This window comes from Diadema antillarum, unplaced genomic scaffold, assembly GCF_040938485.1.
Source record: "Diadema antillarum isolate AM-2024a unplaced genomic scaffold, OU_Dant_1.0 seq00000699_RagTag, whole genome shotgun sequence".
Classification (NCBI taxonomy): domain Eukaryota; kingdom Metazoa; phylum Echinodermata; class Echinoidea; order Diadematoida; family Diadematidae; genus Diadema; species Diadema antillarum.
The window spans coordinates 246598-390776 of record NW_027271604.1 but is presented as its reverse complement, the minus strand read 5'-3'; the positions used below and the strand labels follow the sequence as shown (position 1 = coordinate 390776).

General features: G+C 39.6%; 3 protein-coding genes across 3 annotated transcripts in view; 2 read left to right on the top strand and 1 right to left on the bottom strand.

The window, feature by feature from the left end:
* The window catches only part of LOC139737695 (ras-like protein family member 12), a 66770-nt gene extending 6674 nt beyond the window's left edge, over positions 1 to 60096 (top strand). Inside the window, exons 2-5 of the mRNA XM_071648375.1 lie at positions 14887 to 14943; positions 57066 to 57139; positions 59101 to 59291; positions 59760 to 60096. Coding sequence (XP_071504476.1) covers positions 14887 to 14943; positions 57066 to 57139; positions 59101 to 59291; positions 59760 to 60096 — 659 coding nt within the window. The remainder of the gene's footprint in view (positions 1 to 14886; positions 14944 to 57065; positions 57140 to 59100; positions 59292 to 59759) is intronic.
* Positions 60097 to 66328: 6232 nt separating this feature from the next.
* Positions 66329 to 82566, bottom strand: LOC139737691 (uncharacterized). The gene is made up of 13 exons (XM_071648370.1): positions 82431 to 82566; positions 81715 to 81783; positions 79363 to 80252; positions 78628 to 78684; positions 77522 to 77763; positions 76868 to 76949; positions 75594 to 75791; positions 74789 to 74886; positions 73971 to 74151; positions 72629 to 72700; positions 71591 to 71695; positions 70355 to 70691; positions 66329 to 67599 (listed from the first exon to the last, which is right to left on the bottom strand). Exons 1-13 carry the CDS (start codon positions 82492 to 82494, stop codon positions 66329 to 66331), a joined length of 3666 nt encoding a protein of 1221 aa, XP_071504471.1. The 5' UTR covers positions 82495 to 82566.
* A 549-nt stretch (positions 82567 to 83115) lies between these two features.
* LOC139737685 (endophilin-A2-like) lies at positions 83116 to 143397 on the top strand. The gene is made up of 10 exons (XM_071648364.1): positions 83116 to 83407; positions 100067 to 100135; positions 111049 to 111121; positions 111585 to 111728; positions 116076 to 116209; positions 119416 to 119482; positions 127084 to 127184; positions 129721 to 129824; positions 136242 to 136381; positions 143178 to 143397. The coding sequence occupies exons 1-10, from the start codon at positions 83363 to 83365 to the stop codon at positions 143372 to 143374; spliced, it is 1074 nt and encodes a 357-aa protein (XP_071504465.1). The 5' UTR covers positions 83116 to 83362; the 3' UTR covers positions 143375 to 143397.
* Positions 143398 to 144179: the final 782 nt, after the last annotated feature.

The window sequence follows — 144179 nt, the reverse complement described above, 5'->3', positions numbered from 1 at the left end:
ATATCACTATTTTTCTCATTAAACCATAACTGTATATACGGTTTAGTCTTGAAATATTTTCATTATAACTATTGTTCACATTTTGTATATTTGACAATACTTAACATCGATTATACTGGTTCAAAGTTTTACATTGGTTGTTTCTATCCCTAACTCACATTTTAGAACTATTTTGAAGCATAATGCTGGGTTTTTGTTTCATCTGCAAATGGTAAATTACGCCTTTAACCTACCATTCGGCAATCATTTTATCTCTGTTGGCGCTCTTGCGACATTAGCTGCTTTTGACGGTGACCTTTGAACTCTTTCTGTGTTCGATTTCGCTTGAGCGCGGTCAGGGTGGTTCATTGTGTACGTGAAAATTTGTCCCGTTCGTTTACAAACTGTATTCTGAAATGCGTGATCTGAAAAGACTTTGCCATAAAACTGTTGACGGAATGGCTTCCTTTTCAGTGATTAATGGGACGACTTAGCAAGAAATGACAGCCGTCAGCCCCGACTTCCAAGTTCATCATCGTCAAAATACCAACAAACGTGTCATAAATGATATATGCGTTTATCTCATTGTAGGCAGATAATCTCATTATGGCTTTGTTTAGTCTTAACTGTGTGTGTGTATGTGTGTGTGTGTGTGTGTGTGTGTGTGTGTGTGTGTGTGTGTGTGTGTGTGTGTGTGTGCTCTACACGCGGGCCAGTGCATACCTCTCAAACGAAAGATGTATTAAAAGATCTTGGTGATGGAAATGGATTTCATAAACAGCTGTTTGAGACTTGTCGTATACGATTGATTATGGAGTGAATGAAAGCGGACTAAGAGAAAGATAGTCGAGAGTTGATATGTGGAAAAATTTGTTCACGTTCTCGTATCATCATGATATTTATTTATTCATCCATATTTTTATCATTTATTTTTCTATCTATTTATTCATTTATTGATTTATTGATTGATTGATTGACTGATTGATTGATTGATTGGTTGATTCATTCATTCATTCATTCATTCATTAACTTATTTTTGCAGTCTCAAATTCCAATACATATTATGATTACCTTGAGGACAAACATTATTAGTATGACTTATACTTTTCAGCAGAATTGAGTTGTAGTCATTTTCAGCGTGTGTGTGTGTGTGTGTGTGTGTGTGCACAAGCAATGGACAATTGTGAGTTGATGACATCATCTGCTAACACTCATTTGCATATTCACTGATTGAAAATTGTTTTGCCACAATCAAAGAATCTTCATTTTCAAAATTTCATAAATTCCTCACTTTTTATTCGATTTTCACATTTTGATCCAATTTTCGCTGAAATTTATGCTTGCAAGATTCTACTCTCCCTCTTCCGATGAACTTTAAGCTGATCCAGGCTTCCTCTTTAAAGCCGTCAGTCCCATTGCGGTAGTATATTATGCTCATATATACATTGTCTAAGCGTAGGACTATAAGTGCTTCTTGGTAGCCACGTAAAATAGGAATTCAAACAGGCAAACAAACAATATTGACGAAGGAAATGTTTTGAGTTCTGACTGCCTTCCTTGGTGACCGATCGAGGCTGGGGCGGTTCCGTTCCAGATTCTCGGTATCTGGATCGGTGATTGACACGTGTATGTTCCTTGTTTACGTGAAAGTGAGGTACGGGTGGTAGACGTGATGAGCTCTGTGTGGTTTATTTCCTCATGCTGTCGATCGCGTCAAAAGTATGTTTGATGGCAGTTGAAGTAAGCTTACTCAAATTCAAAAAGATCTTAGTTCCTGCCCTGCAAGCTCGTCAGAATCGAAGTCCTTCACCTCTAATAGTACGTAAGGCTAATCGTACTTGAAGTTGACTATTTGATTGTTCTTTATTCTTGGACACACTGTTCTGAAGGTCAAAATGAGCACAGGATTGTCATTTGTTTTCCTGCGGTCATAATATTCTTCACATCCTTCGGGGAATCATTTTCTTGAGACGATAAAATCTTGCATCGTGGTTTATTGCCAACTCGTCACAACATGGCCAAAAGGAATTCAAGGTTGTTGATTGATCCATTTTATCACGCTATGCGGTTTCCGATCCATTTTTCTCTTCTTCATCATCAATTTCTGCACTTGTGCTGATTTGTTTTGCTTAGTTCACCCGCTCGAAGCTCCGTCAGCAATATTTAGGCCACTGCAACCACAGAGTTAAGTCATCTAAGCCTGAGGCAAGACTTACGTCCAAAATCAATGCCATTTTGAGATGCATAGATGTCCTTACGGGGATAATCATAAATATGCGACCCATATCAATACTTCTATAGGTTAACCCTATCACGCCCAAAGGTAAGACTACTGTGTCTAATACCAGTGAGATGTGGGGGCACTGTGGTCCGTTAAGGGTTAAGAGGCTAGACCTTTATCCCTTACTACATCCCCTCCTTTGCCTTTGGCCCAGTTACGTGACCTTTTTACTGAACTTTAATGCTCACCTGGGGTGCTTTGCTATGACTGCCCGGCGCACTGTAGACAGAGGGGGCTTTCTGACACCTCTTTGGTATACAAACATGCTCGTTGGAAGAAAGATGTTGACGTTGCTGCAAGCAGCTCAAAGTCACGTCGCTGACAAAGCAATACCTAAAAAGAAAATAAATCGACATATTTCTTCTATCCACTCATCACTTCATTTATGCATACACGCAAACACACCCACATACCCACATATGTATACATTATGTATAGGCCTTCAATAGGATAAGATGTGTGTATAAATGAATGTGTGAACATACAAAAATGATATATTTACACATTGTGTACAGGCCTAATGACATAGGCCTATAAATATACGTAATAGTTCCTTATCTACTGTTCATGTATTTATTATCATGCACCTATCTTCATATCATCATATATTATACGTTGTTTATTCATTTATTTATCTGTCTATCCATATAATAAATATTTCAGGGCTATATTTCCATGTATTTTAAACGATAAAGTGCGAGCATGGTGTCTTCGTGTGTGTGTGTGTGTGTTGTGTGTGTGTGTGCGTGCGTTATAAATCCACTCGAGAGCGTGCAAATGCTTTTCAACGTCAAAATTCACTCAGACGTCTGTCTGTCGCGTGAGCTCCCGCGACGCAGCGAGAACGTGCGCGTATTCTTTAGTTCGACTCTTTTCTGAGAAACGTCCTATTGTAGTATATATGCAGCGCAGCGATACAAATATATATCTTTTTGACAAGAGGATGTAAAAATTAAAAAAAAAAAAGAAATCTAGAGCGAGGGAAAGATCCCAATGGGTTCAAATCTCCTCTGGATCTTTCTTCAATCGGCCGTAATAGCACCTGTCAGATATCTTTCATCAAGTGCGCTGCAGCTTCCGCTATGATGTTGTGTTGTGTGTGTGTGTCTCTCGTGATACGGAGGAACTTTCAGACCATGCAATACCAAATCATAACGTCCATCTGTTCGGGTTCTCGATTCTTAAGATGATCGGCCACCCCATCATGCCGTCCTACATGCCTTCTAAAAGTTAACTCTGATGAGGCGTATACTTGATGATTTGTTTCGTCTTGATAGGAAAAGAGAATAATGATGCACCGTATATGCATTTATACTCTTTTGCTACATATGCCTACACACACACACACACACACACACGCGCGCACACACACGCACACACACACACATATATATATATATATATATATATATATATTCACATACAGAGAGTGCGGAAATTGCAGAGAAGGGAGAGAGAGAGATTATGACGATAGGTATATAATCTCCGTAATGTTGGAATATGAACAGCTGGTAAGGAAGGTATGTTTGCTTCCCCTTTAAAGAAACCTGTACTGACATTTTCTACTTGTCTGATAATTCTAATCTACATTTTTTGATGCCTACAACTGGAAAGAGAGGATTCTAAAACCCAGGATAAGCCTGTAATGATTTTTTGAAAAAAATGAAAACGAGCAAGCCAAGGAACGATCCACACAATTTGGCATACGTCACAGGTGCCAACCTCCGACTTTAGCAAAACGAACTAGAAAGGTTCTACACATGTCAATTTACTGATGAAATCTCACACGAAGTACTGCAAAAACTGTTATTTAGTAAAATTGCAATATGGAGCTGAAATAAACATGTTAAACAATATTTATTAATTTTTAAAAGGAATCTCTTCAAAAGCTTTTTATTTAGATCAAATTTGTGGGGAATATTCCAGATATGCAAAATGAAATTGGCATCAATGTCCGAACGTGCTGCCCATAGAAAACTGTGTGTAAGTAACGTTCCACTAACTATGCATTGATGATGAGCGATAATGGTTCGACATCACAGTTCAAACTATCTAACGAAGATGAGGACTGAGTGATTCTTAAAATCTAAATCCAAAAAATAGTCAACGGCAATCATGGTTTACGCCTAGTTAGAAGAAAACGGCACTCAGTACATATAGACTCCAGACTAGAACAAGGACTAGGACTAGTGAGCAGTCAAGGACCGAGAAGATTCTACTCGCCGCTCCGTCGACAGCTGTACGTGCACAGCGCTAATAATAGGCACAGCGTAAACGTTTAGTATGCAATACATACCCCTGCTGCTAGAACTTGAAGAAAGTCCAGACGAAAGTCCAGACTCCAAGGTCTAGCGTTGCCGCTAGAGGCCCTTGTGCTGCAGGCCCTGTTGTTTCTGTGCTGAAATTTGCAGGTAAGGTATCTGCTTTATGGATTTTCAATGTTTTTGTGGTCGAGATAAATCTCATGGTGGTCGTATTAACACCAAGGACTAACTTAGATCTAGTTTTAGTAGGACCCATACCTCGGAAGAGTGGCCCGACCACGTAGATACAAACAGTGTCACCGCTTCGCGATCCAAGCGCTGGTGTAGGCATAGTGCTAGAGTACTTCCGTATCCATGTAGATATCTCAAAATTCGCCCAACCAAATTGCACCAAAATCACAAGAAATATTTTATGACTCATGTCCACTTGCTCACGCTAATTGGAACCAAATCGCAAGTTGAGAAGCGTAAGTGAAGTTGTCGACTTTCCTGTCGTCGCTAAAAACAATCTGCTCTGTACGACTAAACAAGAGTGATCGCGGCGTAGTAGCCCTACTTGCCTGCGCACGCACAGACTGAAGTTAGCCATCTAATATCATGAGACAAATCTTTCAAGTAATCGGGAGCAAAAAATCAATTTATAAATTATTTGAGCTAAGTTGAATGAAAAATAAAGTTCGTAAATCACACAAATCGCTAAAATCATGACATTTTTTAATTTAGTTCCCGCGTGAATTCCCCGTTCGCACAGCACTAGTCGGCTAACTTCAGTTCTAGATTGTGCATATCGCGTTTACCAAGATCTCTCGTGAAGAGTGATTTTTTTTTTAGTGACAACTTGAAATTCGGCGTCAATATTGATACTTCTCGATTACCAATTTCGTTCAAATATGATACGGTATTTTGAAATATGCTTAAAAGTATATCCTGTAATTTTGGTGCGATTTGGTTCAGCGAAATTTGAGACAGCTGCATGGATAGGACAGTACACAAGTGCCGCCTGCTAGCTAAATTGGGCCTAAGCGTCGTCTGCTACTCGGCATGATTAAACGCACGCGTATGCGAGGGCTTGTAATCAGTGAAACATTTGGCACCTGTGACATCACGACATCCGGGCTCGTCAGCTCATTAGCATAATTCTCGCCCCAAAATTTCCATTTTCAACATGAAATTACGGACTAAATCGTCATGAAATTTTGATTCTGTTTGCACCGCTGGGTCTTTTAGAATTAAAAGAACAACATATAAAAAAATAAAAAAACCGGTACAATGCCCTTTTAACTCAAGTCGTCTTATTTAATCTGATCCTATATAGACGTCCGTAACCTCTTCAAAAAAAGAAATGGCTGCTGAATTGAAACGTGTTAATACGCTAAACACTCCTCCCTTTGTGTATTTCATGAGAACTATATATACTGTGTGAAATAAACCCTGCGTGACGTCAAAGGTGACGCCACCTGACGAAGTGTATAGGCCTACTTCACTTTCACTCCATTTACCAGTTTCTTTTCAGGCTTCCTTTAAGTACAATTCTACTCCAGTTTCATGTTGCCTTAAAGGGATCATATAGTTTTGGTTGAGACCTATTTCAGGTTTCTAACATTTTTTTATTGAGATAATGAGAAACTTCTTATGAAATATGAAAGAGCATGTAATTCTATGAGGAATTCAACGTTTATTTGTTAAAAATTGGTTTTAAAATGGCTGAGATATCCACAAAAAAGAGCGATTCTAATAAAGTGTGGGACCCGCACTTTATTACGATCGCTTTATTTTACTTTGTTTTTGGATATTTCAGTCATTCCAAACCCGATTTTCATCAAATAAACTTTGAATTCCTCTTAAAATGGTATACTCTGTACTGTATCACAAGTGTTTTCTTGGTATCTCGCAAAAAGTTAAAAGCCCAATTCTCATCTCCACCAATACTGTACCATCCCTTTAAAGAGATGTAAGTAAAGTCGTGCTATCAGAATGGTAGAAGAAGCTTCTCTTGTTTTTTTTGTCGAATAAGGTATGAATGATATGAACAGAAAGATTAAACAAAAAACTTATGGAACATCAAGGTCTTTCATGTTTTCGAAACACTTATATTGATATCAACTACGTCATTATGCAAAATAGGGAAGTAATTTTGTTTGTACCACCTCACATGTCTTCCACTGGCCAGCTCAAATGTCTTCACCGTTATTTATCTTTACCGTTTTCATTCATTTGCTGACAAATGAAAAAAGAAACGCTTGTAACCTTCTCGTCAAGTTGTTGTTTTTTTCTAGTAACCTATATCAATCGGTGTTTCAGGGGAAGGGGTTTGCGTTATCTAACTATTGACAAAATTATAACTTTTTAAATACTTTGCTGGGCAAACAAATGGAAGAAATGATTTCTGTTTTACATAATATATGGTTCGGAGAAATATCAATGTTCTGTTAATTCTTCCCTGAATAAGTTTGATGAAACATCTGATATTCTTGTTTGTATTATTTTTAAACTCTCGGTATCAAAATACATCAGCTTGATGGTGGTGTGGAGTTGCACTTTAAATTCTCACCGTCGACCATTTCCTGTGTATGGATGAATGACGAGATTGACATTCATAGTTACCAGTCACTCAATTGTTCTTTCCTGTCATTCTGCTCTGAAATATAATTCACGGGGGTTGGTCCCAAACCTCACGCGTGTCCCCGAGGGTCAGGCGTAGATAGACCTGAAGCAAGGTGTTGACAAATAAATATCCGACACCTTTTACGTGGCTCAACTTTTACTGGCTCTCAACTGCCTATTTTTTTCCTCTCATATAGTATAAAATCGTTCTTCATGCTTCCTTCTTTTTTTTCGGTTCATTCACTCGCCCCCGGAGCATTTTCGTTTCATGCCTTTAGAAAATGTGTCATTGTGACATTCCATTAGCCCGAAGAACGCAAACAAGCTGAGAAGCTGTTCTTCTCTCACCATCTAAAGCTCTCACCTTAAGCCTACAAAAAAAAAAAAAAAAAAAAAAAATCCAGGCAAGAATATAGCGAGAACACTTTTGTTTGACAGACTCGCATGCCACTGTGTTCGTGCAGCACCGGCTTCTGTTTGAAAGGAGAATATAAGATGCTGCCAAAGATGCGACTGAATGAAGGCAATTTTCTGCTTAACGTTAAAAAGAGTTGCTCACCGGTGCTCACTGCAAGCAAACACTCATTCACGATTCATCTTCTCGACTTACTCTTTCACACTTGTCCTTTGTCGCACCCAGTTCCTTATACAATACATTGTGCTCAATTTCTCGTGAAATTTTCTGCTTATACTTAACTGAATAATACTCGCGCCGTGCTGGTATAGACACTAAAAAAAGCTCCAAGTCCTGTGATATACTTGTCGGTATGTTTGATCTCTTCTTGAAGCGATCAACTGAAATGAACCAGTTTATCGTCTGCAAGGATGCTTTAAGTCAACCTGTTTTGGGGGGTATATGTCATTTTGGTTTGGTTAGGTTTGTTAAGTTGGGTTTTGTTTTGCTTTGTCTCGTTTTGTTTTGTTTTTATGTTTGTTTCTAAATGCTGTCAGCCGTGCTGTGATGTGATTGGCAGTTTGGATTGACAATGGTCGCCGGACCGCAGCCATGAGTTCTTAAGCGTCTCAAGGGCATTTGATGAAAACGTTTATAGGCATTAAGAAGACTGCTGAAAATGTTGGACCCTCTGCAATGATCACGACCATCTTGAACCCATGTGTACCTGAAATAAGTGGAAGTAATATGGATACAAAATACCTGTCAATCACCAGTGTGATGGAGGTGAATGTTCGCTGATTTTAAGTGACATGTCATATACAAACAATCTCAAATGTGAAGAACACACTTTCTCTAAGTCCCTGCTTAGGAAAAAAAAAAGTGAAAATTTGGGTCGAATCTAAACGGTAAAGTGTGGTTTAGCGTATTATATCAACTATAATAAGGAGATTCAGTGATAAGATACTTAATGAGATCTGGTTGTCTCATGTTATGACATTTTTGTAAACAAAAGGGCTAAATTCTGAAGTGATAATTTGGGGTAAAAGTTTATGCATCATATTATCAAAGTAAATCAAAAGTACATAAAAAAAGAAAAATCTTGTCACAGTGAGCAGGCCACACAAGGGCTTGGGGAGATGTTCGGGAGGTGCAAAATTTGATTTGATTTGATTTGATTTGATTTGATTTTTGATTTGATTTTTGATTTGATTTGATTTATTCTCTGTATGACATCATTTACAGTGTGAATTCCTTTTTAGCAATTTAATCAAACATGATACTACACATTGTAGTTAACTTCGGAGGATTTACTGATTTTAAAACGATTCCGCGTTTCTTCATTGGTGATCTTTTTGATGACCTGCGGATTCTTACCCTGAAGTTCCGTTTTTTAATATGAGACAATTCTAAGTTATTGTTAATCGTCCTATCTTGCTTTTTCGTTGGTTAAAAAGTAACACGTGGTATACTCCATCGTATTACGACATCTCATCGTGTATTGGCGTGTGCGTTAAACATACCAATGAAATATGAAATGATTATACACTGCATGTTGTTGGCTAATATCACAGTGCAGCTGGCCTAACCCCTTCCATTACCGTACCACGGTTGCGGTGAACAGTTACACATAGTCTGGTTGCTATAGAAACGGCACTGCATCCCACCGGCTAAATTGATTAATTTCATGATCCGTTCATGCAGTGGCCTATAACGGTCTCGAAGATCAATGCATGCTAGCGTATTGTCACTATATAGTTCCGCCCCGTGATTCGGGTACATGTATTATCAACGAGCCCTTGATGCCTCGTCCTGTATCCTGTCACACCGTCTCAAAACTTGCACCATCAATTTGATAGGTTTATCGTCCAAACAGTCTGCTGAAGAGGGGCATGACACCAGGGAGGTGGTTGCGTCCACCATCCTCAATTTCCAGGGTAACGTGCACGCTTTCACGTCGTAAGAGTAAACTCTTGAATGTTAGAGCTACAATGTATATTGCCATGTCATCATGGTAAATAACATTGAATAATATGAGCATTGAGGGTTGATTCTCCCTATTCATGTGGTAAATAATGAACAAACATACAGTATACATGTATTATGCACGTCCACCCTCCCCCCACGGGGTTCACGGACATTTATACACACATACCATGAAGCTATGTAGCTCCATGCACATACAGCATATTGCACAATGTCACTCTTTGTGAAATTCAGCAGTTGAGTTTTCGTCAATCTGAGCAGTTACTTAAGAACTTGAATATTCTGTATACCTAAAACATTCTACATTTAATGACGTCAGATAGAAATCAATCACCAACAACTTTTATTCTTCGTGTTCTTTTTTTTTTTTTAATGTGGTGACAATGAGATTCGCGCCTGTTTCTCAAGCCCGAAATGCCTGATAGTACTTGCATGCATTGGCGAGTTATACTGCACGATTGAGGAGAAGCAATAAGCGACTCATCCCATTCGCTTCCTACCACTTTGCTGTCCTTGATTTGGCGCTAATCGACACGAAGCCACTCCAGAAGGCTGTAATTCATTAACGAGCTCGTCCATCAAGAATCTTAACCGCTGCTCACCGAGTTCCATTGCGTATACAATTGTGATAGTCAACATGTTATTATAGAGAGGCTATTCTGATGTATTCCCTGTCCTGAGCTGCCAAGCAGCTGAGATGGTGCCTGTTGCTAGCTCTTTAATTCGCACTTCAAACTAAGAGCGAGAACCAGCTTTTTGCTTTGTTTTCTGCTCTTTAGTTTCTGCTTGCTTTCTTGTGTTTTAAAAGCTGACCATAACGCAAAGCGGCAAAATTATTTAATTTTCTGTCCTTGGTTTTGCCCTAAGGTCATCGCACTATGGGCATAACATGACTGGTATATTGTGCGTGTGTTGCTGGAATGATGATATTGCTAGTTTACCCAAAATGACATTTTCATTGTGTGGCCTTTGTCGTCATGTATATGAAGACGACGTTTGTTCCCTGTGAAACCAAGAGGGTTCTCATAAATCGCCTAGTACCCCTTGGTGAAACCACCATTCTTCAAATTGTACTCCCAAAATCTGTCGGCTTTTTGCCTCTTGGGGTAAAACTTTTGTCGTTATAGTGTTTATCTTTCTGGGTATACTACGGACTCATATTTGGAGTAAAACATGGTGGTATCCACAAAGGAGATAAACGGTGTCGAGAAAGTGGCGGTGTAATGTAAGAAGATTTGATAAGTTTAAGAAATCACCTGCTTGTTTGCATTGCCAGGTTACCGACCGGGGAGAATAGGACACGTTTTGCACCCAGAACCTAGAGTGGTGTGCACTGAGAAAAGGTCATCTCGAGTTTAAGTTTGCGGTATGAAATCAGATACAGTGATAGCCTCAGTTTCAGACGGCAATAACAATGGTTGTGTTCCTTGTATCCAAGGGGGTAGTCGGGTTGTAAGCGGTTGTGTTGTTTTTTTTTTTCAAACCAGTCAATAGCCATTCGAATCGTCAATTTCTATCGTGCACAAAATAAACAATACCCTACGTACATGTCGTCTGTAGACGTACGTTCCACTTGAATTATTTTCATTATTGCACTGATTGGTTTGCATGGCGTCATTAGTGGCATAATTACCTCCTGAAAGAGTTTCACACGAGGAACTATTGTAGCTTTTGATTACTGGAAAGATGACTGAAATTGTCGATCATTTTCACTTCGCCCTCTATGTTTCAAGCTCGAAATTGAAGAACCTACAAACCTAATGGAAAATTAATATGTACGTATAGACATCCGCAATTAATTGCCAATGAAGAAGAGGGATTTGCAGTGTCAAGGTAGTCAAAATTTGGGACATTGTATGTGTGTTGAGACTGCAGACCAGTCTTTGGAGAGAATGCAAGGTAAACTTGTTATAGATTTTTATAATAGAGATTATTATTTTCTATGTGAAAAAAGGAGAAAGAGTAGGTTAAAGCTCGAGCGACATCTCAGTGAATTTGTCTGCTGTGTTTTGTGGGAAATCTTTCGCATAATATCCGTATGTATTTTGTGAGTTGAAATCACGGCTATAGAGTTGTGTCTCGCCTATAAGGAATATCGGTTTTCCCGATGATGGCCAACTTACTCCCGCTGCGGTTCTCCGAGTTAGTTCACTGACTAGTTTGTAAGTTTGAGACCGTTATTAAAATTCTGATGTAGTAATTTCCAAAGCGACCTGTTCATTCAATATCAATCATTATGATCCAGCATTGGCCAGGAATGAACTTTTAGTCCGCTATCGTAGTGTTGAAAAAATTCACTAGGTGGCACCTCCCTTAGGTAGTGTAGGGCAGAGAAGATTTTCCAGACATTAATGACTTAACTGGTCTTTCTGTTGAATCATGATACCTTCAGAATGTTTGCTAAATTAATTCATCGGCGAAATCGAGTATGCTGAAACTCACCATCACATTTGCTTGGGTGCAGCTTGCGTTTTAGAATGAAACCCATGGGAACTGCCAATATGGCTGATGGAGGTTTTGAGAAAAATAAAAACAGAAAAACATCAGCATGCATGCAGGGTACAGATATTGCTTTCTATCAATGTGGACGTTGTATCATTCAGTGCTTGTGTCTTGCTCGGTACATTTATTTCGCAAGACGCTTGGCAAAGATATCTGAATGTTGCGCGATTCATCCAGTTGGTGAGCAATAATATTAATGGACGTTTAGGCATACAGGTCCTAGTATACAGAACACTTTGAAAGCGCCGTGTATGAAAGATGTCGCTATCTCCTCACTGGTATGCGCTTAGGATACCACCTGGTGAATCTAATTGTGTTCATGTTTGGACGTGACCAAGCAAACATGTCGAGAGTTATATTACAGTTTAGGTCATCAAAATATGTTCACATTACTGGCTGTTTGTTGATACTTTTTTTCACATGTTTGAATAATATTCAATTGAATCGAATAAAATTCAAATTACTCGCATTATCGTTAACATCGCATAATCGTATCCCCCTAAATATCGCTCTTGTCGGGGTAACGGGGTATTATTGTAGCCAACGGAGCACCATTCAAGAGCACCGTTCAAAAGAGTTGAGATGTTCGAAAGCCTCCCAATACCCTGAAACACTGCCTCGGCAGTATTTGTACAAAATGAGAAAAAAAAATTGAGTTTGCAAGAGTCGGCTAAAAGGCTCGTGAAACCCGAGATCGCATCTCGAGAACAGTTTAAAAAGCAGAGGGACCATTCCTTGTCAATCACCCAACTCAATCTCCGGTAGTGAACGGATCAAATATTGAATCTAAATGTCGACTCGCATGTCGCGACATATCGAACATGTCCCCCAAAGTTAACCCTTCACATCTCAGTCTTTATCACAGTAATTTTCCCCAAACCTACTTTTACATTTTGCCTAGTAAATCACAAGAGATTTATACTCTTTCGCTATTTAGGGTAAGAAATGAGAAATGTCCAATTTGACGCGTCATAAACTCTTCATAGTATTGTGATGAATAATATGTTCTCTCATGGTGTATAGCTCTTAATCTTCAGGGGAAAAAAGAGAGAGAAAAGGGAAGAATTGGAAACATGGAAACTATGTTCTCTGACTAGAACAATGACCAACCTGGACAAACTATCATGATCCATATTTGTCAACTCCAAAATTTTTGGAGAGCTTTCATTAGTTTTTGTCCCCTATCACCAAAACAACATTATGTTAGAAGTTTCACATCTTCATTACACTCCCAGGGGTTATTTTTTTTTCAGTCAGAACTTCAATGACACTCTGAGACATATATATCTCATTTTTAACAACGGTCCTGGTTATCAGAAGACATTGATGGTAATAATCCTAATATGCGGTATATTTTCCGACACTCCTTCGGAAAAATATCGGATATTGTACTGGAAACCAGACTGTAGACGCTGGTAAAGGTGAACAGTGTGCAACAATGTGCCGACCCAGGCCTCGGTCATGCCTAGCCTTTATGGACGGTTTCCATGGATACCGATAAGCGAAGCCATTTCCATTCCTTGGATACGCCAACATGGCAGAAGGCGTAATTTTTGTTATCCACTTCATTGTATACAGTGGTATACACATAGCAGTGGAAGACAATATCTCTCTTCACACGCCGACTCGTGCGTGTTCTGTGAAACCAGAAGCCGTTTGCTTCTATCGTTTCGGGATGTGTATAGTGGATTAAAGCACGTGCAAGTATGGACTAATTACCATTGCATGAAAATCTCTGCTCCGTGTTAAGATTGACTTCAACTGCGTTATCAAAAGGAATAAACAGCAACGCCGAGTTTTCCATGAAATCGAAGGCAGAACAGAAAAAAACTGTAACATTATTCAGGCTTAATATTATTATTACAATTTTACACTGAAAATTGATATTAATCACAGTTAGCTGCTCATGCAAATTGGCAAACCCATACTAATTATGCATGAAATTAACGCATCTGTTCACCAAACGTAAATAGAAAAATACATCGTTTCCAGAGCACATTCCAACCGGTGTTGTAATAGCAATGATAACAGTATTAAAGGAAACTTACAGTTTGTGAATACCTTAACCAATATAATTTATTCATAATTTGTCTTCATAATGTCTGCGGGAATGTGAGAGTTTGTCTGTGTCTCGGATGGAGTAGAGTGGAGGATCGGGGTGGAGCATCTTCAGAAATGTGTATTTGTCATACAGCTGAAGTAAGCCTACTGCCATCCGACGAGCCCAAATGGACCAGATGACGAGGGCAATTGAGCGTCTATATCTCTTACGCGGGCCATGACCGTCTAGATATCATCGCGTCTAGCCCCTTTGCAATACCCGCCAATCTGAAGTTTAATTTTCTCGTGATGAGCTCAGGAGAGAGAGGGAGAGAGGAAGGGGGGGGGGATAGAAGGAAGATATAGAGATATACATACTGACGTACATATACACACAAAAAATGATATATATTACTTGTAGGCCTAATACGTGCATTCATACTTACTTACTAAATACGTGCACATTTACCAAATTAATACATACAAACATGCACACATACGCAATACGTGCATATAATAAATTATGATATACATTCACAAACACACACACACACACACACATACGTACACACATTCGCAAATAGAAATGTTTGTGTTTGTCACTTTCCTCCATAAATACAATTAAAACATCAGTAAGCCATTGGAAAATGCCCAGAATTGGTGATATGTAACCGCACGTACTTTCTGTCTTCAGTTGTAAGCCATTTCAAATAAACGATTTTCTCTTGCATATTCAAACGTTTTACAGTATGAATGTATGTGAACTACCCTCATTACGTTTATATTGTTTCTATGCTGTTAAAGTCCCATTTTTGTCACATTTTCCTTTTCACCAGCTCTGACGGTTAAATTCATAACGAGGCGATTCATCAACGAGTACGACCCTACACTGGGTAAGTGGAAAATTTTCTATACAAGGAACATAAAAATCATATTATTATGATTTCCATGCTCATTAAATCTATGTTTACATAATATTATGTATGCATGTATATATGTATTAGTAAGTAGCCCTATTAGTTGTTTCAATGTCTGTTTAGTTTCTACCTTTACGTTGGATGTCGTCAGTATAAGTTTGATGAAACAGAATACGGGCAAACCTCGTCTTTGAATGCAGTGACCTCATTCATTCTTGCGCTTACATATTATGCAAATGCGCAAACTCTTTCCTTCTTTGCAATGACTTGATAACTCTCGTATCAAGGAAATATACTCTGTAGGCCTATGTTTACTTTTTGGTCTTTCTTTCGTGGCATTAATGAAACAGTGTTTATTACCCACTTGCAGAAGAAGAAACATCTCTAACATTTTTCCCGCGCACACACGACGCACAACACACGCCAAGAAATCTTTGCCACGCAATGTTCACCATTCCGTTCTCCACGCTGACGGAATGTTCGTATTGCGCATGTGCTGAGGAAAATTGGAAAACAAATACATAAATCAAAATGTAAACTGATCTCGCCATTACAAACATCCGTCAATTACAATAAAGTGACTCCTCATTCATAGAGAGATACAAGGCGATGTGTTACAAAAGGGTCTTCGGCTCCAAGATTGTATGTGGAATAGGAAGTTGATGCACGTAAGAAATGCATGCTAATTGCCAAGCCCTGGTTGTCTAGATGCTTGAAAGACGCACTCCGTCAGCGGCAATGCTTTTTACCGCTCAAATTTGCATCAAATTGTCTTCTATCCACCCCCTTGTCATGCGGGCAGCATTTGACGTGAGGAGGATCACATCGCACTACATGACTTTTTTTTTCTCTCTCTCGTGGTCGACGAACGAACTTGCACGTGCGTGACGACTCAGAATTTACGACATTTCGCATTGAAGCAAGCTACCCAGTCTGTGGTGCTAAAACAAGCAGTATCGTGTGCTTAAAATACAAAATGTCATGTACTTGAACATTTGCCAACTGTCGATCACTGAAAATGTTTATTGAATATACAAGGGAAAACAAACATGACGCCGGAATATTCCGGTGTCGCAAAGGTGGTAGAGGGAGCACGCTATGATACTCAAACTGTAGATAGGTGACATAAATTACTTCCTCATACAGACAGCTGTCTTCTCGTGATCAAACTTTGGATTAAATCGTTCTAAAGGTTTCTTCGTCTCGGCAAAGGACAGAATTCGATATAAGAGCATACTTGATTCCATTAAAGCGTTGCATGCCGAGTCCTTTCCAATGATTAGCAAAGAACAGCTGAGAAAAGTGTTTAGGGACGAGCAGTATACAGAAGAACAAATTACGTCAATGATTCAAAAACATTTGCAATGTCTTGATCTTCTGATTGAACTTTCTTGCAACCGTAGAAGTTCAGTTGTATTTCCGTATGATATTTGTATTTTATATACATTGATATTAATCTTATCTTAATCGAATTGCCAAAAAAAGGAGAAAAAAAATGTGTCCTCCTCCCATGGATAAGAGATCAATCTTAGCATGAATCGTCGGAAGAGCTGGGTGTTTAGCCCGTATAGATGAGTTTTGCGGCCTTTGTATGACGTGACGGGCAAGAACCCTTTTCTCTACCTGTCAAGCGCAATCTATCCGTCTACTTAAAGATACCATACGGAAGAATCTCTGGAATTTGCGGAATGCCAATCTGTGTTGGAATAGTAAATGCTCACTGTTGAACCCAAGTTACAAGTCGGTGCCCGTTACATCTGACAGCGTTTCCTGCCATCGTTTATATGAATACGGTTGTATTTGTGAAATTGTCATTCAGACCCGGATACATTAGCGCGGAATGCTGGTTTGATGTGCTCATGCGACGTCTATAATTCTGACCGCCGTCTGTAAAGAAATCGGATTTCGAATGCCTAATGTAATCACTTATGACTAGCGACATAAACCCTCTCCGATTTCTCGCAACCTTTAAACGCGGAGTACGTGATGCATAAAGGCCGTTGTGGTGTATTCTGTGTGATATTACGTGATGACATCACGAATGTGGTTTGAAACAGATCGGTTCATAACGTTGCACGGTCTCTTTCAGTTGAGTTATAGCTGTTAATCCCGTGACAATTTATTACTAAACTCTTCGTATGCATGTCACCGGCAAACTAGCTTGTAGAATATCAGTGGTGGTTTTTGAGTGCACGTCACGAGCTCGACCCCCACGAGTCATACAGCCCACGAGTTATACAACCCATGAGCTATAGACACTAAGTGAACAAGGCCCACGCTCTCGACATCAATGAAAATAGACCCACGAGCTGCACGATTCACGAGTTAGACACTCGGCAATTAAGGCCCTTCAGCTCGAAACAAGGCGAAAACGGGTCAACCAGCTTGGTCACATCACATTACTTTACATTACATTACGGGTCTAAAGTATGTAATGTCGAGCTTAATGGCCTTTTTTTCTAGTGTCCAGCTTGTGGGCCTTATTTGCCTGTAGTGCCTAGCTCATGGGCCTGTTTCACTTGGTATGTAGCTCGTGGGCCGTGTGACTCGTTGACCTTTTTTCCAATGTCTGGCTCGTGGACCGTGGAACTCGTGAGTGTTGAGCTCGTGAGATGACCCCGATAGTTTTTAGGGATGGCGAATGAGTACGCAGCTGAAGAGTTCGCATCATATTTCATGGGAAGACGAAAAGATGAGGAAGTTCTCATAAATGACTTTTTAACAGCCTGTATCGTCAAGAGGACGAGGACCTTTAAAAATGAAGACGCACCAGAAAACATAGCTATAGCAAATTATCTTCTATATGTGTGTGTTTGTTTGTTTGTTTGTTTGTGTGCGTGTGTATATCTTAGTCATTATAGGGAAAGTGTGAGTGGGTTGGAAAGAGAATGGGAAATGGCGAGAGAGAGGGAGAGAGGGAGAGAGAGAGGGGGGAGGGCGAGGAAAGGCGGTATCAAATGTCGCGATTACGATGAAATTGAATCTAATGAGCGCAGAATATGTCGTTCTATCAAGTATAAGGTCTTTCGGAAGAAAAAAAATACATGGTGGCGGGGAAAATGTTAGATAATGATGATGGCATGTTATTAGGCTTAATTGTTAGTTTACGTGTATGTTATTGTTTCTGGTTGCATTTGTATCATTACGAATAAATTATATTTATTTGCGGCTTTTAGCAAAGGTCAAAATATTATTTTTTTTTCAAGAGTTTTCTGTATGTTGGATTTTCGTCACCTGTATTCCATATTCTTATATTTAGGTCTTGTAATGCCTTGGAAATAACTCAAAAAAGGAAGGAAAGGGCTTTCACCTTCTCTTCATGCTAGCTGAATATTGAAGTTCGATGAAAGTTTTCTATGACTTCGATGGCAGACATCAGAATTCATGGTTGCCATGATGTTAATGACGCGTCCTGTAGCCTTTCCCGGTCCGTAAGGCATTAATATCATCATCGTTATGAGTAGATGTCACCAATTAGTTTGATTGTGGTTTTTGTCCTTTTTTTTCTCTCTCTTTGGTTTTGAGCCTTTGAGGAAGAAGTGGCAACTGTTTGAATTCTTTGTCTCTTTTTCGATAATGTGCTGGAATCATTACTACAGTATCGTTAACTGTCGTGAATTAAAGCAAAGAGTTCTAAAGTTGCTAGCTATGATTCTGATTATCGTCTTTCTGAGTTGTCACTCGTTTCCCCAGTCGTCGATATCATCAGCTCGGCGAACATTCTCACAGTGCCTTCAGCAGCTTCCTCTACGATCAAAATTTAGTCAGGGCACACAGTCCTGACCAGGTAGCACACCAGCGCAGTCCTAAACTATCCTTTTCGTAACCTTAATGCGCCTTGACTGCAAGCCAGGGGGAAGATGACCTCTTCTAGTGACCTCTTTGTTGTCGCTGGGATCCATGTTAACTGTTATTGTTGCCAGTATGGCAGATGAAGTCATACCTCACTGCGCAGACATTCAATCAACGCGTGACACTATTATTACACCCAATTCCAGTCCTGGTTGTGACGTGAATCGCTCAAATGTCATGGTTGAAGAAATCAAGAGTATTAAGAGTCAGTAGATAGAGAGCCTATTGGGGGGAAAAACAACGAATCCCAGTGCGCCGTCGATGCCTGGTAACATCATAGCCCGGTACAGCGGCGATGTGATGGAATCTCCGCGGCTGATGAGGGAGCATGCGTCAACTTCGTAGAGACCCACTGTTAAACTCTTCAATCACCACTGGTGTTTAGAATGCACTTGATGATAACTGCGTATCATGGTAATAGTTAGTGTGGGTTAACAAGCTAAAAAGCAGTTTGCCTCGTGGGACTCCTCTTATTATTTATACATATTATATATATATATATATATATATATATATATATATATATATATATATATATATATATATATATAATATGTGTGTGTGTGTGTGTGTGTGTGTATTACATATTATTATGTAAAACTCTCGTTTGCCTTCACATTTCTTTCTTTCATTATCATTGTGTCTATTGATTCTCTCTCTCTCTCTTTTCATATTGATAGCTTAGGATAATCCAATGAATTTTACATAAAAAAGACTCATCCTGACATAAGATAGTTTCATCGTCCAATTTTGTGCAGCTCCATGTCACACTCACGACACATGACATTTGTATAATATCTCATGCTTCGAAAAAGATATAAGATGTATATATATATACCATTATATATATATATACATATATATATATATATATATATATATATATATATATATATATATATATATCCCAGTGAGAGAGAAAGGGAGGGAGAGATGAAGAGAGAACGATGCAGCGTAGTCACTTAATAAGTTAAAAAAAACCAGGAAGAATCAAAATCCATGACGTATGAGAAAGCCAATGACTTTTGATATCTCATAGGGTCGAACCGCATTCAATATCAACTTACTCTAAACTGTAAAAGACTTGAACTAGTTCTGTTATTGAGAAGCGGTGGAAAATATCATTTAGGACTGGAACAAGCATGCAATTTCATGAAATGAATTTGATTAACTCATTTTACGATAACGTCATGTTGTGCGGTAAACTAGTTTTCTCCCTCCACTTTCCCAACACATATCACACACAGAAACACATACAACACGACGCAACAAAACACACACAAAGTCACACACTCACACACACACGCACACACCATCATACACACGCACCTACACAAGGATACTTAGGAAGGCACAGTTCGAACGAAAAGGAGATATTGGTGTGCGACGCAAGCTTTGCTTTACCACCCACCGCTTCCATTTTAGGAGAATTATGGTCACCGCGTGACGATCTAGGTTATCCAATGTCAGTAGCAGCGGGAAAGTAAGAGGATTTGATGGGGGTTCTTGGCGTGAGAAAATCCGTTACAGGGGAGGGAAAGAGAACATGAAAACAAAGAAAAAGGTGACAGCACTGAAGAGGACTTGAGAACACAGAAACAATGGCATCGGAAGACAACAAAGAAAGAGATAATTACAGAGTGAGATAATGGCATAAGTATGAGGAATTTGGACAGACGAGAGAATGTAGATACAGAGGTGTGGGGGAAAACAGAAAAAGTAGACAATAGGCAGATGTATAAAGTGTAATATTGAATAAATGGAACGTCATAAAGTGCCTGTGTGCACGTGGTAAAAGGAGAAAGGGTGTTACAGAGAATCAGAAGGGACAACACACACTACGATGTGAAAAATGCGAGCAATAGACATTGGAGAGGGAGAAATAGGAGAGTAGTGAAGTGGATGACCACGTGATGAAGAGCGACAGGAAAGGTACAAAGGCCCTAATTATCAGAACGAGATTGATTTCCAATTTATTTGCCATTTCATCGCAGCAACCTCGCTCGACGTCCTTGAGCAGGCAGAGTTTGCTCTTCTGGGCCCTTTATATATCGTCCCATGAAACTTGTCAAAAATTTAGGTTAATGTAATAACATTTCGCTGTGTATAGACCCTGTGTGGAACTAGTGGCAACTATCTGGAGCATACATAGATCGCATGTAAATGTGTATCTGCCTGACAACAGCGAGATAAACACCGGCAAATGGCACACGATAAATTTTGACTGCGTCATTTAATATTGTGTGCCTCCTTTTCACCCTGCCCGTATATAAGATAGAAACGAACAACTCTACATCTACCTAAGACGTGAACCGAACATATTTATATAACTACTCCAAGCAAAATATTGTGGTCATATCACTTTAGAATTGAAGATAACACAGCATTGTATAGCACCACCATTGGGTAATATATTTTTTCGTGAGTCAAACATACGTGAATCGTTACCTTCGCGTATGAGTACATTAAAAGGAGTGATATTCCCAATTCTTGTGTTAATTCGCTCCCGCAAAGTTCAATTTCCTTTTTTTTTCCCCTCGCCGTATTTGTACAAAAGTAGCATAATTCAATAGCTTTCGTTTGATATCCACATCTTTGCATACATGGCTGGGGGGGGGGGGGGGTTCATGAAGCATTTTGGTCGGATATTTTTCTGACAAACTGTTACAAGCTTCTGAAATCCATGAATCTGATTGGCTGCGAGCAAATTTGTCCGGCAACTTTGTCAAACAAAATGCTTCATGAAATGCCCCCAGGTCTCAACGCTCTGAGAGTTGATGATCAAAGTTTCTCCATAGGGACGTATCATTCGGCCCCAAGGACATTGGCCCATACGTTATCCAAGATTCGCTCGCATTGACTTTCCGTGTAGAGTAATGGACCCTCTGCAAATGAACAAAATTGATGATTTTGAAAAGCACAAACTTTAGCTTGACATGCATGTTTGTCACACCATCGATTTGTCGTACTAAATTCTTTCTCTTTACCCCCTCCCAGACTGAAATCATTTCCCACGAAAATGCAATCTTTGTGAAGGTCACGTTGGTCCCCTAATACAAAGTGAATGAATAAATAAATGAATGAATGAATGAGTGAATGAATGAATGAATGAATGAATGAATGAATGAATGAATGAATGAATGAATGAATGAATGAACGAATGAATGAATGAGTAAATGAATGAATGAATGAATGAATGAATAAATGAATGAATGAATAAATGAATGAATGAATGAACGAATGAATGAATTATTAATACTGAATACGTTACTAATAATTGATGACACCTACTCTTATATGCGCGAATATGTTTTCACGATGTCCATCCATGTTGTCCTTTATCTCGAGCACTACGTGTGCACATTACTTTTTTTTTATTAGGAAAAAAAAAACAGTGACCAGCAGAACTTTCGTTTGCCAAATTTGATTTGAAGGAGATACATACCATTACCTTGTATAATTTGCATATACATGTAGTTGTGGTTTATTACACTGTTTTGCAAGAGCATGTTCTATTCGAAATTGCATAATTTTATTACTGTGTCCCTTTTAAAAAATGAAATTCTGCTTGCTCGCTTGACTTAATATTATTCTTTTCATGAAAGAAAATCAATTTGAGTGCGGAGTAGAGATTTGAATTTTATGGAACGTGACGAACTTGGCACTTGAGGGGGTACTCCGTCCTTGACGTCAAATGGTGCGATGTCTCGTCTCTACAATGGACAAACAATAACAGAAGAGATCAGTGCATAAGTCAGGGCAGACCTTATCATTTCTAGGAACTTGCGTGTTTATCTTCTTTGCTTTCAAGAAATCACGATGACCTCCTTTATATAAGAATCGCTGGAAGCCGGTCAGCATCGGAGCTCAAAAACGGTATTACAGGACAGATATACAAAATGTGTACACATTCATTTGATAAACCACTTCTTATAGGTTTTACCTCTTGACTTGATGGGTCATTCCCCCTCATATTTTCAAAACTGTATCTAGTCCTTGCTGGTTAATCACAATTTGGGTCGATTAGAAGGGTGTTGGTGTAGGGGCAACCGACCAAGGGGACGAAATCCTTTTGAAGTGAGTCCAGGGACCAGTATCGACTGTGTCCGATTGCCGAGCACTCAGCGTAATGTTTATCATACCTGACATAGTTTAGCGATACTGACACCATGGATTTGTTAGCGCCCGTTGATTAGTCCCGTGTACCTCTTGGGATGACATTTTAAGAGCTAGGTAGTCAGCGTTGATCCTCCCATTGGACTATGATAAGAGTTCTTCCGATCTTTCTATGATGTTAATGACGCGAAACCTAGATTACGAAACAGAAGATAAATAGAGAGAGAGAGGGGAGAGAGAGAGAGAGAGAGAGAGAGAGGGAGGTGGGGGGGGGGATAGAAGGGGATCGAGAGAGGGAGAAAAGGAATGGAGCGGAATACATTTCACCCGCTGAAGGTTTACATAACTTAAAAGCTACTGTAATCACGCCGTTTGCCGCACCAATCAATTTATCCTCTACCCGCCATGCCCAACTATTCAAGTCCATGTAATTCCCCGTAATCTTAGTACAAAACGTTTGCGGGTTCATTTTGTACTATAAGAAGATCATGACGCACGCACTTCACCGAGAGGTCCAGATTTTGACTCTTGAGAGCCACGGCAACATTGGAATGTGCTTAAGGTGATCAGAGGCGACGGATTTTAATCGATAAGCCGTAGAATGCAAAAACATCACCCGCAATTTATGGGGCGGAAGGGAGGGAGGTGTGATGAATATTCAGCGACGTATTTTTTTTTTTTCAATGTGCCTTGATGCACGATGTTTGCATTATGGGGAGATGTTATGACTTACCTAGCGTGTCCAACCACGAGGTTGAACATCTAGGCACGCGACTTCGGACATGGTCACGCAGGCGTCCACGTGGAGGCCAAATAGCTGGACATTGTTGGCCTGACGACCATCGCGTCTGTTTTATGTGAATATCTTATATGTCATTCTGTTAGGTGTCGTGAACCACATGCGTAAAATGTTCCACACGACAGTTGCTACTTACGATTGTGCTGACCTTAAGTTCTACTTAACTTCATTTTATTCCATTTGTCTATTTGTGCATTTCCCAGGTACGTTCAGCATAACTATGAGATCCGTGGTTTATATTTCTCTCGCAATGTAAGAAGGATTGATACAACAAATTTCAAATTTTCCTGTTCTAAAGATCACTCACGACATAATTGTCCACTCTTATATTCCCGGATCTCCAGCACAGATTAATATTCATACTCTACTTGTAATTATTCTCATTGCACTGTATAGCCAATAATACTATTAAAAGAAAAACGATGACTTTTTCTTTAGTCGTTGAATCGCGGGCATGCAGACTTCCCAGAATGCCAAGCTATTGCCAAGCGCATGGGATGATGCTATACGCAGTTAGATTGCGTCCTTCAGAGAAGAGGAGGGGGGGGGGGACCACTTCTGTGGATTGGCTGTCCTTCATAAAGTGAATTCCTACAATGCACGCGGCTTGTACTCATCTCTATAAAGCAAAGTGAGTCTCCTTGATGCCACTCATGTTGATGTGCAGTTTAATTAGTTTAGTCTCTTTTCTATACATTCATTTCAAATTAGAGCATTTTAGGACAATTTATACTGAATTTTGAGCGTCGACATCCAGAATTTGGCGAATCATGAGTAAACTGAAAAAAAAAAATGTCGACATTGATTCTCTCGCGCTTGATTGTCTTGTATAAGCTGTTTTGGACTGATAAGACGGGTCTATGATCTATTCCAAGTTTACCGTGGGTCTGCCCTGTAGCGGACGGCAGGCAAGAGACGGTACAGGTATATAATTCTACACCTATGCCTCACACACCGTGCACTCCATGCAATGTGTGCACCTGCGACGGACATATGCCATTACCACACTGGCGACTCTAGCTCCTACATGAGATATCAATTACACTTCAAATAGTGGTCATGGGACAGTTAACAGATTACAGAGAGCAGATGGTTCAAACGTAAAAGCGGGCAATATACCACTTGGTTCGCATCAGAAACTAGCATTTTTTTCCTTTTCTGTGAAGAGTACAATATTTTCGTGTCATAATGATAATGAATCCTGAAGAATGAAACATATAGGCGGTTGGTTATCTATTGTAAAAAGATGTAGTGATTTCATTTTAGAAAAAAAAAAACAATACAAAGCGAAAGAAAAAGATCATGACGAAGATCTGTTAAACTGTAATACCAACCGATCACCGGAATAGAGAAAGGGCTTCTTTTTTATTTATGAGAGTGTATCCTTTAATTACAAGCTTTTATAGCAATGCATCTCACTCAAATTACGCTTTTAAGAATTTTTCTTTCTTTCTTACAGCAGTGAGCACTCGGAGCTGAGTTCCACGGTCAGCTCTTTCAACGCATCCTTGCAGAAAAAGAAAAGAACGACTTGATATAATGTACAAGAAAAGGGGAACATATTCAGTTCACAAAACCCAGCATCAGCGCATCATCGCGTTGCCATGGCGACAGTGATATAGATGGATATTCGACATTCTTCAGATGAAGCAGGGCTCTCACTTTTGATTGAATTCGTGCGCGACTCTAATGGTTCGGATTGACTCGCAGACTCCTGAACAGTCACGTTGGAATTGAGGTTGGCGTGGACTGAAATATGAAATCGCAAAAAAAAAAAGAAAGAGAAAAGAAGGAAATTGAGCAGTGTTGTTTGGAGATTTAGGCGAGCTACAGCGCGTCGTTCGAATATGTAAAATGTTTAAGTTATCTAAGTAATTTGTTTCCCCCACGATGGTTTGCCATTGTCTCGTAGAGCTTTACATAAAGCAGCGATGTAATTGTAACTCATCAGGGCGAAATAACGCGAGATAGATTAAGGTTGACAAGACCAGATTGAGACGTATATTACTTTTCCTGCCTCTATGTCTATCCCTTTCTCTTTCCATTACTCGCACGGCAATTCGTGTTGCCAATAAGTGCACTGCAGGCTTCGAAGGATACCGTAACCAACAAGTTGGCAATGGCTTCAAATCATGGAGGGTTCTGAAAGTCACGTGGCTCGTCGGCAAGAGCCGATCGAACTTTCTTGTTATCTGTATCTTTTCTATTCCGCCATCTTGTTACTATTTAAGTCTTGTCAACTACTACTACTTGTTAGTAGTTTACCTGTCGCATTCACACTTTCAAAATTATCCGCAGACAACGGAATGCGTTTCATAAATAAGTTCTAAATTGGTTTTTCTTTTCGAATTTGCTGATCTCATTGTCAGACGACAAAGGCATAGCATTCTCTTTCGCCATTTCCCTCTTATTCCGATGAGAAAAATGAAGTCAGACAGTCTTGCTGCTGTTTGAAGTAGCGCTCGAGTCGATTTGAAGATGGAAAACTTTGTAGAATGATTAAAAAAAAAGACTATATTGGTCTTTCTTGCCCTACATATTCATAACTCTTGCACCAAACACTAAAACAATTTAGCAGCCCGACACGGTACTGCCGAAGAAAGTCGCCTTAAACGTGTCTCTCATCTATACCGCGATTACGTTTTATACATAGTCTTGAAGGCAAATTTGAACAGCGCACCGTGACGTGAGAATTATCGTGGTAGCCGTGTTGACTCAGCTAGATTGCAGACCCCCAAAATCGCCTCCATAGCACTTCCCCCATTCAATACACTGTAGACACATCAAACAAACCAATCTCATTTTTCTCCCCTAGCCCGATATTCTATCAGAGTGGACTTTAAAACACCTCGAAAGGTACGGTTTGAATTGTGAAGGGGGGGGGGGGGGGTAGGGAGGTTCTATTTGGAGGATTGAGATCCATGGAAATGAAGGTGCAGGAAACGCTACCCTCGATGATAGATTCTTGGCTGAGAGTTATATGATTGCAAATAATATAAACATATATATTTGCAATCGTATTCCATATCGTATCGTATTATATAGGCCCCTATATATATATATATATAATATATATATATGTAATTTGTGTATATATATATATACATATATATATATATATATATATATATATATATATATATACAGAAGAAAGAGTCTCAAGTACGCCATGGATCCAACGATTACAGAATTTTTTATTACAAAATTTTCGGTCTGCCTCAGACCTTCGTCAGTGCAAAGACAATACACTTGATTGTCTTTGCACTGACGAAGGTCTGAGGCAGACCGAAAATTTTGTAATAAAAAATTTTGTAATCGTTGGATCCATGGCGTACTTGAGACTCTCTCTTCTAATAATCACAACATTCGAAATCCAACACGTGGAAAATTCCAAGATATATATATATATATATTAACATTATCAAGATACCTTTATATAGAGTTAGTCTTACGGCCAATAGAATAAGATTACCTTAATTGGGTTCACCTACACACTTATTGCAATCATCTACCTTTATACTATATGAGTATACAATGGACAACACCATTGATTAGTGCCTTTATGTTGAAATCCCAAACTTGATTCTATTTTGCTAACAATTCTTGTTTTGCCTGAAAAAAAAGCAGAAGAAACCAAAATGCCCCTTCACGACCCCTCCGAATATAACCGCCCATCACGTCGAGTTTGTGACAACCCAAAGGCGGTGACAGAGACTAGTCAAGACAAGAAGGATGGGTCTACCCCAACCATGAGACGGAAATGGAAGGACGTTGATAACGAGACGTCGCGCCTCGATATTTATGTGCGCAGACTGCTCTGGGACGTACGTCCACTGCTATCTTCATCTGATATTGAACTACCGTGATGGCTGTTCAACCGAGAAACAAACGTTGCCAGGAATGATTATACCCAACCCTCTCTGATAGTAGCAAGCTACACTGATCTCAGAATATAATGTTTAAGACTCTCACCGTGCTATTCCCCTGTTTATCTTGTACATAATCCTGGGAGTGATAAGCTAATGGGGTAATTAAGGCGCCAGCTTGACTGAAATACACAAGTGCATTTTGCGTTAAGGTTACTCCTCAATCAAAACTGCCGTATGTTTGCCCCCCCCCCCCCAATTCGAATGAAATATTATTGTTGTTGGTTTTTTTTAATTCATACTATATTTCTCGTAATATTGAAAGTATATACGAACAAGTGTTCAGGTCACATCCTCTCTGAGAGAGAGAGAGAGAGAGAGAGAGAGGAATGACACGAGCTCCCGAACAGCAATTTCATTTTTCTTTTGTGATATACACATCGGATATACTGGGTACTTCTGTAGTCAGCGGAGTGGGTACCGAAACCTGTTATCTGAACGAACTTTATTCAAGCAATACTACTTCTTGGTCCTCGCTCAGCAAACTAGACTATAAAGTAATAAGAATAATTTGATGACGATGTTTATTCCACTATATCATAATATATCGACATGTTTTTATCGACAGGTTTTGATATCCATCCTAAAACTGGTGCATATATAGAATGCATGCTTTGTTGCCGTTCCTATATTTGCTCCATTACGGCGAAAAGTCTTATGCAGCCGAAGTTACAACTTGGCAACTTTTATTCATTGATTCTGCGTTGATATTGTTTCCACTCGTGTGGCGATAAACATAGAAGTAACGTTTTACCCGTTTTGACTCGTATCAGGAAGCAAATAAAATGTCATGTAATTGAAAGGAAAAGGAAAGCTATTATTTGTTAATCGCTTGATTGACTGTTTGATGTGGCGTGTCCTATTGCGGCCATGTACTTTTCTGCGGAAGCCTTGTCAACTGTCATAAATCCGTCGGATGGGGTTTGATAGAGTGAGATAAAGTAATATTGACATGGCGTATCAATCTCCGAATCATCTTGAGAGCACACAAGTTCGGTGAAGCCGCGCGAACATCCACCGGGAAAGAGTTGTGTCCAACAATAATCCGACGCTGGCTCGCCCCTTGAGATTTTGTCGTAATCGTACTGGACTATCGTCTGACGTCCCTAAGTGACTTATTCAAGGATTTGGATCTCCAGAGATTCCCAGGAAGTCCTCTTCTATCACACGTAGACCTTAGACGAAGTCTGTACAACCAAGGAGGTACTAGGCGAGCCCAGTACCTCCTTGGTACAACCAAAAAAGGAAAAATCGTGCGGAATCATAACAAGGGATATTTCAGAATTTGCCCCGCACCCGTAGAGTCCTTGCCCGACTCTCCTTCGCATAAAAGACAAGACAAAGTATCGAAATATTTTGATCTATCGGCAGGATTACAGGTTTATCCCGGGCAACGACAAACGAGATCTACGGAGGTAATGCAACGATGGCCTGACAAAGCTGTGAGATTAACTACACGGAGTTAGAGATGTACAAATCCCACACTGCCGAGCAAAGGTCGTATCGAATAGCAAGTCAAGAAAACAATAGACATAATGAAAGTTTGATACTATAAGAAAATTGTAATTTCATCTGTTTCGTGCAACGTCACTTTTAAGACTGCGAAAAACCATTTTGGTTATTTGATGGTTGACGGTGATAGGTGCGGGAATGGTAATACAATTTGTGGTCCAGGGGATACGATCGTTGCCGGAAGTAGATTGGGTACGCAGACTGTCAATGTTTCACAGCTTCAATTTTCCATAACATCCGGCATCGCTCTGAACTACAACATTCAGTGTAAAACTTTTGCGTGGTGTGGGGTTAACGTCCTGATTGACACAAAAATGGTCGTATCTGATCTTATGAGTGTGCGATGCAGTCATTTGAATTTGTATCTGTTGTCGGTGTGATTCTGAGGTATGTTTTCATCTTTTCCAACCTAAAGGAAATGATTTTCGTCTCATATCTTTTAAAGGGGCAGTTGTGGCAATAAACCTGCTTTCAAACACATCGCGAAGTTATTGGAAGCGACACACTGCTCCCAATCATGAGCTTTCAAGTTGAACTCTGGTGAGGAATTTCCTTTGCGTGTGAGAATGTGTGAAAGAAAGGGCGAGCAACCTCCAGTCCGATCATTCTTCTCAGAATTGACCTTACCCCAATACTTGTTTGAAGATGTTTGTACAGTCTTCGCAACGGCTTGGACACATTACGACCTAGAGTGAAGTCAGCGATAGACGCGCTCAACATGCCCAAGGGCGGATCAACGCATTTGACCCTGAAAGTAATAGACCGGCCAAAACTGACCTCTATTCGTACACGCCCTCGAGTGGCTAACGCGGTCAGTTGGCGGTTTCACCGCTCACTTGGGCATTACATGGGAGTTAGAATAATGTGGAAATACACAAGTTGGTCAACCCGCCATACGATTCCCATGGGAGTACCTGTTAAAGCAAAAGGACGTCGACCCGCCAATAACTTCCTTGACGGGTCGAATAGAGTATTAAGTCAAACGAGACGTAGAACATCTCAATGTTGCCATGAATCTTTGACATCAAGAAATATCGTCATAACTGAATAAAAGGTTTACCACTATATAAAGAAATGATCCTCCTTCATTTTGTTGCCCAGAAATTTATCATTCATGTATTATTTCTGAAGGGCGATCTTTCGTTATCAGACGAGCGTCACAATCTGTTTCTACTAAGTTGCGTTTGTGCAAAAGGTAAAACTGCTACAACTTCTAAAACAGCCATAACTGCTTGATTATGATTCAATGCATTGATTTTTTTTTCTGGAGAATGCAATATCGCGAAAACAGCATGAACGTACAGCCAATCACATCTCACATCTATACAGAAATAAAGATAAATGTTTGAAATCGTTAGTGCCAAGTATAATGACAGTAATATTAGTTCTACCGATATCAAACAAACAAGTGCTCATTCAGTCAAGCGAGTGTTTGTTACCTGTACCTAAAGGTGTAAACTCCCTAAAACTAAGACAAATCTGGAACTTTTTTTTTTTGCGGGGGGGGGGGGGGGGGGTACCAGAGAGATGATGAATTCCATATTTACTGATAATGACAATATGTCTGTGGCAGATCCCTTACCAAAATCTTTTCTTCGCTGCGATTGATTTTTTTCCCCCGAAAACCTTGCAATAGTTGATGGTTGGATCAAAGTTTATCTTGAGGAAAATCTTTTGCATATTTGAATTTCTGGTCGATTATGCACGACACTAGAAGTTTTATCCTGCATGACGTTCTGTCAACAGCTTTTCCAAAACCGTACGTAGAAACGGAAAGAGAGACATGGGACATCTGGAAGTCATTTTGAGTTCTGCTTCGCTGTTGTATGTCAATGCAATTCTAAAGCCTTTTATTTCTGTCTTTCCGGATCTTCTTCACCTTGAAAGATACTCAAGCACCTTATTTTTGTTTCCTTTGTAAGCGCTGGGACTAATGGACTCTATACCCATAAGGGATTTTACTCAAGGCTATTGCCATATTATCAAACCGTTAAGTCCGAAAGTTTTCGTAAGTATAAAATATATATAGACACCCTTTTGATTAGTTTCCTTTTGAACATCGTGGTGACGTATCGATATTCTCCCACAGTTGTTTAAAGCTGTGTTATCGAATGTGATATCGAAGTTATAATATCTTCTGATTGCGCATGGACAGAACATTTCTCATAGGTGTCTGTAAGTTGTCCAAAATATGAGTTCGTCATGAGAGTACGTCGAACCTTGGGTTTCAAAAGTGGTCTATAGCTACGAAGCAATTGTGCATCGGCAGTCTGCCCTGAACGACAGAGAGCGTCGATTGGCATTGATGGACAGGTCAATACGGGATGGAATTCCCCTCAGATGTTTCAGCAATCCACGATAATAATGTCACCTTCCGAGATCCCCGCGCTACCTTCCGCACAGCTGCGGATATGTTCAGAATGTCACACATCTTCGATTGATCCTCAGCGATTCGCGAAAGAATCCAGCGGCAATAGAATGTTATTCTCAGGATTTCCAGGAATGCTTTCTCCTTCTCTTTCCTGCTCTCTTGGGAGGGAGCGCGCTGTCACAATCATCCAGAAAGTGGGGAAGAAAGAGTTGAAGCGGAGGCTGCGCGCGGCACGAACAATATGTCAAACACCCTGTTGACGAGCTGACCCCGGACTGCGCGCGGGTCGCCGCGTCAACGAAAGGTAACAACGTACATTCCTCCGACGAGCTTGCGCGGATGCGTCCCAAATCCGAGACGGATTTTCCCTGGGTAAACCCAGACCGTCGAGAGTGCGTTCATCTCAAAAAAAGGAGCAGCGATTTCTTGGCCAACTGTGCCCGGGTTCTGACAGATGAACTCACGAATGCACCTCCGCTGTCGAGAGGAGACGAATACCCTAGAGGATCGCAGACACACGGAAAAGGGGGGATGTGAGCGGGACGGGGGATGAGGATGTCAGAAGATGGTAAAGAACCACGGAGAAAAATAGGAAGCCGCGGGGCAAGCTAAGTCGGACGCATTACAGAACGTGCCTTCTCTCAAGCCGGCGACGTCAGCGCTGGAATTTACAGATTAGGACAGAAAAAAAAAAGAAGGCGAATGGACAGTATGAATCAAGAGACGCAGAAGAAAAAGACAGAAATAGCGGAGCACATTCATCGAAATGAAGAATTTGCGAATGTGCGTGCGTGTGAATGTTTAAGAGGAAAATAGAGCGTGGGGGGGGGGGGGGAGGCGAGAGAGAAAGAGCGAAAGTTGGTGCATGAGGTCAAGACAAAAGCACTTGTCAGGCGTTTGAACTCTCAGAAAGCTGATGACATCTCTCCACAGCCAATCTGCAGAGCCTGAAGTACGGTAGATGAATAATAGTGGTGAAATTGAAAAAGAAATAACAATATTGTTTGACTGATTCTCAGTGGGGGTATTTTCTTTTTTTTTTTCTCATACATCCTTAAATTGTTTTATTTGTGTGCGTAGGGTTCCCAAACTCTATTACCACTCGTACTCTAGCACCCCACAATTTTTAAGTGTATTTATTGTCGGGGAATTGCTCGAGAAAGTCTACGCTGTGGCTAAGCTGGTATAACAAATCTGAGAGAAGTAGGACATATACGGTGATGTCACCATTACATCGTAGCTGTTCAGGTCACGTGACAATAGCTCCTCGTACGTAAAATGTACTGCTCCTCATCTGTCTTTATACACTAAAACTACAAGAAACAAAACAAAACAAAGTGAAAACTCTTCTCTTTGCAATATGCCAAAATCTCTCTGCATGTCGTACTAATTAGGCCTAACAGCTGTTAGGGTGAATTTTGGATAATTCTAAACAGTCATATAGAGCGGATGTTGATATCTACATTCTATAAAACAGGAGATAATTGCTACCAGGATAAAGCGTGAGAAGAATTTAGTATTCTTACTAATCAAATTCTGACTTCGTCATCTTCGTTGCTGTGACATTTTGAGTTGTTTATACTTGATTTCGCTCAAATGTTCATTAGCTTTATTTCCTTTTTTCTGTCATTTCAAGCAAATTTCTATTGCGAGTGAATGTTCCATTAAATTCTGAGCATGTTCCCTGCGACGCGGGACAACAAGACGACGGCATTGAAAGTCTAGGACTCAATCTGAGAACATTTTTCTCTAGCATTGGTAGTTTCGGCTCTACACGTGAGCTACACACCTCTGGGGGTATGTGGAAATGTTTACAGTAAGTATGTGGGAGTACTAGCACTGAAAGCATGGGTCCTCAGAGGGAGGATGTACTATGTGAAGTTAATTGCTGCTACTCCAAACGACACAAAACGGCATGATAGGGCAGGGAGAACAACCTCTCTTGAGAGTTTCTGTCGCCTTGGCATTGTGCGGTTTTTTCGCACATCGAGCACGGGGTTTGATGGCATCTTTTTGTGGATATAGATCGACTGAGGGCGTGTGCCAAAGCTCTTCCTTATTACCTTTCGTCTGAATGTGACGACACATGGTGTGATGTACCCCAATTACCGACGCGTAGTTTTAGACAGCCTCTTTATGAGATAGTGTGAAGTTAGTCAGACTTATGTACGTTTTTACAAGACGTGTGCATTATGCTGTATAACGCTTGTAGCCTTAAAGGCATTATTTACTATTTGCAGATGAAACAAAAACCCAGCTTTGTTGCTTCAAGATAGATTTAAAATGTGAGTTAGGGATAGAAACAACCAGTGTGAAAAGGCTAATCGGTATAATCAAAGTTAAGTATTGTTAAATATACAAAATGTGAACAATAGTTATAATAACATTGTGTCCAGACTTAACCATCTACAATTATGGTTTAGTGAGAAAATTAGTGATATTTCCTTATATTCCAGGCTTTATTGCAAATTTTTATATGATAGGATGTTTTGTGATACAACCAACCTACACATTTACATCAAATGTGACAACTCGAATATTATTGGAAACATTTGTTAAATCACAGCTCCCAACACACTGAAAAGTAAAGGTTCAAATTTGCACCCTATTTGTCGCCATAGCAGCACCCTGGGGTGCACAATCGCACCTTTTATTATGCAAGTAGAAAATTAAATCTCTTGATATTTATATTCGTACCTACAAAGATGCAGACATATCCATCAGACTGTAAGTTTGATCTTACGAGTAAAACCTTGGTACTCATGGTCCAAATTTTCAATTCACAATGTATTAATGTTTCTAGTGCATGTTTGCACCCTTGATTAGCACAAAACCGAGGATGCAAATTCGCACCCCTGTAGGTTCAAAATTCAGCGTATTGCACTTCTGAGGGTGCAAATTGCTTATTAAGGTGCAAAGTTGCACCCTATAGGTGGTTGTTTAGCGACAATTTTGGGGTCCAAATTTGAACCCGTACTTCTAAGTGTGAATGGTAAACAATACCTTTAATGGTCTCACTGCGGGGGATCACATTAGCTGACGTACAAACGAATTTAAACATAACGTGAACGTGAATGGTGTCAAAAGAACGCTATAGAGGTTACCGACCATAAGGCACGCCTGGTTTTCACCACCCTGCCCTACAAACCTCGATGGTGTAAATGTAATTTGAAATGTCGAGAAAAAAAAACTGCAACAGACTGACAGAGGCCCGAGTTCAAACCCAAGCAGTTGACCGCAACTTGTCTATGGTTAGTCTCTGTTGAACGCACATTTACACGTCACAATCACACGCGCACGCGTGCGCACACAAAACATGGAACGAGCATAATCAATACGTTCTGATGGTGTGACAGTCACATTCTGATCGTTCGAGACGATCATGTGAATGCCCTCGTCTGAACTATGAATAATGTAAGCTGTGGAATAACAATGACAACGCAAGTCGAGTTCAGAGGGACTTTTTGATAACATTGTCATTTAGACTTTAAAAGTCAAAAATAGAAACGCATGCCACTAGTGCTTCGTGCAAGCACGAAGGTGGAAGTCTCTCAGGCTTGCCTGTGATGACCTCGCCATCACCATGTGACTCACGATGTTGGTCATGCTAGTTGTAACAATGAGACATCCATGAAATTCGAACTTAGGTATTCGTGACACGCACGCGCAAACTTTCACCGTCGCGATATTGTCGATCTCCCGCTAATGCGCGACGTTCGGAAAGACATACTAGTATAAAAGCCTCCCCAATGTCATCAAGCTAAGATTTTTAAGGTCATCGAGCGCTGCTTACTAAAAGGTCTATCTAGATTTGTCATAATATGATGCAAATAACACGTGGCGAGACGTAACTGCGATATTGCTGGAGGAACGGGTATGAAATACCCGTGAGATTCCCCCTGCTAGTCAGTACATCGGCTATATAATATGAAAGATGACAACTCGTCTGCAACAGTTTCTAAGCTCGGGGACACTAATTGCACGCTGAAGAATGGAGGACCAATTTTTCACTCGGTGTCCATTCACTTCTGAAGACGTTCTGGCTACGAAAAAGATACAAGCTATTCATTGACTGTTATTTTGCTTCGCGTGCTCTGAATGCCGCGCGCCGCAGGGCCGAGGGCGTAACGAGGTGATGTTGTCACGACTCATTTAACTCGCCGCTTTAATCGGCGCTGTTTCGTTTTCTTGTACAGTGTGCTCGATCCTGAACTCGAAGGGAATACATCAACAACGTCTTTCAAAAGAAATGGGTCTATAAGCAATGATTTTTTTTTTACTCTTCTACGAAGATGTGCTCCGGGCATCAAATTTGCGGACAGTGAAGGCGGGAAAGATGACGAGAGACATAAATAACTAGTTATCAAAGGCAGGTATTTGGGTTTGGAGCTCAAAGTATCATACAACAAAAGAAGAGTAATTGGTAGTAACGAAGACATCACTCCAGCACCAATATTGCGTACAGTACAGTGATTGCTACTGGGCTGAACACACGCATATATTGAAAGTCGTTTGTACCTTAGAGAAGAATAATCTGGGTTGCCCCGTCAAAGGTTACTTATGCTCCTACTCAAATTAAGCTGGTAATGTCGAAGAAAAAAGAAACGGTCTCTGTATTCCACTGTATTCGCCTGAACTGCGTTTTGTATGCCTTTTCCACTTGCTTGACTGCATTACACTTACAGCAAGAAACTTGTAATATTCATCTTTCAATCTTTAAACACTGAGACAATGAAGGATATCGTGGCACAGAATAAGACATTAAGAAACTAATCAAACGGAACCAATCACATATATTCAGTATAATGTTTTTTTTCTTTTTTAATGACCTGGAGAGTTGACTTTAAATCAGTCCCTGTCTTCGATATGGAGATCGCATGCCCAATTCCACCTGGTAGGTGACCTTAAATGAATTCTTATTTGCCAGAAGGTGATGGCAAGTTTCTTTTAATTTCATGGCGAATCAGGTGCATGAGGTTTGTGTTTATCATCAGTGCTATGAATATTACAAATGTAAATAGCCCGAACACGCACATAGACACGTTCTTACATACGTCACTATTATGCACGTTATACCAGCGACTCATCCGACCTTCGACGTTTCGTACTTGAGGCCTTTTTACAGTACAAATACACTTGGAATAAAGTTGCTTGCGTTTTACCATTGAGCTGCATTATCCCGAATCTCCTATAAGATACCTCCCTTAGAAGGATGCTGTAGCCTAATTGAAATGACATGCTTCAATTTTTTTGACAAAAAAGTGGCAAAAACCCAACAACCCACGACACAAGATAGAAAAGGAGCAAGTCCGGGTCTCCACAGTCTGTAGCCATCTCATTTTAACTATAGGCGAGTGAGAGGAGGCGATCCGCGAAATATCGTTTTTCACGCTTCTATTCTCCAGCTGGCAAGAACCGTGACTGTTCATCACTCTGTGGAACTGAACTTGTTGAGGGAGACTGCATGGTGTCATCGAAAATAGATGTGGCAACGCCAAACCGTAATGAGCATGAAAGGGGAAAATAGAGGAGATGGAGACAGGGGGGGGGGGGGGGGGGGGGGTGTAGAGGCAGGTGGGTTACAGAAAGCAGGTGAAAGTACATGACGCCGAAGATCCAGTTTCTTCATGTTCTTGTTGGGTCAAGGGGTGGAGAAGAGGGACATTAATTTCTTCTTCTTCTTCTTCTGGTAGTCCTGCAGCGTCCTTCATACTTGAAGATGATAACATTCTTTTCAAAGAGAGGAGATGAAACGAGAAGAGGGAAGGGGGTGACCTTTCACTAGAATGTTTGAATACTGATAAAGTAAAGGCAATTCCTTACCCCAATTTAAAGATTCTCCATCCAGCATCATTTCCTCCGTAACTCTTCTCTCCCATTCGCCTCTCAGGTTCTCCCTCTCCTCTGCTCCCCAATCCATGCCATCAACCTACCATGGAGCCGCTCCATGATTCTATCATCCTCTCTACTTCCTCTGACACTATTTCGCCCCGATGACCCCTCGACTCCCATTTGTCATACTTCAAGAAATCCTCCTCAGACAGGTGGAATTCAACGCCACGCGTGTGGCTGCATTCCCTTTTCTTATACCTCTTTCAACCCCGGGAGCAATTTCCTTCCTTCGGAGCCTCAGGTAACACCTGAAGGGGAAAGGGGAAAGGATTCATAATAGGGGAGTTTGTTCTTGTTTTCTGAAAATATGTCACAAGTCCTGATTATCATCTCAGTCAACTCTCAAGAGGTTTGTCGATCTACCAATGTTGTTTGAACTTCAGGTCTATCAAACCCATCCCATCACGAAATAACAAAAAAGAAGGGGCTTTTATGCAATAATTCCCTCCCCCCCCCCTCCTTAGAAGACATATTGTTTTGTGGTACCACCAATGCTGACCAATGCTACACAAGAAATTAAGAAATTACTGGCATCGCCTCTCTCGTTTGCTCTACATCTTCGAACACTGAATATCAAGACTAGTGTTTAAAACATCAAAGCGTGTCACGTGACCAGTTTCATAGAGAGGTTTGTCTTTGCCAGTTGCAGAAGTTTCAGTTACCACGGCAACGACTTGTGCACTGCCGAGTGGTCCTTGCTTGCCGAGGTGCAGTCTTACAAAGATTACATTTTTCTATGGAATGATTTATGCAACAGAGCCCTCATCTCTTTGAATTTTGTACGCCGAATAAAAAAATAACTAAAACTACACAACAATTTTCTATTATGGAAGCTTCTACCGCTATAGATAAGGAGCAGCTCAGTGTTAGACACTTTTTTTTTTAAATTAGAACGTATGTGATCATTCAGTCAGGATGAGCGAGAGTATGCAAATGTCTGTGCCGAAACGAGGCTCCGGCGAAATTCGATCGGTTCCAGTGTCTGGCGGAACAAGCCGCGCCATTAAAGCAATTTGTTTTCAATCTCCGCTCATTCGGCATGATTCATTTGATGTTTACCTCTAGAAAACATCGCGTCCGTCCGTAACTTTGATCGAATTTGCAAAGAATTAGCAGACGCATAAATATTTAGATTCCATTCGTTTTGTTACTGAGTCCGCTTGTATCACGTCTGCCAATGGAGAAAAAAAAAATTCTCTGTTTAAACTCGGCGATAAATTTCCTGGATCCAATTCGCGGTGCGTCGTTATACCGTGACCTGGTTTATGCATGCATGGAATTGATATAAAGATGTAAATCAAATAGATATATCCTGATATTAAATGTCATTGCTTGAGATGTTTCGCAGCTCGTTTAGAGCAACGAGAACTCAATCCGATCCTTTGCTGTCATAATATCAGTAGTTTCCATTTGAGGCCAAGAATGCTTGAAGCTTTTTAAAGCTATGCCAAGATATTAAAAACCACATCGGTTTACAAACTGGACTCCTTTGATGTTCTTGTGCATATTAATTTGTGTGTATGGTCGCCGTGAGAAACGCCGATAATCCCAACTCCTGCAGATGCTCGAGTGATTAAAGGGATAGCAAAGTCGTGGTTGAGATGGGGATTGAGATTTTAACTTTTTTGCGAGATAATTAAAAACCACTTATGAAATATCAAAAAGCATATACGATTCTAAGAGCAATTCAAAATTCAATTGATAAGAATCGGTTTTGAAATGGTTGAGATATCCAAAAACAAAGTAACCCCTTTTATTAGGACTTTTTCGGGGGCTGTCTCATCCATTTCAAAATCAATTTTCATCAAATAAACTTTGTATGCTTCTTAGAATTGTACGCTCTTTCCTATTTCATAAGATGTTTCTTATCATCTCACAAGAATGGAAACCTGAAGCCCCATCTCAACCAAAACTACACCATCCCTTTAATCCTCGAAATCCCCATACATTTTACGCTGATTGTGTAGGCAATTTATTCTATGACTCAAAATGGAGTGAAACGACGTGACGTGAGTGCATTCCTCGGTCATTAGGAGTGAAAATGTGATGGGCGCTTCTAAATGGCGTGTTAAACCCTCTCGTGTCGTAACATTTCACTTCAAGGAGAATTCTTCTACCTATATATCGTCTCGCAGGTAAGTAAGAAGACGCGAACAAAAGACTGATAGGGACGTAGCCTCTTGTCTCATTCCATAAAGCCCGAGATTTCTTTTCCGCCGCGAGAAAGGTCAAGGAGGCGAAAATGGTTTCCGAAATGGTATCCGTGAGACGGCATTGCAATCTTCTCAACCATTTTTATGTTGGTTGCGTCATCGCTCGTGCTTGCGCGTTTTTCTGGACATAAGCGGTGCGTCGTGCATCATAATGCACGAAGCAGTCAAGTTTAGTGTTTTCCAACTGTCTTTCACCATTCAAAGTGCCCCCTAGAAACGCTTCATTGAGTTCCTCTCATGATAAAGTAAAAACAGTGAAGATCGAGGGAGTTAAGAAAACAAAAATCTACCAAGAAATAGCCGAGTTACAGCTTATTAAAAGCGTTCACTAGAGGGCGATAATCAAACTGGAATCAAGGTGCGACCAAGTCTTTGTTCGTGTGCGCACAAATCTCCATTGAAATAATAATATCTTATTCTAATTCATTTGTTTTCACGGTCCAACGTCAAGATAACTGATGTCGAGGAGATAACATTTGCACGCAATATCTTGTCTTAAGAAAAGTAGAATTTCTCTATCCCAGCAAAAGAGGAACAACAGGAACAGTTTTGACAATTTGACAGAAATCAATTCCCCATATCAAAGTAGGGAGGTGAGACGAAAAACTTCTTCTCACCTCCCTGTTTATAGTGATCACAATGACAAGATAGCTATGGCTTCCTTATTTTCTCTGGCGGCATTTTTTTGTCCAAATCTTCACTGATTCATGAAGATAATTTCGACATTTTAAGCTTTCACTAAACTTAGTTCATTGCTTATTATACGGAAACTGAGTCTATACCTAAAATATATGGGGAGTTAACATGTCTCGTTGAATTCTGTTTGAATGAGGACTAGGGTATCCTCAAACGACTTCGTAATGGTCGGAAAGGGCGACGAGAGGAGGGAATACTGTGGATAAACTTAAACAGGGTTGACAGCTGTGTGGACAGTGTTCATTCAGTCGCTTGTCATCATCCGTCACCGGCGAATATGGAGGATACCTCTGATTACTTCAGTCATTTATCATACTTCTATATTTTCTAAACTGTGGTACTGAAATTATTGACTGCTCCTAGGAGCTCTCAAAAAATGCAAAGGAAAAAAAATACTCTGCATTGCCCTGTTGCTGAATTTCAACCGAGCCAAGGTATTAAAAAGCAGACTTAAAACATTTACTGATTTATGACCCAACTAGAACTCTATGGGGCATCTCACTTCAATCTCTATCTCTATGATGTGATTATAAGAAATGACGAGTGGGTGGCTGAGTACAGAGTCTTCATTGTGACGTGCAAGAGACACGTGCAGACAGATGAAACGATTGTACAATGGAAGAGGGATACATTGGTGTAAAATCAGAATCTCCTGAAAACAATACAAAAATACAGTTTGGAGCGTGAGAGAGTTTCTTAGATTCGGCATGCCAAACAATATTTCATTTTTGTCCGTGAGTATGGTATAAAAAGTGATATTGGGTCTCTGTTTGTCACACTATTCGTATAAGGGACCACAGTCTCGTGCGATATAATATTTTTTTCCGTCTCTGGGGGAGGGGGAGGGGGTGAGTGCTTGTGCAAGTTCTCCAAGATCAAACATTTGTTGGGTCTGTTAGGGGAGAGGTAGTAATATTTAAATTGCATCACGTAGCGGGTAGGGATTATGTTGTGAAGCGCACGACGGACGTCTTATTTGTCATCGAATATTCGCCGTTCTACTTTAATCTCGACCAGACCCCAAACAGGACCCACACTGAGCTCCAGCGATGGCTTAATAACAAGTAAGTGATTTGGAAACGGAAACGCCGCAGTTTAAGGGACGAAAACAAAGCAAAGGGAAAACAGATCTAGGAAAAGTTCAAGCTCGACATGACCCGAGGAGCGAGATGGAGCAGATCGAGGCCGAAAATGGAGTGCACATGTTTGGTGAATATGGAACCCATTTAGAATTTCAAGGGCACTTTCCATCACTTGTGCTATGAAATCAAAAAGTCGTGAGAGATAGATTGAGAAAGATATGGAGGGGGGGGGGGGGTAGGTAGATGGCGTCTTCAATGATTTTTCCCATCAAATTTTCACGAAATGACGCGGAACTGACCGTGTGAAACGAATTTGAGCACCAAAGTGGCTTGGGTTGTAGCAGAGCAATGACATGATCGATGGCTTTTCTTCCATTGCGTCGACCGCCAAAAAAGAAAACGAAAAAAAAAACGAAAGAAAAAAAAAAGGACGAGCTCAAATAAAGCACAAAAAATGCAACGCTGTTACCTTGTACGTGTTCGCAGATTTAGATTCCAAAGCGTTAGAGTTGATTAAAGATATCGACAGAAAATATATTAACGCATTGAAGAGGTTGGAAATTTTATACTTATAGGTTTTAACCGGATAAGACATATCGTAGACCGAAGGAGGACAATGAATATCATAGATGCGTAACCTAGAAAATCGGGATAGAGTCCATGACATGACCTTAATACATTGTAATACCAATGGACGTATGTCTGCTATAGACAGATATGTTTATTTATTCGTACATGATTGTACATCTATATACTATGTGTGCGCACATACTTTCGTTTTTACTTTCGTTTTTACTTCCTTGTAACGATTCCTTCTCGCTACATAAATGCAGTGCTGAACATCGGTCGTGAAATGCTTGCTACGGGGAAATTAATGCACGACAGAGATGCGGCGGGGAAAAAGGTCACGGCATGATTTACGATGCGAGTTATGAAATAATATTTACAGCGATCTGCCGTCGCACATGGGACCGACCCAGAGACAGATAGCGGCCTCGTTTCCGGCGGGAAACCCTCCCGTCGCTGGAGAACAAAAAAACCTCCCATGGTCTACGGTTTGCCTTGACTTTGACACGGGGACGCACTGTCTGTGCGCTTGCGGTTTGAGGTCTAGCCGAAACGTGAGAGAGTGCTGCCGATTCAAACTCACATTTGAAGACGGAGAAAAACGGGGTCTAAAACTGCAATAATAGTCTGTCGCCATTTTTCGAGGGGGAAGGGGTTCCCTAAAGATTTTCCACAAATTATGTTGTATAAATGTGGTTCAAAGTATGTGGCGATGTTTCACTGGTGTCATGATGTGTGAACTTTATTCTTAGTGTTAAGGGCGTATTGTTAATTAGCGTAACACAATTCACTTTCTCTTGTGTGTGGATCAGCGTTTCGTTTCACAATGTTCACGATGAAGCTTTTAGTGTTTAAAAAACCGTCGCACGATTCTTTACAAACAGAGAATGCTGGTCTACACTTTTAATTATTCATTTTACTATCTTTTAACAACGGTATTCCTGGCATCGCTTCTCTTACGAGCACATAAATATAGGCTTCCATGGCAGCCTAAATGTAGGTATATAAAATTAGAGAGAGGGTGGGGGAGATGCAGAGAGAGCATATAGATACTGCTCATATTTTGCTCTTTACTTGGCCATTGGATGGTAGCTGCCTGGGCCCCCTAATCCTCTCTCACGTGATTTGCAGACGATGTGAATTTAATCACTTACATGTAGCGGACCGTGACCGTCAAACGTGTCGTTTGGAGTTAATTTAAGAGGGTAAACCAGCGAAAACTAAAAGATAATAACTGCGCTTCGCAGGGAACGGGTCGCGCAGCATGAGATATGATGATGTTATATGCCTACTCTGACGTGTTAGGGAGAGAAACTCCCCCCCCCTCCCCCACACCTCTTGTATCTCTACCCTCTCCATTAACACGTATGATTACACTAATTGAAAGATTTGTGGCATATGGATAGACGCTCTCGCTGCGAGCTTCACTCATCTTTGAACTGTGTCGTCAGTATATCACGTGATTTTTTAATTGCTGTTATTGGTCATTTGTCTCTCTGACGCAGATATATAACTGCCCTCGCTGATTATGTCCTTCGTCCTTGTCGTAACAGTGAACTCTACAGTAACGGTAGGCACGTACAGAATAACCGTTGTAAATGAAGTCAAAGTTATCTTCGAGGAGTGGTTTTATATTGTACAAGGGGTTCTCGTATAGGCCTATAAGTTGACATACTAACATCCTAGTACATTTTGGTCTGGTGAAACTCAGTGAATTAGATGTCTTTTTTTTTAGGGGATTCATGAAAGGGACATCGGCACAGGTAATATTGCAATGTCGCAAAAGTTGCTTGTAGGCTAGATGGAATTATTCCACATTGCTTTCAAGTGCGATTATGAATTTAGAGATAGCTTGCACAGGTTAAGATGATTATAATCAAATTGAAAGCGTATAATTAGGGGATGTAATGAAGCAAAAACGTTCTTAGAGTTTGATTGAACTAGTTTGTCTCACTTTCCTGGTTATTGTCTGTCTGTCTTTCTTTTTATCCATTAATTGGGCAGCCCGATTAGTGTTTCAGGTTTCTAGGGACTACCCATCTCAGCCACTTCTGAAGTCGTTGCACTGGCTTCCTGTGAAGCAACGGATAATTTTCAAATTAGTTTTGTTTGTTTATAAAATCCTCAACAATCAAGCTCCGAAATATCTAGACGCCTGTTTGACTTTATATACACCTACTAGAAATTTGAGGTCATCTAGTGATCCGCTTCGTCTCACATAATCTGTTACTCGCACCTCAGCCGGTGTAGGACATTTACTGTGTCTGCTTCAAAGCACTGGAACAATTTACCACTTACCGTTAGACAGTCTCCATCAGTTAGTGTTTTCAAAAAAGCCTTGAAACACATCTTTTTAGTAGCAACTAGTTCGTAGCTGTAACATCTATCCAATTACACATACTGTCGTACATGTTTTGATTTGATTGTAAGCGCTTTGGGCCTTTGGGAAAAGCGCACTATAAATAATAGTAGTAATAACAATAATTATAATTAATTGATTTGGGCCTACTTATTTCGTTGTCCGTTCGATCGATTGCATCTCTATGAGGATATTCAATATTATTGGTGCTGCTTTAATGAAAGAGAAAGACACATTTTTTTCTTTGTGGTCTTCGATCCTTCAAGACGAAATAATTGCTGGGAGCACGGAGGTTAGCATTTTAAGTTGTGTTATTACCGACGTAAAGCACCATGCTAGGATTCATACGTCTAACTTTCCTCCTCACTGTTTTGTTTATCATTGAATGTTTATGGGTGTGTTTAATCACGAAGGCAACGACACGCTGAAACGTTCACCAATCCACGACTGCAGTCATTTCACGCTAAAATCCTGATGTTTACGAGCTGTTATCATAAATTACTCCTATCAACATTTTCGCACGGCGCTTAGATTTTGTGGATTTTGATCAAGAGGAAGATGAAGCGAACATTACTGTAGTTTGTACATTTTCTTTGATATATGGCTTGTATTTGGGGGAAATTGTCGTGGAGGCTGCTCAATAAATTAGGACGAATTGCAATCAAAGTTTGTACCACACATTAAAACGGATTCGTACATCTCAAGTTCTTTCTGTCGCCCTGAACTCACTACTCTTTCCTCTACTCAGTAATCGTTAAGGATCAGAATTGTCTCTCATCCATCCATCAGTTTAGATTCACAAAATGTCGCGTGGCTCGAACATCTTGTTTAGACTCCATGTTTATACATAAAATCTATCTGAACATTCACGAGCGCTATAATTCAAGCGCGAAATGAGCACCACGTTTCAACTAGTCTACTTACCAGACGTCTCTCCTCCTCCTCCCAATCAAAGTATTCGTGGTGAAGGTCACACCGCAGTCATTGCTAGAAGTCGGAAATGAGAGCCTCTGAAAATTGTCACATTATGAAACATTTAAACTGTAATGGCCTTGTTCAGAAGTTGTTAAGACGCAAGATGTTTTCAATTTCCAAAGTTTTGACGCAAAACGTCGTCGGTACCTTGTCCAGTTGCCTAGAAGGATACCGAAACAGACAATCGAAAGGACATTTTTTCCAGGCAGACTGCAGTAAGCACAAATTTGTTTCCTGCGAGTGTTTTAAATGTCTTTACCCCCGAGATGACTGACTGCAGCTCCACAACAAATATCAAGTTAACAATTCAAGCAGTACGATAAGTAATATTGTCATTATCTTTCAATATGGCAACTTTTTCTCGCATGACAGCGAACTATTTTACCTGGCAACGAAACAAAAAGCATTCTAACGAAGATGAAATTACAAAATTTTCTTTGTAAATTACTCGGAATATAGGCCCTACTGGAATCGTAAAAGCTCGTGACATAAAAAAGAGGAAATGTCAATAACAATAACGCACCACCGCAGCAATACATCAAAAAGAACAACCATTCTTGGTTTAAAAAAAGGGGGGATTAAGAAAAAAAAAGTTCACTTCGAAGGCCCTGCTGTGCAATTTCTGTCTGGGCAAACCTTGGTGAACTCGCTAAAATGAAAGAAGCCAACAACACATTCGACCACCCGACGTGATTGGCCCAGATCCTAATACTACATATATAATGAAATATTCCTCGCCAATCAGCGAATGGCGTGTGCATGATGGAAACCGAGATTTATTAACGATAGTGAAAAGTCGCCAGGGTGCCAAAATTCGACACGAATCTAATCCGACAAGCTTTCGTCAACCTTTTTGCGATAAGCGAGATTGAATCGGAGTAAATCAGTCCCCCCCCCCCCTCCCGATCATTTCCTCACACTCTTCTTCTCGCCGAGGGAATTGAATAGGTGTGATAAATTGAGAATGTTATTTGTGAGAACAATACACCATCGGTACGTGTCAAAGGTCAAAATGTTCGTAGTGGCTGTCAATTGTGTCGTCATGACCAGTGGAGAGTGAAACGTCAATTACCAGAGGAATTGGCGTAGATTGTGTTTTAAAGGGCTTTACGACGCTGAAATCTGATTATGGTAACATTTCATATTTGTGGTTTATTAGGGCTCCACTCCATGTAATAAACATACAGGTAAAGCGACTGATCTGTGGGATAGACCATGGAGGAAACCGCAAGAGATATTGGAATATGTTGGAAGAGAATCAGAAAAACAAATATATAAAGGAAGGAACATATTCAAAAGGTGCTATGACAGGAGAGCAGATGAGAGAGAAAGGAAAGAAATATATACATTTATTGAGAGGGAGAAAGAGAAGGAAAGAAAGAGGTGGAATGTGCGTGTGTACAAGATCTGTGCGCCTGTGTGTGGGGAGGGGGAGAGATGGATCTTAGGGATACAAAGAGGATGTTTGATTTGATTTATTTCCGCATTCAATCAAATACAAATTTCAAAAGCACAAAAACAAAGAATAACTAGTGCAGTGATTTGAAATGATAATTAATGGAAAAGTTGAGCAAAGAAAATGGGATTCTATCGGGATCTGGTCAGTTTTTCTGTTTGCGCTTGTTACGTACTCAAAAAGCTGCATCACTTCGGGGATCCCTCGCATTTATCCCCAAGTTGAATTATCCTTCGGGTTTATGCCAGGTTCAAGTGTGTACGTGTGTGTCACACACAAACACACTGCTATAGCTTCTGACCATCCGAGCATTGAGAATCTAGGGTTTCTGGGACGAACACTGAACTAGGGCTTTCTATAGCTCAGTCGGTAGAGAACCGGGCTAGCAATCCGGAGGTCTCGGGTTCGTATCCCGATGGAATCCCATTTTCTTTGCTCAACTTTTCCACTAATGAATAATATTCATTTCTGGTCAGTTTTTCTGTTTGCGTTTGTTAAAATAATAATATAACATTACACAAATAGATAAACATAAGCAAGTTTATTAAGAAATATACAGAACATGCAATAACATTATATAGTATTTTTCAGTAAAGAACAGAGATAATTGAATGCAGGAGACCACCATCGTGAGCGATTAAGCTTGAAATGGGTGGGGCCTCATTAAAAAAAAAACAACAGCTATCCTAGACTAGATGTGATGGGGGAGATAGATGATTTCTACACGAATTTTTGAAGACGGGCACAAACCCGCGCCCCATCCGTCTTGTCCACCCTGCCTCGGCAAAGATCCCGTCTTAATGAAGATTCGCCCGGCAGTGAAGCTTTCGAGAAGATATTAAAGAGCTCGCGTGACAGTGGCTCTACTGACTTCTCAGACCATCATCTTTTCCGTCTCCACGCAACGAGGGCTTGGACGATTTCGAGCTTTGCTTCATCTCGAGCAATTCTACAGCAAGTAGCCATCAACCGGGGCAATAGTTAGCTCGAAAGCTTTTATCCGAGAGAGCTTCCGCTCGCATGCAAATAGGTGTAATAACTTCTGGCTTGTTAGACGGAGGCGCAGTCGTAAATTTGATTGCTGTTACGACTTCGGTATACCGAGAACACCTATACAACGAGATGGATCTATTTCTTCGTAAATTACAACGCCTGCCCTGTGACGAGGGGCTTCGTGTTTAGAGCGGAATATCTTTCATTTGAGCTTGAGTTAGTATTAATTGTACGTGGCCACCAATGACGCAACGAAATGCGCTCGTGACCCTAGGGAAAACAGACCTCTGTTTTTCTTGTTTTTTAGCAGGTACTGTTTAGAGCTGAATAGTTTCGCCACGCGACTAGGTTCATATCTTTGGAAGAAGTGATGACCGGAAATGCCACTGTGTTATATCATAGTGTATTACATATCATTATGTAGGTCTATATATCTATATTAGTTGCAAGACTTTGTCCCCATTTCATGTTCATCAACTTCTGCCCTCCATACCTTGATACGACACAGCGGATAGGAGTTGGGCATCCCAGTAGGCCTACATGTTCTGTCTGGTACGTACCTATGTCATGTACACATTCTTGGACAAGAATAAGTTGTCATGATGTCCCATTTGACCTTGGTCTGAATCAAGGTACCGGACTGTCCTGTGGAAGTAATAATAACACAGCTCTCGCCAGGGAGAGCGCAGTAATAACGCTGAAGCGGCTGCCCTGGGTCTATGATAGTCATTATGGTATCACAGTCACTATGTTCCCAGGAACATACCACCATTGAGTGCTTACAATAATGTTTCCTCTTCAGGCTGTTATCGTTGCCTCTTTGTGCTAAATGTCATTCGGTTGCGAATAAACACGAGGTGTTATTGGACTGCATAATGTAGGCTGTAATGGTGTCTGCGAATTTTGGCAGACAAATATGAGGTATTGTTCCTTTCGAAATTTCGCGCCGACATTGCTGAAGGCAAGTGGGGCGTCCATGTTTGCGCATGTCTACTCTGTGTCACATGGAAATCTGTCATGTCATTCTTTGTTGTCTCACACCTGTGAATCAGTGGCTATCTGAAGGTTCATGTATTCAAACTTAAGTCCAGTAAATAATTGTAAAAATGATAACAAAAAAGTATCCCCCTTTTCAAAGTAAGCAGTTTGTTGTGGTTCATGAAATGAAGTCATCTCCACATTCAACTCAGCTTGTAGACTGTCAGTGTTTCTCCTTTGAACTTAGAGATGCTGCATTTGTTCGGCGAAGATTCACAAAAACGAGAATAACTTTGTGATAAAAGAAAACTTGAAGCGCGCTCAGCTCTCCCGATTGGAGTTCGTGCAGAAAATACAAAACCCGACCTGCTTAAAATGTGTAACAAGGGCTTGAAGTGAAGCAAGTTAGTTTCGGCCTTTACTTGTAAGCACGAAACGCGGATGATTATTGAATGTTTCTTACTGTTTATCGGCTTGTTTACTGAGTATCTGTTTTCTATTTTAATATACTCCTCTGTGGAACGTCCATACAGAAAAAGGACACCCTGTACGATAATTAGCGATAGTAAAGTAACTTTCGTAAACAGGTTGTGTAGCTCGGTAGAGGGCGGGTTTTATGTTTGTCACTTCCTTTTGCAGCTTTACAAGGAGCAAAAGTATCGCCTGCTCCTGCATGGTCGGTGGAGGGTGTCGAATATACTTGTCAACAGTTCAATCGGCCATCATTGCAACAACATGATGGATGTCGTGCAATTACAGCCAACAATTTTCTTAGGTTTTTAACTCATTTCAGACGCCTCCATTGTTGGATGTCAATAAAATACTGAATGATATAATGAGCACGACACGGATTTTGGCGACTGGTTCGCGATGTGTGATATAGAGATTTGCAAACAAGTGGTGAAAATTCCGGAGCACAAAGCGTCGTCCGAATTGAGCTGCCTCTGTGAGAACATTAATTTACCAAGCACTTCTCCCGACATCGAAGGGATTATGTCGCGACGAGAAATGGGCATCATTAGCTGGGTGACCTTCGAGGTAGACAAGAAAAGAAAGGGAAAGAATTTCTTGTTGGTGACAATAGCTGGAGGAATGGAAATGTTACTCCTTGTGCTTAGCCAAAATTAGTTTACATCCAATTCGAAAACGTTATGCAAACTCGAACAGCAACAAAGGAATAGATCTACTAGCCTCCGTGGTTATAGTTTGAAACACGCCAATTTCTCATGTGAGCGAGCTTGCCGCCAATGATATATTGGGTCCTCTAGTTATGTTGCCAGCTGATGTGCAAAAAAAATGTGTTGCTATCATCGCAGCGATCAACATCAGTTCCTTGGTGGTATACAGAACAGCCGTCATGATAAAAGTTATCTAGTTAGGTCGACGTGGAAAAAAGCTATAGAAGACCATTACATGTCAAGCTTATGTGATGACCAGCACACTCAGTGACAGGGGAAAAATATTTCTTTACCTGTAATATCGACTGATGAAGATGAAGGTTTATGCTGGAAGGATAAAGGGTAGTCAAGGCAAAGACTTAGCGGCAGTAAATCGTGGCAACTTCACTGAAATTATGATGTGTAACAGGAGTCCAAAAGAAAGGGGTAGGGCGGTGAGTTAGCTCAGATGGTAGCGCGTCCTCCTCACAGTCCAAAGGACCCCGGTTCGATTCCCGGGTCCCACAGAGCAGTGTTGTGAGTAATCATTCCGTCCCCTCTAGTAAGAGGCAAAACACTTTGTCTCTTGTATAGAAGGACTTAAAATGGAGGTCTCGTGTGCGAGAGTCACAACTCATGCACGTAAAAGATTCCGCTTCATTTATTCATCGTATAAAAGAGCAGGGTGCTTAACCTGGTGAAGTGGTCCCGTCTTACATCCAACTGACCCCATGGAAGACCAGCTATTGCAGCTGAAAATGGGCTATCCAACCATCATCTCAGATGGAAATGGAACAAAGAAACAAACTCTTATGCCTTTGTGAAACTTCGTAACTTCCCGGAATGCGGTAATCCCTGTATATAGCTAAGTGGGGAATGATACCTCCATGGGGTATTGCAACGTGTTTCTCGAGTCAAATAAAACAGAGAAAGTCAAAAAGTTTGTTCCCGAAAATGTGTGTTCGTCTGAGAGGACAACACCTGTAGATTCCAGGCACTTAGATAATCCCCTTCTTGTCACAATGTCATCAAAGCCCCGCTTGTCTGACGTTTGTATCCACTGGGGATGTGGCACTAACTGGTAAGAGTACGCCATTCTGGTATTTCGTCGCCAACAATGGGGATGTCCCGATTAATGTAGTCTACATTCTGGACTTTTCCCCCCGTTGTAATAGGAAGGCACGCTCTGATACATGTGTCAAGCGGTGTGACTGAGCAATCCCAATGCTTCCCGGGTGTGGAGACATTCGCTTAGCCAGTTGAGCATGAAAAAAAAATGTAATTTGTACAATGATTAATATAGTCATGTTGGTCTTTCAAACTCACAAAGAAAAACATATGTATTCATTATGATTATTCGTGTAATCTTTATAAATGATGCTTGCCAGCATGCACATTCACCTGACAGTACGCCTGATATTTGGTTGTTGCCATATTTGGATACTCGGTTGGATACTCGGTTGTTGGATACTCGGTTGTTGCCATGTGAACAGACTCATGCATATAACTTATTTTAGTTGCATGCTCTCTCAAATTCCTTCCCATCGGTGTTTTTCCTTCCACTTCTAGTAAGACCTTGGTCGTGTCGCATAGTTTCCACTCCTTCCTTTCTTTTATTCTTTTCTTTTATGCGTCATTGCAGCTGGCGGTATTATCACATATAGGAATTGCAATTGATTCATGTTCTCCATTTTTCAAATCTTTCCCCGTGTCTATGGAAGCCGGAATGTTTAAACCCTAAAATTATATAGTACTTAAGTATTCACGTCATTATCACTCCCATGTCAAAATTGCTTTTAGAGCAACTGCTATAGTGTGCAGCATGTGGTTACTTGTTCTCATTTTATCACACACATAAATACATGTGAGAAGAATCTTCTGAGCCCCGAGTAATAGTCATTCTCTTTTGTTTATCCTTACTTTTGGTCTCAATTGTATCCCCGTGCTCCTCATCCTGTTCCCCTCACTAGGCTTTTGTTGGGACCTACACTCAACAAGCTTTGCTTTTTAGTAGGTTCCATCGTATTTCTCTTCGCATCCTTTACTTTGATTGAAAATGACACATCGACCGTTATGTATTACTTTTGTATTCCTATTTCTTCATGTATATATCCAAGCTGGACATTCTGTATTATATTTTGTTATATACCATGTATTTTCCATCGAGAAATACGAAAATAAATTGAAATTGAAAATTGAAATTGAAATATTTGGTTATCTGTTAATAGAAAAATGTTTGTTTGGGTGGGTTTTTTTTTTTTTAAATAATACACGTACATTCAATGAAAAAATAATGAAATAGATGCTTTCCAAAGTGTAAATTGATGGATCATTCTGGTCACCTGATCTACCCAAATTCATTTTTTTTAACATGATGGATGAATTCCATAAATTGTTACGTCAGGCAAGCTTATGCATATCGCTTTGAAAGAGACTGAAGTGCCTAACCAGATGAGGAAAAAGTACAATGTGCACATTAGCTAAGTCCGAACGGCCCGTTTCGCCGCTTGATGCTGGCAAGTATTTGTCTAATAAATAGGAAGAAACCAAGCAAACCAACAAGTAAAAATCTCAGACAAAATCTAATGAAAATTTTGAATACAAAATACATTAACTTAAATCAGCTACACTGAAGGCATAAAGTTTATTGTTTTAAGGGAAACCCATCTCCATGTTCCAAATTAACTTTCAGAAGCAGATGTACACAAACAAAAGTACTTATCCAACAACATGGAATTTTAAGTTTTACACGTTTTTACATCGGGGTGAAACTAGCCACAGCTATTCAAATTCATGAAATTCTTCCGTCGAGTTATTTTTAATGCAACTGATTGACCTATTGCCCTACATCGACATGATCTCCGGACAGGCGCATGTCCGGAGATCCGGAGGTCTCAGGTCCGAATCCTGCTCGAGTACTACACGCCCATGATTTTTTTATCATGGCTACTACTAAAACATTGATTCATTCAGTGCTTAGTTACATCGATGTAAAGGGCAATGTGTCAATCAGTTGCAATAGCCACATCTACTTGTGCAAATTAGGCGATGTCACCGGAGACGCCACCCTCGCAAAAGGCTCCAACTGACATGCATAAAAGCCCTTGTTGCATTTTCTTCCTCTAAAGTGATATGAAAGAGAATGAAATACATCTTATGCAGCAAATAGAGTCACAATATTCTGACAATTATGAATTAATTAGATAGTCATATTTGTTCGATTATTGAAATTATGTTAATTACCTGTTTCCTTTGTTGTACAAACCAATGAAATTACCATCATGTATAATATCATGTGATTTTGAACAACGTCACTGTTTCAAGAAAACTTACACATTTGAGAACTTTCTTATGTTTGACACCAAATAACTTTTCAGTGTTCAGAATGTACTCAAAGACTGTTTTCTCCCCTTTTTTCCACATTTATACTAAGAAGAAGTAAGAAGTAAGCATTTCCATAAGTAATACTATTTTGGGTTTCCATTGAAAGACTTTGTTGTAATCTTTACTCATTTGAATGTACTCGTTCATCAACATTATACTCTGCTCTCTAATACCAACTTACCTACCAACTTACCTAGATACACACATACGTATACACACACCCACGCTGTACACAACAGAACCCAACTTTCCAGCCGTAGGGTGTGGCTTGTTTTAGTTTATTTGAATATCAAATAATGACCGCAAGCAACAAAACAACTGAAGAAATATTTGAATTACGAGAAAGTGTCAAGATGGCACGCTAAAGACTGCACGGTGTAGATAGTGTGGGCGTCGGTGACAGATATGTTTGTGCTTTCACCATGTTAATGGTAAACAGGAATGCAACAATGCCAAACCGAACACGTCGCATTGTGTAATTTTAAATCCTACCCATTATGCACCTTCGGTGGAAGAGAAAACTTCTCGAAAACTGCCATGACGTAATTTTCGGATCGTTCTGACATTTCTGTGAATTCGGTCGGGGTTTTTTTTCACGATTGTTTATAAAACGGAATGGGATGGCACAAACATTGGTCTCGGTAAATATAACCCAGTCCTGGAATGACTGTGAAAGAGCAAGATTTATGTTTTCCGCCATGTGTTTATGATCGTTGATATATGAATTTGTCATTCGGTAAAGAAGCTCAGAGGATTCTAAAGACGAAATTTCTAGTTGATGTTTTCCGTTGCGATCAGTACCTCTTGCCTGCCAACATCTGGTATGCTGGCGCCGTTTTTGCTGTCCTCATTCCCTTTTAGGTGCCTCGGCAGGTACGTAATGTCTGTCAGATGATCAGCGCTCAGCGAAATGTTCATTCAACAATTACAAAAATTGTCCCAACTCGTGAAGACAAACAAGGTAGTATCAAATGGATTGGTACGGAGATTCTGTTGAGGTCAACCGTGTTTGGCACTGTCAATAACTTTATGGAACATTATGAATGGTTAATTTCATTGTTAAAAGCATTGGAACATCTACATGGAATATAAAATATACATGTTTCTTTTTTTCCGCGTCTTAAATATATTATGTACACGTGATTAGATGCGAAGATACAGGCACGCACATGGTGGACATGGGTGTGTGTGTGTGTGTGTGTGTGTGTGTACGTGCGTGCGTGCATGTTTGTGCCTGTGTCTGGGTCTACGTGTCTGTTGATGAGTGTGTACTTCTTAAATGCCAGGTTAATGAAAGCACTGAGAAACTGTCGTGCTATCTTGAAGGATGTCACATTTCCTTCCGTCCTTCCTTCCTTCCTTCCTTCCTTCCTTCCTCCCTTCCATCTCTCTTTCCATCCATCTAAAATATATTGCTTCTGTTCAACGAGCTGTTCGTGAGACGGCCCACGCGGCTTGGTCGGCCCCCGTTTATCATCAGCCGAGAAAAAGAAGAAATGTCGGGAGTCGCCTGTAAACATATGCTATAATCACAGACCGGAACCTCGGAGAAATAGAGAGTGCAGTTATTAAAATATCGGCGACGTTGGGTCCTAGAAAGGACGTGCCGAAAGTCTATGAGTATAATATATTGTCCCAGAGGTTTTTTAATACTTGTGCACTGTAGTACAATTTCCGCTTGGAATACGACGCACCCGATACTCCATGATTATTACTGTTCCCAAATGATTTCATTTTAAATCTCAAATAACAATGGCACACATTCTCCGATTTGTTCAATTCTAGGCTTAATTGTGCAAGATTAAGTAGTCACTATTTGAATTGACTTTAAGAGCACAAACTTCCACTGCTACGATCGAGAAGACGTCTGGTGTCACCGCTGAAAGCTTTAAAAGTCTTGGGCTTTTAGGTTTAGAACAGTCGTTGAAAAAAATCCTGTCTGTAAAGTTAAAAAGAAAATGTTGATTAACAATTAAAGCAAATATCGAAAGAGATACCCAATATGTTGTAAACGACGTTTTTGTGTAGAAACTCAAGAAGGTTATTGAACATTTCAAGCTATCGCAATGAAATTTTATCGTCTAAGCGCTTTGTCACCCTTTAGAATGATGACATGAAAAGAGTGATAACAAAACAAAACAAAACAAAACAAAACAAAACAAAACAAAACAAACAATCGAAAAGTCTCAGAAGGCGTTTTGGAGAACGAACCAAACAAGATTTTCTTTCGAAACCAGTCATATTCGTTTTACTTCTGTTACAACAACTGAAACAAATAGAAAAATATCCATGTTACAGGGGGCGTTTATTTAAAAGGAATGACATTTTGTGACATACACCACATTTCAAAGCTTATATCTGTCCAAGTACACAATGTGTTTTGGACGTTCATTGTCCTTGCGGATTACTATGATTTACGAGAAAATAACCGTGGCCAAGCGTTTAATTCAATTTGAGTCTCAGGAGATAGGGTCTTGGTGCTGTGTAACTACCTCGGCAATGTAAAATGTCGGTTTGAAACATGCCGACAAAACTAGCATTTATGTCACGTAGCCAAACGGTCCTCGCAAACACACACGCGCGCGTGCACACACACATACATACACACACACACACACGCGCGCGCGCGCGCACACACACACACACACACACTTTAACCAGGGAGGCCATGCTTTAACGCTCAACAAGTCTTACAACAGGAAGGACCATTTACGAAGCGTTTAAATTTATCAGATTTACTTTCCTATATACTTTCAATGACACTGTCCATTGCGCATGAGAAGAGTCGAGGTAAATTCTAACCCCCCCCCCCCAAAAAAAAAAAAAAAAAAAAAAAAAAAAATGAAACGCGTTGTTCGTGATACCGGGAAAAGGTTGTTAGTTGCCGTACGACAACCTGAATAATATTCCTGACTCTTGTGTCGTTCAAGAGGAATGCTGCTGTATGGTTCTCTCAAGTATCCGTATCATTGTGATAATAAAGCACTGTATACTTGATATGTGCAACAATGAGAACTTCCTAAAGGTGGGGGAAGGGAAGGAGAGGAAAGAGAAGGAGGAGGAGGAAGGTGAAGAAGAAGAAGAAGAAGAAGAAGAAGAAGAAGAAGAAGAAGAAGAAGAAGAAAGAGAGAAAGATTGATAACAAGTCATAGTGAGGGGGAGAAAGGGGACGAAAGATATTTATAGAGAAAGCGAGAGAGTGGCAGAGATAAGGATAGATAGAAAGATGAATAGAATATGGAGATAGGTAGAGGGGGAGGAAGTTAGAGAGAAAGAGAAGAAAGAGGCAATCATTAAGAAGGATATGCGCCATTGACTTGTCAAACTGAGACCATGGACGGAGAAGTAGACTCTAGAGAAGGCAAACCGATAAGCACAGTTCGGCCAGAACTATTGGTACAGCTGAGAAATCCATCTCCCCGCCTCCAAATTCATCTTTTCCTCAACCTCCTCCTCCTCCTTCTCCATCTCCTGCCTGATTCGCGGGAGAAAGGCCAGTATGCGGCACACCTTGTTGTCTGAACAAACAGGACTTCTTCGATCCCAGTCGCCATGGCAACGGATAGTGACGGTACCTAATAGCTCGGCTGATTGCAAGATGGCGCGCACACCTCTCACAAAGAGATTTTGACCTCTCATGATAATCTATGTATCAGCATTTTACCTTGACAATTATTTGTTGTTGTTGCTTTTTTTTTCCTGTCTCATTGATGTGCTGTATTTGCACTTTTGTGATTTTATTGTATGTTCTTTTGTTTTCTGTCTTGCAGAAGGAACATATACCAAGCAAGATGTGGTCGACAATCAGACGGTTCTCATCAGTATCTGGGACACTGTAAACGAGGTAATATCGGGGGGGGGGAATCTTTATCATCTTTATCGTCATCACTTATTGTCGTCATAATTATCTTCTATGATATGATGTCAAGGAAACAACATGAACGTGGTTGCACACCCGTCATCATTTTCGTTATGCTCTACCTAACCATCTTCACTGAGAATAATACTGCATTTCTCTCTTTCTTCCCTTTCTTCTCTTCCTCATCATTTCATTCATTCATTCATTCATTGTATACAAGTTCTTTCGAATGCGTTTTTAATTCTACTCTTCACTTTTTCCGACGTGTTTAATTTTTCGTCACCCTCCCCTTGTCGATCTTCTCTTTTCTCCTTCTCCTCTCCTACCTCTCATTCATCTTCTTCTTGCGCCTCTTTCTTCTCTTTCTCTGTTTCGTCTTTGTTGGAATTTCTTCAAACATTTACCCTTATTCTGCACATCTGGTCAGCACTTTGATAATATTATATACTACTCAAAAAAAGTTAAGGACCACTTTTTAAAACGTACACATTTGTACACATTTGTACCACTTCACAATGGGCCCACTTTTCAGGATATGCAATAATGCGAGAGACATCATGCAACAACTGAAACCACCCATGTGTGAAATTGTTACAGGGTGTTTGAGGAGATTCAAGACAGCCATATTCGGGTATTTCTAGAAATACAACACCCGGTTTGAAAATTGTATACACACATTAAAAAGTGGTCCTTAACTTTTTTTGAGTAGTGTAATTTTAACTAAGTCTCAATTCTGCCTGTCGGCTGCCATGGCATTTTTTTTTTATAAACCATTAATTAACAAATACATAAATAAGAAATAAGTAAATGAAGTGCAAGGCCGCCACCAACGAGAGTTAATGAGGCAGCAAGGTGGGCAACGAGCCGAAAGAAGCAAACAAAGTCCTTTTGAAAATCGCTTCAGATAGGCGTTGATTTCAAAGGCCAACACCCTCTAAAAGTAATTCAAGACGTGATTCACTTCATGATTCGCTAAATTTGATAGGAATACACCTTTTGGCCACACTGATATCGATGTTTTAGTGTATTGCAGCATTTGCCCCAGTGACAAAACTCCACTCTTCCGTAAATTTCAAGGAGGCTTAATGGCTCAAAGAGGGGACGGAGAGGAGGAAAGGGGTAGGGGGTACTCAATTCGCAGTTTTGCATAGTTGAATTCTTAACTTGATGCTCGCCAAACGCTCACCAAACGCACCATCAGTTCCTCAGGAGAAAAGTAAAAAGTTGTTTACATGTTACACGTGTGGTCAAGATTCCACGAAGCACACACGACCAACATGACCAAACGGCAATGTTAAGGAACTTCGCATTGTTAGCTGTTTCAGCCATGTAAATATGCCAGCATTGCATTTTCTGCTATGTCATCCAATCACTGAAAACGTGATCCCGCAAAAATTGGCTATAATGTAATACGTATGACGGTGATATCAATGTGACATATTAAAGAGACGTTCCAGACGATTTTCATTATTTCACATCATGTAGTACATAAATCGACGACTCCATGTATAGAATTGTGGAATTTATTGTGGTTCTTGAGCAGAGAAACAATACTTTGAAAAACCTTAAACAAATTACACTGAACAAACAAGGATGATGACATAGGATGTTCACATATTTCAGAAATGTAGCAGAGTAATTCCATTACAATACCGCTTGCTTGCGAGTTCACCTGTGTATAATCTATGCATGCCTTCTTCTTTTGTTCTGCTTCCTTGAGCCCCAGCTCATGCATTCTTGTGGTGACTCTGCCACGTCATCATCCTTGTTCTTTGCGATTTGTTCTAAATTTTGAAAATATTCTTATTCTTCATCCCAATTATCACAAATTCTAAAACTCTGTCCTCAGCATAACTAATATCTAGTTGTTCAAATGAAAAAATCTGAAAATCATCCGGAGGTCTCCTTTCAGCTCCAAGCTTACGTTTTCTATCTCGTGTTAACAGGATGCCGAGAGTCTGGGTCGATACGTCACGTGGGCCGATTGCCTGGTGGTCGTCTACAGCATCACCAGCAAGCAGAGTTTCCAGCAAGCCAAAGAACTTTTACAGGAGCTCACCGAGTTCCAGAAAGCGCGGGAAACCCACGAACTTCCCATCGTGTTGCTGGGCAACAAGAACGAGATGGAAAGATACAGGTCAGCCCACTGTAGAAGCAAGGATAATTGCTTTTCGCCTTGGTTATACGGTGTCGTTTGACGTACACCCTCTCAAATGGGCAATCATTAACTCAAGCTGTATGAATTCAAGAAGATTCGACAACCAAATTAGTCAACATGCCTGAAATTACGCTAATGAAGGACATTGTTGAGTACCAACAACGTTATTCTCTAACACTTGAAAAGGAACGATTCTGCCGCTTCTTTTTTTGGTTATGTTGAAAAACCATGCGTGAGAATATTATATGCTATTAAAGTTTAACATTTCATCCACTTCCTGTTTTTTTCTTCTTGCCTCCCCTCCTCCTCCCCCTCCTCATCCTCCTCCTCCTCTTCTTCTTCGTCTTCTTTTCTTCTCCTTCGTCTTCTAACTTTTTTTTTGTCATTCTTCTCTTCCTCTTGTTCTTTCGTCTTCATCATCTTCCTCTCATTTTTTCTCCTCCTCAGACAAGTCAGCAAGCTTGATGGGGGCGCTCTTTCAACGCAGTACGCTTGCTCCTATCACGAGGTGTCCGCAGCAGGCGACTACGAAGACGTGGAACACGTCTTCCACGAAACCGTGCGAGAGGTACGGCGTGAGGCGGAGCGACACATGCCCCTCAAGCCGCTATTCATCGAGGAGAAACCCGTTTCAGTGACGGACGGTGGCAGCACGCACGGGAGCCCGCACGGTCATCACGCGCGGAACAAACTGGCCACACCAAAGGCTCCGCGGGTCGTACCGAAAAGGACGGTCTCGAGTTTCAAGTTTTTCAATAAAGGCTTCAAAATATTTTCACAATGATTGAGCCTTCCTGATAAACTGCAAGACTTACTGTTTCGCTCTCCTGTAAGATCATGATGATTTATATGAATACAATGTAATGCTTGAAAGTTACTCATTTTGCCGCCGTCGGATCGTTGGCGTCGGAAGCACCTCGTTCGGAGACAATGAACCTGAAGCAGCCAGAAACGTCTGTCCAGAGCGCAAGGTTAAAACGTCAGCCCTCAGGATCTACGCTAGGAGTAGGAACACGAAGTCTCGTTAACTTTGTGTGTCTTATTTCATGTGTAACTAATCAAGCGAGGACTCACTGATAACTGACATCTATACTATAAAGTGGGCTATGAGGGAAGGCAGGCACTCGACATCCCGATGACATTGATCCAACTAACCAAGGAGTTTCATCATCATGGAATCGACATGCATAGACGATGTCTGACATGACGCAGCTCTAACGACGCAGAGAGAAAACTGATATGATGGTGGTGGTTTTATTATCTTATCCTCAACAAAGATTATGATGAAGTCTATAGTCCGCTATGAAACAGTTTTTCTGATACATGTACCAGCATTCAATTTTAGATCATTGCGTTCCCATTTATTCGTGAAGATTGTTTTAATTCAGTGTAGGTTCAGTTCAGTTGATTTATTCCAAACATTAATCAACAGTGTAAAAGAAACGTGCAAAAGTAATAACCAATCGTTGTTCTACACAACAGGCTGATGATTGGAGGGCATGATGAAATAGCGGTCGACAACAAAGTTAAACTCGAGACTATTTTGAGAAAAGTCATATTTGAAGAATTTTGTAAGTTTGTATGTCCAGTGTACTATAATATTTATCTCAACTGCTTCTCCTACTGTTAGTTTTGGTCAATGATTTTACACTTTCCATTCTAGATAAGATTTCATATGCTATGGTGAAGATACAGCATCTGTAGCTGACAGAAAGTCAAATCAGTTGCCTGATATCATGCTACTTTCAGTGACACCAGATGAACGTAGAGACGCTCTTCATAACCAAGATGTCACCCTGTGAGGGCGTTTGTCAGCTATCAACGAGATCCGCAAACTTTTCTCTCTTTTTTTCGCTCTCTTCGCCGAGTGCCGAATCCGAGGCAAAGCCGAAGATTGGATGAGTGCATAACTACGCGGTACACTGTATGGTAAAGCCCACAGTTGAAAATTGTATTGGATCATCAGAATCATTAAGTCAGTGATTAAAGGGATGGTATATTTTAGTTTTGGTTGAGATAGAGCTTCAGGCTTCCAACTTTATTTTAGAGATAATCTAATGAGAAACTCTGTTATGAAATATGAAAGAGCATACCTTATGGTAAGAGGAATTCAAAGATATTTGATGCAAATTAGTTTTTTTAAGTGGCTGAGATGTCCAGAAACAAAGAGGTCCTAATATAAGATGGAACCCACCATTTATTAGGACCAGTATGTTTTATTTTGTTCTTGGATATCTTAGCCATTTCAAAACCGATTTTCGACAAATAAACTTTGAATACCTCTTAGAATCGCATGCTCTTTAAAATTCCGTAAGTGGTTTCTTATTATCTCGCAAAAAAAAAAATGAAAATCTGAATCCCCCCATCTCAACCAAAATTATATCATCCCTTTAAGATTTAGTGGGATAAAGGTGGGTGTGCTTCAAAGACTGAAGGACTTACTACAATGGAAAAACTGAAATTGAGTTAATCGTTTGACGAGACCAGGTATGATCAAATTTACCCTCATCCCAGATTTCTGCAGGTCCATCCATGTCCTCAAAGCACACACGAAAAGCAATTGTCATCTTGTCGATTTGTCATCATTTTTCACACAAGACAAACACACCCAGTCATAATGAGTTACATAGCTTCTTCTTTTTCTTCCTCCGTGACAGCTGCCTTTCAAAATGTGTTTATAGCTGATGCACGTTCATCATCAAATGGTTCCCATAAGATGGTACAATGTACAATGCACAATGTACAGTGCAAAGGTTTTGTGTGTTCTATAAAATGTTCTTGCAATGTTCTTTGTAAAGTTTCTTTGTTCAACTACGTCCGCAAAATGACTCTCGGAAGCTATCAAGTCGTCCTCGAACTTGCAGACCAAGACTGCAGGGGGAAAAAAAGGAAATAAAATTTTAGACGCATCTCTTAAGCAATAAAAATGGATGTTAATGCACAGCGCCAAGGCAAAGAAATGTCACTGTTTTCACCTGACAGCCAGTAGCTATAAAATATAATAACCTGAAAGTCTAACCCTAGTAAAATGGAGACTGTTTTAAAAATCATGTTCGAAAGTGCATTTTCTTTGTGGTAAGTTCATGTTCTGTTGTGTTTCGTGGTTGCGCATGCAACGTGCGATGCACTGTATGTTTTGTTCTAATCACTCATCGATAGACCTGTATGCAATGTATTTACACATTCAATTCTGTTGAAATGTAGGGTACATGAAGATTGCATGTCTCATACAAATGTAATGATACTGGCCCCAAAGTGAAAGGATACTGTGTATTCCTTCCCCCCCCCCCCTCCCCCGATACACACAACTTAAAAATAAAAATAAGTGATGACCAACAGACTTCTTGTAAGAGTCTACATCGTGACTGTAGAATGTCCTGAAGTTTGACTCATGAGAAATGCAAGCACAGGAAAATTTGCCGCTTCTACATGTTCTACATGTACGAGATCTTACGAGAGAAAAAACAACTTCATATAGTTATGAATTTTGTTGTCACACATTTAAAGGGATAGTATAGTTTTGGTGGAGATGGGGATTCAGGTTTTAGCTTTTTGTTAATTAGAAACCTCTTATATAGAATATTACAGAGCATACTATTCTAAGAGATATTAAAGGTTGATTGGATTAAAATCGGTTTTGAAATTGAGATACCTCAAAATAAACAAAACAAAGTGGTCCTAATACGTAAAATGTGGGTACCACTTTTAATTAGGACCTCTTAGTCTTTGGATATCTCAGTCATTTCAAAACCGATTTTCATCAAATAAGCTTCTGATTCCTCTTAGAATTGTATGGTCTTCAACATTTCATATAAGTGGTTTCAAAGTACATGTATCTTACAAAAAGTTAAAAGCCGAGTCCCCATCTCAACCAAAATTGTACTATCCCCTCTAATTTTGCTTACGATCGACATGTCTTTACATAATCAATTTTGATTTGTTTTTATGCAACTTGTGATATCTGTGACAAGAAACGTACACTGTATTTCACTACCATAAGTAAACCCCATACTAGAAAGATTAGCCTGTGTATAGCTTGCTGCTATTGAGTGCAAAAACTAAATAATCTTCATATTGCAGTTTCTTGTACTGTCTTCAATAATGTGTTAAGTTGTTAGGAACTTTAGTTTATAAAAGACTGGAGATGCAAGTACATTATCGACTTACAACAGAACTGTCAAATCAAAGGAATTGGCAACCTCAGGATAACCTGCAAGAAGTTGTCTGTATTTGTAACACCATCTTTTTGGCTTTGCCTTTGAATATTGGCCATGTGTCATCATGCATTTACTGTGCATTTTGCAATGACATCTGCTGAGAAATGTTCTAGCCTTACAAACTACAGTAGTGCATACACTTCTTTTGTACAGTACTTTTTTTTTTCATAGTACATGTACAGTACATGGACATTGCAATCCTTTGCTTGAAATTGAAATGTGCATGTATGAATAAGACTGCTTGAAACACTTACCAGTACATGTGAGTGATAATAATGCCAAACAGATTGTGAATCTGTGTTGGTGAATATGCATGTGTGTGTGTGTGTGCGTGTGTGTATGTGCGTTATGCATGTGTGCTGAAAAGAAAAAGAAGTACAATGTTGTAGAAGGGTATGAATTTAAAAAGTAAACAAAAAACAAATGACACTCGTTTATAAATAAAGACAGCGCAAAATGCAGTTATTTCATGTCAACAAATTGTTTTTAATGGTGTTCCAGCTGCACACCATCTTCTTGGAATACACCATGTTATGTGGATAACCCAGCTCCATTACTGTATTTTCTGGTCAGAGTCATCAAATCTACTACTGTATAGTGCTATGGCATTATACATGTACTTTAATGTCCATACACATACAATTTTAAGGGCAAAAAGGTGCATTTTTCCCATCAAAGCACAAGAAAAAAAAAATCATGACAGACACGCATATGACATGGTCGGATTTACAAAAACGAATCTGTATACCATCGATAAAGCATTGATTCAAACGGTATTCAAGTTGTAATTTGAGCAGCAAAACTGTGGTATGAGACATTAGAGTTTTGTGTTAGGTAGCTCATTGTATTTCCTTGACTACATATCCATTTTAAAGTCTTGGAAAGTACCGGATTCTTCATGAAAATCATGACCAATGACAGTCAGTAAAAGACATGACGCCTTGATCAGAGATACATGTATATTTCATTGTACTTTTATTATTCTGAATGGTTCACAACTGATGTGTTGTTTTATAGACATGTTTATCATGAGTAATGTTGGCAATAAACAATGTTCAGTTCTCATGTAGGAAATACATGCTCTGAAAATCTATGTTAATGAGAAATGCATCGCCTCCAATTGTTTTATTTCTCGCAAGATGCAGAGTGGAGAACAGGTTTGTGATAGATATCTATGAAAGAAAGTTGCAGAAAGATACAGGGTAGTAAAATACGTACAAGATGTGCATATGACCTGAGATGGGGTGATCCTTGAATGACCTGCTGCAGGTTGGGTGGGGTTAAAAGAGCGGGGGTCAGAGGGAGGGGGATAGGGAAGGGGATAGGTAAGGGGGTAAAAATAGGATTTGTGGGGGGGGGGGGGGGAGGAGGTTCTGTACCCCGCTCAGGGTCACCACCTTTAAGAAGGTATTTTAGAGATTTTGGATGATAATGACAGTGTCAACACAAAAACAGAAGTAAACTTTAAACCTAAGAATAATAAGCATGTGTACACAGGTGTAAACAAATAACAGGTTTGTTAAATCTACAAATGCAATGACATATCTACAACATCTGCTAGTGTGAGAGGTGACATCTATATAACAAACAATACAATAACTGTGACCACACAACAATTTCTCAAACTAAAACCTAACCTATTCAAAGCTAAAATAAACTTGCTTGACTTTTTCACGATGGATTTAAGTCTTACTGTTATTTAAAGAGGGAGATTTAGATTTGCGACGTGGATAATTAAGAAAAAAACATCAAAATGAACAATAACTTGAGCTTGTGATATTTTCCTATAATTGTGGGTGTGTGTATTTATTCCCATTTAGCATGTACTAAGAAATATTAAGGCCCAAAAAGCAATTTCACATAGCATGTTCTTAGGACCTTCATTAAAGTGTGTGCAGTTATTGTCAAAATGGAATGCATTTCCTCTCTTCACTTTATTACATAGGCTTGGTGAGAGTAGATTTCAACCAGCTAATCAGCGTACCCAATACATGTACGAGTTGAAAAAATACATTCCATTCATAGGGTGTGTTAATTCAAACCCTATCCAGGCAAAAGGAGTAGGCAGTAAGCTGCCTTCTAATTATGCAAGGACTGTTATACATTGTTGTCTTAATAACTAGAGAACAGTCATCAAAGAAAATACATGTAGTCTTCTTTTTTTTTGGGGGGGGGGGGAGGAGAGTTCATCAGCAAGGTCAAAGCACTGCTGAAAATACATATAATTCCCTTTAAAAAATCAGAAAAAAAACCTAAAACAAAACAGAATTGCTCCAAAGGAAACTGAGGGAGTACATTGTACATGGCAAAACAGAACATTCCGACAATTTTGCGAGTGGTTAAATTTGCGATCGTGGAGTACATTATTATAATACATCTCCTTAGCGTATCCATGCACGTCATATTTATGTCGCGATCAGAGTTACGGTTTTTGATTGTTCTTAAATTCTCAAATAGCACCTGACTTGCAAAAGCTGAAAAAATAAAAAGCTCAGGAAATATCAGGCATATGCAATATGCACATGACATCATCCTAAACAAGTTAAATTAGCATTACTTTAACTTAAGTAAGCAGCACATGAAATGTAGATGATATATTTGCACAGAACCAATACATCAAATCCATTCTTCCTTTCAGATCGATTGATTGTTAATTCATTTTTAGTTTGATCAAATAGTATTTCATATACTATCAGTTTGTAGATGCTGGTTGTTTCCACACAAGAATAGCAGACATATGAGGGTGAGGAACTATAAACATATTTTGCAGTATGTAAGAACAGGTAGAGTGACATGGTCTCATTCTTTAGATGTATTGGGATCTGGTTCTTGTCCAGGAACCTCTGAGGAGGACTGCTTGGTAGTCTTCACACTGAAGAAATTGGTGAGTGTGGCAGTCTTCTTGACCGGTTTACTCTTCTCTTGGGACACCGGTGACAAGAGTTTGCCACTCTCATAAAGCTTGGCGATGCTAGCATCGAGTCGCTTTGGAGACACCTTTGGTTTGGTTGGGAGATTGTCTGCAAGCTTGACTTCAGCTGCTTTGGAGGACGGGGCGCATTCCATTCCCTGCATGTTGCGGGGCGTGGCAACCACCGGGGAGGTCTTACTGGTAGTCTTGGTGGTTACGGGATTGTTCATGCTGCGCGCGTTGATGTTGGCCATGATGCTGGAGGCAGCGGCCTGCTGAAGGAGACTGCTCATGTGGAAAGGACCTTGTGCCAGGGTCTGCTGCATCTGGATCGGCACTACCTGGAGAGGGGCGAGTCCTGCCTGCAGGATGGTACCTCCCGGTGAGAGGTAGCTGATGGGCTGGATGAATGGTGCCCCTGGGAGGTTGTTAGGATTGGGGTGCAGGTGCACAGCACTGGAGGCACTGGGAAAGGCACCTACCTTGTTGAAGGCAGAGTGCAAACTGCTCGATGGGATGGCAATGTGTGGATTCCCTGCAGCTGCAGGGTTGGACTGCCTGGATGCAGTCAACAAGCTGCCGACTGTATTGGGGTTGGGTTGCTTCATCGCAACAGTGGGTTTGTTGACAGTGGGCTTGCTTGTGGCTGCAACAGGGGTCACTGTGATGCTCCTTGGTGGCAGAGGGGATGCAGTACCATCCCTCACTCCCACACCGTTCACCCACTGCGTTGGCACTGGCAAGTCCACGAGCTTGTACTCCTCCAGAACGTGCTGGTGCACGTACCAGCAGATTCTATTGAATTCAGGTCGCTTTTCTCGCTTGGCGATGGAGTTGATCTTTAAATCCAGCTGCCTCTTGGAGATCAGGTGAGCCACATGCTCCAGGTTTTGGGGCGATGCTGGACCACCAGAGCTGGGGTCTGGACTTGGGGACTGGCCTACACTGGGAGACGTGGTACCAACAGGACTCCCTGCCGCTGGTGAGGAAGTCTGACCACTCACTGTTGAAGACGTGGACTCTGGTGCCGGAGTGGGTGTGGCTGATCCGGGTCGGTTGGCATGGTGCTGCTCCCTGCGCCAGTGGTCTCTGAATTCCCGGATCAGGGACTTGATTCCTGCCATGTTTCCATGTACCATGCGCAACAGGTCAGGCATTGCTATTAAGAAATAATATGGATAGATCCCATCAGAATTTTACAGTCTGCTCTTACCTTTCAAGGCAAGCCAAAGAGGATAGTGATTCGGAAAACTGCCAATCTCGATTTCAAAATAAAAGTCACACTGATGCACAGCAGAAACACTTTTCAAAAGCCATTTCTAATTTTCTGTTTTGTTGAAAAATGGTAAAACTGTACATATGTACATGCTAGAATAAAATTTCAGGAAAACTTATCTGTCATTTGAGAAACATTTTATTAATTTTGATAAAGGAAAACAGCAAATACATAGCATACTAGTTTGAAATGCTGCATTAATTCTTTCATCTGTGATAAAAAATGAAAGAGCTTGAAAGAGATAATACACTGCTCAGAGGAGATAGTGACTGCTACACTTGAACTCAAAGGCCCGAATTCACGAAGGTGGTACAAATGAAACCATGGTTTAAACCATGGACAAAAACCATGGTGCGCCAAGTGTCGTACGGAATATTTCTTTATGAAATTGGTCATTTCGTCGATAAAATGATCGTTTCTTTAATGAGATTATCATTTCGTGTACGAAATGTTCATTTAGTAACAAAATGTTTTCATTTCGTTACAAAATAATCATTTCATCGACGAAATGACTGATTACGTAACGAAATATTCCATGCGACACTTTGCGCTCCATAGTTTTTGTCCATGGTTTAAGCCATGATTTCATTTGTACCACCTTCGTGAATTCGGGCCATAGGCTCAAATCCATGAAGGTGGTACTATCTTTGTCCAAGGTTCAAACCATGGACAAAGACCCTAGTTTTGTATGGGGTGCCAAGTGTCGCAGGGCCTATTTTGCTACCAAATCAGTAATTTCATGGGTCATTTCGTTGATGTAATGACTGATTTCATAATGAAATAGACCATGCAACACTTGGCACCCCATACAAAACTACAATCTTTGTCCATGATTTAAACCATGGAAAAGATTGTACCACGTTTGTGAATTTGGGCCAAAGGGTGCGATTGAGTGCTCTCCCAAAGCATACTGCACATTATCATACCCATGCAAGAGGAATGCTCCTCAAGTGTACTGTACTGTACTGTGCCCTGCCAAAAGTGGACCTCTTCCAGAGACTCCAACTCTCTCGCTTTCAATGGGAGATCTCCCGCCGAAAGCCCATTTTTGCAGAATCTCCCATTCTCCCGCTTGAAGTGATTTCTTACTTAATTTCATTGTATGTTGAAAAACTAGATATATCGCTACGGCGACTGACATGCCTCCGCCATAATGCATGGTTCTCCTAATAGGTCGATAGTACAATGTCTTGACAATGTGTGATGACAGTTTCACACAATTGGCAAAATATTAAAATGACAGGTTTGCCACAAATGTGCTGAATGTTCACTTTCCTAGAACTAGGTTCAATTGGATGAATGATTAAAATGTCAGAGGGCAGGTATTTGGGGAACTGATGATTTTTACCTGACTTTTGACTCTTTTATAAGTTTATGCATTGAGTAATTTTCAAGGTATTGAGAAAAAGTCTAATTTCAGTATCAAATGGGAAAATAGCATTATCTAAACCTGGCCTTTGACCTTTGACCTCACAGTTCCAAAGAGAATCACTGTTAGGCTGAACATGCATAAATATGTAAGTTTCATGATGATACCTTGAGTTACTTTGAGATATGGAGGAAAAAGTGCAATTCAACACTTTCACTTGACCTTTTGACCTTTGACCTTTTGGCAAGAAACTTCCCACAGAATATATATCGGGTAATACATGCATACATCAAGTAAAAAAAAAAAAACAACCTTCAGGCATTGCATAAATATAAGGAAAGTAGTGATATTTTGAGGAGTTGACCTTGACCTGTGACCCCCTGACCTTTGAACCATGACCCCCAACTTCCCTAGATAATCACTGCCCATTGGAACAAGCATATATACTAAGTTCCATGAAGATACCTTGAACCATTTACGAGATATGGAGAAAAACATGAATTTTCAACCTTTTTTTTTCACAAAATAACCTGTGACCTTTGACCTTTGACCCCGTGACCCTAAAATCCAAACAAAGTATTATCCCCCCAGGATATACCCTCATACCAAGTTTGATGTAAAACCACCACACGGTTCTTGAGATATCAACAAAAACAAAACGGGACGGACGTACGTACGTACGGACGGACGACCCGAAAACATAATGCCTCCGGCCAACAATAATAAGCCTTAAATAGCGCAAAAGAGCATCTAGAACCCTAGACCGCAAGGGAATTTGCGCTCGTGATGCGCACATCAAGTTGGAGTCTCCCGTTTGCTAGAGGTTTCAGGCGGGAGAATCTCCAGATAAGAAGGTTGGAGTCTTTGCTCTTCACGACTTGCTCCATAAGTGCTCAGTACCGTACCATGCCACGGAGCGTTCAAATTTGTCCAGAAGCGTAACGCATTACAAGTTGATTTGAGGGGAATGCACGTAACGCGCACTACATCATAATACAAAGAGTTGATTCTCTTTGTCACGGACAAAGTCTTAAGTGCACCATGTGTATGACCCCATTGTTACATATCATTTGACCTCTCTGACTTGAGTCTGAAAATAACTCATAAGGCATGCTACCTCCACAGGTATGGTATGGTATGATTCGCTCTGCTTTAGAGTTCCCAAAATGGCCAAGATCAGAAAGAGTATGAATGGATGGATAAACACAGAGAAAGAGATAATAGAGCAGACATACATTGATAGAATAAATACTGCAGACAAAAATGTACCTTCGTCTGGGACAGGTTTGAGCTTGTTTCTGACCCCTCCCACTATTCTCTGGTAGTTGGACGAGCCGCAGACTTTCCCAATGCCAAGCTGCGAGTTTTCCTCGCACGCCTTGTCTCGTTTGATGGAGAAGCTGGTTGGTATGGGAACCGCATCGCCGAGGGGCACCGCCCGGTACGCCTCCAGCTTCTTGCGCTCGGCCTCGCGGGCCTTGCTGGTGGCAGCAACGTCGAGGAGGGTGATGATGATCGGTTTGAGGGCCTCGCAGCGTCGCTTCAGCTCGTTGTCCCATGCCCTGGCCTTGGCAGCTTGCCTCGCCTTCAACTTGTCGCTGTCCTCCTGCAAAAAAACATCATAGCAATTACAATGAATAACAGATTATAGATTACAATTCTTCTGGCACTTTGGTGCAGGGGAGAAAAGAGTGAAAGTATTCTCAAGGTTTGTACAATATCACCCGCCGAACCATTCGTGGTGGTACATCTCACAGTGACAGAATAAGTATTTCTCATTCCCAATATTTTTTTTAAATGAATGCAGAGTGTAAGAAACACTCAATCAAGAAGATGTGGTCGGTTCAATACATTTTCAGAAAAGAAATTTCCGTCATTGTTATTTTTGTTAAATCAATAGTTTCCATCTTTTTGAGGGAATATTGGACATGAGATGAATCTTAGTATTTTCCACAAAGCATTTCTTGTTTAACAAGAGAATGACTGAAATGAAAAGAATTTGCACCTGAAATGAAATAATTTTTAATGATTAAAAGTCCCAGAGACCGGCAGTTTTCTTTCAAAATATCAAAACTTCATTTTAACCAAACAATAAAACATGCAGAGATATAGATGATAAATTTTTGGAACTGAATTCTTACTTTGTTGCAATTGAAATGTTGATATAGCTGCATTTGTTATAATGTGAGTGCACTGTAGTAATGTATATGCCTTATATTTCGCGAGTCTTAATTTTCGCGAATTAGGAATTCCTGATGATTTCGCGAGTGGTTAAATTCGCCATCGTAGAGTCCTGCACTGAACGGTGAAGTGTACACGCGTACTGTCACATTCACATCGGGATCACAGTCAATATGTTCGCGTGTCTTTAATTTCGCAAATAGCACCGGACTTGTGAAATTCGCGAAAATAAAAACCTTGCGAAATATTCGGCGTATACAGTAATCTCAATGTGCTAACATTTCCTAATATTTGTATTCATCAGTACCGTTACTGAAAACGTACCTCATCGTCTCCTCCCTCTCCAGCAGACAGGTAACCATGGGGAACAAAGAAGCCATCTTCATCCTCATCATCATCTCCGCTTCCTTCTCCATCATCATCTTCGCCCTACACACAAATAGAACATTTACAACAGAATATATACATATTGTGTATCTTATTCTTTTATCATCCAGTAATACATACAAAGTTGGAAGTATATGTGTTATATTTTGATACTTGAATCATCTTATGTATCCAACTCTCGTAAAGGGGATCACCTGTCTCAAGCCTTTGGCTTTCTTTGTGAACTCCCCGACACATTTTACTCTGTATATATTTCCATTTTTATGATTATCAATAAAGTGAATTGAATTGAATTTAATTGAAATTGAATCTGTTGTCATGTGCAAGGTACAGTCAACTCCCGTTATAACGAAGTCCTTGGAACCAGCAGTTTTCTTTCGTTATATTGAAATTTCATTAAAGCCAAACAAAAATAAAAAAGATACATAGAATAGATGATGTTGCAGCCTAAATGTTTACTTCGTTGTAACCAGAATTTTCAGTATTTTAATTGTTTAATCATCTAAGATCTTATCAGTCCCTACAGACTTCTATGTATATGCCTTTTTCATGCACCTTGACCTAGAAAAGTATGGAAATATGAACAGAAATGACCTTGATTCTGATGCTAAACTCTCTTGATAATATTTCAGATTTGAAATATGTTACATGTACCAATTTGATCTGCACCCATTTTTGTTGCTGGCCTATATAGCTAACCCTCAGTGTGACATTTTGCGTGATGAAAATAAACTCTATTAGAAGTGAATGCATGTTTTAATCTATTCCATTTGCAATTAGTCACATAACACATCACAAGTACCAATATAGCAGTAGAAGGCTTTTGTTGAATGAGAATGTGCAGCGATGCAAAGATTATGCTTATGAGAGATGACAGTCCACAAAACTAAAAACCTTGTGTCTTGAAGAGCTACCCAAATTTTAAGAACAAATAAAAAAAAAAATTGTGGGTCTTCCCCTGAAGACTTAACTTACCTCAGAGTGCGACAAACTCTCTCCTGGCTCCTCCCATTCGTCATCGCTGTCGAACTCGTAGTCGAGCACGTCCTAGGTACAAAGAGTCAGCAAACAACAAAAGCTGCTATAGACCGATTCGGGTTCATTGAGGGCAGCAGACAATTTGTGGCACTGGGCGCAGCCATTAGCTCAAATTGCGGTGTCCCAGCCTACCCACCCTCCGGGCAACATGTTTATCACGCACTTGTAGCAGGAGTACGCGCACTCGTTACAAAGGTTCGCGCATTAAGCAAGCGTTCGTGCACTCAGTACGAGACGCCTATTGGCTAAAGCAACCATGCATCAGTTTTTCATTCCGTGCGTGTGCTAATGTAGGGAGGGGGTGGGGGAGTGGGGGTCGGCGGAGACACCGCAGTAATGGCACTGCCCATGCCGATAATACACAAAGCGCGTCACAGAATCAGTCAATAGACCAGTTTCTGAATAAAAGACCCAACATACCAATCACAGTCTTCATTTCAATATCTTCAAGAGCTTTAGCAGAGTTTAGAACGGATCCTTGGTAGGATGAAACAGCTGACGATGATAGTTGCTTTTAACAAGTGAAAAGGCAAAGGAAAAAAAAAACAAAGGAAGCTTTGTGTTTCGAAACAAAGCTTGCTAATGTTTTCAAGCCAACTATCTTCAGGACCCGACTGCTACTTTCACAAGAGTCTGAGTAATGAGAATTGAGAAACTTTTGGTAGAGTGCTTAAAAGTAAACATAGATGTAGTATCCATATGCCTAGGGAAACTGTCAATTTTTGTTCTAAAATTGACAAGTATGCATGAGAAATGAGTAAAATCCTAGTAAGGCTGTGATAATACAATTTCAGTTTGGTAGCTATTTGATGAAAATGAGAAATATGTAATTTCAGAGAATACCTAATAGTGGTTGCTATGCACTGTTTTATAATTGACTACATATCGGGCCATATCAGTATCCAAAATTTCAAGCAAGAGTGAGTAGCATGCAGCTTGTTGAAAAATAGTACTGCTAGGGCACATTGGATCATGACACAGTGTTTTACCGACTCACTTTGATTGGGAAGGGTGCTTCAGGAATAAAAGTTGAGTACTGCAACCAAAATTACGTTATACTTTTGATCTCAAAATATTTCAACACAACTCATTACTTTGGCAAATATGTGTCAGCCAGACAAGTCTCAGTATGCAGAAAATGTTTAATGAAACATTGATATTCTAGGGATTGGAAAAGCTTTTGCTTCTACTAATATGAATTTTTTTATTCACAATGTAGAAGATGTAAAATGTACTTTAAAACCAGGTTTGTTTCCTGAAATAAAGAATCGACTGCTACCTCATCTTTCTTGAATGGGTTGCGTCCTGTAATAGCTGAGGTCTCTTTCTGCCAGGTGCCGTAGTAAGCTGGGCGATAATTCTCATGGAACTTCAGAAGTTTCATCTTGAGATGATCAGGCTTCTTGATCTTGGGTTTCTTCTTGGATGGCTCTTCTGATGGTTGGACATCAACCTCCATGCTGTAAAAAACAAACAATTGTGATCATTCAGCAACTGTGGTGCTGGTAAACATTATACTATGTCAAACTGAAGCTACTGAAACACTGCAATGTTGGTTTTGAGATATTTGCTGAAGTACCTCAGCTTGTTCTCAAAGTGAAAGACCATAATTTCAAAAGTCTCAAACATTTAAAATAATTGTAAACAGCACAGTGATTTATTGATTTACATTGTAAGCAGAGGAAATGAATAACAAAAGCTTCAGCAAGCAATAATAACTTTGGAAAAAGTTACTACAGTTGCCAAAATATTGACCAAATACATGATTTTATTGATATTTTATTATGCAAGCCAATGGGAGAGTTGCAAGCCGATGACATCATCGCCTCTTCCAGTTTGTATATATTTGTTGAAAACATGTAAACTGTAAATATCTTTTTCTTATTCTATGGCCATATTATGCAAAACTTCTATCATTTTGTTCACATGATTAACATTAGTCTACTTACTAATATGTCTTTCATTTTGATCATATGATTTGCATATATCTCCTTATAAAAACCTTTTTAAAATATTTGTTCATATGATTTAGGTCTCTTGTTATAGTCAACTTGGACATGGTGTGGAACTGCCATTTAAACAAGGAAGTTTCCTAACGTTTCTTCTGTGAGCTGCTGTGGCCAGGGTGTGCGTTGAGCTCTGCCACGCTTGTAGTCTTTAGACTTCAGTTGCTCCAGATAGAGAGGACTGTCAGCCTGTAGTAAAAAAAAAACAGAAAAAAAAGTGACAAAAATATGCCCAGTGCTCTCACACGACACACACAAAAAAAAAAACGAATGAAAAGTAACAAAAACATACAATAGGCTAGTATAACAGGTCTTGCTTTTTCGTACATGGCTAAAATTTTCTCCCTCGATTTCACAGAAAGATAGAAAAGTAGTTTGACCCACGTTTTAAATTAGGAATATGTTTCACTTTCCATTATGCACCTATAAAATATATTTCAGTATCATGTGTCACAAGTCAGCTTAACATACAGAGAGGATGAAAACGGAACTAGGGGATAATTCAAGTCTTCCTTCTCTTGTTCTCATTGAAGGCATAAACTCTTTCTGTTTGACACAGGATGGTATACTAAGTCATGAAATAAACACTGTAGAAGTTGTTGTGATTTGTAAAGTGAGATCTACGAATGGCATTATGTACTTCAAATGCTCTGACAAGAAATTCATGCAGACACTGTGAACTGCACATGATAATATTTCACATGGATTGCAAACTTCCAATGTTTTTGCTGATTGTTTACTCATTTGAATGATGCAATACTATAATTATATTTATGAGAATGACTCCCACAACATTTTGAATGATGCATAATTGTAATTATCTATAATAGGAGAAAATATCCCATTCTAAGATTCAAAGTCCTTTTTTTTTCTTCATGAAATGCAAAGTCCACTACCTGTGAGGTCAAAGCGTCCTCCAGTGGTGTAAAGTCTATCTGTTTACTGTCCACCCGTAGGCATGGTGCCAGTACCATGTCCTCCTTGACCTCGAATGGAGCAAAGCGGCCAGTGACCTCGGTTTTCTTGACCGGAGCCGGGGCCTGGACCTTGAAGAAGCTCTTGAACATCAGCGACTGTTTCTCTTTCTTCAGCAGCTGGAGAGATATGAGAGTAGTCATTGGAAAACCCAATGGGAAAAGCAGAATCAAGGCAGATCTGTGTTTTAGAGATGAGGCTGACATGTCAAATGAATGCAAAGAATACAATACCAGTGATAGCTCCTGCACTCTTTGGAATGAAAGCAGTAGAACTAAAACATAAAGACATGAGCCTTAGCAATGCTATATTGTCATAATAATGGGGCAAAACAAAACAAGACAAACAAACAAGAACGGGAAGAAAAGATTCTTTTTTTACCATCATTCTGTTTTTGCATTTTCACACCAAAGCGAATTAACGTCTAAGCAGTCTTTAACCCTAAAAAGGCCGGGAGGGGGGTTGAATCAACCCCCCCTCGATATTTTTTGCGACATTTTTTTTTCATGAGAGATACCACAATGCATAATTATATATCACAAATAATGCCATGTAAACAATCCTACTGACTCCAAGGAAGGACAACATTTGGGGAATCTTTTGCCAGCATGTTTACAATGATACATCGCTGGATGCAATCAATGTAACATAGAAAGATGGCTCCTGCATGCACCCAGTTGCAGCCACTGCCAATGCATCAGTGACAACATTGCTAGCCTATACCTCATGTATGCGAGTGGCATGGGGGCTGATGTTGTACTCTTATTATTGATACACTGGGTCTGATAATTCAGGGGCAATAAGCATGAGTGTAAGCCTATCATATAAATGCACAAACAGATGAAAGTCACACACAGAATTTATACACTTGGTACTTGATAATTCTGAATATGCCACTCATTATTTCTTGGTTTTCTCTTCACAGAAAACACAGTCATGTGGTATGTGCTTTTATACATCAAAAACAGATAAATGAAAAAAAGTCCTCCTTAGCCTAGCATTCCCTTTACGAACACCTTCTGAGGTAGTTACAGATGTCATAAGTCAATTACAATTCCACATGTAGCAAAACATTTCACTATATTGTGGTCACGCCAAAGTGTTGTATTTGAAAGATCTCTATATTTAACTTCATTTTGCCCGGTCTAAAATGGTTATAAGACATTAAACTAGAAGACTGTTCTTGACATCTTACCACAGCTGCTTCCTTCTGTTTTTTCTCCTCTTCAATCTTCAGCTTTTCTTCCTGTTTCTTCCTCTTCTCTTCCTGCTTTGCTCTGGAAAACAATTTAAATATGTGTGAACATAAAGTTTAGTCATTCTTGGCTCACTTTATCTGTCATTTTCTGTGATATTCTCCCAAGAACAATTGTTTTTGTGTGTGTTTGTGTGTGTGCGTGTCTGTGTTAAGCTCCTGCCCCAATAAGGCTTACAAGTTTGCAAGCATTCTCATATTCATCATAGTTTCTACAGACTCCAAAGCTAAACAAATCACAAATTACACCTTGAAAACTCTCTGAATGCACTTATCATATCCTTTGTAATATTACAATTGCCACACAATCAGATGACCTTGTCTTGTTTCATTTGGATTTATCATATCTTGCAACTATGAAAATGTGGTCGTCATTATCTATCTTATTATCAAAGTCGCTTGCCCCAAAGGAATGGCTTATATCTAAATGGAATTCCATCAAAACACATAATCCACACAATGTATCCATTCAGAATAGTCCACATCAAGTTATGCAGATTAGAATGGCAAAAGGTCAGTTTGTGTGCGGTGTGGGTCAGTGCAAATGTGGCCTGCTTCAATTCAGTTTGACCGAAATAACTGGTCAAGACTTACTCCACTTCCTGCTCTCTCTTCAACCTCTCCGCCTCCTTGGCCTTCTTCTTCTCCAGCCGCTCCTGCTCTTCCAGCTCCTTCTTGCGCTCCTTCTCCTCCATCTTCTTCCGCTTCTCATCCGCCTTCTGCTGCCGCAGCGCCTCCCTCTCCAGCTCCTTGTGGCTCCGCTGCTCCAGCCGCTGCCTCTTCTTCGTCTCGCGCTCCTCCTCCAGCTTGCGCTTCTTCTCCTCCCTCTGCCGTGCCTTCGTGGAGGCAAACAAGAACAAAATTCAAATTCATGAAATTCTTCCGTTGAGATGTTTTCATTGCAACTGATTGACAAATTGCCCTACATCGACATAAATAAGCACTGAATTGATCAGTGTTTCAGTAGTAGCCCTGATAAAAAATCATGGGCGTACATACTCGAGCAGGATTCGAACCTACAACCTCCTGATCACCGGACAGGCGTCATCTCCACTAGACCACCGAGCTTTCGCCTTACAGCAAGTGTTGGTTCTAATCCTTATAGCATGCAGCGAGTACTGCGTAATTATTCAAATTCATGAAATTCCTTCCGTCGAGATGTTTTCATTGCAACTGATTGACAAATTGCCCTACAAATTACTGTCCATTTATGTCGATGTAGGGCAATTTGTCAATCAGCTGCAAAGAACAAAATTGCATGTTCATCACACTGACAATATTCGTATCTGTGTAAGCATCTTTTTTTTTTCCATTTCAGAATTCTTAGACTAAGTTTCAAGAAAATCTACTCCCTTCTGCAGTCGCACACAATGCAAGAGAATATTTGCCAGCTTTATTCATGATAAATGGAGCAACTGACATGAACTGGCACTGAAATGACGGCCTAAAAATAATGAGCAGCTGCTAATAAAAAAATGATTTTATTCATTCAGGAAATTGTGGGAATTTTAGAAAAACATCCCCTTCTAGCACCTCTGATGGAAAAGGGGCTTTAGAACATCTTTCAATGTTGATAAAATATTTCTCTGCAAACTGCAAAATTGCGATCTACCTCTTGGTATCCTGCCAGTGCTAAGTGAAAATATAATATATAGTAACAGTTGTAACTGCTAAAATATAATTTTTCATCTTTCAAATACCTTTTCTTCTCTTTTCCTCTGAGCCTCTCTCTCCCGGTCAAGTGCCTTGGTTGTCTTCTGATTCAAGGAAAATAAAAGAAAACAAGAGATATGTTGACTCATGCTTCTATGACAACCGACAATGAAGCACATAGACTGTAATACAGAACACATAAATAATGTAACTTAGAAACGATAAATTCTGTGTCAGTAAAGGGAACAGTCAACTATGCGTAAATTGATCTTGACAGGACTAAGGAAAGCATTGACTTTAGGCAATATTCAACTTCTGCGTATACAGAAGAATGACACACATTAGGCAATGAATGTAGATTGGGACTTTTTATTTTACCAGCTTAGACTCCGATTTATTTGATGTATGCACCATTAACTTATGCGAAGTTGACTGTATGTATACTTATAAACAGAGTTTGGGTAAGGATATCTACCACAATGTTTAAATCATTCCAATCTTTTTTTTTTACTTTACAATTACATAGAACCTTCTCTTCAAGATTCAGATTCAGTTTAACAACTTTGTACTCCTAAACAAAGCCACAACAAATCTGGAAATGGGCCAAGTGACACGATGACATTTACAATAGAAAGCGTAACAAAATTTGTATATGATTCTAAAATAATGAAAGGTAATTTGTAGGTTTTTGGAGGGATGAAATTATCTATCACAAGTACGTAAAGGAGTAAATACAATATGATGGCTTTCCGTTTAAAAGAGATAAAAATGTATATACCAACCTTCTTGCCTGGCTTCAAAAGACTGCTGCTATTCTGTGTACCCTGAGTATCAACAGTTGAAGTGGTCTTGGCCTCCTTTACTTGTACTTTGTCATCTGCTGACTGCTTTGTTGGGCTGAGAGTTTGCTTCTCAGCAGTGGGCTTTTCACCATCACCTGTATTGCTGTCATCATCATCTTCCTCCTCCTCCTCGTCATCCTCATCAGAGCTCTCCTCATCTTCGGAAGAAGAAGTCTGTCCCAGAGAGATGGCAGAAGACATGCTGGTGTTGATGGAAACATCACCCTCCTCTTCAGCAGAGGCCGTTTCCTCCCTCGTCTCCCCTTCCAGAGAAATTGGCTGGGCATCATCTCTGTCTACGGAACCCGAGGATGCGGAAACGACAGGCTCTTCACCAACCTCCTCCATCTCATCATCAGCGTCGCACGTGAGATCGACGATGTCGGAGGTGGACACCTGCGGCTGCTGCGTGGTTTGCAGGAATCCATCCAGTGACGCCGTCTTGGGGGTCTTCTTGGCAGACGCGGAAGAGTCGCAGTCTTGCTTGCATGCCACGGTTGAATCACACACCTTCTCCGATACTTTCATATCCTCAGAGCTGGAGCTAACAGCCGTCTCCAGGTTGGCTGCAACAGCTTCATATTGCTTGGAGGTTTTGGGGGCATTCTCTGCAGAAAAACTGATACGTTTCCCTTTGCCGGGAGCCTGCTTCTTGGAATGCGGCGTGTCACCTTTCTTGAGCGGAGTTGTTTTCTTTTCTAACTGTTTGGGCTTGCTGACGCTGCGACTTGGGGTATCAGAATTCTTACCCTTCTTCACGAGTTGATGGGATGGACTTGAAGGCAGGGTGACTTGTTTGGGAGATGTTAATGGCTTGAATGGGAGTCTACCTATAATGGGAAACAGTAAAACAAACAAAAGAAAATGCTTTAATTACACATCAAACAGATATTATCAAACTGAATAATCTTACGAGCCAAACATTAATTTAGTTAGGAAAAAAAAAATTGCTTAATTTCCAATGTACGGGGATCGTCTTTCATCTTTACCACATGGTTATGCGGCAAGTGGCATAGAATGCCTAGAATATCTAACGTTAATCAGACTACTGTAAAAGTGGTTTCTTTCGTGGTGGTTTTATTTTCGCGCTTTTTGCGCTTTGAGGTTGAACCGCGAATTTAACATCACGCGAAAATGTTTTGAACTCGTCGCTTGTTACAACGTTATTATTACCGACCACGAATTTAAACACACGCGAAAAAGTCGGCACCGATGGAAACCGCGAAAGTTTCTGTACGCGAAAGAAACCACTTTTACAGTATGTGTATGGATCTCTAAGGTATGTTCCTCCAACTTCTATACAAATAGAGTTCATCTGAGGAAAAGCGTGAAAGCCTCTACTATTAAAAACTGACCATGCAAATTGCCAAGCATAATACTCACATTAAGAAATCATTTACTTGTTTCTCATTGATCACATTTTTAGCAATGGACCAAGTCTGTGAAGTACCACAAATCTTGCGTATAGCTTGCCAAAAAAAAAAAAATGGAAAAGATAAAAGTAAGAAAACAAACCACAAAAACATGTTGACCAAGCATGAAAAGAACTTGACCGAAAGATCGGTCTGTATCTGTCCGTCGGGGACTGTTCTGCGGATCCCCTCCGTATACAGACCGAAGTCAATGATTGCGGCTCCTGTGTGGAGCAGTCGCGCACAGATCAAACGTTACGACAAACCAAATTTCAGACAGCTTTTTTACATTCAAACAAGTTTGACATGACATGACACATTATGCAGCAATATTTGGGATAAATTTCTCAATTGTGCAATCGAAATACTCACATAAACTCGGTTATAACGCAGACATTTTATCGATATCGCAACATCGCCGTTCGCAAGCTGTAAGTCGCCATTTTGAATCTGTAAGCCAATCACATGCGAGGTACGTGTTTTAGTAGAACAAACACATAGAAACTACCTCGCATGTGATTGGCTAATAGATTCATAGTGTATGTTTCTGCAGTTTGAACGTGACGACGCGACAGGCTGTGTTTTACGTTGAAAATTCTACTAAAATTTTGGATTATTCATTAATCTGGTGAGTTTAATGTATTCTTAAAAAGCTAATTTCACGATACAAGCTTAAATTTGCCGACCTAGGGCCGTGAATTAGACGCAATCGAGAAGGGTGAGGTACCTCACCCAATTTTCCATAGAGACAGTGGTTAAGAACATCCACACAGCAATGGGTACTGCAACCTTCCGTCTGTCTACGGAGGACAGCGTTAATGGCAAAATATAAAAAGAGTCCTCCGGACAGACGGATCTTTCTGTCTAGAAAAGAACATACCTTGCTTCAGTCTTTTGGCTGGAGGACTGACAATATCATTCTCCTTTGCAGGTTCCATTGTGCATGCACCTGTGTTAAGTAAATTTAGTGAGAGGGAAAAACAAATGGTTGGTCACACATACGATTAAGAAATCTATTGTATTACTATTAGCACGATTAGAAAGATAATGGGACATGCTTTGCTCATTTGGTCGTGATGAAACAAAACAGAACAAAAACAGAATACAAGGTATTCCGGAACTGCCAACCTCATCTGGAGACAAAAACTTGTCTTACCGCAGGCAATGTACCGTACTATAAACTTACACTAGCTACCCCACCTGTGTGAACTCTTCATCTTGCATGAACTGTGGACGGTGTGGTTTGTGAACAAGTCTGGCCCCACTGCCCCCAGTTGGCCCCACATTGTCCCTCACACCTGCCTCACACACATGACACATATTACATGGTCTCAACTCCCTCACAGATGCTGTGTGATTACTTAATTTAATGTCAAAACGACGGCACTAAATTCCAGCACCTACAATATGGTCATCGACCAGCTAGGGCACTAATTCCATGCAGCTAAACAAAGCCCGAGCCAAGCATATAATATCAATGAGAAATAGTGCTCTGTTGTGTGACGTTATCTAGTGTTCTAAAGTCTTACATCTAACAGTAACACGGTATTAGAGTCTATGGGAGGTGACGCATGGTAACAAAATGTTGCTACTCACCAGATTTTAGAGACCTCTTCTTCGTATCCATGATTTCTTCAATTGCACATTCACCTATCATCATGACGAATCCCTTAATTCTTCACAAGTGATTAACGGCACCTTTTAGCAGCGCTAACACAGAAGTCGGATCATATGCAACGAAGCGCTGGTTTAAAAAATCCGTATAACCATATGATCCTGTGCATGCACAATGCGATGCATAGGGATACAGGTACAGATACAGCATACACAACACAGCAGCACGTCCCCGGCCGGAGCTTCGCGGACAGAGGAAATCCTTATGTTTTCCCTCGTCCTGCGCGAAGATCCCGCGGCAGGGCGGCCAGCAGCAGCTTGAAGTTGGCGCGAATGGTGACAGTATGATCAACATTTACTGCAGCTTCTGATTGGATAAGAGTGGACTATTTTTCTGTGTTTAGCTAATCAGCTATTGCGTAAAATAGAATCTAACGAAATATACCAAAGCAATTACGATTGGACAAATGAAGAATGGTCATTTCTTTTTGACCAATTGAAAAGGGTTTTATGGAATATAAGATTTCCGATAACACACTATACATCTATCGATAATCACGGACTATCGTCTTCTATCGAGAAGAAATTTTGTCGACACAGCCACAGCTCGCTCGCTCATCACATTACACACACAGCATACACACGTACACGTACATAGAGCGCCAGCATCACACAGGCAGTGCAGTGCAGCCACACGGAACTAGAAACAGCAGTGCATGAATGCACAGTGCGAAGTGCAGTCACTACCCGGTACCCCTATGCCATAGCAATATCGCCGGTGTTGGATCGTATGAACTCTTTGTATGTAGTCCCACCTATGCTGAAGTGAATTAGTAAACATTGGTAACGAGGTCTACGCCCGATTCTTTGGACTGTACTACGTCATTTTTCTGTTTCCATAGAGAGCTGCCAGTATGTCGTTTGCCGGATTTAAAAAACAGCTTAACAAAGCAAATCAGGTAAGTATTTAGATTGAACATTTTAAATTCCTAGATCCTGAATCATGGAATTAACAGGTAAATTTAGTGTCGCATGTCGTCAGTTTACTCTCCATGTCATTGACATTGTGTGATTGTCAGTTTCCATGACGTACACGACATAGTCTAACGTTAGAGATCTAGCTTATAATATCTAAATTAGAATGGACATGATGGAGTAGAACACTACTCACTAGATTACTACTAAGTTTAGAACGGCCTACTACTGCTAGATCTACTAGGTTTCTTCTTCTTCTTCTTCTTCTTCTTCTTCTTCTTTTTCTTCTTCTTCTTCTTCTTATTATTATTATTATTATTGTTATTATTATTATTATTATTATTATTATTATTATTATTATTATTATTATTATTATTAATCTTACTTGGAGTAGGATAGTAGATACACATTCATTACCACTTAATACCAGGTACCAGGGATGATTACCTGGATCCTTGGTTCTCAGAGTCAAAGGTTGATAGCCCGGCCCTCTGCTGCTGCGGTGCTGGCTCTATTCCTGTGCGTGGGAAGGGCTCTCTGCTGTAGAGTCTTATAGTATACGAATAATTTATGAGTTGTGAGTGCATATAGGGCACGAATATCGCACGAGGCGTGAGATAAGCCACTGGTCTATTCAACAAGGCACGTAGCGCCGTGTTGAATAGACCAGTGGCGAATCTCGCGCCGAGTGCGGTATTACGTGCCCCAATCAGTCCAGGAAACCCGCTCATGAGGACCGCTCCCGCGTACGAGGACTGCCCCGCCTCATGAGGACCGCCCCCATGCCTCATGAGGACCGCCCCCACGCCTCATGAGGCCCGGGGGGGGGGGGGGGGGGGGGGGGGGGGAACGCCTGATGAGGCCCCCTATTCACTTCTATTCATCTCACATCTGACGTATACTGTAAACGTGGAAATTTTCGCGGTACATTAATTTTCGCGGATTTCGCGCTACGTTCGCTAGCGCGAATTCAAAAACGCGCGAATATATCTTCGCAATTTTCCATGCACATTTTGAACGGCCTGAATTGTGTGTGCTTCGTCGATGATACTGCTACGTAGTACAGACATGTTTACGCATATAGCAGTATCATCGCACGCACCGCACGCACCGAGCCTAGCCCAGGCCGATTGGTGTGCTACATCCCCGCGACTACAGTACCTAGTACTACAGTACATGTATCGAGCAAAATCAAAGAGGTTTTAGTTGAGCGCTTGTACTCGCACTTGCGCCGCTCGCTACGTCGCTTATCGTACGCTGGCATCGCTGGATGAAAACAGCGACTGTGTATTAACCCGCTGTGGAGCGCGAATTTAAGAACCCGCGAATATGTTTTCGAGCTGCTCAGCGCGAAAAATTAATCGCGCGAAAATATTGACGTTTACAGTAGATTGTCGCAACTTTGCACGGTGATTTTTTGTTACATACACATGTCCACTATCCATGATGAAAAGAAGAAAAAATCCTAGCGGCCTAGCGGCCTGATCCGACTAGTCGGATCAGGCCGCTAGGTGTGGCAGTCTTGCATTGTGCGAACACGCTTGTTACTTGTTACTTGTTGAAATAATCCCAAAACTGCAGCTCCGTTGAAGCTATACCGGGATGAACAATCCCTGCCGTGTGTCAACAAGGGTGCAGAGGTGCCATAATCATAACCCACATATTTACAATAAAAGTGGTTGAACCCGTGCAAGTAAAAATAAGGTTGGCTCCTTACAGGACACTGGAACCAGAAGAAGGCTGCATTATGATGATATGTTGGAGTGCAGCCTCTCTGAATTCTGTTGGGTTGGTGAGTTGAACAGCTGCGCCTGGCAAACTGTTCCACAGTCTTGTTGCTCTTGGAAATAGTGAAAACTTGTAGGGGTCGATGGTTGCTGTGGGTACTGTGTACTTGAGTTGGTGGTCATGTCTTCCAATATATTCAAGTTGCAGGTGTGATGACTTGTGGGTGTGGGATGCAAACCAGTTGATAATGAATTTTATGGAATAGGACACACTGTGCTAGAAGTCGACGGTTATGAAGGGTGTGCCAGCCTAGGGCAGAAACTAGGGCTGAGGAAGATGTTGTTCTTCTATAGTCCCCATGCACGAAACGGGCCGCTGCTTTCTGGACTAGTTCAAGTGCATTTATGGCTGTAACAGTGTGTGGATTCCATGCTTCAGCTGCGTATTCCAGTTGTGGGCGGATTAACGCAGCATAAGCTCTGGTCTTGACCTCCATAGAACATGGTGACAGTGTTCGCTGGATAAGACCGAGAGTTCGGCTTGCTTTGTGTCTGGTATTCTGACAGTGCGTATTCCATCTCAGATCTGGTGTAACCGTAACTCCTAGGTATTTGTACTCAGTGGGCCTTGGTATTACATCGTTGTGTAGACTGTAGTTAAAGATGCTTGGGGAACGTTTGCGAGTGATCGACAGAACACCGCATTTCTTTACATTGAAGCTCATTTGCCAGACAGATGACCAGGTAGACAGCTGGGTGAGATCATGCTGCAAGATTTGGTGATCTAACCCTGTTGCAATGTCTCTGTATACAACACAGTCATCTGCAAATAGACGGATTTTGGACTGGACTTGATCAGTGATATCATTTATGAAGATGAGAAAGAGGGTGGGACCAATAACAGAGCCTTGCGGCACTCCAGATGACACATTCCTCCAGGAAGACTGAGTTCCATCGACAACCACGGCCTGCTGTCTGTCTGCGAGAAAAGACATGATCCAGTTGAGCGTGTCTCCAGAGATACCATAGAACTGGAGCTTGATCTGAAGGCGTTGATGTGGCACCCTGTCAAAGGCCTTCTGGAAGTCAAGGAATACAGCATCAACTTGGCTCCGATGTTGGAGAGCTGAGGACCAGTCATCCACTGCCAGTGACAGTTGCGTAGTTGTTGAGAGACCCTGTCTGAAGCCATGTTGAGCATCAGTGAGGATCCTGTTTGAAGCCAGGTGTTTGGAGACATGACTAAGGATGATGTGCTCCATAACCTTGCAGGAGATGCAGGTTAGTGATATGGGCCGGTAATTTGACAGCTCACTTTTGTTCCCGGACTTGTGTATTGGAGAGATACATTGTAAGTGCTGTTTTCCATTGTGAAGGGATCTGTCCAGTGTTGTAACTTTGTTGGAACAGGAATGAGAGTGCAGGAGCTATCTCACTAGCTATCAGTTTGAGGAGCTTGGGTGGTAATTCATCCGGACCACTAGCTTTGGTTGGGTTCAACTGCTGCAGCTGTTTTTTGATGGGCGCTCTGTATCGGTTGATTAAAACTCGATTTTTGAAAAAAAAAAACAGATAGGATTTTTTCTTCTTTTCATCATGGATAGTGGACATGTGTGTGTAACAAAAAATCACCGTGCAAAGTTGCGACAATTTATACGTCAGATGTGAGATGAATAAGAAGTGAATAGGGGGCCTCATGAGGCATTCCCCCCCCCCCCCCCCCGGGCCTCATGAGGCGTGGGGGCGGTCCTCATGAGGCGTGGGGGCGGTCCTCACGAGGCGGGGCAGTCCTCGTACGCGGGAGCGGTCCTCATGAGCGGGTTTCCCGGACTGGAATGCACGAACAAAATCATAAATTATTCGTTTTATACAACACCTTGTCCACAATCACAGTACTAAATTAGTGACCGCCAACTCAGGAAGGCCCAAAAATAAATGTTACAATTAGGCCGAGAATTGTAAACCACCCTTTGTTCTGCTTTCAAACACTCGTCATGATTCGACCACACAGTCACAGGAATCACAAACTCCGCAGGGTCTATACCCATTCTACGCTAACGTTAGATCGAGTTAGGCCTGACTAATAGGCCGATCTGAGATGTCGGTAGATCTAGTAGTAGGTCTAGACTTTGTCTATTTCCGAAATGATTTTGTATAAAAACACAGAAAAATAATCAAATTACGGTTTCTCAACTCGAAATGAGGTCTTGATTTTGGGATCACTGTGGTCCATGTAGCAGATCAGAGTCAAAAGTAAAAACACAGCAGTAGGTATTAAAGGCCGCAATACATGCAACTCGCTAGGTAAAGTAGCTGCGCGTACACGTTAACGTTGCAGTACTCCGCTGCGCCTGTTCCTGTGAGACTTACCGGCAGCGCAGCGCAGCCGGCCAGCACGTACAATGTAGTTTGCTGGCGCTTTTTTGTGAGCCACAGAACTCTGTGAGCGGCCATGCATTAGTAGCCCCCCCGCGAAGCCTTGCTATAGTACCTTCGAGCCGTGCAATAGGCCCATGCCAGGGCCTATTGTATGGCTGTCACTCTCAATGAGTTTGATCGGTATTTTCTATTGAATGTCATGTGACATGTTCTTGGCCAATCACAATTCGACATCATTCTGAGGTGTTGTATAATCTAGACTTTTTACTAAGCTTAAATTGTAGGATGATACTGTCTGATGATGACATCCCTATGCAGGCCAGGGCAGGGGCCAAGATGTTGGTGGTAGTGCGGAGAGAGAAGTGAGAATAGTTGCTTTGCTTGCTGCAGCTGCTGTTTTGAAAGAATCCTTGTTTGAAATGTTGGTGACTAGACTAGTGTCAGAGTAGTGTAGAAGTGACTGCTGACAGTGATGGCAGTGTTTTCCACTCTGCTGGAGTCTAACGTTAGTGTGATAGCCCTTGCCATGGTATGAATTAGTCAATTTACTTGTACAAAGTTGTAGCAGTTTTTGTTGTCTTTGTGGCGATTGTTGGGATGACACTTGTGGAAGGCGACCTCCGGAGAACCCTTCTGACCGGAGGCAGGGCTTTTTGTACTTGTCTTGGATATTACAATACAATGGATATAGGCGACCGCGACCCACAAACCACGCGCCTCACGTAATGTGGCAGCTGATGCATCCTACGTACATTCCTAGTCCTACCCTGCTTGGGTGTTGCAGTATTTCCCAGCTCACGTTTCATATTGGTGATGCTAGTGCTATGCTACTACTAAGACCCCGTTTACAGTACAAGGCTCGGCCGCGGCTCAGCAGGCCGTGCCCAGCCCCGCTTCAGTGTAAACGCGCAAAAGGCCAAATGCGAGGCCAAAATTGGCCTCGCATTTGGCCTCGCTCTGGAGGTGGTCTCGGCCGTTTGTTTGTATTTTGCATATTTTGCAAAATGCGAGGCCAAAATTGGCCTCGCATTTGGCCTCGCTCTGGAGGTGGTCTCGGCTGAGCCCGGCCTTTTCTTGGTGTAAACGCAAACTGGGCCAAATGCGCTGCCAATTGCGCGGCCAATTTTAGTCTGGCTTCCGAACCCTCTGCCTGTATCTTTCGCTATTCAGGATATTAACCCCCTCAACGTCGAAAACTGGTATAGTTTAAGGTGGTTTTGTCCTGCAAAGGATTCTTTCCTTCCGCAAAGGCCTTTGCCCGAACGGCAACTTCGTCGCCACGGAATTCATTTGACAAAGGGTCTGAAAACCAGACAATACCAAATTGCATTTGTTTACAAGCAGAGCGCCACTACGACAAAATATGGAAGGGTTTGAATCAAAAGCGCGGCCGAGCCCGGCAGTGTAAACGGGCAAAATTGCGGGGCCCGGCCTCGCAATTGAGGCTGGGCTCGGCCGCGGCTCGGCCCAGCCCCGCACTGTAAACGGGGTCCTAGTGACCAGTAGGGCCTACTGTGGGTAGCAGAATCGCCGCTCTGTACTTTTGAACAGCCACTATGACATGTTCCAGTCTGACTCTCAGTCTGTCTCAAAATCTGAGTGTGAGTGTTGGGGTCCCAAACTGTTGAGCAGTGGACCTACAACTGTACATACGCCATGCGTGCATAGTTGAGTGATAATTCATACCAGAGTCTTTTACGTACAATGTAGGTCATGTCCTTGGTTTTTTGGTGCAGTCGTGTAAATTTTGCCTCAGGAATCCTACGGTCCTGTTGGCTTGTGTATAAGTTCTGTCTACATGCTTATTCCATGACAAATCTGATTAGACAGTGATAATATGTCCACACAGACTAAACACACCCAAATATTAATTATGTGTGATAGATTCGACTAAGTGCTTTTTGTCTGTGCCAGTGTGTTGGCATTTAGTGAATGCTGATATTTGATTTTTTTTTTTTTGTCGTTGTTTTTGTTTGTTTGTATTTTGCATGTGTGATAGTGCTCTCTTCTCATAGGGAAACTTGTCAAATGCCTTTTGGAAGTCTAAGTCGACCTGCTTCCAGTGGTCTACTTCCTCTGCTGTGGTCCTGTACTCTATAGTAGAGATCAATTGTATTTCATGTGAATGCTTTTCCTGAATCCATGTTGGTGTTTGTTCAGTATCTTGCTTGTGTCCAGATGATGCATTATGTTAGTGTTTATGAAACAATGATGTGTTCCATTATTTTGCTGCAAAAAGCAGTAAGACTGACTGATCAGTAAATAGATGGATCAGCTTTATCCTCTTTCTTGAAGATTGGTGTTAAAATGTAGATTCTATTATAAAAATTTGTAACTTATAGAGTCTAGTGGCAGTACAATATTTGGGTTTGCGTTACTGCTGAATGTGAGCACCATGTGATATAGATCTAGAAGTTGTAGAACAGTCTCTGTAAATTACGCAGCACTGTTCCTAACTAAATGTTTATGTTATAGACCGATTCTGTGACGCGCTATGTGTATTTTTGGCATGGGCAGCGCCATTACGTGGTGTCTCAGTCGACCCCCCCTCCCTTCTCCCCCACCCCCTTCCGCACGCGGAATGAAAAACTAATGCATGGTTGTTTTAGCCAATAGGCGTCTCGTAATGAGTGCACGAACGCTTGCTTAGTGCGCGAACCTTTGTTACAAGTGTGTGATAAACATGTTGCCCGGGGGTGGGGGAGAGGGTCAGCTAAGACACCTCAAAATGAGCTCATGGCTGCGCCCAGTGCCACAAATTGTCTGCTGCCCTCAACGAACCCGAATTGGTCTATAGGGTACAGACAGTGTACCTTGGCCCAAGATCTATATCTATAATACACTGTTCAGAGACAGGGCCGTTAACCCTCAAGTTTTAAAAAAAATTTGACTCGGTGTGAGTAAAATTCAAATTTAGACCATAAACTTACAGTACAACATTTAGATCTACTTTGTGCATGGATTTTGAATTAGAAATTAGAATTTAGGATCTAAATCAAATTTGATTTTAATTAACTTGGTAGTCAGACCTAAAAATGGTCTAAGGCCTACTAGCAAAACGGTGTTGTTGTAATGTAAGACCTTATTTCAAAATTTACTTGCGTTTAATTTAGGACCAATTATTGTACAGTGTACATTGTACATAGATCTACATGTAAGCCTACATGTACATTGAATATTGCAACTTCACTCATTCGAAATGTGTATTGAAGTTACTGTGGTAGCAGTGATGCCACTGGTCAAAGTAAATCTTATCATAGACATAGTAAAAACTGAAACTGAAATATCTCTACTAGAATGTTTGGGGAGATACAATTGTACATGTACCCTCCTATATTTCCTGCAAAAAAAGTCCACAGAGGTAATGTATAGCCCATAGGAAGTTTTCTCAAATTAGCCCAGCGAAACAAACTAATTCGATATCCTACAAAAGTGTATACTTTTACAGTGGTTGCCTATACTTGAAATGTGAGTTAAAAAGTGTCAATTTTCTGTGCACCAATTGTTTTGTTTTTTTTTTTGGGGGGGGGGGGGGGGAGGGGGGGGGGTTATTTTTGTGGGGTCTTTTTTTTTTTTGAACATTATTTACACATATATGCAGAGTTTTGCTACAATTCACTCTCAGGGTATATGTACCCATAGATTCTCCCTAAAATTTCATTTGTGATCATGGTTTGTTTCTCATGGAAGCTGAAAATGGGGTTACAACGTGTACATACAGTATACTTTGCATACATTGTATTCTTGATCTTGATTTCCAGTACGAAGGTTTACATGTGTTATGCATTATTATAATGTCTGTGATGCAAGAGTCATTTGATAATGGCCAAATTACTTTCCCAACTCCTTGCTGTGTTTTTAATGCTTTACGTCATGTGATGTACAATGCACACATAGATGTGTAGTTGTAGATTTTAACTCTTGATATTCCCCATATACACAATGGCTTTATTACTTTTGCTGAAATCTTGTCTTTTTTTATAGCCAAATTTTGATGAGATTAACATAATGAAATTATTCCTGCAAACTTGTGTAATGTCAACTCTGTGACTCATCTTTGTGGTAAACATAGAGGTTATACAATATAGTAGCTTTAATATAATAAAGAGCACCTTTTCCACTGAATACAAAGCGCTAGTAGATGTCATCCTTGGTCGCCATAGGAGATAAAATATAGTATGGTATACAAATTACCAGGCAGTGACAGTACAAGTCCAGTGCATACAATTTTGTATTATAGGGATATCAAAATAGGTACCATGGTACAGGTCTTTAAATTTTTCTACCATACAATGTACAAATGTACATCCATTGTTCATTCTAGGATCCTGAACCATTACTTCACATACAGCCACACATGCTGCTTAAAATGGCACAGCACTTTCCTTGAATTTGATCTATGAAAAGAAATTAAATGTGATCCTTCATATTTGAAATTGTACATTGCAGAATATTTTCAAACTTTCATTTTTACTCACAGCTTGTTTTATAAATATTGCACAAATTGCTGTGATTTTCTGTTACTCAGTACTGTACTTGAAACAGGTATTATGTTATGTAGAGATAACAACTACACTTTTTTTTCTTTTTCTTTTTTGAGGGGGCATCCTATAGTACTCAGGGCCTTCAAAATATCTTCCATGATTCTTCAGCTGAAAACATCATTCACTGGAGATACAAAGTACAATACAGGTGACACTCAGAGAGGTTTGAAAGTCATTACTGGTGATGTAAATATTTTCTATGCCTCTCTTTGGTCCCTCCATCATTCCATCCCATCCATCTTGACCTGTTATCTGTTCACATTTCATATTCTCCACCTGGCCTGTGTCTATCAAAAAGATGACCTTTGCCAGAGGAGCTACGCGTACTGTACATGCCTGCGTTTCCAGGGCATATATCCATGCCCACAGCATACCCATAAATTGCTAGAGCCAAATTCATTGTAATTCCCGAATTTTGATCAACATCTGTTTTTTTCCCCCTGAAAAAAAAAAAACCCACAAAAAACATTTTAGGTAGAAAATTTTGATACCTGTAGACTTTGGATTTTCATCAATTCTATTAAAATCTTAAATCATATTACATTGTACATTGTATTAGATGTAAGAACTTTCTCATGTTGATATCCATAAGGCAGATTATACATTACTGTGTGATGCCACATATTTAGCGAGTCTACTTTTTGCGGATCAGGACTCCCGACAATTTTGCTCGTGGTTAGATTCGCGATTGTGGACTACAGCACTGAATTGAGAAAAGTATGCGTACATGTCACATCGTTTCAGAATCAGAGTTAATATTTTCACATGTTTTCAAATTCGCAAATAGCACCCGACTCAGGAAATTTGTGAAAATAAAATCCTCCCAAAATATTTGGCATACAGTATTAAATAAGTCTAGCAGTATTCCTTACAGTGTAGATTTCTAATCTTTAATCTTGACCCCTGACCTTTAGCCTGTAACACTGTCTTGACAGCAAGTCATTTTCACCTGTGGTTACCTCTTGATATGGTCATAAAACATTCAAACATTTTTCCTGCAGAAGAAGAGACCTCAAACGAGAGAATATTATCAACATACCAAGTGTTGTCAAAGTCATACCAGTGCAGTTATGTTGTACCTGTATGGGTGGATGCAACAAGAACAACAGCAATGATTATAGATGATGCAAGCTTCTGTAGCACCAGAAAGTGGTGTACTAGTTACAAAATGTGTGGTCATCATTCACCCTTATGTAAATATTGCAGATAAAAGATTTTTCACTGACATTATGATAAAGTGTTTTGTAGACAGAGTAAAGATTGATGATTCAGCAGTCTCTTTCATTTGTCTGACATGTTCATAATTAATTGTTACTACCCATATACAGAGAGTGAGAAATGAACTGCATACAAGTTTGTTCTTTATCACTCATGCTCTGCATTTTGTTGTTACGGTAACACTACAGTAGTGTACTGGTAGTTTGCTGGGGTTTCACTTTCAGGCTGTTCATTCAAAGAGGATTAGTGGGACTAATAATGGGAAGTTAAGAAGAAACTAGATGAAAACTAGACTAAAAGTTCTTGAAGTGATGGGAAGACGCATATGAAGCAAGCCATTTCCTTATTTCCTTGTTTTTCTCCGCATTTTCATGTTCATAATTTCCTAAACTGTTTTTTTTTTTTTGTTTTGTTTTTTTGTTTTTTTTTTTTTGTTGCTTGTCTACGTTTGATATCTTCATACAGCATTAGTTTATAAAAAGCATTGCTGGTATTCAAGTGTCTATCTGTGTAATAGCTATGTGAATGGCTGCCTTGAAGTGCATGTAGTGAGGTGACAGAATTTACATCTACTCGTAAACTTCCAAGCCACACTTTCCACAAATCATTATATTTGAAAGTATTTTAAAGTACATATCTGCTGCATCCTGTGAGTCATTCAGTTTGTAGAAGGAGCCAAGAAAGTGTGGCTAGCCAATCAGCTGCTGCGGAGCAGCTTAGAGAAGGGGTTTCCTCTAATTTGGTCTTTCCCCCTCTGCTACGGGATGGCTGATGTTGTACACAACCACAGCCATTACAGAAATGAAGGTCATGCATATGATATGCACTCTGCATTATGGACATGTTTGATTGACTCTACTAGGACCTGTGCAAGTTTGTAGCACCAAGATTTCTTGGATCTTGCAGAGACCAGCTTCGTAGGAAAGTTAATGTGGAAACGAACCCCCAAAACAATATTTTTTGACATCTATAGTCTCTGCACGGGATACTTATCTAGACACAGACATGAAAAAGCAATTCAGCAAGGCAAACCAGGTAGGTAAAACATTTGCTTATCATACTGTTATAGTTTACAAACGTGTGTTTAATATGTTTTACAGGGCAAAATTTGATTTGAGAGGATGAAAGCAAAGTGCATTTTGTACAATGTAATAGCTGCAATGTACAGTATGTGCTTTTTTTGCTGTGGTTAAAATTGCTTCCTATAAAAATGTGTCCATTTTGAGAGATATTTACACTTCGCAAATATTATTCCTTGAAAGGACAGTTGACGTTGTATGAGTATCTCAGTGTGCTGTATAATGCATTGTTGTGAAGATTTAATTTTTTTTTAATGTGCCCACAATCATCAAAGTGGTACAGTAGTAATAAGAATACAGTACTTAATAGACAGATACATTATTGCAAACCATATCTATAAGTTGTATCTCAAGGGATCCATTACTGATGCTTGATTATTGGAAGGTTGCTACTCGAAGGATGAAATTCAAAGAGCACAGAATACAATGTACATGTACCTCATAGACATGAAAGAAAACATGTAAATGTTTAAAGTTTCTGTTTTAATAATAGTTATAACTTGCAGTGAGTATGGTACTGTTTGAGTAATGACTTGTTTGTTTTGGTTCGGGGGGGGGGGGGAGCTGTATCTTGAAAGAGAGAATTCTCTTTTGATAGAGTACTTTATATTTTGTTTGGATTTTTGTTCACTTGCAAACCTAATCTCAGATATTGCAAGGTATTCTTGGGATGACTCATTTGTTCAGTTTGAATAAACATGTAGAGTAAAAGTCAAATTATGATGTTGGCCAATGTTGTTAAGATATTGTGTTGATACTTGTCACTTTTTGATTTCGTGATTTAGTTGTGAAAGAGAATTCATGCAGTGCTAGTGTATACTGTAGTGCCCTACATACAACTGTACAATGTACATAGTGTACATCTATAGCAACCTGTAGTGTAACTGGGAATCTACACTCTGCAGTTGTTTATAAAGCCATTGTGTAATCAAGGACCTGATATTGCAGTGATAAGGCCCTTCCAATTTTGCTACATTTAATGTTTGTGATGCTGTAAAGTTTGTGGTTACATTTACAATTGTAAGGTGTAATCTGTGCCTGGTTTTAAAAGCACAGTTTTGGTATATACACTGCACAGTGTATGCAATATTGCAAGAATGAGGAGAGAGCTCACTAGGCAAGTAATGTGTATCCCCTGTACCTGAAACACCATGTGAGTGTGGGGCAAATTCTGACAACTGTGTAATGAACAGGTCTGCAGTAATACCAACATCAACATATTTTTCTTGCATTTCGTCATGCCATCAGGCTTAATCAAGATCAACTTGAATGCTCTTTCAGTGACAAATGAGTTAAAGTAGCAACATGGTATGCGCAATATGGAGCTGAATTGAATTGTCTATAAACCGGGCATTGTACAAATGCACTTTTCATGCTATGCAGAGGGGCTGCAAAGAATTACATGAACACGAGTTTGTACTTCAATGTTATGGCTGTGAACTCTGTGAATATATGGCTTAATCCATGGTCTTTGATTTTAAAAAGAGTCCATGGAGGAACTAATGCTCACTGTGTAGTGAATATGTTTTATGAAATGCTCTTCCTTTTCTCTTTGAGATAGTACTGATGAAGTTATGGGTTTGCAGTATTAAGATTTGGTAATGAAAACAATTATCATTGGGGAACAGATTGGGAAGTGACATAAATTTTGTTCTGAGTCTTCAGTCCTGCACATTTTCAATATTTTTTTCTATTGTGGCAATTAACATTGTACTACATTGTATGCAGAGTTCTGCCTCCCCAAATGAATCACGTTTGTGGGGTAGACCCAGCAAGGGGCGGGGAAGGGGGATGATAAAGGCACTCCTCATACCCTAAATTTCAGATTCATCTCATTTACAACATAATTTTTCCCATTATTTTGTAAGATTCTAGGTGTTTTTTTTTCTACTGGTACAAATGTATTTCATTCGAATGATGATAGCAGTTGTCACATAGAAAGGCATACTCTGAAAATTTGCTGCATCTATCTGTATATTATACATGTAGTATGCAGTAGCTGACTGACGTTTTAACACTAATACAAAGTTAGAAATGCATGCATAGTTTACAACTACTTTGTATTTTTATTGATGCAACTCTCCCATTCTGCTCACAGGCAGAAAATGAAAATGACCATGGTCTTCCCTATGAGGGCTTGTGATACTACTAAATTTGATGGTGCACTAAAGATGGGGCTGCCTACAAACTGTAAGAAGTGTCCATGATTAAAATATCACATTACGGTATACATTTGTATGAAATAAAGTCAACCCTGCAGTTGCTTGAATTTTGATCCATGCGATACTACTTGTATGCAGTGTAGTTTTCTTTGATGTGATTCATTCAAGCTTAACTCAAGTTTACATTAATATAATATGGACTGGCCTCGAGGGAGATACAACATTTATTGCCTGAACTAGAACTGTATTGCCTGAGTCGAAGACGAGGGCAATACAATTCTAATGAGGGCAATTAATGTCGTATCCCCCGAAAGAAGACGGTCCATATCATTATTATTATTACCCATTTCAGGCTCCTCGAGCAGTAAAATAAATCATTACAATGTAACTTTTTACAACTTTCCAATTCACTGTACTAGTATTTCACTCGGTGCTAGCTCAAGCTCTACACCACACTGCTCGCTGCATCCCTATACACAGCTCAGGTACGCGGCACGCGTATAACAGCTAACTCACACAGGCACAGGGATCATCCTCTGTTTTTACGTGTTAACCTATGGGAATTAGCCCTCCGTCGCGAAACTCAGGTATGCGGCGCGCGTAGAAACAGCCAGCTCACACAGTAACAGCGATCGTCCTTTAGTTTTACGTGTTAACCTATAGAATTTGCCCTTCGTCACGAAACCTCTCCGCGAGAAACCATCATCAACGGTAAATTTTCTTCACTGAATGGGAGCTCAAGTGCCCGGATGCTATATTCCCCTCATTTTAAACACACAAATCCCATAGCATTTGCCAAAGCGGGGAATATGGAAAATTTGCTCCTCTTCTCTCTACTGGCGCGTAATCTCGTGTGTAGTACGAAGGAAATACAATTTTGTAGAACCACAGCTCAGATGCCTGATAAGGGTAATAATGTCTTTTTCTGATTGCTTTCAAAATAGTTTTATCCCATGACTTGATGAAAAAACAGCATGAAGTACACAGAGCATGAATTGCATTTGTGATTTATTATACCAAATTGATCACCTCCCGGTATTAAGTACTGTGTGTACTAATTTGATGAGCGCGTGATCAGAAGAAAGCTATTATTTTGTGTGTTGCTTATCAAGATTCTGCAAGAAAAGTGTACTGACCAGCAGTTTTATGGTGTCCTTATGAAATCATTAAAAAAAAAAATGAAAAAGATTTTTTTTTTTTTTGTAATGCTTTTAGATTTTGCAATCAGAAAGGAAGAAGTCAAAATTCAAGGTCATCATGCTACATGTGAGAATAAGGTACAATAATACATAATGATGTGCAGTCCTGAGCAAAGTCAGAGGAATATGTAACTCTCATTACAGTCTGAGTTACAAATACATTGTTTACAGTGTTTTTATACAAGAGTGTGCACTGTATGCCATCTTGCATGAAGAGCTCTTAGCATCTTTACCTTCCTTTTACATCTGTGGATCATAAACTGTTAAGAAGCTGTTGTATGCCCTGGGGTTTACTATTAAAATCAGTTTCAGTTTTCATGTCAATGAATATATGCATACTCTGCACAGACTGAATATTGACACAGAAGGATGCATTGACAATTTTCAAACAAGACAAGTAAAAGTTTTGTTTTTATTCTGTACAAGTGAGGTATTAGTCTGAATTGCACCAAGCATTGTCAAGAAAGGCAGTGATGTTTGTTTGTGAACACACATGTGTGTGCAATGTAATCAGGAAAGAACATTGATTCTATAACCTTGTATCCTATCCATCATATTTTGGGTTTGAAACCACTGCAGATGTGTGCAGTGCACAAGTGGGCCTATCCAATGCTGTTTATGTACAGCCGTAATTATGATCCCACTGGCACATAACCAGGTACATTTGTACATGTGGTGTTCTGTTCATAAAGTAAGCCTTGAACGCTGGTAAGCTATTTCCTCATAGTGAGGATTATTATCAAAGACCATTTCCCCCTTGGGATTTAATATCACTTGTTTAACTACTGCAATGCCAGAAAAATATAGAAATTACAGATTTGATGTTCAGTGAGCTCTGTAGTAGGCATACATGTACCATATATGAGCTAACTCACAACTTTACTGATAACTGTAAAAGTGGATATTTTCGCGCGACTAATTTTTCGCGATTGGCCGGGTCAGAAGAGTTTCGCGTGTTTTTAATTCCGCGGAATCAAGACGGCACGCACAGGAACTTATGGCAAGCAAAAATATTCGCGGGCTTTTATTTTCGCGCTAGTTTCTGGTTGCGCGAAATGCGCGAAAATTTCAACACCGCGAAAATTTCCACTTTTACAGTAAAACACACACACACACTCACTCAGATGTTGTTGTTTTTTTTAAGATACAAAGAAATTTCAAAGTTTAGTTTTTCATTGCAAATTTTGATGATGCCAAAGAAAAAACATGGTAGGACTGTCCTGCCATATTCAACTTGTAAATGAGCAAATCAATCAGTATATTATATGATGTATTTTATGATCCATAGCAGAGTTACACTGCCTGTGAACATCAACATGCAATAAAGAATTCTTGTTTTCATTGGCTTAAATACTGTGTAGAGTGGATATCTTCCTTGTACTTGTGTTTCATGGCACATTGCCTCACGTACATTAAGACTGTCATTTACCTTGGACCATTACAACAAAGACGTTGCAATAAAAACAGTTTGGTACCTTTTCACACCCACCGTGATAACATATGTATACGTATGTATGCAGTAGTCCTTGTACCCACACTTGAAGTGAAGTTCCCATCCAGGGTCATGTTGACTGACCTAGTTAAAGTAAAATCAAACAGTGGTAAACATTCCAATGAGATGGGACATAAGAGATACATGTAGAAGTCAGGGAAGTGTAATAGTATTTGTTTAATAGTGTAACAGCAATATTTATTGGTTGCAACTAAATTTCCACATTTGGTGAGGCACTAATGTCATTGCCTTATAACTTTTGCGTTGGGTGTTTGAAATAAGAGCCATTTCCAAAAATCATATGTCAATTGATCATTTGGCAGATGTAATTAACTTCCTTTCAAATTCATCAGGGCCCGAATTCACAAAGGTGGTACAATTGAAACCTCGGTTTATTAATCCATTGACAAAGACTGTAGTTTTTTATGGGGCGCCAAGTGTCGCATGGCCTATTTCATTACGAAATCGGTCGTTTCGTCATTACGAAATGTTAACATGCACAAAGTGGAACTGCGAACTGGCTTATTATTATTATGTCAGTTGATGGTAATAACGATAATAATGATTAGTGTTGTTATTATTGTCATTATTAGTATCATTATCATTAGTAGTAGTAGTAGTAGTAGTAGTAGTAGTTGTTGTAGTTGTAGTAAATTCGTAGAAGTAGAAGTAGTAATAGTAGAAGTAGCAGCAGTAGTATATTTTTATTATTTTGTTGTAATGTAATATTTATCATGGATCATTGTCATAATCACACAATATTTCCATGTCATTATAAGGAAATAGTGCATGTTATAAAATAATGAGTATTTTCTGTTGTTCTCTTTGTTTTCATATCAACAGTTTGTCAGTGAGAAGATTGGAGGAGCTGAAAAGACTCAATATGACTCAGACTTTGTTGAAATGGAGAGGGTGAGTACATTTCACTCAGACAGAAATAACAAGTCATAAGTAGGCAGCTTCCTATCACTAGTACTTTCCACTTAAAGATCTTGTATTTGCTGTAATTGTGTTATGAGAGACAGGGTCTGTTGATTCGGTAAGTCAGTATGAGTGTTAGATAATCAACTGAAGACATTGAATATTTATTGGGGTTTAATTGTCTACTGTGAAATTGATATTTATTGATTACCACCGCAAGGCGCTACATTACCTTTTTTTTTAACCGTCTGTCCAGTCAAGCAAGTAGATTTTCATTTTCTTGCAAAACACTAGCCCGAACATGAATTTTACTTGCCCATAAAGGAAGTCTAATTCATGGAAAATTATATGGAAGAAAATCACTTGTAATTCAAGGCCTTGATAAAACATAATCATCTGAATAAACAGCACATGTTGATTTGCAGGATAAAATATATCAGATTAACAGACTAGGTTTGATCAAGTGTTGGCATTGCATTGCCTTCCCTTTGGGGTTTCTTTACATAAATGTTGGAAAAGTTGCTGAAATGAAAGTTAAGTGTGTTGCGTCACTAAGGCTTCTGTATGGATGATTTCATGGGTTCGTAGGAGGAGGGATGTGAAAGAAAGGTGATTTCAAAACTCTTTGCTTGCCCAATTTGGGCAAGCATTTTTTCTCAGTGTTATAAAAACACTTGCCTGACTTTGATTTTCACTTGCCTCGGGCAATCGGGCAAGTGTTTATGTCGCATCTTGCACCATACATTATGTGAATCAAGCAATGCAGCCACTATTTTGAAGATAAATGGTAATCATTCCATATGCAGGTATGATTTGTACAAGGGAACCTTATAGTACTGTACATGTCATGTATTTTAAGAGGTAGGACATGTAACGCTATTTTGCGGGTGGTTGAATTTGCTATCGAGAACCACTGTGATGAAATGAAAAATAAGCATTTTTCCCCTTTTCAGGTGAAAATGATTTCCAACCCTTCAGACAATATACCCTTGTAGGCCTACTGTGCAATTATTGTACGGAAAGCAATGTATTTGTGAGATCTTGATTTTGCAAATTATATCAGTCGTCTCACAAACACCAGGAAATACACCAGGTGTACAGTCTCTTGCTGTTTATAGGTAGATCAATCATTGCCTCAGAGTATATTTGAACCTGTAGCACATACTGGCAGTACCATGCCAGCAAACACTTTGGTAGATGTGGTTGATGGCATGTATAATACATGCTACTCTCAAGAGAAGGAAACTGATGAGGATGTTGGTATTTTGCGAAGAGGAAATGGCTCCTCTATTTAGGCTACCTCTGCACCAAAAAAAAAAAAAAAAAAAAAAAAGAGCCTACAAAGTATCAACCACTGATGACTGCATTAAGTGGGGAATCTTGTTGGTGACAGAGCTACAGTAATATCTCGAAATGTTGTCCCCGCTGTTTGTGCGGTTCCAGGAAAACCTTTTACTCCCAGCCACAGGGAAAAGCACTCCACAACATGATCTTTGCAACACACTTCAGGAATGTGCTTGAATCCCTTTTGCCTCATGAAAGATTGAGAGAATATTCCACACAAGTTTTAAAAAGAAGAAAAAAAGAATCATACCTGTCCATGCACACAATGTCTATTTGTATACATGTATTAAACAATATGTAGGGGAGACAATGACAACTGAATATACATGTACAGTGTATTTTGCAAAATAATACTGTTATATGACTCAGATTAAAGCATATTTGTTTTTAAAAAAACAAGGAATCTCAGACCTATTACTCTGAAAACTGACATTTTTACATGGGTATTTTTGTTTTTATTAGGTTGAAGATAAGTCGAAGATAAATTCACTTCTTTTTCATATTTAAGTCTTGACATCATACCAGGAGTGGTTTGAAATAAATTTTCCTGTTGTTTTTATGTTGTTTTGTTTTTTACTTTTACATACAAGTGTAAATCACATCATGTGAAATGTGCAAGAGTTTCCACACTGCAAGTTTATTCCATTGTGTATGGCATTTGAATGAATACAAATTATTAAAGTGAACGGATACATGTCATTGTCGTTTGTTTGCCCATGACTATCATCATAGCATACCCTTGGAATATTTTCTTCGCTGTTCCTGATTCAAAAAGTCTACACAGGAGTGTGTATGCCAGCCTTCATCTTAAAGGAGACCACTTTAACTTTTATTTAATATGTTTGTGCTTTAAAAGCACATGCCAATGAAATATCTGTAGCATGACTATGACTTCATAAAAGAGAAAACCAAGAAATGCCTGATGCCGTTTACAGAATTTATTGAGTCTTTAAATTTTGTGTGGAACTCACATCTGTTAGCATTTTAGTGATGGGCCTAGCCTTATATTCAATGTTTATTACTTCTAAATTGTTGATTTCAATATATCAATAACAGTACAGCATCAGCCACAGGCACATGGATGGTTGCTACTGAGTGGATGCAGGGACCAGCAGTAGATTGCTCCGTTCGATTGATTGCATTGAGTGATGTATCGTTACTAAGCATCAAACTGACAAACTATACCACAAAAGTTGACCTTTTGTCGAGTTGGTAGGAATTTTTTTAGATGAACATACCGGTACATTGTACGTGTACAAGGTAGTGGTGGTACATTGTATAATGTTTGTAAAGTGGTGTACAGCTGTGTATCATCTAGAGTAAAAACTGAAGTCTTTGCTTAGTGGCTGCTACATACACTGTATGTATAAATCATATGTGATGAGATTCACACCTCTTTGAAGCAAATCAACAGTAGCTTCCTTGTAGTCATTTTAGCACCAGGTTGCTCCAGCTGAGATGATATCCAATCGCATGTCCATTTGGATGTGGTAAATCCTGTAGGAAGTGGATTTCTGAACTGTACATTAAAGTCTCTCAAAGTGGGTCACCACAACAATTGTACAATTTGTCATTCAGAGGCAGTGGTGTGAGCGGTAGTAGGACTGCATGGAAGTGATATAAAATGGTGTGGCATCATGTGGTCTGTGGTCTGATCAATGATGTGGGATAAAGGCTAATAATTAACAGTTCAAGCAGTATGGAAAGTTCACTTGACAGTGTTTTAGAGACAAACCTTGTGTATTCAGACATATCCATGACAAGACAAGTCAGCCATTTGTTTTTGGACATACTTCAACTGATTTATGTAATGAAGTTGTTCAGTTTAAAAAAAAAGGTACTGCAAAAAGTCATACAAATTGTATAACTAGCATAGTCAGTGTTAGCGTTAGAATTAGCGCAATGGCTTTTGTGATGTTTGAAGGCTTGTATGAAGAGCAAGGGTTGGAGTTCTCGTTCGAAGTTTGGCAGTGTATGGAGCAGTCGTCTACTGTACATAATAAAAAAAGCATCAGTGAGTTTTAGCACATGAGATCAGGGCATGGATGTATTCTTACGGGACATTAATGATGAGGTACTGTATATTTTGATGGTTAATACAGGTGCATGTGTGTCACACCGAAAACTAATGATAACAATTCTAAGAAAAAAAAAACCAACCAAATTATATGTAGGCCTACTCGTTTAAATGCAGAATCTCATGACACTTCAATATCAAATGATACTGAGCCTCCAGTAAAATGACAGTGATGTTTTAGTAAGCAGTCTTTTTAATGTTATTGCACGTACTGGAGCAATATTATGCACAGTAATGTTTTATGTGAGAGTAAAGGTAGCAGTTTTGTGACATGTATTCTGTTTTTTCATAGTTTTGTACATTGTACTTGTGAAACGATTGTTGGCCTTTGTTTTGACATTGCAACCCTAATTTATCAAATCTAAGCCATTAAAGTAAGCCACAGTTACATGCAGATAATATATCATCATGAAGCTGAAGGGTACAATTGATGACCTGGTGCACAGAATTTGTCATCTTTCCTTCCTGTGGTCCCCGCGGCTTGGCTTTCCGAGGCCTGGCTTCCGAGTCCATAGGAAGGAAGCTCATCATTGGTAGATACTCGCTCTGTGCCATTGCAAACTTTGCCTCTCATTCCTATTCTACACAAAACATTTTGATGCTGATACTACAAGTATCATCCCTTTATCATCCCTTGAGCTGTAAGAGTCATAAGGCCGAAAAAAAAAATGTTGTATTGGCGTAACATGAGATTTTCAAATAGGGTCGGGCAAGCAGATTTTTTTTTTTTTCCTACCTGTATTTTACGTGTAAAACTCATATTTAACAAAACCCCATTCAATAGAGAGGGTCTGTTGCATCCGAAGTTTGTTATATCACCGGTTTAAAAGCAATAAATATCAAAAGAGAATCATATTTTGGACATGGAAAAACACCCTGGCCCCCCACTCGAACCCATAGGAGACCGCATGCGTGTTCCCGTTTTCAACGTCTATCTACGGAAGATTCGTCCCTAGAAATTTATGAAGGGGGGGGGTGTTTTTTAGTCTTTTCCATAGATAGGGGTGTCCATTGAAAACTCTTCTGTAGATAGGGGGTCAGAGCCCCCCCCCCCCCCAAAAAAAAAAAAAAAAAAAAAAAAAAAATTGGACTGATCTCCAGAAGATTTTCCCTAGAAATTTATGAAAAGGGGGGGGGGGGTATTTTGTCAGTTTCTGTAGAAAGGGGGGTCTTTTCTGAATGTTTTCCCTAGATGGGGGGGGGGGGGGTCTTTTTAAAATAGGGAACAAGTATAGGCGTCCACCCAAAATAGGGGGGTGGGGAGGGGGGTGAAATTCGCGAAGGTGGTTTTGGTATAAGCTATGGGGTGGTTTAAATTTGAGATGGGTTCATTGGACCACTTTTGAAATATGCGTTTTGTACTGGCGCGACCGGCACTTCTTCGCCTCCATCGTATTCGTAGTAGCAAACCATATACTGGTACCCCATATCCAACAGAATGGTACTCTGGTCGGACAGCAGGACATCTTTGAACGGACCCGTTTCCGCTTTCCCCACTTTAACAGCCGTCACGACATACCGGTCAGAATACGAACGAACAAATTCCTGGGCAAAATCGCCCAGCGCCACAGACAAATCGATTCTCCGAATAATATTAAATAAAATCTTCGAACCGGACTTGCCGGTCGCCGACACGCTGTACTGCGTGGCCATTTTCCGACACCAGCTGTTGTTGTTGTTGTTGTTTTTGATAATTCACAAACCCGTATCGCGCCCTCTCTCGGTAAAAACGATGTATTTCCTTTTTTTTTTTTTTGTTGAAAAGTTCAGGGTCTGGGGGTTTTTTTAGGGTCGGGCGGGTTACGCCAATACAACGATTTTTTTGGGGGGCCTAAATGATAAATTCTAAATTTTGTCATGCCATGCTATGATACATGAAAATTCTGTATGGGACTACAAAAACTTGTATGCTTTCTCTATGATGTTACAATCATTTTGAGGTCTCCATGTACAATGAACTTCTGTGTTGATATTCTAGTACAATTTCAAAGCACTTTTGTTTTGATACTGTAGAAGACTCTGAAAGTTGCCTAAAACAAAACTATTTAAACAACATAATGTAGTACATGTATACATTTGTACCATGTGTTGTATGTGAACTATGAATATATCACAAGAGCCTTGGAATGATAATTAAAGCAAAATGCCCCCCCCCTTTCTGCCCCTGGGTCATATGTTTCATCGTCTATTGATATTAGAAAGGAAACACCTAGCATGTATCATCGACAGAACATGGTCATGACAGACCTGTACAGTATAGGGTACATACTTGTATGTACTATTTTTATGAACTGTAGATGAAATGCTATAGGGCCTATCCAATGTCTGGGTCCAATTCAGTGTTAGGAATAGACCCTTGCAGTTGAGCATGTGTCATTCCATTCATGGATGTGGTGTAATGTTACTCAATGAGTTGCCCATTTTGCAGTTAAAATGAAGGGACCTGTGAATACTTCCTTTCATCTGCTGGACATGTTAGTAAATTGTAAGAGCATCGTAGCATACATAACAAATATTGCACACGACACGGCATTGGTGAGAATTACCCATTTGAAAATCCATTCTTTGGAACAATTGGAAACACAGGAGGCAAAGTATAGTGTGTTTTATACCATTCAAAATTACGGAGGTTGGATATTTTTCCTTGCACCCTACTACAAAATGTGTGAATACATTTGTAATACATGTGCATCATTTGTTATATAAACTGGTAACACGATTTGAATTCCATGGCAGCCATTTTTGAAAGATTTCCAGGCCAACACCGGCTCCACGTTAATTGAACTGCACGCACAAACAATTGCAATACTGACAAGTGGTCATTAGTATTGGTCATTAGTATGTTCTATTTGTAATGCCCCATGAAAAGTAAAGTGAGCCTTATGGCAAATTAAAATGTGTGGTCACATGATAGCTCTCAGCTAATCATTTGATTATAGGGATCCATATCACTATTTTAGAAATGCAGTTTATCGCCCTAATCTTTGTGACATTGAAAGAGGCTAATATACAAATAGTGCAATGGTCAATTTAGTGCGATGGCACAAGATTTCACATGATGTGAAAGACCAGACATTCTCACAGCAATATTGCAAAACTGTGCATTCTGATGAAGAACCTACCAGTGTATTCAAAGTGATGTGCATGTTCATGGATAGGCCAGGGAGGTAAACACTTCCCTGGTTGTACATCGTGTACCATGCATGGTGCATGGCTAGAATAAGCCCATGTCCATTGTGTAGACAGTAGTAATGAACTGGACCGAATCTTCTCACATGATCAGGGGTGACATGTCCATAGTGTGTCCAATCTAGGCTGGGTATAGGGGGGAGGGGGTCACATGGAAGGGGCACTATACAGTGTAGCTATGAGCCCTTTAATCCTTTTGTGTAGACAAGATGATTTGACACTAAATGACTGTACTGCACTTTATCTTGTTCTTAGTTGAAATTTAAATTCCAAAGGCAGATTGCAGAATTTGCATTGTACCACCAAGCTATACACTGTAGAATTGGACATTTTCATGATAAGGAAATTTTTATGCATTTACCTTTGCAGCATGACACTGACACAAAAATGAAACACGGACGTTTCTGTCTTGTGTAAGTGTATGTAGTACTATTATTATATTTGATTCTGCGTGAAATGAGAAACATGCAAAATTCATTTTGGTTCCCTTCCGAGAACAAAAAGTTATTTGCTGGAAAAATTTGCCCTTTTACAGTACCAGGGGACATGGGTTACAGCCTCCCTGGTACAAATTTCTTACCTTTGTTTGTTAGGTGTTTTTTTTTTCAGAATATGAGAATTGCTACATCTTATATGAATTGTCTATATCTGATGCACAGAGGTATTGCATGGTCTCCAATATGTGCATTGCCCATGATATGTGCTTTCGCATGCAGTACATGTATAATGTGTACAATTGTACTTTGGAGATTCGAGTCTCGTAATTTGTCATGATGCATTTGTAGTTTCCTGAGTAGGAAACTAAATGTTGAGGTGGCATGTGCACCTCTATAAAGGGAACTGTGTCTGTTGTACAGTAGGCACATGTATATGTCGTGTATATCGCACAGATAACAACAGCGTGTTATTTCTGACAGGTAGTCATTCTAATAATGTGTGCCAATGAAGTCCTTGAAGTGTGAAGTTTTACAAAAATGTAGTTCCCCCACAGGAGCTAATTGGAGGAAAGTGCCATCTGTATGTTTCTAATAACAAGTTTGTTCTAGAGCTGATTATCCTATGGTCATTTTTTCTTTTCCTCATAAACATCAAAACCATAGAGCATAATCTTATGGCGTGAGGAGAGAATTATAGCAGTACCCTTGCTTGTAACGTGTAGTCTTTTATGGCTAATTAGGTGTACATCCTCGGGAACGGAATGGTTGCCTATAGAGCTTGTGTGCTGAGGCTGGAAATGTCATCTTGCAGTGATTGTTTTAACTTGTAGGATATAATTGATGGTAATTAGTGTGTGGTAGCCACATGGGGTAAAAGCCAGTGGCATTAAAATTGAAAGGCGTGCCAGACACACTCACAGTGACATATGTTTGTACCTGTGTGCAAGTGAGCATCCCAGCAAATTAACAATTTTCTTTCCACCTGCTCCCAAGGTATTGCAGGCAGTATGTTCTCTGATCGGCCCTCCATTAATTGTTCATCCATCTCGATCTGGCATGTTCTTTTTTTCTCTCTCTTGCCCTCTCTATGTAAAAGAATAAATTGAAATATTGAAGATTGCTGGGCAGCTTGGTGACCACACATCTTTCAATAACTAGTAGACAAAGAAAGAAACAGTGAATGCTTGGACATTCAACCAAACTCTGTTTTGTGCTCAGGTACAAATTCTGTAACATATGAAGAGTTTGTTCGCAAAAACTGATAAGTCCATACTTGCCAAATGGAGATATTTATGATTAAAGGTCAAGAAAAATAAAGAGAATAATAAGAAAATTATTGCTTCTTTCAACCATAACATCAAAAATGTACCTTTATATGTAGTGACCAATATATCATTTAAAAGGTATTATTTTGTACTTTTTGACAGAGACCGTACTTCAAAATCTTCAAAAATGGACTTAGCGGTTTTTGCGAACAAACTCTTCGTATCATTTTTTTGTTCACTATGTTGTCAAAGTGAGACAATAGTTCTCTCTTTTATTGAGTCATCAAAGTATCATTACTCTGGCACAATGCCTTTTTACAAGTGTACACGTAGGCTTCAGGTAGGCCTATCTTCTTCTTTCTTTTTTTTTCCAGTTTTATGAGGATAGATGTAATGGGGCAAATGTACAATGGACCCATGTTTAAAGAAAAGCAAGCAAAATACTGTGATTTCAAAAGAGGTCATGCAGCCAAAATTGAGTGTACAAATGTAGGTTGCATTATTTCCAAAGTACTTTGTGTTCAAAGGAGATATTACACATACTGTACAGATGGGGTGAATGTCAGAGTTGATAAAAATGCAGTATATTGGGGGTTACATACAAAAGTATAATATTGCATGCGTGTGTGTCAGTGGCTGAGCTAGGCACCTATACTAAGACCTTAGTTTTTGTAAGTTTTGTGGTAGCAATATTAAGCACTTGTGCCTCTGGGAACCTATTTTGGCCAGAGCCAATGTCAACAAGATTTCACAATGTTAAACACAGTTCCATAGGGTTGAGCATTTGTGCACAGTCATTCTGCCACTGCTGTATCTATGGGTCTTTTGTGTGTGAGACTTCTTCAAACTAAAATGCCCCACAGCCCTGAAGTGTGTTTAGCTTCTATCTAATTATTCAGTCCCTATCCACTGGAGTGAAGAATGAACAAAAGCCCTGTGCCTTCATACATGGTATGGATTGCATAGTGGCCACTGTGTAGTAGTCAGCAGTCATACGTATCCTACTACATGTATACACTGTGTACATCCCCTGAACATCACATTGGTAAATTACAATTTCTCCTGAATAATATCTAGTCTGGAGGTACATACATTTTGCATGCCATTAATTTAGGTAAATGATTAACATTGTGCCATCAACCAAACACTTTACTAACAGGCTTTTATTAACTAAATATATCAACACTGCACATGTACACAGGACACCTCAGTTGGAACCATGTGGACAGAATTCTCCATTGGACAATACTTGCTGATATGAATAGCACATCTTTTAAATCAAACAAGGCAGTGGTAGAGACATTATCTTTTAGAGAGAAAGAAAATCATAACCCCCAGACTTTCAGAAGATTTATTAGGTATCAAGCAGAATGTTTCAACAATGGCTCGTAAAATATCACATCAATTGTCCATCACGTAACACTACTAAGAAAACAACTGAAATGCTCAAGTCCAAGGTAATAAGGAAACAGGGAAGAAAAAGAAAACAAATGAAATGCTTAAGTCAGGTAATAAGGAGATGGAGAAAAAAAGACCTCTCGGGGTACATTGTACAATCATTGACACATCCAATTGCAGAAATGTATTAAAGTGGATACATGTAATGTGATTTTACAATGTTCAAGTATATTATGAATAATGAGACTCATAGTATTAACAAATACAAGCATTTCTCAGTTGCAAAATGAAACACAAAGCACCAACAGAAAATGTACCTGATGTAGATTCCACAGAAATATCATAAGTGTGGTTTTCTCATCTTAAATTCCACACCTGCTATTTGATACTCCAGTTTATGATTATGATATGTGGCTTTGCAATTTATTCATGTATTTGGCTATTTTCAGAGAATATACTTGGCCCGTAAATGATACATATCCACGCTGCCAATATTGTTTGTATCTCCTCCACCTTGACTGTGTGTCACACGCCAATGTTTCCCACTTGGGGAACGTACCCGATCAGCCTCGGTGAAACATAAGTGGATCATCTTGCCCAATATTCCACAGCACCACGCCAAGTGGGTGATTGAATTCAATCAAGTGGATAGAGGCGTACTATGCGCAGGGCGCCTCAGACTAGGGGGGTCTTCTTGCTGCCTCCATGTCACTGACTGCTTTCACAGAACCAGTCATCTGAGTTGAGAGAATCATCCCCAGTCTACCTAGCTCTCTCTCTCAAGAGACACTGTTGAACTCTTACCAGTAATTTGACAGTAACTTAAAGGGTCACATCAGGCTTTGTCAAGTTACATGTACTTTAGCTGCAAAAGAAAGTTGGGAAGACAGAAAACAGATACCCTGTATTAGTATTGTTGCGGAGTGTGTGTTTGTTTTTTTTAACAGATAAAGAATATGGACAGTGTAGTGATATATACATTTGTAGACTCTGCAAGTCATAAAGCAGTATAATTGTAACAATATTTTACAAGAATTACATTGTATGTCGGTAAATAATTTTGATGTGTGATTAGAAATATGACGCAAACTTTTCTTTTCATGGTAACATATGAGCGTTAGTTTTCTGAGGACATGCTTGTGACAGAACCAATTACGAAGTAAAAAGAATAAGTTCCTCTTAATTCCTTCACAGAAAGTTGATGCCACTGGGGTGGCAGTGGATGAAATCATCACCAAGACAACAGAGTTCCTCCAGCCAAATCCACGTAAGCCTTCATATTCTGCTTTCATACATTTTGATAACACATATTCTCCTGTGGCACCTGTTGTGAAGGGGTCAGTATTGTACATCTGTATTCATATTCAGTGTATCACTGCAGTCAGGACACTCTCATCTGCTTTTGCAGATTAATGAAGGACTTCTCAAGCAGAAATGATTTGACCTCAAATTTAACAAAATGTTATGCTTTTTTATTTTATACCAATCACTAGTTATCAGGAGTGTTATGCTTATATTTGTCAGATTTTTCTTGAGGATGATAAGAAGAATGAACGTTGCTTTTATAGACTGTGTTACAAGTGCATATATGTGTGAGAATGGGTAGTTTATATTAAGGTATTAATCATATTAAATCGTTAATTACACGTAGTTGACATTATGGTAAGAATATCTTGAACTCCGAAAGATGCAGTAGCCAAAATGGTCTGTTGATGTCATTTTCAACGCAGTCACACGAGCCAAGCTGAGCACGGCACACACGGTTTCAAAGATGCGAGGTCAGACGAAGAACTCCCGCTACCCGCAGCCCGAGGGAAACCTTGGCGAGACGTTCCTCAAGCACGGGAGGGAGCTCAATGAAGACTCATTATTTGGTAAGCCAGTACTCTTTACTCCTTCCAGTGAATAGGACCCCGTTTACAGTGCGGGGCTGGGCCGAGCCGCGGCCGAGCCCTACCTCAATTGCGAGGCAGAGCCCCGCAATTTTGTCCGTTTACATTGCCAGGCTCGTCCACGCTTTTGATTCAAACCTTTCAATATTTTGTCGTTGTGGCGCTCTGCTTGTAAACAAAACGCAATTTGGTATTGTCAGGGGGGTGTTTCATCAACGCTTGTCAGTGCCGACAACTGTCGGCGCTGACCAATTTCAGCAAAATCCTTGGTTTTGATTGGCTGAGATGCTCTGGTCACTGACTGTTCCTATGGTGATTCAAGTTGTCAGCGCCGACAAACGTTGATGAAACACCCCCCTGGTTTTCAGACCCTTTGCCAACTGAATTCCGTGGCGACGAAGTCGCCATTCGGGCAAAGGCCTTTGCCGAAGGAAAAAATCCTTTGCAGGACAAAACCACCTTAAACTATACTAGTTTTCGACGTTTAGGGGGTTAATATGCTGAATAGCGAAATAGCACAGGCAGAGGGTTTGGAAGCCAGACTAAAATTGGCCGCGCATTTGGCCCAGTTTGCGTTTACACTGAGAAAAGGCCAGGCTCGGCCGCAGCTTGGCCGCGGCCGAGACCACCTCCAGAGCGTGGCCAAATGCGAGGCCAATTTGGGCCTCGCATTTGGCCTTTTGCGCGTTTACATTGAAATGAAGGTGGACTCGGCCGCGGCTCGGCCGCGGCTCGGCCGGCAGCCAAGCCTCGCACTGTAAACGCGGTCTAGGTTTGATGTTCCATCATTTTGAGACCGTGCAGAAAAGGATTGTATACTGTCACATTGCTAGTTCTCTTGTCCATTATAAATACCAACCAAATTATTCATTTACACAGCTGTGGTACATATAGTGTGACATGCTATTACGTACAGGTGTACAATGTGCTTGAACATGTGGCAGCATTTTTTTTTCTTTCTCCTTTAAGAGTAGAAGCAATGCAATTCTTGGAGAGATGTGGTGTTGAGTCTGAGCCTAGTGTGGCAGGTGTTGGTGTGTACGCACATTCACAGCATTTTCTCTCTAATATCCTTTTCTTCATAAGTACATGATTGGTATCATAAATATAACTTCACACATAATTATCAAGTGTTCATGCAATGTGCATTAAGATAGGGTATTTTGCAGTGAGTTTACATATGCTGTCAGAAATAATGGCAATCTATGTTTCCAATTTTTTGAGCTATCTAAAATTCACAGTAATAATCACCATAGCAGTTTGTAAACCTGTGTTTCATATGTTCCCAAAAGCAACCTCTCTCTTAGATGTCATTTCCAAATTCCATGAAAAGAACAACACAAAAATTAAAACCATGTATCCACATACATCAATAAATATCAGCAGTGTCTTCAAATTTGATTGTACTATTGTTTTACTGCCATTAGGATGTAATCATCAAGGCTTGAAACAAACTTTTTTCTTGTTTGGCCCGCTTTTTTGTTTTTTGTTTTTTTGCACGAATGGGCCACTGAAATCTGAAATTTTGATGGCCCCAAAAGAAATGTGGTAGGTCAAAATGGGTAAGTATAACAATCAAATTAAAAGTCTTTGTTGCCTCATTAGGCCACCAGAAGATAACCTTTTTGGCAGTTTGGTGGCCCAACATCAGTTTTAGTTGCCCTGGGCCACTTGGCCAACGGGCCACCGCTAATGTAGAGCCCTGCATCAGGAAGGTATAATTGTGAAATACACATTGTGTTTACAAGCAGACAGTGCACTGTCAGCTGAGGAATCATTCTGCGGAGGCCATTTTTTCCTCTTGTCATACCCACAAGTCATTCACAAGCAGATATATGCATCCGTGCACGTAGAGTCAGTTTGCAAGGTGATTTAGATTGCACTGCAGCGGAAGGAAAGGTACGGGGAGAACAGCAATGTTGTCTGTATATTTAAAGGGATCATATAGTTTTGGTTGAGACTTAACTTCGAGTTTCTAACATTTTTTTGATGAGATCATTAGAAACCACTTATGAGATATGAAAGAACTTGTAATTCCAAGAGGGATTCAAAGTTTATTTGATGAAAATTGTTTTTGAAGTGGCTGAGAAATCCAAAACAGACCAATCGTAATAAAAGGTGGGACCCACCTTTTACATTAGGATCACTTTGTTTTACTTTCGTTTTGGTGTCTCAGCCATTCCAAAACTGATTTTCATCTAATAAACTTTGAATTCCTCTTAAAATGGTATGCTCTGTCTTATTTCAGAAGTGGTTTCTTAGTATCTCACAAAAAAGTTAAAAGCCCAAATCCCATAGGGTAAGAAATAATGGTTTGGTGAAACAATCAATACATGTCTGCTGAACACCACAATCTCTCACAAAACGATGCCTGTTGCCTATGTGGTAAAACTGAGTATGAGCACAGGGGGGTGGGGGGGGGGGGGGAGGGGGTGGAGGAGTGTTACAGGTGGAAGAAGGACTACTGTATGTACTGCTCTCCGTAGAAGTCGTACTTGGCACTGCCGAGAAGTTCACCATGGGTGGTACCCAGTTGCTCTGGTGAAAGAGGGCATTGGATCAGTGAGCAAGACTACAGTGTAGCACTCTCACAGCAGAAAAAGACTTCCCCCTGCTGTAGTTAACTCTCTCTTTCAATGTGCCAGCAACAATAAATGTGTGTGCTTTCAATTGGAGCAGTGAATCAATATGCACTAATAAATACACAAAAAGGAAAAGAAAACTTGCTATAACACACTTTATTGTAGTACTTTATTTGACAGCTGAAATACGCCAGGTTAAGAGAAGTAAAATTAACATGCGCAAATGCGTGCATCATGGAGACATATTCAGTTTTTAAGAGGACCTAATTTTCATTTCATTACAATTTGCCCATTACGAGGAGTACAAAAATACATACAATGTTCATGATGTATTCTTTCCTAAACTGTTATGAATAAATTGTAGTATTTCATTCAAATTTTCATTGAAATACAGCTTGTAATTCAATGAAATGTGAAAACATTGTCTTCATCTCCAAATTTCATCTCAGAGCTAGAGCGGCACCAAGCTTGACTTCAAAGCGAAGAGGAATGGTAGACATCCCGCTGTATAATGCTTTAAAACCCAAACGTGTTTGCATGAGTTATGAAGTGTTGCCACTCCATCTACCCATGTAGCACCTCCCTCGTATGAGTTTGTGAAAAGAGCACTAGAGCGTACACTTCATTTTGAGAGGATTTCACACTCGCATCAGAGATGCTCAGTTTGGCATGTGTTGTATATTCGGTTGCATATAATTTCTAATGACTTTCAAAAATTTCTGGTCATAACCCGAACCAGTCCTCGGAAATATATACATAGTCTCATCATGCTATCCACTCTTTTAACAGTGCAAACATTTGCACATTGGCAAAAGCACAGTCAATAACAGAACAAGTGGAAATTACTTGTGGTTTTGATATATATATTACATATGGTTTTGATATATATATTACATGTGGTTTTGATATTACATGTGGTAAGGACTTGGGGACAAATCAATGTGCATTGAGACTTGTGTCTGTTGCATTGTTTGTTTTGATCATGATGCATACATTTTAAAGGAGATAGTCAAGTTGTTGAGTGTAGCTGTGCTTAAAATGATATATTTGCTTGTGTGTGTGTGTGTGTGTGAAAAAAAAATGGTATTTCAAGTTTTTTTGATATCTTTGCCTCACAACAGCATCAGATGTTTTCAGGTGGTCTGGTATGATTATTTTTTTTGTTTAGCTTTACGATCAAAGGAGAATCCTCACAAAGTTTAGGTCAACAGCTAGAATGCAGTATCTCAAGTATCAACGTAGTAAAAGGCTGTGATGAAATGTCATTCCACTTGACACAAAGATGAGCTTTGATGATCAAACAGTCTACTTCTCCCTGTAATTCACAGCAAGAATTGATGCTCACATATAAAATGAGCATGTGTTTGACTGCTGAAAGTGTGAAATCTTTTGTGGTGTAGAAGTTTGTTTTTTTAATAGAATTACATGATCCACAAAACTATCACTGTAGTAGTAACACACAAATATTTTTTGAAAGAAACTGAATTCCGTACAATAATGCTCTCATTTACAAAGTTTATATAAGCATGCAAAGTTCTCTGAAATTAGCCTTGTGCAAAAATGAGATTTAAAGTGCTAAAGTTTTCTCCTTCACAGTATGAAAACATAAACCCTGCTGAGTTGAGGAAATGAAAGACAAGTTGAAAATGTATAATGGATTAATAGTTTCTTTTTTCCCTCTCTCTTTCTCTCTGTTCTCTACCCCACCCCCCCCCCCCCCACTTCCCCTCCACATCTTGCTGTACAGGTAATGCTCTGCTGGAGGCAGGAGAGGCTTACAAGCAGCTAGCCGACATCAAAGACAATCTGGATTTCAACGTGAAGCAGAACTTCTTGGACCCCCTCGAGCACCTGAAGCAGAAAGAACTGAAGGAGATCGCGGTAAGAACTGCCTGGCTGAGCAGCCAGCCGAAAGGAGGGTTGGGGGTTTGAAGAGAATGGCAATAGTGTCATGCTGAAAGGGTTCTTTTCAGCTCAGCTTGGTGTAACCCTATGAGTGTGCATAATCTTTGACAAAGTTAGTGCTAAAGAAATTGCCCATATTTTTTTTCATTTTGTGCTAGTGACAAAATCAGTGTTGATTTTACAAGTTGAATTTGATATGGGTCATTGTTCTTGCAACATTCTGACTGGATTTATAATCAAGGCAGGTTTATCCATAATACTGTATACGCCATATATTTAGCGAGTGTTAATTTTCGCGAATCGGGACTTTCCAACGATTTTGGGAGTGGTTGAATTTTGTATCATGGAGCACTGAACTGAACTGAGAAATGTGCATGTGCATACCAATATGTCACATTCATATCGAGATCAGAGTCAATTTTTTCGTGTGTCTTTAATTTCGCAAATAGCACCCGACTCGCGAAAGTCACGAAAATAAAAACCTCAAAAACATTTCTTCATATCAATGAATGCAATTATCATTTACATCTTCAAAGGCTGAGTAATGTTAGCCTTTTATGATACACAAATTCTAGAAAATTATGCAATTTGAGCAATATGATATTGATTGAATATGACACAGCAATTAAGCAATTATGATTACAGAGCATTTTGATCAGGGGATATATCAGTCATATGAAATGTACATGTCTTTCCTTCCACCCCTCCCCCTTTACATACACGCCTCAAAACATACATACACACCTACACTCTGACATCAAAGCAGAAACTCCACTCTGAGATATACTCCCCAGCAGTAAATAAACAAAAAGAACCTGATTAACATTAGATGCATTTGCTTATCACATCAGAGAAATGGGTGGGTGACTGTGTAGTTTGCTGTAAAGCAGACGCATACTGTACAAAGTAGGTTATATGTACTCCTTGTATTCTGATAGTGTAATGCACATAGATGCATTCAGTTTGCATGGATTACCGAGTTTGGGTGTTCTTTGTTAGGAACACTTGTCATCATTGTTAAGTCCTTGTAGTCAAGAAATGAATTGCTTTGTAGATTTATCTGCATATTCACACTGGGACCTGTTTCGTAGAGCAGTGACAGCAGTCACAAGTAGCTGCAGTAGAGTTAAGTTAGGAAACAATCTGCATTGAGGATGTCTGGTGTTTCTATGGTAGGTAGGACGTAAGGTGCAATTGTCATTTCTGAACTGAGTAATTATTTCAAGCCTCATGCTGAAAGGGGACCTTGTCTGAAGATGCACACAGTGTTCAATAAGCACAAGATGTGTATTTGCGTTTATAGGCTGTTAGGCATCTAGAGAACATGTGATCAGCTGAGTATCAACGCGGCTATGAAAGTTATCATTCTAAAGACTTTTCAAAGATTTTGTTAATTTTGATTTGTTCAGACTTTAAGTATATATCAGTTCTATCTCACATGAGATACTATCTTACTGATCAAGGTATTAAGCAAACAGTATAAAATGCAAAATTGATACATTAACATGAGCCAGCCATCCTGCAATATACATGAACAATTGTACATACATCGTATCTGCTGTGTCTTTCTCAGTATAAGTGCCTTGTTTTTAGGGGGGGGGGGAGGTGAAATACAAGTTTATTTTGTTATGTGTAGTGCATGTGGTGATTTCAGCAGAACATCCATTTTAAATCAAATTTATGCTCATATTGTAGAAGGAGCTTCTCATTTATCCTACCAGCAGAATAAAATTAGGTAAAGGTCAGTTACACTTGGCAATGTCATGGTGTACAGGTTTGAGTTCTTCTCAACAGGAAAGACAACACTGTGGGAACTGGTCACATTTATTGTTGTTTGATACAAGTGTAGCTGTGAAGTATTAACTTTAAAATGTGTGCACTGTACCAAAAGGCCTTGAAATTACAGTACCCTTGCACTCTATACACACAAGACTAAAAAGCCACAACTTCTTTGCCCCCTTCTTGTTTCCATCTATGTAAAAGAAAATCCTCATTTGGATTTGGTAATGAAGGGGATTATGTAAAGCTCTTTCAAACTGTGTGCCTCCTATTCTAAAGTCTTCAAGGCAAGAGATTATTGTGTGTGCTTGGTTATGGTGGCAAGTGAACAGCGGATTAGGGCTTCCTTTGTCCATGTAGGGTGAAAAGGAGTAGCTAGATTCTTTGTGTGTTTTGAGTGCTAATTGGCACAGAAATCCCCATAGCTTTGTACGCACTGTCCAAAGTTGGAGGGACAGGAAGGGTTAACAGTGGTTAATTTTCCTAGGAGGTGTTTCAAGCTTTTTCAACTGTTACCACTGCCAGACTTTTGTCAACAATGTTTTGTAACACATTCCTTCTTACAAAGAGCTGCAAAAGATAGTGAATATTGAAAGATCTTCACAATTACTTAGATACATGGTGTCCATTTGGTCCCAACTTTAGGCATAAAGAGGAATATGTGTTGCTGCATGAAATGCGAGGTTATGTATTTCAGGGGAACGACTGAAGTTAATATGAAATCATTAGATATTTATCATGAAAAATTTCGTTACCTGTCCTGCAATATTGAACTGACGAACATTGCGTTTACGGTTCACCATGCAAACCTCCACCTTCAAAGATCATCTAATATTGAACTGATTATTTTTTTTCAGATTTTAAGAAAAGAAAGAAAAAAAAATCTGTGAAGCATGTGGCCACAATGAAATGTTCCTTAAAACATATCTTTTTAGCAATCATGTAAAAGACAAAATCTTTTTACACACATTTTTTCATTTTTCCTTCTCCGTAAAGCACCATGAACATCTTTTTAATGGACAATTGCACTAGAGTAGTGTTCACTACTATCATCACAAAGGGAATCTTGTTTATCAAGCTGCATGGGAACACAGAAATGTGTTATATCATTGTTGTTATATCAAGTATCTTGTATCAGAGAATAAAACAAGAATTTAAAAGGAATGGGATGTGCAATATTACCCCATTCTATTGATATTATATCTGACCTAGTTATTAATAACAAGGTTCCACTGTACCTATAATTGAATATCATCAATTGAGCTGCAGGGGTGTTGAACTGTTCATACTGGTACTCTTTGAAATTTGTTCAGAATTAGCACCATTTGCATTCTCATATGCCAAAGGTGCAAATGACTGTAACCTAATCTTGATGTAATTTCTTCTCTGATCTTTGGCCACAGCAACACCGCAAGAAGATGCAAGGACGCAGATTAGACTACGACTGCAAGAAGAGGAAAGTGCAGAAAGGTATGAAGAGGTCTTGCAGTTGTCAGACGAATTGCTGTCATTCCGTAGAATCTTCTTTATCAAGAATATCCAGTTGTCAAAACTGAGACAATCATAACAATCTTTGTGCATAGCAGTCATTCCAAGTATAGGACTTAGACTCCATGAGTATCTATCAGTCGGTCATTACAGTAGTGCGATTTCTCAGCAACCACAGAGTTTGATTGTGAAACGGCTTAAGTGCCCTTTTAAACATTTTAAAGAAGGTCAATCATCACATAAACCAAAACAAATCCTTTCCATTGTTGTCTCTCGTAATAAAAGTTGTGATAAAACAAAAATCACATGAATAATTTTTTACTATTTTATTTGATTTGAAACAGCTCTAATTCCAAATATCCCAAATTTACAAGAATTGAATTAACTTTTGCGATCAAACTCTTCAAATCTTTGTTTAACTGTTTTTAAACTTGTAAAATGCCCACATTAGTAATGTATATGTATCACTTCAGTCTATCATTTCATGTACTTCGATGTCATTAAGGAATATTTGCTATGTAGTATTCTGTTTGACTTTGTCTCTGTCTCTTGGTTCTATCCATTCTCCAAGATGATGGACACTAAAATCCTGTAGAATCAAATGAAACTGACAGGAGGCATTATGCGAGATCAATCCTTCTAAATTTCTTTATGTTGTTCTTGAGAAAGCTGAAACCCTTCATAACAGAAGAGAAAAGAAAAAGGAAGGAAAATATGTGACATACTTTCCTATAACATTTTTTAAAGAAAGGAATTATGAATAAAGTTTATATTTCGTCAGTCATAGTATCCATCATTGATGCAGGGAATAGAATCTTAGTCTGTTTTCAAGCTGGAAGTTCCTCAAAAGAAATTTGCTTGTTGGGGTTTAGATTAAAGGGATGGAATTGAATTGAGAGCACTGTGAAGCAGTCAAGCAAATCAAGCCGTAGTTCTTTTACGTCCTGATGTTGGGATATGTTTGCATGTTTGAATATTGCATCGGTAATATTTGCATTGCAGATACATTGCTTTTTTATATCTGTTTCCTTTCAAGAAGGAACAAAAGAATGCTAGTGTTCTTAATAGTCAAAAATTTAAAAGTCACTGTTAGTCTCTTCCATGTATTCTATAATGGGCAGTTTGTGGAATCTGAGAAGGTAACTGATAAGTCCCCTCAGCCATGATGAGGAAAATTTATCTCAGTGGATTTGCTAAGTTTGTCCATGAATCATGAGCGACGGTCGTCACGACAACAACTGAAATGATATAGTGCACATTACGTTCATTCTCTTCCTCCATCATATGTTTATTTTTAAAGTATGCTCATTTTTCTCAAAGAATTTTCACCCGGTACAGACTAGTTGTGACAGAGAAAACCTTGCATGGATGTCTTTTACCTTCATGGCTATTACAGCAGTGATACAGAGGGCTGAGAATATATGTGGAATAAGGATTTAAGCATACTTAAAATGATTTTGATATTCTGTGATTTCCTACACATTGACTATTTCATAATGCGCTCTGCAATAGTTGGCATTAAAGTATTTCTCCCAAAAAACCAAGAAAGTGTTGATTTTTTTTTTGGAGGGGGGGGGGGGGTAGAGAAGAGTTTGGGAATCATTATCATTTGATCTTGAAAATTGATATCCCTTTCCAAAGAGCTCCTCTCTTCATTCATTTGTCATACTAACGTTGCCCACATTTTCCAGAATGAGCGTTTTGGTTTCGTAAGCTTGTGCTGTACTCATTCTTATCTTGGTATAAAATCTCAAGTACAGCTGACTAAGTGTGCAAGGGGAGAGTCATGTACATTTTAATGCATGCCTGATTCTACTGTTGAGGTATCTGTTGCACGACAATCTCCAGTAGGGATCTCCCATAAAGTGACAGTATTGGTCATCATGTCTTGAGTGCACAGAAATATCCCTTTCCCTTTCCTTAACTGTAGATACTTAATGAACAGTTCATCAGATGTGCCAATTTATCTAAATTTCTTGATGATTGCTGTTGGAAACTGATCGGGAGTTGCATCGAATTATGTTGTTTTTTACTTTGACAGAGCTGAGCATACATATACATTGAATCTTTTACATGTGATTCTCATTGATTAAGTACTGTTTTCACCTTGCAAATGCATGTGAATTTCTGTACTTATGTGATTGTTGATAACAGTTCAGCTGTGTTTCTCTTTCCCCCTTTCCCTAAACTCTGTTTGTCGCCCTCTATTGACATCTCAGGAGGTAACTTGTCACATGAGTGTTACTCAATGTGCTTTCCCCTTTTATCATTGTTCTAACTGTTTTAACACTTGCATGTTCGCTACCTGTATACCTGCATGAAACTGATCCAATCTAATTTAGTGTCTCTCACTTTTCGCCTGGCAATAAATGGAGCTTGTGCACAATGGGTGGGATACTATCAGTTATATGTACTGTAGGCTTGCTATTTTCTAGTTCATAGCTTTTCCTGCTTATAATATCAGCTGGTTGTATCTGCACCAAGCCAATGTTAAGAGTCATACACTCCTCTGTGACGTTTATATAAATATTTGTTTCTTTGTTGTTGTTTTTTTGGAGCTAGAACTGTAACAACTTTAATCAAGGCAGTCTACAGTAAATTGAATTTTACCTCTTAGGAATACTTGCTGTTGGCAGAATAATGCTGTACCAATTTTAGTTTAAACTTGTACATATGGATAATTGAATATTCTTTTGAATGTAACTTTTATTAGAGTTTGGTGACCTATATTTACAAATGTTTTGTCATTATCATCAGAGCATTCTATGGAAGCACTGAATTTTCTGAATAAGGAAATGCTGTGGGAAAAAAAAAAGTGGGGTGCCAAATTTAACAAAAGACAAGTCCACCTTCACAAACATGTGGATTTAGTGAATGCAGCAATGTTAGTAGAACACATCAGTGAAAGTTTGGGGAAAATTGGGAAATCCGCTCAAAAGTTTGGAAATTTAAAGTATCTGTGCAGTCACAGCTGGATGGGAAGACTACTACAGTGTATGATGTCATATGCGTACAACGAGATAATGAAATATAAAGAGAATTTCACAAAATTTTATTTATTGAAAAAAAGTGCACATTTCCTCGACTTGTCACTGATAACTATTGAGGGTGATATTATTCCCCCTGCCTTCTGAAAGAGGCAAGTCAAGTGTTCTTTTATTATGCGAGAAAGGGTAAAATACGTTGAATTTTCTTTATATTTTCTTTATATTGTTGTACAAATGTGACATCACAAGCTGTAGTAGTCTTCTCATCCAGCAGTGACTGAGTAGAACTTCAGAAATTAATAACTTTTGAACGGACTGTCCGATTTTCCTCAAAATCTCGCTGATGTGCATTCACTCAATCCACATGTCTATGAAGATCGGTGTCTTCGGTCAAGTCGGTGTTTGGTCAAATTTTTTGCAATGATTTGCATTTTACAACATGTTTCATACATGGTGTTTAGATTATGATTTGCATGGAAATGTGGGAATGCTTCAAAGTCTTACGGGGTAAGTAGAGGTGAAGGATTGCCATTCTGTAATCGCGTCAGTAGCGGTGAAGGCTGTCATGATCACTCCTTAAGTTATTTCGCCCTCTATTTTTTTTTTCCCCCTTTCGCTTTCGTCTACCTCCCCTCTGTCCTTCCCCCTGTCTCCTCATCAACTTTTTAGCACTCTGTGATATAATATTATGATATGATAAGTATGACTGGTTGCACATAACAAAACCTCTTCAGCTTTCACACATACGGCCATGGCAAGTAGTTGGTGGGCAAATACATCGAATATAAATGTCATCACGGGGATTAATTCCTTTCCTACTTCATGCCTGAGCCTACATGTATAAAGGGTGCCTTGGGCATTATGCATTCAGGTTGTCTGCCTGCCCCAGTCATTGCAATTCAGGAAAAGCTGATCAAACGATTTACATTGTACAGGACCCAAAAATGTTATGTGAAGTGGAGATAGATTAGATTTGGGGCAAAATCCAGCAAGTAATGATGGTCATATTTTTTCAGCTATAATAATATATATATTTTTTTAAATAGTAACTGCATTTTGGAATATTCAGTAATGTTTAATGTGGTGTTAGAGGTGTATAAGTAGGTAGCCAATTATTTTCCTGTGGTGAAAGGTTAAAGGTCATTATTTTTTTCAGTCAATATTTGGGTAGGAGTATCCAGTGGTAGTATCGTTTGGTGGACAGGGTAAGATATACACCACACCTTGTAATGCTGCTTGCATCAAAGGTCACAATGAAAGCTCAAGATTAAGGTCACTGTTCTTTGCTCATTTCCAGTCGTTATGCTCACAATGCTCACTATGCTGTGGTTACACAATTCAATTTCTTTTCCAGCCGCGACTTCAGTTAGGAATGTGCAGTGATAATGCTCTCCAATAAGAAGGATGAAAATATATTATCTATTAGTTGCCTGAAACTGCAGACGTGGAAGATCAAAGGTCAATGTCAAAGGTCACCAAAATTAAGTTTAGATACAATTTTTCATCCATTATTCCCATTAGGTCAATCCAATAATAACATAATTTGCTGCATCGGATCCAAAAATAAAAAATAAAAATAAAATAAAATAAATTGAGAAATATTTCCTCTGTACCAAAGGATGTTCAGATTAATTCTTGGTCAGGTATCAAGATCAATTAACTTCGCCAAAGTTTTCATAAATGAAGGGCCACATTCTTATGATATGTACAGTGTTAGTGTGAGAAGATGAAGGCATTCCACTTGACCACAAATCTGGCTTATCTTAAATGCTTTTGCCTTACATGACAAGTGTTAAAGTGCTGCTGTTGTCGTTTTTTCATGAATTTCATATGCAGCTTGATATCATTCCATAATTGGCTCCTCACCCATTCTTTGCATGGGTATACTGTGATGAATTGTTGTCAAGATTCAATATCAAATGCAAACAGAAGGAATACTGACCAGAAATGAACATAATTTATCAAAGGAAAATTGAGCAAAGAAAATGGGATTCCATCAGTATCATATCCTGATGGAATCCCATTTGCTTTGCTTGATTTTTTTGCTAAAAGATTAAGATTTAAAATTGTGAACAAAATAGGTCTACATACCGAGGATACCCATAAGGATAATACATTTTTGTTGTTGTACTTTATATGGTATAATATACGAAACTGTGGCTCATCCCACGTCGTAATTGGTAATGTGCTTTGTGTTGAATAGTAGTTATGATACTTGTCTGTTTGTCAGCTGCAACAGAGCTGATACATGCAGCTGTGTAAAGATTGACAATATTGCATGACTTGTCGTTAGTATGCAAGATTAAATAAATGCAAGTGAGCATACCAGTCCGTCATTGATGTGATGCCGCCGTAAAATATCACAAACGGAATATACATTTTGTTCCCCTTCTCAGTTGGATCATGAGGTACAATCTTGCCCACCTAACATTACTTTAATGACATGGGAGGATAAAACCCAGCATGCCATTATTTTACATCACAGCAACGAAGTACAAAACACATGCAATGCAAATTATTCCACCGGCAAGTTATTCATGGAAGCAAGGCTAATCCTTTGCACATACGTACTTGCAGCATCTATGCCTGATGCGTCTATCTATACAGACAGCACACATGTTGGCTTTAGTGGACAACTAACTGTAGTAGACATTCGGGGGATAGCTAACATGATATGTGATGTGATAGCCACATGGCAAACTGCAACAACCTGTGCAGATCAGTTAATGAAGAGACACATCCACACATAAAGATGGGTAGGAAAGTCTTGCTGGGTGAAACATTTATTGACATGCATAGCAGCGGCAGAAAACAATAATAATAATAAACAATTTTTATAGAGCGCAAATTACATTTTAAGTCTCCAGGCTTTTTTTAGAGAGAGAGAGAGAGAGAAAAAAAAAAAAGATACATGTGTACTATGCTTGTGTAGTTCACCAAAAGTTCAGCTTACATTATCCCTTGCGTGTTCTAGTTTACATAACAGGTAATTCTGTACATTGCATGCTGACTTTGTGATGTCTTGATTTTGATTTTGTTTATGCTTCAGCTTTTAGTGGTTTGCAAAACAAGAAAAAAGAAAAAGAAAAGGCTAATATCACGATATCATGATTGTTGTGTATCATTGTGTGGTAGTATCCATGTTTGAGTTAATGGGCATTTTTGTTGTTTGTTTGTTGCAAGTTATAATATATTCTACTGTGGCAAAATTTTGCAGAGCCTTGCTGTAATTGTGATAAGCAATGTACAGTGTACCTCAGATACTTTGTCTAGACGTATTGCAAAGTTTATAGCTGTATATTGTACACATTAATGTATGATTATGTTTGATGGTACTGATGATTAGTTTTCAGTGTATTGCATCAATTTCATTCATATAACATTAATTGTTTTCCATGCAATTTATATCTATGTATTCCACTTTTTGTTTTTATTCATTTCCAATTGCAGCTTGACCCCAGAGACATGTTACATATATAGACTGTATGATTTGCCAACAACTTAAGAATTGCGTAGTCATCTTTATATTTCTAGGAAATTATCAACTCTCCATATCCATCCATTGTTTCAACAGTGCTGAAAATACTAAATCATTCATGGAATGTTTATGTGAATGTCAGGGACATTCTTTGTCCATGTACTCATGATTGTAATTGTTCTATCAATATGGAGATAACCTTCATCGTACGTAGGCATGGAACAAGGGTACTCATTGGCATTGTGTCAACCTCTCATAAGTCATTTTGCAAGTTGTGACAGTGAGTCAGGTTTGCTACTAGATTCTCATAATTTGCATATGAGCTGCTAACTACCTTTTGTCGCTGTCTGACGTGGATACACAGCTCAGCTTGATTTCCAGTTTCACATGGCTAGAGATCAGATACTGTGCACAGTGTATTCTCTTTTTTGTTGTTGTTGTTGTTTTTTTTTTTTTTGGGGGGGGGGTCAATTTATGCAAACCTTTTCATATGAACAAATATGGCAGCAAATTTGTTAATTCTTCCTCCTTCCCCCCTCCCCACTCCTCCATCAAAACAAATTCACATTTCAGTGGGCTATAAAACTAATATACTTCTGGCGCAGGAACATTCTGAAGTAATTGCATAATGCAATCATAGTATTTGGTGCATCCCTTCTTGACAATGGTGTACAGTCACAGTCTTGTGTTTCCTGCCAGCTTTGCTCTTCTGCACAATGTTACTTGAAATCGCATTGCCACACACTGTCTTTAGTGACATCCGTTTATACAGAGTCCATACATTGGGACCAATTTACACCTGTGTTGGCAGTGGCAGGATCACCTCGACTCTGGGGCACAATACTGCTGTCTCTAACATGCATGTAACTGAGTTGTGAATCCACTTTATTTATCCTTATATTCTTGATCCACTTCATTTGAATGAATGTCATTACAATTTTTGCATAGACAAATGGAGCTGTAGAGTGCCAAAAATTTGTTGTATCATATTTTTCACGACATGCACTTTCATTTGCCAAGTAAGTCACTCTGCGTAACATATTTCATCATCTCTTTATTTCTTTTTATGTGTTTGTGTGTGTGTTTGTTTGTCGTATGTGTGTTGTGTATGTGAACAGGTTCTACGATACCAGAGGAGGAGATCAGAATGGCAGAGGAGAAGTTCGAGGAGTCCAGAGACATCGTAGAAAGCGGCATGCGCAACTTGCTGGAGAGTGACGTGAGTGGATTATCGTTGGCTGGACCTGTCGAGTCTGAGAAATGTGACATGTCACTTTGACAAGTTTTGGGCTAGGCTAGATCCTAGATAATAAAGCGACAATGTGGTCTCGTATATCTGGGGCACCCTGGCCAGTGCAAGCAGTGTTGGTTGGGTGGGGGGGGGGGGGAATAAAGACTTTAGTGTTTTAATGGTTATGTGGGTATTCAGACAGAAACAAATATTTGTCTTGTAAATAGGCATTTCCACAGTAAAAGGGTACTTTTCAGGGATGTCTCTTTATTTTGCGTTTCCAATGTGCAGTATCCCCCAATACAATTTGATCTTCTTGAACACTTTAATGAAAGGTAACTTTGCATGAAAATTGCTTCAAGTAAACCAACTTGTCACATTTTGGTCTGTCCATGTTTAATGCGCGTTCACCACTAAGTCTAGAAATGGTATTAAACATGATGTATAATAGATTTTTAGAGCTGTTATTATCTTGTCTCATCAAAAATAGGCCATTCAATTGAAAAAAAAACAACAAAGTTTCAATGAGCATTCATAATTTGACCTTCATATGTTAGTACATAAGATTTCTGTCCAACGTTACATGCATTCACCCAAAATTTCTCATTTTGGAATAAATTATAATAGATTGCTTGTTTGAAGCAATTTTGATGCAAAGTTATCTCTCATTAAAGCATTTGAGAAGATCACATTGTATTGGGGTACTGCACATTGGAAACCCAAAATAAAGAGACATTTCTGAAAAGTACCCTTTTACTGTGGAAATGTCCCAATGTAAAGTGTTTGTCTTTAGTAGTTAGCTTTTAGTTTTGTTTGCTTTCTCAACTGATGATATCCAACTCAGTATATTCTCATTATCTTGGCCAAGCATGATCGTTCGATTTGCTTAGGAAAACACTTTCAGATTACTTATTCATTTTTTATACTGCTGGAGTACCCACTTGAAGTGATTTTTACGATATCTTTGATATAAAGAGAACAACTCTCTATCAACAGTTTTGATAGAAGATCTAGACATCAGTTTATGAAAGAGGAGCTAGGAGAGTGGATAATAAAAGTCGTAAAGGGCTAGAGGAAAGGAAAAACCTTCTTCAGTTGTTCATACCTAGTCACTTCTCTGTGTGCTCTGAAACTATGTCCTATCAGTGGAGTATTAGTACAGAGATGTGTTAGTCTACTCATAGCTCTGATTGCTTTCATAGGGCAGTGTTGCTGGAGGGGGATAACACTCGCCTTCAGTGATATTTCTAGTTTGGTTTTCCTATAGGGTACAAAAGACTTGACAGTCTGTCCACAACATTAATCATGATCTGGTGTCCTGTTGTAAAGTGATACAGTAAGCATTGCTATAGACATTTTATGGTGGAATATACCCATAGAACACTTGTTCATTCTGGAAGAATATGTTCATTGCCGTGAAGCATATGTGTATAGCTGCCATGCAAGCAGTCAGCACATTGCATTTATCAAGTGAAGTGACATTTCCCACAAATTATGATGTCACTGTAAAGGGATTGAAGGATGCCTCAAAGATTAATTGTGAGTGCCACGACAGCTAGCAATATTGAAAGTGAGAGTAAACTGAAACTTCACCAACAAGTCAAGTGAGTGCACGCTTTTAAAATAAAGGGATGGTGTAGTCTTGGTTTAGATGGGGATTCAGATTTTAAGTTTTTGCAAGATACATTGTAATTAAAACCACTTATATGAAATATTAAAGAGCATCAATTCTAAAAGGAATTAAAAGTTTATTTGACAAAAATTGGCTTTGAAATGGCAGAGATGTCCAAAAACAAAGCAAAACGAAGTGGTCCTAATAAAAGGTTTATCCCACCTTTTATCAGGACCTTTTTGTTTTTGGATGTCAGCCATTTCAAAACTGATTTTCATCAAATAAACCTTAAATCCCTGTTAGAATTGTATGCTCTTTAATATTTCATATAAGTGGCTTCTAATTATCTTGCAAAAAGTTAAACTCTGAATCCACATCTTAACCAAAACTATACAATAGCTTTAAATTACTTATATGTAGCCTAGGAGATGTGCAAATTGTGTGATTACTTTATAACTGAAGGTTGCAAAGAAATGTGTGTTAAGATAAATATCATGCAAACACTTCAATGAAATCAGAGCTAGCTTCTCTGCCCTACCTCACATTGCACTTTTATCTAGATATTGGAAAATAAGAAATGATATGATGTGTTCTATTCCATAGCCATGCGTGTACCCATACACATAACTAATATTATCATTGCCACCCCTGTATGACATCATACAGGTAGATTAGCGTATAGACCAGACATTATGACTCCAGCCAACTTGTTTTGGTACTTAAACGTAATATTTCTGCCTTCTGGGCAGAGAGCACCAAACAGACGTGCCATCAAACCCTTTGTCCAGCTCTGCTCAAGAAGTTGTGCAGAGAGTGTGCCAGGCAAAAACTCTTATGTGATATTTCTGTGATACAATGAAAGAACACTTGCCCTGGTATCTGTTTCTTACATATTTCATGTGTTGTATGTAGGTGGAACAAGTGAGACAGCTACAGGCCCTGGTAGATGCCCAGATCGAGTTCCACCAACAAGCCCAGGAGATCCTCAGTCAGCTGACATCCGCCTTAGGAGACAGGTTGGTTACCATGGCAACCCCATGTACCCAGGTTACTCGCGATAATTTCAGTAACCACGGCACCGGGCAATCAGCTGTGAGCATCTTTATAGCCATGGCCATGGGTAGCTGTAGTTGTTGACCATGGTCTCATTTTATTTCATGTTCTTCTATTTTAATAGCCTCCTGCATAGCACGCCCCCAGATTTTACCTTCCTTGGGTTGTTTTTTCTGAGTTTTACTTGAGTTGCGGGGGGGGGGAAAAAAAACCACCAGTCCCATGATAGTGCAAGGGGATAAATGTCCATTATCGTTTCTGTAGGATGTAGGAAAATCTTTATTCTGCACTGCTACTTGTTGGAAGAAGCATAGTCATTGTTGCCCTTTTAAATAAAAAAGTAAAGCAAAACAAAATTAAGAGTCTGATGGGTTTCATACACTGTGGCAAATTGTAGCAGCTGAATGACCCACTTCATTTGTTCTGGGAATTGTGTAGAGTTTGCACATTGTGATCTGATGAGGGAACTTGAGATGAAATGATACGTACATCATGCAGTCTTAATGATTTACTTTCGATATCAGCCTGACACATGTATACATTGCACAAACATTTATGAGCTGTGTAACATGTATTTGCTTAGAACAGAAACATCAGTAACAAATGCATCAAAATCCTGTTCTCTGCCATGTAAAGAAAAATAAAAATTGTTGCTAATGTATTTTGCAGTCTATGCTTGAAATTATCAATCAGATATCTTCACTTAGCCACACCTCTCTCTCCATAACTTTGCAGTGTAATTGATGCAAAACATGCCTAACCAAATGAATGTTAAAAGTGAACATTTCCATTTTCCTCAGTGAAAAAAAAAAAAGGCAAGTTTGGTATGTTCACTTTGTGAGCCACATAAATCAACTAAATCATGTTGGTCACATGACTTTGTATTGACCAATGACAGGCATCCTACCTAATGTCTTGTTAGAAGTTTCCAACCATGATTATCATCATGCAATCACATTTTGAAAACTTACAATACCATGAAGATTGGGGGTGGTGTTTTTGTTTTTGTTTTTGTTTTTGTTTTTTAGATGAAAGTAGGAAGGACAGGCCAGTAAAACCAGGCATTTTGTACCATTCGATAACTTCAAACTAAGTTATCCCAAAAGGTGTTGCTGGTATTCTATTGAGACCATAAGTATATTATACTCTTGCCCTTTCTGGACACCTGTGGTTCAAAATTGTTTCCTGCTCAGATAAGTTACTATTATCTGCTTGCCCTCCAGGAAATACAAGCAATAATACTTTGCATGATTGGTAATTGTATCATAAAGCACATGTTTTACTTGTCAGCAAGCATTAAGCTCTATGATCTGAAAGAACTTCCAAAATGTGGCACAAAATGTTGCATAATGCTGTTGTATGTTAACAGTGTGATGTGCACTCAAGTGCAATCCAATACAAGTGCATATAATTAAAGTGTCTCTGAGATTGTGTGGATAGTCTTACACAGCTACAGAGGGTGTTCTTTGTTTTGGATTCGATGCAAATCTGAAATCATGACTTGCAAATGAAAATGGACTCCTTTTAAAGGTGATCTGACTGACGCTGATATGTATGTTAAATTGTTTACCAACATGCAAAGAGAATGGAAATTTCAGATAGTGTTACAGACAGAGGTTTTGATTTTTGTGTATGTCTTAATTGCATAGTGTGCATCGTGCAATGCATTATACATCCATCAGGAATAGAGAGTAATTCACGACGTAAGCCTACGAAGGATGGTCATGTGTAGAAGAGCAGACCTCCCAATTATTCTGAATTTGGATCAAAGAATCTGAATTTTGACTATTCCTAGCTCTTGTTTCATTAGAAACTTTTTATTTTTCTTTATAATTTTACTATACACTCCTGTGGGAACTGCTCTTTCCTACTTTTTAGCCAAATCATCCCTGTTTTTCAGTCAGAAAGGTTGGGAAGTCTGGAAGCGACAGATTAAATTAGAAACATTTTGTCAAACAAACAACGAGGAAAAGCAGATAGATGTGATGTGTGTATCCTGCTGGTTAGCATGAATTTTGAATGGATTGATAGAAATATGTGACCCGCTACAACAAAAGGATCCTAAAGTCGCTGACCAGTGAGCCAAGAAAATCGAGTTTAAAGTCACATCATTAAAATTGGTCTTAACAAGCGGATTTCTGTTTTTGGCATAATTTTGTAGTCTAGTGTTTTGTCTATCATCTGCCGAAATTTCGAAGCTAAATGATCAAAGGAAAGGCAAGAAATCAGCGTTTTTCTGGGCCATGATTTTCTGACTTTCAACGGAACAGAAATGTGTCCGAAGATTTGGATTTAGCGTCGCAGCTAGACTCCGCCCCTAGCGACGAGGGAGTGATCTTATTGGTCAGTGCAAGGCATCCTGATCACTGATTTGTCGTGCGTAGACCGCTGGCGCTAAGCTTGAATGAACATCGCGGAGGTCGCTAGGAGCATGCCTTCTATTGTCAAGCGATGAAAAATGTCTTGCCTCCCCTTGATCATGATAGTGTCAGGGGGAAAACTTTGAAGGCGTTTTTCTCGAAACTGATTTCCTCGACCACTTGACATGCGCTAATAAAATCATCGATATCTACGCAACCGAGTACTTTTAAGAGTTGTGCTATATATGAAATTAAAGTAGAAAAGTAGGGGAATAATGTCATGCCATTTTCAGAAAATTGTCCTCCTCTGACTATCGGATCCTTTTGTTGTAGCGGGTCACATATGTCTGACAGGAAAATGTAGAAAAATCGGGACATGGTATAGCAGAGCATGTTGCTAAGTGATGTTGTGTATTTTGGCCAGTCCACATCCGACATTCGTGCATGCAGTCTCTACTCCGACAAGGATAATCATATTTCATGAAACATATTTTCTTATTGTTATGATAGGAAAAGCCCCCTCTCCCATCAACAACAACAACAAACAAAGTTTTTTTTAGATCTGTCGTCAGAACGGTTATAGAGATTAACTCAATTTGAGTTGATCAGTGGGTGTAATTTTTCCAATGGTGTCTTGATGGACCTGTGGGGACATCGATTTGGTTTTCGCTCTGGAAGATTGTACAATGTAATTGAGTAATGGTATACAATAGAGTGCATGGTTAGATATCTGCAGGGAATTGATTAGTGAAAACAGGAGCATGGAAAGGTAGCTGCCCTCTCCCTTTTTTTCCCCCTGCATTCTTTTCTTTTGAGAAGTTCAACAAAATATAAGAATTGTCTTAATGTTTTCATTCTTACATAAAGAAAACATTAGGCTCTTGGTGCCACTCATGACTTTCAAATAAGAAACACCTCCCCTTATTTATGAAAAATGTCAGTATATGGCAAATTTGTTGTTGGGGAAACCCAACTGTGAACATCATGGCATCTTGGCAAGACTTGAACTGGGAGCATTTGGGAGTGTGCCTTTTTTACACTAATAGCTTAATACTTCTTGTATCAGCATGTGTCCTCAACTTCAGCTGTGTAATGTGCCTTTGATTTTTATTGTGTCTGGCTGAAAGATTATTCTTTCATCTACTGTGCCCTTCATCATTCGTTAGCTCATGTCACATAAGTTTTTTGCTTTGAATAGTAATGCATGAGAGCGTAGAAATAGGAAGGTATAGGTCATTAAAGCAAACATAAGAGGGCATGGGAACAAAGGGAGAGGGGCATGATGCTGCAAATATTGAGGTGACTTAACATCACATGTTGTAAACTGTGCGCCAGTGAATAGCAAGTGCAGGTAGACGGAATCTTCTTGATTGCATGTGAGATGCTGATCGTAGATGATGTTGAGGCTGTTTTAGTATCGATCATCCAAGATCCTCTCCGCCAACCACAAATCCATGCGGAAAGCATCATATGCCAGAGGGCATGTCATTGGCCTCGAAGACGGTTTGTCGGCAGTCTTGTCCCGAGGATTTTTCATTTTCTTTTCTGCATGTGTGTTGCTTGTTTTGAGAGGCATGCTCTTCGTCAGTGTTGCATGGTGAAGACTCACAAGATGAAATCCGGCTGAGGAGAGTGCTGTTTGTTGATAAACTTCCTGTTTTACAGAGTGTTCAATGCGGGCAGAGGAGATTTCATTTATTTCAACATGTGAGTTGTTTCTACTCTCGCACTTCTCGCCCCCTCCCCCCTCCTCTTCTGCAACCTCCTTCGCAGCATGGGGAAATCGTTGGAAACCTGCCTCCGCTGCATGAAGCATTCTCTGCATTTGGTTCCCCATTAAAACATTCTACCCGTTTTCTTAAAAGCTCTGTAAATCATTTTTTATGAAAATCTTGTTATTTGATCCTACATTCAGCGAGTGCCAAGTTTCCAACTCTCATCAATTGTTAAATTCCAGTGCCTTTGTGCAGCAGAATTCATCATACGCATGGCTTACTTTTGCTTTCTGTAATTCCATATTGAAAAGCCCTTCTTCCTCATTTGGAAGAAGGAAGTAAATTAATGTGTCCAACGTGGTCAAGACTGAATATGGCATTCCGTACATGAGTTGACTAACTTACTCATTTCATTAGGGTTTATACCATGACTGCAGTTCTCCTTCTTTTTTCTTCTTTCTAATGATATTTATTTAGTGAGAAAAAGATTCCAAGTATCTGTACTTCACCCCCTTTTTTTATACAAGGCTATACCTCTCGTAGTGACAGCTTTGGTTCTATGTGCCTGCATTACTTTATCCTTTTTTTTGGGGGGGGGGGGGCAAAAACAGAAAAAGAATTGTTACCTTGTATTGCAGCATATTAGGGAGCTTAAGATTTTAGACGCGCGGACGTTCAAAGGGAAAAAAACATCGTCTGAACGTGCGCAGTAGCGCACGTCAAGTTACTGCACATGCTCAGACCATGTTTTTTTCCCTTTGAACGTCCACGCGTCTAAAATCTAAAGCTCCCTAATGTCATTTCTGCGGTAGATTTGAATGCTCCCCATCCTTCCAGCATTATACACTATTTTTTGCTCTCACACAAGTTTGAAATATGAAGGAATGAAAGGATTTTGGGGGGAATTTCTCTCCACAGACCCAGTTTTCCCTATTCCATTCAGTTTTGTATGCACACCCACCAGACCCCCCACCCCCACCCCCTGTGCAAAACCCTCTCCATAGTATGAAAGCAAGGGGGAAGTTTGAATGTGGTGTAATGCATTTGACAGTGAAGGGAATGGTAAGGAGAAACATGCATTGTTTTTCTTTTCCACACTGGATAGAGTTGCTGCAACTCTCCTGCCCACTTGGAGCTACATACAATGTAGAGCGCCATCTTGTGTCTGATTTATGATGCAACTGTCCATAATGAAAGTAGCAGCCTCCTTGATTGGAGTTTATAATGTTTATCAAGTGAAAACTAGTAGGCTGAGGGATATCTATGTTATGTAGTAAGATTTAATGGAAGAAATGTTTGCCATGTGTGACACAATATGAAATGCCAGGGATGTGTAAGTATACTTGAAAAAATTAGTGTTTTCCAAAACCCTTGTAGTCTGCCATTTCTTTGTTTAAGAAAACACAAAGTGTGCTGAGTTATTATTTACTTTGAATAATCTGCTACTATTTTGCACATTGTTATTGGCAATACAGTCTACACCTTGCCATTTTTGACCAAGCTTTATGATCTCATCATAAATTGGAGATACACTATTATTGTCACCAAGTAGGTGATTGTGTCTCGTAAATCAGGGTTTCCTGGAAATTTTCAACCATATTGTTGAGCAATGCCTTTTTGTTTTGATTACTAATTGCAGTTGATTCAGTTGGAAAGAATATGAAATCGTCAAATGTTTGCTCTCATTTATTTACGTGTTGAATACATACTTGTATCAAATGACACTTCTGATACTCACATCATTAAAAATTACAACGTAGAACTGAGCGCTTTATCAACTGAAAGATAATGATCTGGGTTTTGGTGCCATCTTCGACTTAAAGCTGTCATTGTGTTGTGGCTTATGTAGAATTAATAGTCACTAGTAGGAAGTGAATATCATTCAACTGAATGTTGGTATTGCAGTACAGTTTGTTTAATGTTTTTGTTCCTTTGTTGTTTGTTTTTGTTTTTGTTTTTTATAGAGAGAGAGTTAACAAGTCTTGCTATGCAGATTCATGATATATGTTTCAGAGTCGACTAGTTGTACATTTTTTGAATAGTACACCCTGATACATTCATGGTGCATCTTCATAGCATGAGCCATGAGTCATTGGATTTGGGAGGGGGGGGGGGCGGAGGAGGAAGAGGAAGAACTACACTTGACTGTAATATCAACATTGAGTTTAGTTGTGAGGAGTATTGCATGATATGTCATGGATGGTGCTGTATTGAGCTTGCAGATAACATATAGCTCATATTTACAAGGCTACCTTATTTTTTTTTTCTCTCTCTCTCTCCACCTGCGACCTTCTCTACCTGACAGGGTGATGGAAGGGGAGAACAGACCGCGAAGTGAGTTCAAACCGCGGAAGAGTGTGAACACCACCCTGTCCAGTAACTCCCACAACTCAGATGACAGCGACAATGACAGTGGGGTCAGGCAGATCTCCTACCAGCCCTCTGGTGAGTTGAGTTATGATCTGACAAGTGTTCACACTTACGGCATGTCCACGTTTCATCAGACACATTGGAAATTTGACCCCGTCTTAAGACTGGGGCAGACCACCATACGTGGCAAATCTCCCAAGCATTTTTAGGCAAATTATTGTTTAGTGCGCGTCGAGAGGATACTGATTATTCTCAGGCTTTAGAAACTTTTGTAGGATGGGAGTCACTTCTATATCATCGGGGAAGATCCTTAGGGTACATTCTTGGGGAGGAATCAAATTGTCTGTGATGTGAGCAGTGACTAGACAAAGTTCAAAGATGTAAAAAGATTTAGCATTGGGTCTGTTCTTAGCTTCATATCAGGTGTTGCTAATTTCACTGCATTTTATATACTGTGCTGAAAATTTTAGAGTGGTGTATGCATTTGTAAAAGAATGGGCTTGATGGACAGGTTTTGGCTGTGTGTGGATGTGTACGCCCAATACTGTTTGTAGATAATGATATTCTTAATTTTGTGTACAAGTGTGGAGCTGAGCAAGGATGAAAACATATCACAGAAGGAAACGAATGGAAGAAAGTCTGTACCATGGGTATCTTCTCTAAGATTGGCAATATGTATTTGAACAATATTTCTCTCTTTTCTATGGTTATCTTACTGTAAAGCAAAATTGTTTTAAGGCAGTAAATTTTTGTGAATTGGAGCAGATTTTTTTTTTTTTTTTTTTTTTACAGTATGAAATTTCATGAATTTCCTCTGGTGTTCATTGCATATAGTGTGGATAAGAACTTTTGTGTGCATTTTAATTTTGCGAATCTTTGCTCATGTGAAATTTGTAAAATTAGAATGCATACAAACATTCCTTGTTTGACAGTGTTCGTTGAGACCAGTACAAATATGAGGTTTATTTACTGGTACTATTTGTTTCCCATTTCATAGTCAGAAGAAGTTCAAATACTTAGAAAGTGATGTTTTTAGAAAGAAATGTTTCTGATGACATTTTTATGTTTGTATTCTCCTTATGTGAGCAGGAAAGAACTATAGGTCAAAAAGAGGCGAGTTGAATCAAGATTTTTCCCTTGTAGTCTTTTTGAACTAACACTTCAACCTCTTTTTCTCTCAACGTGTGTAATGAAAGTCTGTGCTTCATGAGACATCACTTATTGTTGTAACACAACATCTCACTCTTCCCTGTGTGCTACTCTGGGGTTGACCTGTTTTTGCTGTGCATTGTGGGTGTGTTCCTCGTCTTTGTAAGGAAATATAGTGGCGGCCTTGTGCCATCCAAGTATGGCAATTTCACGAACTGTCATTTTCATTATCGTCAGCTCAGTGACAGGAAATGCATTGTTCTGCCTATTTCTGTAATACTGCATACTCATTTTATTACCAGTCTGGTTCAGGGCTGCCTTGTAAAGTAGAAAGAGAAGTACATTGCGATTCTTCCTTCTTCTTTTTTTTTCTTTTTCTTTTTCTTTTTAATAAATGAGTGGCCTTCAAATGCAGCTCTTCTGGTACAATTTGTATCAGTGTCTGCTGGGCAGAGTCGCATAGTAAACCTATTTGAAAGCACTTTTGATATACCACACAAGTTAACTGTATCAACCACTAACCATTTGTGTGTGTATGATGTATATTTGCGTTAAAGGCAATCTTTAGACCGATGTCAGTAAATTCTTTGTCCTTTTTCTATCTTTTTCTGAACGCATTTGCCCAGTCTTTTAGGGAAATGCAAGTCTGGTTGTACCTCTTACAATGGCATCTCTTAGATGCATTACTTTTGACACAAAAAGAAACTAGTGATAGCATGATTGAGCATAACAGTAGATATTTACCCTTACCAGTCAGTATAATGGTGATATCTGGATCATATGCGCATAAATAGAATGTGAAAAAAATATATGGAAATGCTTACATTTTAATGTGAAAATCTACAGCTGTACACCCATAACAAAATGGTTAGTGATTGCAAAGCACCAAAGTACCTTCTCTCCTTAATGCATGTGTGGGTAACTTCTCTCATAGTGTTTGATATTTCCGCCCAAAGCCTTGGATAATGGCAAGTAAATGATAAATAGGGTGGGGCGGAAATGCTTTAGTATTGTGTACTGCAGTGCCACTAGGAATGTTCAAAGTTTGGAAATGCCTTGTACCATAAGGCAGATACTTTGGCAAGACAAGCTAAGTTGTTTTTTTATGCCTCCGCCACGAAGTGGTGCCGGAGGCATTATGTTTTCGGGTTGTCCGTCCGTCCGTCCGTCCTTCCGTCCGTCCGTCCGTCCGTCCGTCCTTCCGTCCGTCTTTCCGTCCGTCCGTAATGAATTTTGTGGACAAGGTAACTATCAAAAGTTGTTGAGGTATCCTGATGAAACTTGGCATGTGTGTGTATTAGGGGGTGAAGTTGTGCCTATCAACTTTTGGGTGCATGTGCTCAAGGTCAAAGGTCAAAAGGTCAAGGTCAAATACATAAAATTTCACTATTTCCACCATATCTATGCAATGCCAGAAGATATTTTCTTGAAACTTAGTGTATACATGTATTACCCAATTTAGATTCTCTGGTGAAAGTTTGGGTCATGAGGTCAAAGGTCAAAGGTCAAAAGGTCGAGTAAAAGTATTAAAACTTCTTTTTTTTCTCTGTAAATTGGAAAATTGTTCAAGGTATCTTCATGGAACATAGTATATATACATGTACTGACTGGCAGTGATTATCTAGAGAATGTAGGGTTCATGGGGTCAAAGGTCAAGTGCAACACTTCAAAATTTTACTATTTCCCTCATGTTCATGCAATGCCAGCAGGATTAGTATTTTTTTTTTTACACTTGGTGTATGCATGTGTAACCTAATAGAAATTCTCTGGAGAGGTTTTTTTTCTTTTTCTTTTTTTATTGCCTCAAAGGTCAAAAGGTCAAAGATCAAGTGAAAGTGCTGAACTAACTTTTTCCTCCATATCTCGGAAGTGGCTCAATTTATCGTGAAACCTACTGCATATCTATGCATGTTCTACCTGAAAGTGATTATCTTATGAATTTTAGGGTCTAAGGCCAGATGAACATGGTAACAATTTACTATTCAGTACAGAAATTGCACTTTTTCTCCATACCGGTACCATGAAAATTACTCAATGCATAAATGTATGAATGGGTCAAAGTCAAGTTAAAGGGACTGTACAGTACTGGTTGAGGTAGGGATTCATGTTTTGAACATTCCTAAGTGAGATAATAAATAGCCTCTTATGAAATATGAAAGAGCATGTAATTTTAAGAAGGATTCAACGTTTATTTGATGAAAATTGGTTTTCCATTGGCTGAGATATCCAAAAAAGTGATAATAATAAAAGGCGACATGCCCCAACTTTATTAGTATCTCTTTGTTTCACTTTGTTTTTGGATATCTCAGCCATTTCAAAACCGATTTTTATCGAATAAACTTTTGATACCCCTTAGAACTGCATGCTCTTTGACATTTCATAGAGTGGTTTTTGAACATCTCACAAAACGTTAAAAGCTAAATCTTCACCTCGACCAGAACTGTACACACCCTTTAAAGTCCTTAAATCCCCAAATACATGCTTTCCTATTCATCCAATTAAACCAAGTTCAAGGAAGGTGAACATTCAACACATTTCTGACAAACTTGTCATTTCAATATTTTGCCAGTTTTGTGAAAATGTAATCACACATTGTCCACATGGACTATCTAGACCTATTAGGAGAATCATGCATTATGGCGGAGGCATACCAGTCGCCATAGCGACATTTCTAGTTTTTAACCAGTTTCACATGACTATATACTGTAAAACATGATATATTCGCGGCATGAATTTTTCGCGAATTGGAGCCGACGGCCTTTTTTGCGGCATGAAATTTTCGCGAACTGCCTCTGGCATTCAGTGCATATAGTGTACAAAAGAACTTTCGCGTGCATTCTAATTTCGCGAATCTTCACGCTCGCGAAATTCGCGAAATTAAAATGCACGTGAGCATTTCTCGTTTTACAGTAGATCGAAGTTCCATGATTGTTCAATCTTCTCATAGATATGATTGATTGAGATGGTGTACATTATACACCTAAATTATATGATATTTGCTATAAGGAGGTTCTTTTCCAACAAAACCTCTCTTTCCCTCTTCAAAAAAAAAAAAGAAGAAAAAAAAGGTGTAGGTTTACAATCTATACTTAATACTCGGGCATCATCATCTTTAATACTCTCCCCCATGATATTAAGTTTGACATTCTGACTTCTTTGTAAACCATCCTGCCAGAGTATGGCATTAGTCAGTGGATTTGTGCGGGCGACTAGATTACTAATAACGTGAAACCACTGCAGTATGTTGTTTAGCTGTCAGTGTTATCTACAGTTGAACCTATCTTATCCGGCCTCCCTTTATCCGGATCTCTCTATTATACGGACGCAATCTCGCCGTGATTTTTTTAAAAAATAATTACGGGAGGAAAGGGGGATTCCCAACTCTTTGAGAACTCCTACACAAACACACATGAATTACATATACTTGATACATTTCTTAATTGTTATATAGGTTTATTTAGGTAAATAATCCCAAAAATTTATGAAAGAAAATGATTTCATTCTTGCAAACACGAACCTCTATTTTGGGGTCTGTTACTGAGTGTAACAATGAAAAGGTTGCAGTATACACATTACTACATGTGGTACTACAATGGGCTACTGTACATGTGTATGTATATTATGTACATGTATAAAGCATTGAGTCTCCCGTATCCGGCCAAATCCCTTATCCGGATGAGCCCCGGTCCCGACTTGTCCGGATACGAGAGGTTCAACTGTAATTGGAAAATTTTAAATTGAAAGTGTTTCAAGAGATATCAATGAAATGCACCAGTAAGCAAGAGACAAACAAAATTTTGCCAAGTAATGGGAAAGTTTAGAGAGGTGGATTGTCTGTCAAAGTCAGTTGAAGTGATTTCAAGAAGAAATCCTGAAATTAGCAGGTCACCAGACTGTGGTAAAACTTCATATTGGATTTATGAAAGGTCAATTCCATTGTGACTTATGGGACAAAGTGACAATTTTCGGCAATTTCAAACCAGTATTTTGAGAAAATAGTTCCATCAAATGCATTTTTCTCAGTTCATGGTTAGATCCATCATATCACAGTTTATGAAAACACCATACTTAGTTTGGAAAGTATCATTGCATTACGTACAGCAACGAAAAATTGCTGTCGTGACTTATGGGACATTTGAGGACCACCGTTTTTCACATGGGAAAGTAAGTTCTGAAATATTCTTACTCACAGAGTCTCTGGAAAGATATTTTCTTTCCTGAATGTAGGAAAGGGTTGGTGCTTACCCTGAGCCAAGTGGTATGAATATCTACTCATTGGTACAGTAGCAGGATAGGGAAAACCAGTGTGACTGATGGGACACAAAAACGTGACTTATGGGACGCTATCAACTACCACATTTTGAGATTGAGAGAATAATATTTACTGATGCCGGAACAAGTTCTAGAACATCATAAAACCAATCTATGACCAAAGAACATACAGAAAATAAGCCATCTGAGAATTACACAAGCTGTATTATGGTCATAATAGTGTATCAAAAATGATACATAAATTCTGCAAAAATGGGCAATTTTCATGAAAAATGAAGGTTTTTCGGACATAACTCCACTCCACGTTCACCGATGTTCACAAATGAGGTATCAAAATATCCATTGTGAAAGGCTGCTTTGAGTAAACAATACCAGATCATCTAATTATGCTTCATTAATCATCTATACTCAATAGTTTGACTTTCATAAAATGCACCCTTTCCGTGGAATTGACCGAAAATATTCCAATATTAGTGACATATTTTGGAGACACTATGAATTGTCTGAAGGAGAAATGGTCTGTACAATGAGATGCACAGTGAAAAAATGATGTCAGACTGCTGCAAGACCTCACAGCTTTCTTAACTCTGTTAAGTTCAATTAGATCTTGTACAAGTCTTTAATGGATCGGCTGCATTATGCAATAACAAAAATCGTGAAAGCAGATTTTTCCAAAGATACAGGCAAGACAGATATGTGGCCCTGTGTGCAGTAATGTTTGATGTGTTCTTATAATATATGCTTAACTCAGTAGTCTACTTTGAATATTAGAAATCTAATATTTATAACAATCCTAGGCATAACAGACTCTACAAATCCACCCCCTTCTGTCCAACTTCCGGTAACTCTAGTAGATGGAGATATCTTACAAACTTGAAATATCAGAATGTGCACATAACAAAGTTACTCTCTCTATCCCATTCTTACTGTAGAGATTTTCTGTGTACCTCATCTGCATGCATTTGAATTTTAGCATAGAATTTAATAGTCAACAGGTAATCTCCCGTAAATGCAAATAAGATGAAGTATGCCAAGTTGAGGAAGGAAGGATGGTTAGAGCTAAAGAAGACTTCACGCAAAGTTTTCTAATCAAAGCTCACCTGAAGAAACTCAACCACAGAAAATAGAACATGGAATGAAAATGGGTATAGTTGATACCGTAGATTGTTCAATATTTTTGTTTCTATGAATTTTCTTTGTCATAGTTCCACATGTCAGTACAATTTTGTCCTGAGTAAGCATTTTAGTTAAGCAAGCAATTAAGAGTTCATGAAAATCCCATTGCATCATTTTACACTTAATTGCATGGTGAAACCATTTACAAGAGTATCTAGAGGCCTCCAGATGCCACACCTTCAAAGTTATTCGTAGAAATTATGAAGTAGAGCTGGCATGCATGCCTTGTCGACCCTCTTGTTATGCAATTTTTTTACAATGATGTCTTCCACAGCCGCCCCACCTGCCAAGAGCACCAAGATCTGCAAGGCCCTCTACGACTTCGAAGCCCAGAACGACGAGGAACTGCCCTTCAACGACGGCGACATCATCAACCTCGTCCAGGAGATCGACGAGAACTGGCTGGAGGGCGAGCTGAACGGCAAGACGGGCTACTTCCCGCGGAACTACGTGGAAATCTCAACGTTGTGAGGGGCGCGTAGATTCTAAGGTGCGCCTTCCGTAGAGAACAGCAGAGAGTTTATGTCCAGAGTTCCATAATTATGTAGGCCGTTTTTTTATGTCATCTAGAATATAATCGAATTGAAAATGGGTTTTGATGCATATGATTTCACAATGCATCGTCCAGATCAAGTCGATAGATAGCTTCTTTGATTTTTCTTCTGAAGCCGAAACATGTATTGTATCATTTTGTAATCTGTGTCCATTTTCCATGTCCCTTGGCGGAGAGTGTTGTAAGCATTTTATATGTTTTGTTTAGTCCATTTCCTGTGTGTATATTCTGTTTCTGCAATAGTATCCCTTCAGAGTTCTGTCAAATATACAGGACCACAATCTGTAGAGTGACGTGGGCATTTATGTAAAGTTTAGGATAAAATCAGACGAGGGACAGAGGTAATGAGTCGAGGTTGAAATCAGTGATGTCATCATTTCATCAAATATGGTACTTGGATTGGACGTTACTGGATAATTGATTTTCCCCATCATTGGCCAATGGGTCATTGTTCAGCCTAGTGCATTTTGTCTTTCATTTGAGTGTATGCATCTATAGGCAAAATATAAGTTTTAGTCTGCATTCCACTGGATCTATACAATAATTTTACAGAGGTGGTTTCATTTTCTGTGAAGCTCCTGTTGAAGTTGAAACAGACTCTCAAGTATGCAACCCCTTAAGTGGTCACATGTCATTTTTGAAACAAGAGACTTGCATCAAAGGGCATGCCAGTGTATACTATGGTATTTGTTTTGCTGTAATCATGTCACAGTCCGGAATTGA

Bases quoted from the DNA above. Each gene is read 5' to 3' on its own strand.
- LOC139737691 (XM_071648370.1), bottom strand. From the start codon at position 82,494: ATGATGATAGGTGAATGTGCAATTGAAGAAATCATGGATACGAAGAAG. The intron at 78,685-79,362 runs GTTGGTATATAC...TCCTTGAATCAG, and splicing joins TTTTGAAGCCAGGCAAGAAG to AAGACAACCAAGGCACTTGA. The intron at 74,887-75,593 runs GTAGTGGACTTT...TTTTTACTACAG, and splicing joins AGGACGCTTTGACCTCACAG to GCTGACAGTCCTCTCTATCT.
- LOC139737685 (XM_071648364.1), top strand. From the start codon at position 83,363: ATGTCGTTTGCCGGATTTAAAAAACAGCTTAACAAAGCAAATCAG. The intron at 83,408-100,066 runs GTAAGTATTTAG...TCATATCAACAG, and splicing joins AGCTTAACAAAGCAAATCAG to TTTGTCAGTGAGAAGATTGG. The intron at 119,483-127,083 runs GTATGAAGAGGT...GTATGTGAACAG, and splicing joins GAAGAGGAAAGTGCAGAAAG to GTTCTACGATACCAGAGGAG.